Here is a 144,179-nt window from a genome sequence, read left to right as displayed (position 1 = left end):
GAATACTATGGTAAATTCTCACCACGGGATATTATATGGTCATGCCCGTAACACAAGATGGGGCGAAACATGAATACTAGATTGATGTGTCAATGACTGGCGTTGAATCCCTTGAAAGGGACCAAGGAGGTTACAAGTAATTTATACAAGTTTCGAGATTGAATATCTCTAGAATATACTCAAGAAATATCTCTAGAATGTACCGTACAATATTTCTATAATATACTAACAACTAGAATATTCTGATTCTGAACCGGGGGTCGAGGGTACACATGGCCATACTCGTGCAGTACACGAGCAATCTCCCGAAATAAGCCATCCTCGCCGCCCTGTGTGCGATATGCCTTGCTGGCTAGAGAATACTCACCAAAGTATTTTGTGAGCTGCTCCGGGGTAGGGTTGTCGATGGTGAAGATGCCGCCCTCGGGTAGGCCCGTCAGGGCACGGATGGCCTCTTCTGTGATTACTTCAGTGTCGATGGCTCTGACAACCCTTTCCGCCTCTTTGTGTGGTGGTGCCTCCATGATCCTCAAGAATCCTTCCAATCCGTGTTGCTTTAACCACTTCTTGGCTACCCCAGAGAGCGTCATGCAGTCCATTTCTCCTTCTGAGTCAGTGTTTGCTGGTGAGGTAGGTGCATTAGGGGGCTCTGGGTGCTCACGTCTAATTATCTTCAATCGCCTATGCGCGTTTGCAATTCTCTGTTCGCGAAATGAGAAGGCCTCCATGCAGTGTAGGTTTTCTTTCTGCATGTTCGCGCCTTTCTCGATTCTTGCGCATGGGAACGTCGTGTACTATAATGGCAATGAAGTGCCACGTGGCGGCGTTTTAATGCGCTATAAATAGCCCACTACTTGGCTTTTCAAAGTGCCTGTTCACCCCTCCTTTTCATTGCATGTGACCGTTCGCTCCTCGCCATCGCATAGTTTGGGTTTGATTCGATTTTTTTTATTTTTTTATTTAATTCGATTTTCTTGACAGGAACTGCACGCTCCCTATATGCAACGCTCGGCCACAACCGAGCTTAGAATCATACACAGAAAACGGGAAATGAAACGCACAACACAAAGAAGAGAAGAGTACACAAGATGTTTACGTGGAAAACCCAAACTAGGGAAAAACCACGGCAGCCCACAGGCTGCAAACTATCACTATGTTAGAATGTACAACAGTGAGTTCACGGAGGCAACGACCTCGTGCTCACGATCTTCGCCACAGGCGGCGGTTACAACAGAGGCAACGACCTCTTCCTCTCTCTCTCTCTCTCTCTCTCTCTCTCTCTCTCTCTCTCTCTCTCTCTCTCTCTGTACACAGTTACGCGCTCTGATCTCACTCAGACAAGAATAACAACACATCTAAAAGTTTGCCCTAAGTCATATTTATACTAATATGACTTTTCGGCTATTTACAAATATAGCCTCGATGGACTCTCAAAAACATATTTACGAATATGTCTCTTCATCCGGTGAGCACTCCTCACCGGGTCTTCACCATCCGGCTCTCTGTAGCCGGGTACTCCTCATCGGGTTCTCACCGGGTCTGCACCATCCGGCTCTCCGTAGCCGGGTACTCCTCATCCGGTTCTCACCAGGTTTGCACCATCCGGCTCTCCATAGCCAGGTACTCCTCATCCGGTTCTCACCGGGTCTGCACCCTCCGGCTCTCCGTAGTCGGGTACTTCTCATCCGGTTTCAACCGGGTCTGCACCATCCGGCTCTCCGTAACCGGGTACTCGTCATCCGGTTTCGTCAGCATTGTTCTTCTCCCTTCCCATCCGGAGGGACCTGTCTCCCAACATTTCTTAATATGTATCCGGCCCAAACAGACCCTTCTCCGGATTGTGTTTCGTTTCGTCGTGCTTATTTGTGTCCGTGCGGTGTCAACCTTTGTCTGCTCAAACAGGTTCCTTGGCATGGGTCCGTAGTATGGTTTGAGTCGAAACCCATTCACCCATTTACCCATCACTTCGCCGACGAGTGTTCCTAGCTGGTAAGAACTGTTGAACTCCCGTGTAATCCAATATGGTCCGGTCCACCGAAACCGTAGTGTGTCCTGTAGTAGGCAGAAGTGTCGGCTTTGTACTGCTAATCTTTTCCGCTCGTCTCTGTTCATCTCCTCTAGAGGTAATCCAGTGCTCATGAATTGGTGCATGTTAGTGAGCCACTTGTCCTCCTCGACGATCGTACCATCTGTTGCCGTTTCAGCTGTGACCCTAAACAAGTTTGCATCCGGAAATTCATCTGCGACTCCATCACCAGTTTCTCTGGAGTCTAACCGACTCAAATAATCCGCAACCGCATGTTGTATGCCTGGCCAGTGGAATATCTCAAACTCAAATTCCTGTAATAATAGCGTCCACTGGGCCAGCTTACCCGTGAGTGATGCTTTCAAGACCAAGTAAAGTAGCGCCAAATGATCTCCATGAAAGAAAATTTTCCTCCCCAACAGATAGTGTCGGAACTTGGTGACGCTATAGATCATGCCCAAGGCTTCTCTTTCCGTCGTAGAGTAATTCCGTTCTGCCTGGGACAGCTTACGGCTGGCATAATACACATGTCGGTACCACTTGGGTTCTATAAGCTGCATTAATGCACTCCCTATTGCTATGTTGGACGCGTCTACGAATACGTGGAATTCGTTAGACCAATCCGGAGGTTGCACCACCGATGCTTGTGATAGTAGTACTTTTAATGCCCGGTAAGCCTTCTCTTCTATGTCCGTCCATTGAAACGATGTCCGGTGCACCGCGCCATGCAATGGTGTGGCCAGGTCTGCTAGATACCGGAGCATCCGGCTATGCCACCGGATTTGTCCTAGGAACCGACTCAATGCTTTCGTCGTGGTGGGTGCCAGCGCCTCCAAAATTGCTTTGACCTTGTTCGGGTCTACTGCAATACCGTCCTTGCTAACGATGTGGCCTAGTAGTGCACTACTTGACACACCGACCACGCATTTTGCCGGGTTAAGGCTTAACTGGTAAACCCTACATTTCTCAAGACATAGTCGGAGGTATTGGAGGTGTTCCCCTTCCTAGCTGTACACGGCTAAATCGTCTAAGAACACCTGCATGAATGCTGGAATAAATTCTCCGAAAATCTCCATGATTATTCGCTAAAAGGTTGTCGGCGCCATTTTAAGTCCGAACATCATGACTACGGTGACAAATACTCCCCATTTGGTAACAAAAGCGGTTTTCTCCTAGTCATCGGGGGTGCATCCGGAATCCGGATCTAATTGTAGCCGGTGAACCCGTCCAGGAAACTATAAACTTCATGACCGACTACTGCATCCAGGACTCCATCCGTAAAAGGGAGTGGGAAGGCGTTGGTTACTGTGAAAGTGTTTTTAGAATCTAAGCCATTGAACATTAGGAGAATATAAAGTATAGATAATTCACCTTTTGAGGATAAGAACACGAACTAAGACCTTAGGGAAGAAGTCAAAAGTAAAAGTACGAGACCAAGAGAAAAGTAAAAAGAGAAAACGCAGACTATAAAAAACAGTAAAAATAGAATGGTCATAACTCCCTCGTTGTTTATCCAAATATCACGTTTAAATATGGATTAGAAAGCTTGTAAAAAGAGCTTTCTATAGCTTTTTAAATCGCTTAATTTGGATATCGGATGAGGGAGATATGACGATTAGAAGGTTGATGTGTCATAGCTAAAAATAGGGAGATAAAAAGCTTCTAAAAATAGCATGAACGTGGATAAGAAGAGGAAGGTTATAAAAGAAGAAGTAATATTAGTGAGAAGGGGGAAGAGTAAAGGAAAAGAGTGGATGAGGAGTGTTAGGAAGAAGTGTCTTAGAAGAGGAAGGTCTTTGGTTTTAGTTCAATGTGGAGTTTGTCTCCTTTGTATTCTCTTGATGTTGGAATATCAGAACATTCTTATTTCTTGCTCGCTTTCTCTATCTTTTTTCTTAGTTTCTTGAGTTATACTCTCTAATCATAATTACCTAGAGCTATATAATATATTATGATTTTCAACTCCATCTAATCGGTTTGGTCAAGCCCTCATATAGTGTATAACTATCTATTATCTTATACACCCTATCAGTTACCATTGCCGCATTCAATTTCCGGTAGTCGACACATACCCGGATTTTTCCGTTCTTTTTCGGTACGACGACTATCGGGCTCAGCCATGTCGCCTTTTTGATCGGTCAGATGAACCCTACTCGTAACAATTTGTCGCTTTCGTCCTTTTAGCGCCGTTGCGCCACCGGCTTGGCATCCTTACTCAGATGTATTTGGTGTTGATACAACTGAGGATCTAGTCCCCGCATGTCCTCGTAAGACCATGCGAACACGTCCCGAAACTCCTTTAATAAGGTGATTGTTGCCGTCTTCCTTTTCGGGAGTCATTTCTTTGGCGATGTGAACCGGTCTTGCGTCTTCTACGGTGCCTAGGTTTACTTCTTCTAGCGAAGAGGCTTTTACGCGTTGGGATACTACCAATTCCTTCTCCAAAGCTTCCTGTGTGTGCCGTAACTCTCTGATGGCTTCTTTATCTGGTTCTTCATCGGCATCCTCCGGTTGTATTATATATGGTGCCACTGCTTCGGCGACATCAACTTCAAATAAGGGTGCAATTTTTGGATTCTCCTGTAAGTACTGATCAACCTCTTCATCAGCCAATCCTTCAAGCATGTTGACACATTCCGCATACAGCAGTGTCAGCTCTTTGCCGGTACTTGAACGTAGTTATGTAGGTACTCGTACTTTCGCTTTGCCGCGCCGGAAAGTGATTATGTTTTTCCGCCAGTTTTGCTTGATGTGCGTTGTTTTCAACCATGGTCGGCCCAAGAACAGTGGGTATGCCCCTTGTGCATTTAGCTGGAGGACTACTGTCGAAATGCGGAATGCGTGACCTCCGATAGTCACTTCCAAATTTCGTATCAATCCGGTAGGTCTTACTGAACTTGTGTCCGCCATCCGGAGCCAAAACGGGCACGGCTCTCAGTCCTGGATTCCCAGGGTATTACAAGTTCGGAGGCTAATCACATTCACGTTGGATCCTCTGTCTATAATCATTCCGAGTAGCTCTCGTCCCTTGACAATGGTTGTGATAGCCGGATTGCTTGTGTCCACTACCGTCGGTCCTTCCTCTAGATTAGAAAAGAATGTCGGAGCCGGTGGCATGCCAACCGCAGTCATTCCCGTCTTCAATCCTTCCGTGAACCGAGGTACTAACTGCAATAGCCGACCTAATGGCAGCGTGATTTGGCATTCTTACAACGCCTGCCATGTTAGGTTTTCTGCCTAGCTATTGCCAGTGGGCTCCTTTAGACTCTCCTTTTGTTGCTCCAGCTGCCACATTCTGCTCATTTGCCTTCTTTACCCATTCGATGGCCTGCTTCCGGATGGCTTCTTGGGTTTCCCACTCTGTTGCTTTTCCTTTTGCCCTCGTGGTCACTTGTTGTATGTCCGCGACCTCCGCTACCACCATGTTTACCGTTGGTCTCTTATCGTAGCTTTTCGCCGGACATTGGTTATTGTAGTGTCCCTCTTGTCGGCAATAGTAGCAGTATGCCTTCCGGGTGTTGCTGGATTCTGCTTTCGCCCCGGCACCCGGTTGAGGTCCTGTGGTAAGTGCTTGGCCTTGGTCCGGTTGGTTCCTTGATGTACCCTGTTCCGACTCCCGTTGGTGACCCCCTTTTTTACTAAAATGCCGTTTTTTGTTGAAATGCTTTTTGTTCCGGAAATCCTGTCAGAACCAGTCGTCATACTTGCCATAGTCCTCCCTTTGGGGGTTGTAACCGGGGGAGTGATCTCGGTTGTATCGCTCATTCCATTCCCCATTATAGTCCCGATATCTATCATATCTATCATACCGGTCGCGGTCATAAGCGTTTCTTCGATCACCGTACCGGACATCTTGTGCTGGCCGGTAACGCTCCTCTCGCCGCTAGCACTCTTCTTCCTACTCCTAGTTGCTTTGTGGTTCGATTTGCCGGACCGGTGGTGCTTGCCGATTCAGCAAGTTATACTCGCACCGATTCATTGTGTGGTTTTTGGAATGGCAAAGCAAGCATTGAGAACGCATGGTGCACTCCAGCGCCGAATGTTCGGCATTCAGGCAAGTCGTACATTGAATTGCTTGTCGAAAGCGAAGGTCTTCATCAGTTGGTAACGTTCATTGGAGTGCCCCCATTGTCAGCCACAAGCTAGAGTTTTCCATTTCCCTGACTCGGTCTATGACCTGGTCGACGAAACTGGTGCGGAAATCAATGACTGTGCACACCGTTTGTAGGGGTTCTCAAAGTGTTGCTATGAATATCACCTTAGTCTCTTCCTCCGGTGGTGCCCGACTAAGCTAGTTGTGCATTCTCTGGAATTGGATTACAAATTGTTGAATGTTCTCCGTGGGCTCCTGCATGATGGTATAAAATAGGCCAACCATTTCCCGCTAATCCACCTCTTTGTGAAAAAAGTGTAAGAATTTAGTTTTCAAGGCCTCAAACGTCGTGATGGTACTGGGATCTTGCGTCAGGCGCCATCTAGCGGCGGGCCCCTCCAGGGTCATGCCGAACTCCGCCATCTTTGAGCGTTCTGCTTCGGTCGCAGTTAAGCGTTGTGACACATGATTCGCTTCCCAGGTCTGCTGAAATGCATAGACGTGGGCCTCCGCGTCCGGATCATCCCGGTACTTGGGATATTGAAACGGCATGTCGTCGTCTGGTGTTGGCACGCGGGCTAGTGGTGTCGGAGGTCACTCCTCCTCCTCCATCGAAGGTCGTTCTTCCTCTGTGGGAGGTTTTTCCGCTTCTGCTTCGGGTGTTGGGGTGTGCTCAGTTCTTGGTTGATTTGTGGCTTCCAACTCTGTCAATTCTGGTTTCGATGTCGGTGAGGTATCTGATTCCTCGTCCGCCGGTCCGTCTGGGGTGTCGTGACTGCTGCGGTAATTAGAATGAGCGCTATATTCATCGTCTGAGTTCGATTCAAAGGCTGAAAATGGTTCTGAATCGCCGTCTCCTACAGCTAATGCCTACAGTAGGGATTTCGTTTCCCTAAGACTACTCAAGTTGCTTCCTTCGTCGAGGTGGAAATCTGTCGAATACCTGCGTATAATGGACGTATTCACATTATCCCGTTTTGGCCATTTATGTAATTAGCATAAAGGGTAGTTGCCCTAAGCCGGTCACTATATATAGTGACCTTGTAACCTCTTTGTGAGGTTGGTTGTTGTATTATTTGTTTATGCAATAAGAAACTCTTTTGTGTCTCTCTCTCTCTCTCTCTCTCTCTCTCTCTGTGCAACGACATACAATCTGTCATACGCAGGGAATAAACAGGAATCGAATGCTCCTTGATCTTCCGCATAGACGACCTCGCTTCCAACATCTGGTATCAGAGCCTGCACAGTAGTCGGTCCTTCAATCCGCTGTCGGCCGTCGTCTTTGCATTCGGTTTCCTGCGTCATTCGAAGAAGAGAGAAGAAGAAGAAGAAAAAAAAAAAACCAGGTTTGCATCTCATTGCGTTAGATCCTCTTGCTTGGAGTAAACCTTCAGGTTGCACTCTGTTCCTTGTGATCGTAACCGCTCGAGGTGAAATCCCCTTGTGCATCATTGACACGATCGTGCTCCATTCGGTTAAACGGCATTCGAAGAGGTCACCAAACGCCGCTCGTTGTAACCACTCGGTGCAGATCGGTCTCAAGACAACAACCCTAAATTCGTGCTTCATCAGGCTGATCGACATTCGAGAGGATCAGTTGGATCCGTCTCTCTCGTCGCTGCAGTCAACCGAAGCAGAATCGGTCTAGAAAATCGGTTTCAATAATCGGTATTCGGCATATATATCCGAAGCGAACCGGGCTCACTTCGACTCGGCAACATTCGGGAAGACCAGTCGGTTCTGTCCCTCAAGCTACCGGAGTCAATTCGAGCAAGTTCCGAAGCCGAACCGACTCGGGTTCAAACCCGACTAGAACGATATCGGGTGAGCCAACCGGCTGCACCCCAACAAGGTTCGTAGTCAACTCCGAACCGAGTTCCGTCAACCGAAACCGAACTTGATGGCATCAACATCCGGCTCGTCAGAAATGAGTCTACGAAAGTTCGATGGATCGAACTTCAACTTCTGGAAAGAGCAAATGCAGGACTATCTCATAGTCAAGGGACAAATCGATCCCATCGAAAATGAAGAACCTCCAGAAGGATACAAACCAATTGAGTGGCAGAAGCTGGACAGAATCGTCCGCGCCACGATTCGGATGCACCTATCGGAATCGGTATACTTTACGGTGCAATCGTGTACGACAGCATTCGAACTGTGGAAAACACTGTCGGACACTTACGAAAAGAAGGTCGCCGCAACGAAGATGTTTCTGATCCGGCGCCTCTACAACTTGCGGATGAAAGAATCCGACTCGGTCCAAGCACACCTCAATGAGTACGAAAGCATAAGCTCCCAAATCTCGTCACAGGGGACGGCAATAGAGGATGAACTCAGAGCAATGATACTCATGAGCAGCCTTCCCTCATCATGGGAAACTTTCGTCACAACCGTGTGCAACGCGTCAACCACGGCTGTTAAATACTCCGAAGTCACGAGCGCAATCCTGACCGAAGCAGCTCGGAGAAAGTCTTTCGCCAAAGACTCAACAGACGACGCCTACGTAGTACAAGGTTCGACTGACCGATCGAACATACGAGGAAGAGATTCCTCACGACCGCCGAACAATCAGCGAAGACGGAGCCAGTCACGGGATAACCGAATCTGCAACTATTGCAAGAAACCCGGACACATCAAAGCCGACTGCCGCGCACTCAAGAACAAGAACAACAAGAAGAGTGGCCGGCATGAGGAGATCAATTACGTCAGCTTCTCAGCTGATGTACTACCGGACGACCCGAATATACTATCAATAGAAAATCCTGTCGGATCAGAAGTTCTGCTCACGACTGAAGAATCGAGCACATGGCTCTTAGATTCGGGTGCATCATTTCACGTGACTCCTCATCGATCCCAATTTCGGCAATATACGATCCGTCACTCCGACTCAGTTCGGGTCGGCAACTCCCAACACTGTGACATCATCGGAATCGGCACAGTAGAGCTCAACCTTGCAGGTGGCTCTACACTTGTACTCCACAATGTCCGACATGTACCCGAGCTCTCAAGACCATTGATCTCAGTCGGACAACTAGATGAAGACGGCATTCGTGCCGGTTTTTCTTCGGGAGGGTGGACACTCCACAGGGGGAACCTCCTGCTTGCTAGAGGACCTAAGATACACTCCTTGTATCCGTTACATGTTACGCTCAGAGAGGGTAACCTGTTTTTGGTGGATATTCCTGTGTCATCACTATGGCACCGAAGATTAGGACACCTCAGCAAGGCCGGCATCACGCACCTATCCAGAGCCGGATACATCCCCAAACTCTCCTTCTCGGACCATCAATTCTGCGAGCATTGCCAGTATGGCAAACAAGTAGCCGCATCACACCCGACATCAGCACCAAGAGAAACGAGACCTCTCGATTTAGTCCATTCGGACGTCTGTGGCCCAATGCCGCATCAGTCTCTAGGCGGTGCCTCTTACTTCGTCACTTTTGTTGACGATTCGACTCGAAAGGTGTGGGCTTATCCGATTCGCACCAAAGATCGGGTCTTCTCGATCTTCTCCGATTGGCTCGCTATGGTAGAAAATCAAACCGACCGAAAGCTGAAATGCCTTCGGACGGACAATGGGGGAGAGTTCAAATCCGATGAATTCGTCAAATTCTGCCGACAACGCGGCATCCGACGTGAACTTACGGCACCACACAGTCCGGAGCAAAACGGTATTGCAGAGCGAATGAATCGGACAATCCAAGAACGGATAGTTTCCATGCTCCAACACTCCCGACTGTCGGATGGCTTCTGGGCAGAGGCTCTACTCACGGCAGTACACATAATCAATATGTCGCCAAGTAGACCTCTAGGACTTCAAATTCCTCAGGAACTATGGATCGGCAGTAAGCCGAATTACGACAAGCTGAGGATCTTCGGATGCGAGGCGTACGCCCTTATTCCGAAAGATGATCGCCGAAAACTTGCACCTCGGTCCAGGAAATGCATCTTCCTTGGATATGGATCCGACGGCGAAATGGGATACCGACTCTGGGACCCCGAACGCAGACAAATCGTTCGAAGTTCGGACGTTGTGTTCAACGAGTCGGCCATGAACCCATCAGTCGAAAAACCAATCGAAGTCCGAAGGGTAACATTTTCCGATGTGCCGACCCTTCAAGAAGGCCCCGCTCTCAACACACGGTCAGCTTCACGGGTAGCTGAACCTTACACTACCGACTCGGACAACTCTGACTCGGCACAGCCGAATGATTCGGTTTCGGACCATCCGACCTTGATACCCGATGCGACCAGTCCAATCTTACCTCGACGATCCGAGAGACTGTCGCAACCTCCGGAGAGGTATTCTCCTGGAATTTTCTTCACCGACGCCGGCGAACCGACGTCCTACGAAGAAGCATCGACATCTGTCGATTCCGCCACCTGGCATCTGGCGATGGAGTCGGAAATGCACTCCATTCGGGCAAACAAGACCTGGGATCTGGTCGAATTACCCAGGAACCGACGTGCTCTTCCTTGCAAGTGGGTTTATCGACTAAAAGAGACGTCCGATTCGACCACCCCAAAGTACAAGGCCAGATTAGTTGCGAAGGGCTTCCGACAAGAATATGGCGTCGACTTCGACGAGATTTTTTCACCAGTGGTGAAAATGACAACCCTTCGTTTTCTGCTCGGCGTAGTGGCCGCCGACAACTTGGAGCTGATTCAGCTAGATGTCAAAACCGCCTTCCTCCATGGTGATCTCGAGGAGGAAATTTATATGGAGCAGCCAAAAGGCTTCGTGGCCGCCGGCCAAGAACATCTAGTCTGCCGACTCAGGAAGAGTCTATACGGCCTCAAACAGGCACCACGACAATGGTACAAGAAGTTCGACGACTTCATCCAATCGATCGGCTTCTCCAAAAGCGATGAGGACCATTGTCTCTTCACCAACACAGCTCAAGATGGATCACCCATCTTCCTCATCATTTACGTGGACGACATGCTACTTTCTGGACGCCACGCGGGCGAACTTGCCGATCTCGTTCGGCAACTGCGGTTGAAGTTTGCCATGAAGGACCTCGGTCCGGCACGACACATCCTTGGCATGAAGATTAGTCGGCATCGCGATAAACGACATCTCTTTTTGTCTCAGACCGACTATATCGGACGTGTCTTGGAACGCTTCAACATGCAATCAGCCAAATCTGCTTCAACCCCGCTCCCCATGAATCTTCGGCTCTCTCAGCGAGACTGCCCGACATCCGGTCCGGAGGGGGAAGATATGAAGTCGGTACCGTATGCACCGGCAGTCGGCTCCCTTATGTACCTGATGGTCGCGACACGGCCTGATATCTCTCATGCCGTAGGAGTCGTTAGCAGATTTATGCACAATCCTGGCCGATTGCATTGGAACGCAGTCAAGCATGTGTTCAGATATCTGGCTGGCACAAAAGATCACGGCATTCTTTTCGGTCCGAACCGAACCTCAAGCGTAGTCGGTTACACCGACTCGGACTTCGCCGGCTGTATAGACAGTCGGAAATCAACAACCGGATACTGCTTCAAATACGGCAATGGAGCAATCTCGTGGAAGTCGAAACTTCAGGAGTGCACAGCGACCTCAACGACCGAAGCAGAATATGTAGCTGCGTCCGACGCAGCAAAAGAAGCTTTGTGGCTCGGTCGGCTGGCGCACACGTTTCGACAAGTCGACCATGACTCGGCTCCAGTTGTCTACAGCGACAGTCAAGGTGCTGTTGCCTTGTCGAAAAATCCGGTTCACCACAACGCCTCCAAACATATCGACGTTCGATATCATTTCGTTCGGGACTGCGTCATTTCAGGGAAAATCGGTCTAGAGAAAATATCTACAACCGATAATGTCGCAGATGGAATGACCAAGTGTCTTTCGGCAGACCGTTTTCGGTCTCTTCGGCATCAGATGGGCGTAACGACAAACCAGTCCGGTTAGAGCCGGACACAGAGCAGGATGGTTCCCGACAACCGACATCAGTTCCTTAATGATCGGCTTCCACTGTTCCGACCCGACCAGTTCGGTCTTCTGCCTTCGGACCCTACCGACTGGAACAAAGCTGATATGTCCGAGAACCTAAGTCTATACCTGTAATCTTAGATAACCCATGTATACGCCCATTACGGGGGAGTGTCGAATACCTGCGTATAATGGACGTATTCACATTATCCCGTTTTGGCCATTTATGTAATTAGCATAAAGGGTAGTTGCCCTAAGCCGGTCACTATATATAGTGACCTTGTAACCTCTTTGTGAGGTTGGTTGTTGTATTATTTGTTTATGCAATAAGAAACTCTTTTGTGTCTCTCTCTCTCTCTCTCTCTCTCTCTCTCTCTGTGCAACGACATACAATCTGTCATACGCAGGGAATAAACAGGAATCGAATGCTCCTTGATCTTCCGCATAGACGACCTCGCTTCCAACAAAATCTTGTTGCAAACGGAGTGACTCCTCGGCCACTTGCCAGATCACTTTGGAAAATGATTGATCCAAACGAATTTCTTCCGCCGCTTGCTGGAAGGCCTCTCGCTTCCAAAGCCGCTCAGCGAGTCTCCTTGCTCGATCCGTAACCGGTCCGCTCGTTGGTCTAGTCATCCATTCCCGTCGTCGTTCGCTGCGCTTATGCAGGAATCGTGGTCGCCAAAAACTATGTTACTCCTTAGGGCCGGACAATAGCCTAACACAGGTGTCTACAAAAGACACTTCACCAAAGGGTGTTACGGTGAAATAGAGATAGACCGACGATTAATCAGACCTTAATCGGTTACTTAAGCAACATATCCTTAAGCTTAATACACACGTAAGATATGTTACCGGCCGGCAAGGAGTCCAAAATACGGAATTAATTATATATGGTTGTAAATGAGGATAGAGTGGACGGACGGACTGGAAACGGTATGCCGTTCCAGATCCGGACGGATCCCGAATAGGTGCGAGGGGCACCGTTTTGTACTACGGGCCGGAAACCTATTTAAAGGCCCGGACCCTATTGTAATGACAGCGGATAATTAATAGAGCTTATGATGTTTGTACTTCTGTCTTGATTTCCGTTCTGTAATCACTGTTATATCTTACGCGTGTAATTAACCAAGCAATCTAATCGTGTAACCTACGTAAGTCGGTGTAATCGTTGAATCTTAATCCTATGCCGTAATCACCCTTTGGTGAAGTGTCTCCGTGACACCTTGTGTTAAGCCTTGTCCGGCTAAGCGAATAACACAGTTTTGGCGACCACGATTCCTGCTTTCTCGCAGCGAACGACGGTAATGGATGACTAGACCAACGCACGACTTGGTTACAGACCGAGCTCGACGCATCGCCGAACGGCAAAGACGGCGTGAGACTTTCCAGCAAGCAGCGCAGGAAATTCGCTCGGATCGTTCGTTCTCCAACGAGATCCGGAGAGTCGCGGAGGAATCTCTCCGGTTACGGCAAACTCGCAACCAGGACGACGGAAGCAGTCTAAGTAGTCTCCGGGAAACCGAACGACTCCTGGAGGCGCTGGCAAGCGGAGAAAACGAGGCAGAAGCCTTTTCAGCCTACGAATCAGATTCCGAAGGGGGATACAGCGTGCACACGAACTACCGGAGCAGCAACGATACCCCCGGCGGCCCGGAAGACGACGGGTCGGATACCGTGCCGACTCTAGAACCGGAACCGCTCAACCAGGGCTACCCGGAACCGCAAACGGAAGCCGTCAACCCACCAACACCGGAAGTGGAAGAAGCAAAGCCACCAACACCAACGGTACCGGCAGAAGAACCGGAAGTGGAACCGGAGAAAGAACCGGAAAAATATCAACAAACGCCACTAAACCGCGGCTTAATACTGGACGACGACATGCCGTTCCAATACTCAAAGTACCGCGATGATCCGGATGCGGAAGCGCATGTGGATGACTTCGAGCAGACATGGGAAGCAAATCACACGTCCCAGCGAATGACCCCGGAGGAAGAAGAACGCTCGAAGATAGCGGAATTCGGAGTCACGTTGGAGGGACCAGCGACACGATGGCGGCGGTCGCAGGACCCGGCGACCATCACAACATTTGCAGAATTAAAAGCAAAATTCTTGCATTTTTTCCACAAGGAAGTCGACCAGACGACAATGGTGGGCCTGTTTTATACGATCCGGCAGGAGGCAGGGGAAAGCATTCCCCAATTCGTCATCCGTTTCCAACGGATGCATAGCCAGCTTGCTCGTGCACCCCCGGAGGAGGAATTACGGACGATATTTTTAAACGCACTCCGGGAACCGTTACGCACGGTGTGTACGGTAATCGACTTTCGAGGATGCACCATCGACCAGGTCATTGATCGGGTCAGAGAAATGGAAAAGACAAGCTCATGGCTTACGCTGGGAACACTACAACGGGCGTTACCCACCGAGGAAGATCTCCGGTTCCGGCAGGCAATTCAATGCACAATCTGCTTGAATGCCGGACACTCGGCAGTAGAGTGCACCATGCGCACTCAGTGTGTGATTTGTCAATCCAAGAGTCATACAACGGACCGGTGCGAGTACAACCTTTTAAATCGACAAGCACCACCCGTCCGACGAATCGAGCCAAGGAGCAGCCGAGACGAAGATGACGATCGTTGGCAAAGAGGGAACCGGTACCCACCGGCACAAGATGTCCGGTACGGAGACAGGCAAGAGAATGACGGCCGGTACGGGAATCGGCGTGATAACTACGACCGGTATGAGCGGTCGGACCGTTATCGGGAGCCCAACAGGCGACACGAGCAATACGACAGAGACCATTCGCCTAGTTACCGACGGCACCAGGAGGACTATGGCCGATTTTACGATCCACCACGACCGGACTACCGAAATAAGAATAAGAATAATAAGAAACGTAATTTCAAGAAAGGTGGTCACCCCAGGGACCCGGAACATGGAACACCAAGGAGCCAACCGGCACAGAACGCACCGCTCGCTACGGGACCGACGCCGGTTACCAGCAATGCTGAATCCAGCAATACCCGTAAAGAGTACTGCTACTACTGCAGGCAGGAAGGCCACTACAGTAACCAGTGCCCGGTAAAGAGCTACGAGAAACGACCAGCAGTTAATATGGTGGTTCCAGAAGTGGCGGATTTACAGCAAGTAACCACACGGTCGAGGGGCATGGCCAAAGAGTGGGAAACACAAGAGGCCATACGAAAACAGGCGACGGAATGGGTGAAGGAAGCCAATGAAAAGAACGTCGCGGACGCGGAACGGCAAAAGGCAAATACCATAGGGAGTGCCGGCGGTAGCCACCCAGAAAACGAGACATGGCAAGCACTGCAAGAATGTCAGATCACGTTGCCGTTAGGAAGACTCTTGCAGCTCGTGCCGCGATTTACGGAAGGGCTAAAGACGGGCATGACAGACGACATAGCCCCACCGGCACCAGTCCTCTTCTCGAACCCGGAGGAGGGACCGACGGTAGTGGACACTAGCAGTCCGGTGATTACAGCTATTGTCAAAGGGCACGAACTTCCCGGCACAGTAATCGATGGAGGTTCCGGGGTGAACGTAATAAGCCTCCGTACGTGTGATGCCTTGGGTATACATGAATGGGAGCCATGCCCGTTCTGGCTACGGATGGCGGATACGAGCTCGGTGCGGCCGACGGGCTTAATACGGAAATTGGAAGTCACCATAGGAGGCCACACATTTCACATCTCGGCTGTCGTGCTGCAGCTACAGGCGCAAGGCGCGTACCCACTATTGCTGGGCAGACCATGGTTGAAAACAGCACACATCAAGCAAAATTGGCGAAAAAATATGATTACCTTCCGGCGCGGAAAAGCCAAGGTCCGGGTACCGACACAACCACGGACGAGCAACGGTAAGGAATGCACACCGCTGTATGCGGAATGTGTGAACATGCTTGAAGGATTGGCAGACGACGAAGAAGCCCAGTACTTGGAGGAACATCCGAGGATCGTACCACTCTTCGAGATTGATGTAGCTGAAGCCGTAGCCGCATACTTGCCGCAGCGGGACGACGACACCGAAGCCGAACCAGACAAAGATGCGATTCGGGAATTACGGCAAGCACAGGAAGCATTGGAACGGGAAATGGCCGTTTCCCAACGGGTAAAAGCATCCCAGCTCGACGAAGTGAACCTAGGAAGCAAGGACGAATCAAAGCCGGTTCACATCGCCAAAGAAATGAAGCCGGAAGATAAAGCGGCGATGATCAAACTGCTTACGGAGTTTCGCGACGTATTCGCCTGGTCATACGAAGACATGCGAGGGCTGGACCCTCAATTATATCAGCATCAAATCCACTTAGGCAAGGACGCGAAACCAGTAGCGCAACGACGATACCGAATGAACCCCAACTACGCCGCCAAAGTAAAAGAGGAAATCGACAAACTCCTAAGAGTGGGCTTCATCCGGCCGGTAAAGAAAGCGACGTGGCTAAGCCCCATCGTCGTCGTCCCCAAGAAGAACGGTAAAATCCGTGTGTGCGTAGATTACAGGAAACTAAATGCCGCCACAATTACGGATGCATTTCCGCTTCCGTTCACGGACGGAGTACTGGATGCCGTCGCCGGTCATGAAGTTTATAGCTTTCTAGACGGGTTCAGCGGGTACAATCAAATTCGGATGCACCCGGACGACCAGGAGAAGACAGCGTTCGTCACCGAATGGGGGGTGTTTGTGGCCGAAGTCATGATGTTCGGCCTAAAAACGGCACCAGCAACGTTCCAGCGAATCATCATGGAGATCTTCGGCGAATACATTCCTGCCTTCATGCAAGTTTTCCTGGATGATTTTGCAGTCTATAGCCGGGGAAAAGACCACTTGCAGCACCTCCGGTTATGCCTTGAAAAGTGTAGGTTATACCGGCTAAGCTTAAATCCAGCGAAATGCATCTTTGGAGTTTCAAGTGGAATATTGCTGGGACACATCGTAAGTAAGGAGGGCATTGCGGTCGACCCGGACAAAGTAAACGCCATACTAGGGGCACCGGCGCCGAAAACGGCCAAAGCACTAAGCCGATTTTTAGGACAAATCCGGTGGCATAGCCGGATGCTCCGTCACTTGGCGGACTTGGCGACACCATTACACACCGCGGTACATCGGACACCGTTCCAATGGACGGAGACGGAGGATAAGGCATACAATGCCCTGAAGGTACTTTTATCGCAAGCACCCGTCGTACAGCCTCCGGATTGGAGCAAGGAATTTCACGTGTTCGTGGACGCGTCCGACATCGCGATTGGCAGCGCCTTAATGCAGCTTACGGAGCCCAAATGGTACCGGCCGGTATATTACGCCAGCCGGAAGCTGTCCCAAGCGGAGAAGAACTATTCAACGACGGAACGGGAGGCCCTCGGCATGATCTACAGTGTCACAAAGTTTCGTCACTACCTATTGGGAAGGAAGTTCTCCTTCCATGTGGATCACTCGGCGCTCCTCTACTTAGTTTCCAAGGCGTCCCTGACCGGTAAGTTGGCCCGTTGGACCTTGCTGTTGCAGGAGTTCGAATTCGAGATTTTCCACCGGCCCGGTATCCAGCATGCCGTAGCAGACTACCTGAGCCGGTTAGAGTCCGGAGAACCAGGCGACGGAGTAGCGGATGAATTCCCGGACGCGGAGTTATTCCGTGTCACCCCGGAAACGGCAGCGGACGACACGGTGGCATCAGAAGATAAATGGCTGACAAACATGCACCAGTTCCTAAGCACGGGCCTGCCACCGGAGGAAATGAACCGGGACGAGAGGAAACGACTGGCGGTGCAGAGCCGCAATTTCTGTCTGTTACGGGACACTCTCTACCACAAAGGAGCAGATGGAATATGGCGACGGGCAGTCCGTAGTGACGAGAAAGAAGTAATTTTACGGGAAGCACACTGTGGGGTTGCCGGAGGACACTATGCCGGGGAAGCGACGGCGAGGAAAGTATGGCAGAGCGGCTTGTGGTGGCCCACGACGTTAAAAGACGCCGTCAAGTATGCTAAGGAATGTGACCTATGCCAACGAATGGGCCAGCCTACGGAGCAAGCACGAATGCCACACCAACCGGTACTTCCACTAGAGCCATTCCAGAAGTGGGGGTTGGATTTTGTCGGACCGTTCAAGCCACCGGCAATGAGAACGGGTAATCGTTATGTCATCGTGGCAACGGATTATTGCACGAAATGGGTGGAAGCTAAGGCCCTGAGAGACAACACCGCGTCATCCACAGCAAAATTCCTATACGAAAACATTTGGTGCCGATATGGATGTCCGATTGAACTGATCAGCGACCAAGGAGGGCATTTCCTCGGCCAGGTAGTGGAAAGCTTAACAACGTTCTATGCCGTGGTGCATAAAAGAAGCACACCGTACTACCCACAGGCGAACGGGTTGGCGGAATCCACCAACAAAACGCTGCAGAACATTCTCCGCAAAATCGTCAACGAAAACCGGACGGACTGGGATACAAAGCTCAATAGCGCGCTATGGGCGTACAGAACGGCATACAAAACAAGTATCCGGACAACACCGTTCCGGTTAGCATTCGGCTTGGAAGCGGTCATGCCGGTCGAGTTCCAGGTACCAAGCTTACGGATCCAACTACGGGAACGGCTGAATGAAAAGAAGTCGGAGGAAATGCGGCTAGCAGCACTATGCGAACTGGAGGAGCAACGGCTGGCCAGCATCCTCCACATGGAACTGGAGCAACGACGACGGAAAGCGTTCGTTGACCGTCACCGAAAAGGTAACGAAAAGATGTTCGAAATCGGAAAGCCGGTTCTAGTCTTCCAAACGAGGATGGGCAAAATGCCAGGTAAACTCCGGTTCAGATGGACAGGCCCGTATTGGCTGACACGGGAATACAACGGGTCCTATCAGATAGGGACACTTGCCGGTGAAGTACTAGGCAAGTGGGTAAACGGATTTCGACTAAAACCCTATAAAGGACCGATGCCAAAGAACCCGTTTATGCAGCTCACCGGCACTACACCAGGAACCTGTCCGGGATCGGTACGGATCGATCCGGAAGAAAGAGACGACGGGGAACCCGTAGCAGAGACAAAGGAAGACACGGCAACCCGTAAGGAAAACGGTCAGGGTCCGAAGGGACCTACGGATGTGTAAGGTCACACACCGTCATTAAAGACTGAAAAAAAAAAAAAAAAAAAAAAAAAAAAAAAACATCATTAAAAATCGAGGTATGAACGGGTGTGAAAGCGAGGCGCGAAAAGGTACGTAGTGGGCATTTAAGAGACGCCACGCTACTTAATACTAAATGGGTACACGACGTGTGCATGCTCGAAAAAGGCGCCAAAACGCACAAAGAAGAAGCAGAACGCATGGAGACCTTTTCATTTCGCGAGCCAAGAAGCACAGAAGCACCAAGACAGTGGAAGCTGAGCAAACGCGAACCTGCACGCAGAGAACCTCCGCGCTCAGAACGCTCTCTCTCTCGCTCTCACTCTCATCACCACTCTACCTCGCCATCTTCCCTCGACCTTGAAGCAGACATGGAACCCCAAACGCTGTCGGAAGCGGCCAGGAAATGGTTCAGGCAAAACGGACTGGAGGGGTTCTTGGCCATCATGGAGGCACCGCCGCACAGAGAAGCCGACCGGGTCATCAAGGAGCTCGCCACAGAGGTCATCACCGAGGAAGCGATCCGCGCGCTAACAGGCCTTCCGGAGGGAGGAATCTTTCAGATCGATAACCCAACCTCGGAGCAACTCACCCGATATTTCGGTGAGTACTCTGTTGCCGGCAAAGGCTATCGGACGCAGGGCGGCGAAGATCCGCTATTCAGGGAGATAGCTCGAGTGCTGCATGAGTACGGTCACGTGTACCCCCGACCCCCTGTCATGCCAAAAAATCGGGCAGGGATGATCATAGCCACATATGAAGGGGTCAAGGTGGACTGGCCGGTGTTGATTGCAGACGGGTTGTGCATGGCAATCGACATGGTACGAGGGAAGGACGGCAAGGAGGGCCGGAAGCTGTGGCACGCCGTAGCTCAATGGATAACATTGCTCGTGCCGCCGGTCGAGACCGTCCAGCCAAAGAAACGGCCAAGAGTATCGGAAGGAAGCACCTCGAAGCCGGCGTCCAAACGACAGCAGCTGCTGGCGTCGAAGGCGACGAAAGGGAAGAAACGGGCCCCAGAACCGGAGGAGGTGTCACCGGTCCGACCCGTCAAAATAACCTTACGGAGACCAGGACAGAAGGAACCGGAACCCTTGACGGCACAGAAACATGCCGTGACACAGGAAGAGGAAACGGAGGAGCCAGAAGAGCACCTCCAACGACGGTCAAGAAGTAGGACCGCCGAGGCAGGAGGGGAGCGGTCGTACCCGCGAGAGGCAGAGACGCCCCCAACTCAACCTGAGCAAACCACAAGGGAAGAACCGGAACCGGTACGTAGGGAACCGGTCTTGTCGACTTCTATAGAAGAAGTCAGTCCAACGGCTCCGGAGACGGCCAGAACCGGAACTCAACAGCCGGCGAGCCCAGCCAGAGCACACGGCGGCCAAGGAGTAGAACCAGAACGGCATATGCAGGCAATCAGGCCAGACAATTCCACGATGAATGAGGCGACTCGACCAGTACAGCAACAGGGCACCAGTAGCATGTGGCTACGGTGGGTAGGCGAGCAAATCGCCGGAGTGGTCGAGTATATAGAGGCGGAAGAGAGAACGCACCAGGAACGGTTGCTCGTCACAACCGTAGATCTAGAGACGGCCCGGTCCAGAATCCGGAGCCTTGAAGAAGACTTGGACAGGGTCACAAGGGAAACACAAGTCCAAGCACCGGTGACTCCGGGCAATGTACAGAATAAAGTATCAAATCAACCTGTACATAGCAATCAGACCCCGGCAACGGAAACCGTTCCGGAGAGAAATGCGGCACAAGTCCAAGAGCTTGCGGATTTAAAGGATGAGCTTGCTGCCCAAGAAGCGCTGAGGAGCCGCGAAAGAGAATTGAAGACGGCAGCGGAGGCAGAACTCAAAAAGACTGCTGAGAATCTACGCCGGGCCGAGGAGAGCTTACGGAAAGGCCACCAAGCTTACGACCGGCTCAAGGAGGAAAAGGAGAAAATGCTGCAAGAGAAGGACAAGCTCCGGAGGAACGCCGAAACAGAAGTAGAGCGCCTGAAAGAGGAACTCCGGCAGGTAAAGGACCGGGAGGACCGGAACAATCGCCAGATCAACGGCAAGCTCAAACAAAAAACGGAGGAATTTGAGCAATTGCACCGGGAGTATAAACGGTTGCAAACGGAGCACAAGGAACGGACGGATGAGCTCCGGCAAGCAGTTGATCGGACCGCAACCGCATTCGCCAAGGAACAAGCGGAAAACAGAAGACGGTTGGAAGAGGCGGAGAAGGTTCGGACAGAGCTCCTCAGGCAACAGCAGGCGGAAAAAGAAAGAGCGGCGGAGGTACTGCAGAGGCTGCAAACGACATATCAAGGACAGCTGACGCGCTACAGGGAGCAGGCGGAGGATACGGCAAATCTCATCAAGCAGTTGAAGGAGGAGCGACAAGTGGTGGAAAGCAGAGCACAAATGGGAGCAAGTCGCATCCAAGATATAATGCGGGCCTGGTTGAACCAGACCAAGAGCTTGATTGACAACGGCTCCGTCAAATGGTGGACCAAGTGGGCCACGAACGCGGCGGAACTCCAATTGCTCCGGGCTGACGTAGAGAACCGGCGGAAGGAGGGAGATGATTGCTATATGCTAACATCCGAAGACTTCACCGGCATAAGAGATGAGCTTGCCGAAGACTTTCAAGCTTTGGCAGAAGACCAACTAGAGCAAGTCCGGCAACTTGTAGCTCAGCTGGACGACGACAGGCTGGAGGCGCAGATCCAGTTTGAAAGCTACGAGAGGTCCCGGATCCGGGGAGAGAAAGAACGAGAACCAGTTACGGTCAACCTCAGTGATGAGGAACCGTTACTGGAAGGAGACCGGACCGGAAGCAGTCAAAAGGAGATGCAGGAGCCAGAGAGACAAACTGAGCAGCCGGAGTCAGCGAAACAAATGGAGCAGCAGCAGCAAGCAGAGCAGCCGGAGCAACCTCAGTCACAACCGCAATCACAGCAGCAGCAGCAAGCACAGCCGCAACAACCACAACCGAAAGAACAAGCGGAAATTCTTGAACCAAGTATTTTGGACAATTCGGGTGAACAATGAAGGGGCCGAGAAGGGTTCGACGTACAAGGTACTGTCCCACGGGCGTGCCATGTGTTACCGGCCGGCAAGGAGTCCAAAATACGGAATTAATTATATATGGTTGTAAATGAGGATAGAGTGGACGGACGGACTGGAAACGGTATGCCGTTCCAGATCCGGACGGATCCCGAATAGGTGCGAGGGGCACCGTTTTGTACTACGGGCCGGAAACCTATTTAAAGGCCCGGACCCTATTGTAATGACAGCGGATAATTAATAGAGCTTATGATGTTTGTACTTCTGTCTTGATTTCCGTTCTGTAATCACTGTTATATCTTACGCGTGTAATTAACCAAGCAATCTAATCGTGTAACCTACGTAAGTCGGTGTAATCGTTGAATCTTAATCCTATGCCGTAATCACCCTTTGGTGAAGTGTCTCCGTGACACCTTGTGTTAAGCCTTGTCCGGCTAAGCGAATAACAAGATAGAAAGTAATTAGCACAGAACGGTAATCAATACGCAGAAATAAGACAATAGAGCTTTATTAATTATCCGTCGCCATTTACAATGTAACCGGGCCTTTTTATAGATCACCGGTTCTGCCTACAAAACGGTGCCAACCGGCACACTAATATGAACCAGTTCAGATCCGGATCGGCATACAGATTCCGATCAGTCCGTTCACTTCTCTAAAATCTACTTAATTACTTAATATCCTAATAACAACCTCCGATTATTTCTGCCCTTTCATATTCTGAACTGTCCTCCACTCCTTGCTGGTTGGCTAACACCCGCCAAGACTAACGTTCGGTGTCGGTCCCCATACATCCAAATGTATTAGATTGAGCTTGTTACGGCTCCATTTTCTTTCGGTGGGGAATGGAAGCCGGTGTTGCTTCCCGAGTTTGCAGGCTTCACAAATTTGGGCCTTCCGGCCACTAAATTTGGGCAATCCGAAAACAATCTATTTCAATTGCAGGTCTTGAAGCCTCTGATAGTTGACGTGGTCGATCCGCTTGTGCCACAGGTTGATATCCGATTCGACCTTCTGTCCTTTTGCGAACGTTGTTGGTGCCACAGGTGCCGACGTTGTTGGTGTCGAGGATTAACACCCTCTCGTCTCAGTGCCCTTACGCGATGATTTTGCCCTCTTCTTCGATGAAGCACCCGAGATGTGTGAATCAGACCTACATCCCTTGGTGGACAATCTATCCGACTAACACAAGATTCTTTGTGATTGTCGGGACGTGCAGGATGTTCATTAGCTTTCCCCTCTACCCGACATGGGTGAGAGGAACCTCACTGATATGCTCAATGGTATGAGGAGTGTCGTCTCTGGTTTTGACAAGTCCCAGTTGCTCCGGTTTTTCTAGGAATGAAAACAACTCTTCGTGGCTCGTCATATGGTTCGACGCTCCGGAGTCAACATATCACGCTTCCTTTGAACCGGAAGTGGTCTTCTTCATCGAATTACCTTTGTGTTTTATCACAAAGACTGGGCATGTTCCATTTCCGAAACTAGATCCTTCTGATCCTTCCGTGTAGTGCGAGCTTTGCAGGTTTCCTTGACCAGGCTTGCCGAATCCGAATTTTTCTGAATCAGCATTCTCCTATAGATACACGCCAGAGCAAAACGGTGTGGCCGAACAATGGAATTAGACATTGATAGAAGCAGAGTGGCCAATGATAGAAGAGAAGTGCATGCTCCGGATTTATTGGGCCGAAGCAATTCGGACAGCCGTCTACATACAAAATCAGATATCTACCTCAAGGACAAAGGTGTCGCCGCATGAATTGTACTTTGAGTAGAAGACGAATTTGGCGCACCTTCGGGTATTTGGCAACATTGCGTATGTGCATGTGCCGGATGAGAAGTGGAAAAAGCTAGATGCCAAGGCTGAGAAGTGTATCTTGGTTGGCTACTCTGATGAGCAGAAGGGGTACAAGTGCTACAACCCTCAGTCTAAGCGGCAATGTCGTTTTTGACGAATCAACATCTTGGTACTTCGCACCACCCGAACCCGAGCCGATTGTTCCAAACGAGCCAACAGATTCCAGAATAGAGGGAAGCATTGCGGAATCTGATCATCTAGATAGTCTGACTTCCCTCCAGATCAGTGGACCGAACCCGGACTTGTTGAGCTGAAGCGGTCAATCGGATGACGAGCCGGTGAGTAGTGGAGACTCGTCCATGATCTCCCCGTGCAAGGAACCAAGGAGACGGTTCACTCGTAATGAGAAGGGGAAGAAGAAGATGCCGGAATATGCCACCGGTAGAGACGAGTCGGATCAGAGCGAATCCGACTCTGGAAAGAACAAAGACGGACCTTCGGGAACGAAGTCCGAGCAGGCCAAGAGGGCCTTGCAATCGGCGAATGCGAAGTTACAATGATCAACCCGCTAGAAGAACCCCATAAAAAGGTATGGATATAATGAGTACATGGCGCATCACTATGCGTACCTGACGAAGGTGGCAGTTGTGTGTGAGCCGGAGAGCTACGCAGAAGCGGCTAAGGATCCAAACTAGCAAAAGGCCATCGAGGAAGAGATGCACGCACTCATGGAAAATGAGACGTGGAACTTGGTCAATGTACTGAAAGGAGTGAAGTCTATCAGACAAGCTCAACTGGATCCGGATCGGCTAAATAAGCCAAAACCGGATCGGTATCCGGAACGAAGAACCAGATTGGAGAGTTGGATCAGTGTACGGATCGAATTGTAATCGGTAGGCCGTTAGAGGCCTACAACTCTACCCTAGTACGTAGGCATATTTTTGGGAGTCTGTGTCTGATGCTCAATACGAGCATTGAAGTACACGTCAGTACTTCTATCCGTCCTTTAAGAACTTGTATAAAAAGTGTTCTTTAAGACATTTGTATGTACAAAGTGATATTTTTGAATTTGAGTTTACGTCCTACTCTCTCTGTCTCTCTTTGTCTCTCCCACGTATTGTGTATTCTTAAGCTTTCCATTAAACCGTTAGTTCTGTTTTTTTGCTATTATCTGGCAAAGCCGGTTTAGTCTATGCTTCCGCACTTTCACTTTTACACTAACATCAACAAGATGTCATGCTCAACCATTTTGATATGAGCATGTATTTGTATATAATAGTTTAGTATTATATAGTCTAGCATATAGTATGTCATTTCAGAATCAGAATATTCTAGTTGTTAGTATATTATAGAAATATTGTATGATATATTCTAGGTGGGTATATTCTATAGATATTTCTCGAGTATATTCTAGAGATATTCAATCTCGAAACTTATATAAATACTTGTAACCTCCTTGGTCCCTTTCAAGGGATTCAACGCCAGTCATTGACACATCAATCTAGTATTCTCGTTTCATGCCATATTGTCTCCTTGATCTTCGTATTTGTCTTCATGCTCTCCAGTTAACCTTACCTTCCTATGTTCATAGTCTTTGTCGCTCACAGCTTCTAGAGTTCCTAGCCTCGTCACTTCCGATTCCACTTATCGGTCGTAGCCTCGTCATCGATACTCCGTCTAAGTCCACGGTTGGTGTGTCCGTGACAATGATTGTCATTCCTCTTCTGTCATCGATGTCAACTTGTTGTTGTGTTGAATCATCTCTATTTGGTGTTTGATGATCAACATGTCCTGCATCATTTCCTTCTAAAGGGCAAAAACTTTGTCGTCGAACTTTCTAATTTCACAAACAATGTTGGATGTTGAAGCCATAGTTCTTCTGGAGGTGTTTGTTGGCCTGGTCCTTTCCTTTAGGTTTCTTCTTTTTGTATTGATGCCGCTCAGGTTCCAAAGATTCGCTTTGATACCAATTGAAGGCAAAATATGTTGTGCCTATGTCGACTAGTGTGTGTGGTTGGTCGACTTATACAAAATATGTATATGAATCTTGTTTTAGAGGAAATGAGCAAACATGAGTCAAATAAAGAGAGAGATGGTATATTGTTCAATCACAACCCAGATACACAGAGAATAGTTGAGAGTCAGTTACAATAGAGAGAAAGACAGTTTCATTCAAATCCACCGAACTACTTTACAAGACTTAGTTCCCCATACTTATACTTAGGGTAACTAAGCCCTAACTCCCTTAGGAGAGTTCACACTAGGATACAAGTGGGTAGAGTGGAACTTTTAGCCCAACAATGGAGGACTAAAAATATACCCACAAGGATTGTTTTTGACAAGTTAAGGTTGGAACCAGCAAACTTTGAGATAGATTGAATCATTTCCACTAGTAAGCCACAATATTTATTAAACTATCATTTAAATACCCACATAAACAAAATGTAATTATATTAATTGATATGAAGTTAACACTGCAAATTTCAACCCTCCTTTCGAGAATTTTTGATCCATGTTGTTCGTTTATTCTCCCTAACATATAAATATTGTTTCTTCACATCTCTCTCCCTTATATATAAGATTCTCACATGAATTAAAGGCTAACAAGATGTTGTCACTTAGTAACTCATGCTTTAGCTTACATACAACTATTATATTGACTACATCTTTAAGAATATACCTTCGAGGAAGAAACTTGTTCTCGATTTTTCTTTGAAAACAATATTTTTAAATAGTTAAATTACTAGCTTTGAAGGTAGTTTCCATTGTGTGCCATTGGCAACACGACAACATCGTTGCATGAGAACTCTCAAAAGCTAGTTTCATGCCTCTCCATAACGTGCCATAATTCTCTAACTATAATGTATTAAATGTAATACTCATAGGGACTATAGCTCTTTTTCGTCCTAAAGTGTATTGATAACAAATTTCAAGCTAGGCTTTTTAAAATAAACGTTCATAGATGCTTATAAACTATTAGTACCTCCATCCTTCAATATTTTTCACATTTCTCAAGGGTACACGCATTCATTTTCTTTATTCCGACATATAATTTTTCTATTTTCCTAAACTCATTGGACCCATGCACTTCATTAACAAGAGAATTAAACAAACACAATATCAAATTCTCACTCCATTAAATATTTTCAAGACCTAAAATCACATATACGATGTGAATATCGGCAATAGATACGTATTAGTGAAATCTTCATGAAGCTGGTAGAAAATAAAAGAGAACAGTATCAATATCAACCTCCACTGAGTTCCAATATGGAAGTTATGAACCAGATCTATTAATGAATGTTGAAACTCTACCATGACTATCACTCAATCATCGAGAGAGAATAAAAACTTGGAACTCTACCAATTACCATAATTTGTTGAACGAAAACTACGGAGAAGTTTATATTTAACATATATTCCACGATGTTATCAATTCATTATTGATTTAACTTCATTGAAGTCCATGCATGTGTGTTCATGTTGAAATTGTTAGATTCCTCTTGATCTCTTTTGTCTCCATGCTAGTGACATGCTCAATCAATCTCTATAAAATTTATTTAGTATGATCTAAGCATAAGATGTGGAGAACCCAATTGCAGCAATTCCGAGCATCGAATGTGAATGAAAATGATTTTGGGTCATCATTCCTTACTCACGCATCAAGATTTCCAAGCCTATCTATGGCAATTGCCAATGTATTTCAAAGATCTTCAACGTGCAACTTGGGCATCCAAAATTCAACCTATCGAGCCTTTCGTATTGCTTTTTTTTCAAATCTTGATTTTGTATTCTTGCTTCCACACTTCTTGTGTTATTAGATAGACTTCCAAAGGTTTATAAAATTTAGGCCCAATTACTCTTTACATATGTGTGTACTATTTACATTCACGTACACACACACAAATGCATGTGACAAGGCAACCTTACGTGCAACCAACGAAAAGAGAAACGCATTATGACCTCTCAACCTTTCATTGGGCATAACATTTTATTGGGAGAAACACCCCTCCACGCGACAAGACAAAAAATAGCAAATTTGACTATGCAACTCAAGAACTTTATCTACACATTTCCTTGCAATGCATATCTTGGTACTTAGAGAGCACCTTGGGTAGGAGTCAAGCATATATGTGTTATATTTTGCTATGAGAGGTGACCTGAAATTGTGAGATTGAGCATGATTGCATGAGGAGAAGTGATACATCAAAAGCGATGGCAATAGACGCACCATGCTTAGGAACTTCTTCACAAGTATATTTATTAGGAATGTAAGCATGGCATGCCCTCTTGACACAGGTAATCAAGCAAAGGAATTTATTCATTTGCACATTTGTTTTCGCCGATAGGATATATCATTGAGTGTCATCTCTGTGATTGTGAGGAACATCATCATCTAGATGTATCTATAGACTATGAGCATACATAGATATGAGGGGAGCAGGTATCTCGCGACACGTGTGGTTCGTCATACGACAAGATTGGATTAGAATCATACATGTACATGATACAACATGTATGATGATGAAGACGAGGAAGATGATAGAGATGGAAATTGGTGATGAATAATTGAGGGTAAAAGATAAATAGATACGTGGTGAAAACAACAACACAAAGAGAGAGAGAGAGAGAGAGAGAGAGAGAGAGAGAGAGAGGACGGGGTAGATGAGATGAGGTACGAAGAATGAGGTAAATGAACAATAGCAAATAATAAATAAACAAGAGCAAATAATAATTAATTAATTAACAAGCGCAAATAAAATTAATAGAATAAACAAACAAAAGCAAATAATAAATAAATAAACAAGAGCGAACAATAAATAGTAAAAGAAGAATAGTGAATAGTAAGTATGTATAGATAAATACATAAGTATGTAGACAGGAGTAAAATAAACAATAAGAAGCGTTGGGCGTTTGGTAATAACTTCTTCTTCTTTTTTGTCTGGTTTGTTTATTGAGAGACTAAAAAAATTGCAAATGAGCAAACTAATTACAAATTAATTAATTTAAGTAATAATTTTTATTTTTATCTCCAGCTTTTCGTCGACGTCTAAAAAACATAGGAAATATTTATTTATTTATTGATTGGAAATTTTAATCAGAAAAAGGGGAGAAAAAAAACCCATGAAGAATGCTGTGGTTGTGGTTGCGTTTGCGTTTGCGTTCTGCTTTTTACCCTGAAAGAAAGAAAGAAAGACAAAAGAGGAGAGAAGAGGAAGCAACATAACCGTTTGAACAACAACAAGAATTTGGGCTTTTTTAGAAAGCAACCAAAAAGCAAAAAACAAAAAAGGAGCAGAAGTGAGCTTCTTAGCTAAGCCTACTACTACTACTCTGCTACTGGCGAGTGTGAGTAATCAATCCTGAGTCTTATTATTAACGCACACACTCTCTTTACAGGTCTCTTTTTCACACACAAAACAAAACCCCTTCTCTCTGTCTAATCTATCTCCACACCTGCCGCCTACTCACTCTTTCTCCTTCATCTTCCTCAGATCTATCTCTCTCTCTCTCTCTCTCTCTCTCTCTCTCTCTGATCCTGCAAAATCTCTTCTCCAATGGAGACCTCCTCACTACCCCTGCTCACAACCCTACTCCTCCTCCTCAACTTCCTTACGCTTACATCAGGTAAACTCAAAAAGAAAAAAAGAAAAACTAAGAAGCTATCCATAAAGCAAAAATTGTGTCTGCAGGAAAAGAAAAGAAAACTAGAACAAGAAGAAGAAATTTTCCCAGCAAAGAGTTAACATTTTTCTTGTTTTTTTTTTGGGCTTTTGGCTTTTGGTTTGCTCAAAAGAAATCGGATGGGATGCTTTTTGTGTGTTTTCAGTGGGGATGATGAGAAGAGTGAATGGTGGGAGCATAGGTTTCTGCTATGGAAGGAATGGAGACAACCTTCCATCACCACAGAGTGTAGCTCAGTTCCTAGCCAAGCAATCCATAAGCAAGGTGAGGATCTATGACTACAACACCTCAGTGATTACAGCCTTTGCAGGGACCAACATAGACCTTGTAATCACCATACCCAATGAAGAGCTCCCAAACTTCCAAACAGAGCAACTAGCTGATGCATGGGTCAATTCAGTGCTGTCTCCGCTCGTGGCCCTCTCGGGATTCACCATCTCGGTAGTGACGGTAGGTGTCGAGGTCCCGAACCTTACCCCACATTTGGCTCCCCTGGTCCTCCCTGCCATGCTCAACATACACACTGGCCTCACCAAAGCAAACTTGGCCAATGAGATCAAGGTCTCCACTGCCCACTCCATGGCCATCCTCCAGTCCTCCTTCCCTCCCTCCTCTGCCGCTTTCAACACCTCCCTCGCCGACTCCTTCGTGAAGCCCATCCTCGACTTCCTCAAGCAGACAGGCTCCTTCTACATGGTCAATGCCTACCCTTACCATGCCTACATGTTTGAGCAAGACAGTGTGGCTCTGGACTATGCCCTGTTCCAGCCCAAGAAGAATGTGGTCGACCCCAAGACCAATCTCTCCTACACCGGGTTGCTCTTCGCACAGCTTGATGCCGTCTACTTTGCATTGGAAGGGATGGGTCATAGTGAGCTGAGTGTGGTTGTGAGCGAGACCGGGTGGCCGACCAAAGGAGATAGCGATGAGGTTGCGGCCACAGTGCAGAATGCGGCTGCATATAACAACCATCTCATGGAGTTCGTGATCAATGAGACGGGGACACCCCACCAGCCTGGACACCCTCTGCAAGCCTTCATCTTCTCCGTCTTCGACGAGGACAAGAAGCCCGGCAAAAGCTCGGAGAGGAACTGGGGCGTGTTCGATGTCAATGAAGATAGCTTCTACTACCTAGATGTGAACAATTCGGAGAGCGGATCCCCCCAGAGCTTCAATGGGACCGGGGGCACTTGGTGCGTGGCTATACCGAGCGCGAGCAATGAGAGCCTCGAGGAAGGCTTGAACTACGCGTGCGGCCAAGGGAATGCCGATTGCGGACCTATCCAACAAGGCCAAGCGTGCTTCTTGCCTGATACCTTTGTCAACCATGCTTCCTATGCCTATAACAGCTACTACCAGAGAAGTGGAGATAACTCCGCAGCTTGCAATTTCGGCGGGACGGCAATGATTACCACTTCGAACCCGAGTAAGCATGGATTTTCTTCAACTTTTCTTTGCCCTTCTCTAAAAGTGTTTGCTCCATCAATCTTCAGACATTGAAGATATAGATGGCTATATGTGTTTTGAGCTTGGCATGCCATAGCATATTTTTGGGTCTTCACCATATGTTGCTTGATTCACAGCAAGTGTGGATGTATGCATGTGTGTCTTCATGTAGCTATTGTATCTAAAGTGATGCACATTCAATTTCTTGTGTGCAGCCATTGTCGGTAGGGGATGAATTTGAATGATTTGATTTGCTGACTTGAATTTCCAATGATAATTACTAACTTAATGTTGTATTGGTGGTGCTGTTTTTTTCTCTGACCTATTCTCAGGTTATGGATCATGTGTTTTCCAAACCGAGTAAGTACAGTCGGCAATGTGGTCTCTTTCTTGTGTTTTGTTTTCCGATTCGATTTTTCACCATTATCGGTTTATGAAGGCTAGGCTCAATTCTTACATGGCTTCAGAGTTCCATGGGCCCTTTATACATATGCCATTACACCTCAGCCTGCCTCTATAATCTCATAATGTTGTGAAATCATCGCAAGAATTGGACATTTCTCGCACAAATCCTTTCATCAATATGAACTTAGAATGAATCCTTACCCAAACTTGGTTTCCTTTTTTTTTTTTTTCTAACAGTTCGGGGATATCGAACAGCAGTGGAACATTTGGGGCATCATTCTCACCATCATCGTCGCCATGGAGAAGTATTCCGAGTGCGAGTGTTTGGTTCACATTCTCTTTGGTCTTATTTTGCATCCTATAGTCCCTAGTCCTTCCTAGTGGTATATGGAAGGGGGAGGGGGGGGAGATCCACATGACAACAAAACACTTTAAGCATCTCCTAATCTACTTTCTCTCATTCTTTTATAACTCTTCTTTCTTCACGTGAAGTATTTCACAATTTTGTACACCGACAGAAACCAAACTTTCTTTTTGCCTGGTTCCCTTTATGAGCAAGAGACTTCTGATTAGGCTTCTTTTGGTAACATCAAACACCCTCCCCCCCCTTTCCTTTTTCTTTTTCTATATTCTCTTTTTGTTTTTCCCCAAAGTAGGAGCTCCCATTTAGTTATAGTTTTGTGCTCAATTTTCATTTCTCCGGGCAACCTAGCATCGTCTCGATTCTCAAGGATGCATCGTAGTCCGGCATGGAATCGCTCCCTCGAATGGACTCCATTGATTGATTGAAAATGAGAATCTTGCGACACACGATGCAGCCATTATCATAGTGGAATCTCTTCCTCGTTTGTGATTTCTTCCTCAGTTGGGAGATGTATATGTATGTTTTTTGACATGCTGATTATATTATATTGCGAACATCAATTGGGATAGAAATCGTACAAGAAACATGAATAACAAAAGAAATAGGTAATGCACACACACAATAACATAACATGATTTAACATGATGTGGTGATGTCCTTTGTCACAACTTAAAGCACCAAGAAGAATCACTCATATTATGTATGTAGATTGTTTTGAGTCATTGACGTGGCGAACAAATTTTCTTCTCCAATGCTTTTATATGCCATTCCAACATGGATTTCTCTCTAGGAACTCGAAAGGTACCATGTCTAATAAAATGTGATATTCCTAAGCTTGTACTAGAGAATCTTCTGGATGGTCTTTTATGCCTAGTTCATTTGGGCTGGACAATGGGAGTTTTCATTAATGGCACTCAATTTAGAGGAGATCATGAAATGACCATGGCTTTCTGTATCTGCCTAGTTGCCCTAAAATGTTTATGCCTGAGGTGGATGGTGGAATAATCAAAATGTAGGGCTAATGTAGGAAATTTTTATGTGAAGGATTGTCGGGAGTGTCGGTATGTGCGAATGTGTGTTCTTGTACATGATAATTAAAGAAAACCATAGAAAGAGATATGTTTTCTTTTTAGATTGATAGGAGGTTGATAGCAACCTGAGGTGGATGGTGCAATAATCAACATTTAGGGCTAATGTAGGAAATTTTTATGTGAAGGATTGTCGGGAGTGTCAGTATGTGCGTATGTGTGTTGTTGAACATGATAATTAAAGAAAACCATAGAAATATATATGTTTTCTTTTTAGATTGATAGGAGGTTGATAGCAACCTATGGGACAAGATTGGGCCCATGGCGCAAGGATGGAACTTCAGTTTTTCTCATTTCTTTGACTTTGATTCTAGAGTGTAAACCGGCAAACTACCAACCACATGGAAACAAAATTGACAATGTTTCCTAAGATGCATAATAATGCATTAGAGCCTTTACAACTTGGAGCAAATCATATTCTTGAGATCACAAATATAAATATTAGCTTTCATAAAGATCCATGAAAATGATATGCATACTCGTGAAGGCTTTACAGTTGGTAAGGAATCATGACTTCTTAAATATCCATGGAAATGATATGTATATGATGTGTGTGGGATGCATGATGGTTAGGGGTCATGGAATCAAATTGGTTGGTGTGTTGTAGTGAGGCAATGACGAAATACAAATGTCTTCGAGTGGAAATGACTTGCCATGCAATGATCTCTCTCCATTATCTAGCAGTATTGGTATGATCCATGTGCCTTGTATCCTAGTAAATGTATTCCCCATTGTTGTTGGCATCCATTAATTCATATAAATTGGTGCTTGCAATTACCTTTAATAACCTCTTGGACACCTAACTCATCCCAATCTTGTTCACATAATTGCATAGATCACCCACATAATGTGAAAGTGAATTTTGGATGCATGGAGTCTCTACAAGAGATACATTCCATTTGTATGAAATCCACACAAGAGCCACCATCATTTATGTTGTACCTTTTCTTGGTGTACCAAGCAATGCAATGCAAGGATGTGACAATTGTATCTTGAAAGCAGATGTAAGTCTTGCTTGTTTTGCACTCATATTTCTTCAACCACAAGATAAGTCTTGCTTGTTATATAAGTAAGAACTTTACATTAGAATGCTATAAAAGTGTTTCCTCAATCGGGGTCAAGATTTGGGGTTCTCTAATATGATGCCAAGTAGATGCAATAAGTTTTTGTGTAGAGCTTTAGTAATGTAAGCTACAAACATACACACATTCTTTCTTGGTAAATGTTTACAAACTTTGAGCCCTAAAAAATGTTTGCCCAAAAATAATCAAGATAAGATGTATAAAAGAAACAACTAGGGGATGTAAATAAGAAATCAAGAGAAACCCCTATCATACCCATGAATGGCTGAAGTCATTTTGGGAATATCTAAATAAGAACTACGATAAAATTAAGGAATCTATAAATCGTAAACCACTTTCATTATGATCTCTTTTGTAGATTCATCAAATCCTATGAGGAAGCATCACATGGGTTGTTGATGAGCTCATTGTTGGGTCATAGAGTCACTAGGATGAATCAAGGATCTCCCCTCTAAACCTTATATTCAAAATCTATTCTCATCATATGGAGCAAGGTTCATTTATTATATAATCGAGGGCAGTTGATCCATCTTTTAAAGAAGCCCTACTAAAATTTGCTTTGTATTTATTATCACGTTCAAATTTACTTATTTAGGAAAGAATTGTAAACATGTGCTCACTATGAATCAAAACAACGAAGGGTCACTTTGGTATGCAACACAAGTGAAACTACGAAAGTCATTTTCCATTTACCAAAAAACCCACACTTTCGTGTGATCAATGGTTTACAACCGAATGACTCCCATGATGATCTTAATGGAAATTTCGATGAAAAAAACCCCTCCCCCTAAATCAACAATAATTTTCGAACAATACCAATGCAATTGTTGTTGTGTTTGTTGCACCTTGCTAATGACATGTTGACACTCAACTGAGTCTTACCTCAAATTACCAAAGCTGAGTAAACCAAGCATATTGAGATCCAGCTCCACAATTTTATACAAGAATTCATTTTTTGTGAGAAGGTGAAGTTGGAGTTGTGTTCCAAGGAGGACAATAGTGTGGAGCTCTTTATGAAGGCCCTAGGACCATAGGGAATTAGGAAATTTGTGTGAATCATTCAAGTGTGAGAATCGTAGCCAAGTTGAGAGAAGACCAAAATAGATGAGGACCAATATGGATGAGTCAAATGCCGCACTTAGTATTGGTGAAACATTTGATTGGAAAGTGTTGGATTTGAACAAGCACCAAAAACCCCAAATATATAATCCTACATCATGAGACACAATAACTCTCTTCATAACAAATGCCTATTGTAACCATGCTTAAGTGTTTTTCAAAATATATTATTGTTTTGATTCAATTCTTGTTATAAACATGTAAGTTCCGTCATCTTCATATATTCTTGTAATATAATAACATGCCCGAGGGCTCACTAGACGAAATCTCAACCTAAAGAGGAAAGTTTTTTGTTTGAACAAGCACCGAAAACCCCAAATATATAAGCCTAAATCATGAGACACAATAACTCTCCTCATAAAAAATGCCTATTGTAACCATGCTTAAGTGTTTTTCAAAATATATTATTGTTTTGATTCAAATCTTGTTATGAACACGTAAGTTCCGTCATCCTCATATATTTTTGTGATATAACATGCCCAAGGAGAGTTTGCCACTCGAAATCTCAACCTAAAGAGGAACATTGGCTCATGCCGCAAAGGATTGGGTTGGCAATTTCTTTATACAAGACAATCTTTCTTTAATAATAACTTATATTTCACTAGTGGGAAGCTCAATAAGATTTTTCTTATGTACATCAAATCCTTTTATTTGGTACTAACATTTAGAATACTCCTATGAAACATGAAAAGATCATCGAAATCCCAATATGGAAGAGTTCTATGTTGCTGAATAGCATGAAAAGAATATATAAGCATTTATATCTAATGATATGAATAAACGTATGGCATTTGCTCAAAATGTGAATTTATTTAGTGATGGGTGTCCTCATACTATTATAACTAATTGTATAAGATTTATACAATAAAAACTACGATGAAGACTTGGAGTCTCATAGATCATTTTGACTTGATGATATGTCCTGAAAACATGACCATACTTGTCTAGAATATCATATTATTACGTTGTCTTTAGTTTTCAATCCTTGGGTACTTGGAGTGATTTCTAGTCCAATTTTTGTGCTAGAAAAGGGTCATTGATTTTGGGTTGTAAAAATGGATGGATAATGTCATGTTCTTAGGAGCAAATTTAGTGTGTATAATCTAAAACAACAAATATAAAGCAAATTTAACATATTAAACCCAATGTATAAAGATTCAAACCCATTAAAAAGTTTCACCTACGATAACATATGTAAGAGCAATACCAAAACTTGGCAATAAACAATAACTTGTTAAATCACATGCACGTTAATGCAAAAGGAGTGCTTTTACATGGTGCTTTGTCTATGCTTTTAGATTGTCCTTTTGGCATGCCTTTACATTATGCTTTATTTAACATATAATATGTTACTATTTCAATATGGCCACACCCCATAATCAAGCTTTGGAAACTATATAACAACCGTAATATTCAGGGGAGTTCACAAAAGAAATTTTACATGAGTAGCTGACCAATTGAAGAATTATCCAAGATTTTGTGATAGCAAACTTACAAACAAAAAGCAATAGTAGAGCTGATATTAATGCCAAATTTGGTCTCACAAGACATTCAGAAGCAATTGAAGAATTATCCAAGATTTTGTGATATCAAACTTACCAACAAAAAGCAAATAGTAGGACTGACATTAATGCCAAATTTGGTCTTACAAGACGTTCAGACGCAATTTGGGTGAAAGGGCCCACAATCATTTTGGATAAACCGCATGTCTGTCTAATTGAAACTTAGTGCCTTCAAACAGGATGATGTGATTTAGAGTAAATTATTAACAAATATCTTCAAACATGAGATTATTTAGAGTGAAATAGCCCAGAATCGAATTGGACCAATCGCACGTTTTTCTAATGTAAACTTACAAATATGGTAGCACAATCCAGATATGGAATAAATACATAAGAATAAACTCCCTTAGTGTTTCATGGGAAATGACCTAACAAATTAAAAAATGCCCTGCAGTATGCAAAAATAATATTTACATGAACTGGCAAATGCTTCAACACAAGATCCCCTCCTATATAGATGGGTCAACAGAACACATGATTCTGACACAACACAACCATCTGTGAGTTTTACTTTCATTATCCCTAATAATATAATGTTGATGACCAAACAAGAGGACAAGCAGGATGCAACCATATGAAGCTTTACATGTATATACTACATATTAGCAGAGCTAATAAGAGACACAGTTAATGTGTGAAAATATATTTGACCTTACTGCGATTTTTGTGAATCGGAGTTCAACAAAGTTGTACGATCTCTCCACAATGTCTGATAGTCTTTCCTAACATCCCACAGTATTTCAGCAGTCTTCTTCATAGTAGGCCGGCCTTGTTTTGTTGGAGCTGCACAAGTGAATGCCAATTCTAGCACCTTCTCAACCATCAAGCTTGCTGATGGGCTTCTTTCAAGCTTTGGATCAAGTAGCTCGAGATGTTTCCCATCCAGAAACATCTGGAAAGCCTGTCATAAATTCTCTCTCTCTCTCTCTCTCTCTCTCTCTCTCTTAATTAGCTTACCCTAATGGTAACTTGTTACACTATTAGCACTATGTCTTGGGTTCGAAACCCAATTTCTCACCTCTCTATTACTCCATACATATCCTCTTAATTTACTAGATGCCACTGTGGAATGTAGGGGTTGAACCCATGACCTCCTGGTCTCCATTGGGCAACCTTACCAACTGAGCTACATCCATCTGGGGTCTCTCTCTCTCTCTCTGTGCTGTCATGCTATTAAATACAGGTGCTCTGCCCATATAGGTACTTACCAACTGAGCTACATCCATCTGGTCTCTCTCTCTCTCTCTCTCTCTCTCTCTCTCTCTCTCTCTCTCTCTCTCTCTCTGCTGTCATGCTATTAAATACAGGTGCTCAGCCCATATAGGTACTTGCCATGCAAAGAGAATAAAGTATATCACAAAAGTCAAGAACATGCCCAAATACCAATTGCCAAAATACGCTTGGAACATAGGATGCAAGATAAGAAAAGGCTATAAGCACAAAATCCTCTTATCTAGCTGGATGCTTTGACATTATGAAATGGTTTAAAAGACAGGGATTAAAAAATCTATTGGAGCTCAGAGGTGATGCTAATGAAGCATTTGACCATCTCAGATAGATTATTACAGGCACCAAGGATGAAGACACAAGACGCTAAAATTTCAAATTTTGGCAAATGTTAACCCCCAATAAAAGATAGAATGCTAGAAATGTATCCAAACACATCTTATTACACCCCTCTGGAGAGTCTTAACAACACTTTGAACTCAGTCACACAAGTTAGGTGCTGAGATAGCAGTATGGCATCATCACCCTAGTATGAAGATATGCAATGTATGCAATGAAAACCTAGTGGCGGATGAATATCACTTCTCGCAAGCTGAGTGTCTACAGTAATTCATGAGACATATGATGACTTGATGTATTGGACACGTTCTGCCAAATCACTGGGCTAACTGTTAACGTGGAGAAAATGAAAATGATGGCAATACAACCAAGATGCTGCCCCACTTTTATATAAAAGGGAGAACCAATGCAAGTGTAAATCTTCAAGTATATTGGTATTAATGTCCCATCAACAAATAGGCCGAGGATTGGAAGCAGGTTGGAATAGTTATTATATGTTCAAGAATCGATGCAACCTACGTGACACTTGAGGATTGGAAGTAGCATTGATGCCATCCAATGCTATGGTGGTCCAAGTGTTGCTTTATGGAGTGGCACTTCTCCCTATGTGCATGGAATGAAATAGAGAAAATCCATGTTCTTATGTAGACAATTGGGGTAAAATCCTCAACATCCTTTCCTATCATGCTATTAGAAACAGGTGGTCGCATCATACAGGTACTAGCCATGCAAAGAGTATATCACAAAAGTTAAGAATATGCCTGATAACAGATTGTAGAAACAATCTTGGAACATAGGATGCAAGGTACAAAAATAAGAGCAATATCCTCTCATGTGGCTGGGTGCTTGACATTATGAAATGGTTTAAGCGATGTGGAGTAAAAGTTCTATTGGAGCTCTAAGCTGATGCTATGAAGTATGTGATCATTGAGGACAGATTACTAGAGGCACTAAGGTTGACGTGGCAAGATGTTAGAATGCCAAAAATTGGAATATGGCATTGCAAATATTAACCCCCAATGTGCTGGTTTTTATGAAATAAGAGGTAGATATTGCCTCCTTAAGCAAGGTTTCAACCCACTATGCAAGGTAATGGAATGAGGACCAACTGCATGGGTCTTGCTAGAACTGAGGCTATAGCAATTTGTTGTGCACATAGCCCCAGCCCTGTGGACTACGATACCAGAACCCTTGTCATGTCGACAGATAAAGGTCATTATCTGCCGTCATTGCAGGTGCTTCCCTCGCTTTGGAGACCTCTCCATCCTGGACCAACCAGTGCTAATGATCTTTTAAAGACAAAAAGTACAATATATCTGGTTTGAGAATCTTACATCTATAGACGAGGAGATTCTTTAGTCACATCGTAATTCTATTTCTATTTAGTTTTTTACCTAGTTAAGTTTATTTTGATTTGCTGTTCTCGAAGATAAGACAACATCATACATGATACAAATTCAATTCACCCACAGCAAGAAAGTCAATTCACATGCAAGCATGAAATCTCAAACTGTCAGAAGACTAAATCCCGGCAACATACCCATCTTGTTGTTATCCTCTCCTTTGCCACTCTCTTTTGTTCAATTGGTCTCCTTCCTGTAAATATCTCTACAAGGAGAACCCCGAAGGAATAGACATCACTCTTTTGTGTTAGCTGGTATGTCTTCAGATACTCAGGATCTAGATATCCTGCTGTTCCCTTCACCTGTGTCGACACATGAGTTGCTTCAAAATTTGTCGGACCAAGCCGGGAGAATCCAAAGTCAGCCACCTTTGCTCGAAAATTTTCCGTTAAGAGTATATTTGTTGACTTTATATCACGATGGATGATGGATTGATCTGGAGATATATTCATCTTAATGGCATCAGTTCTATGCACCAGAAAGACAAAGAGTAAATATAGGCAAGTATAATTATCCTACCAGCATAAAGATGCAGATATGTTATAGCATGTGCTACATCTATGGCAATATCCAACCGTGTAGGCAGATCAAGAACTGTTCCATATAACCCTGCGATGGTACATCACTACAGTTATTATCAATCATTGATGAATTTATGAAAAATAAAATAGAAAGGGTAGAGTAGAGTAGCCATTATTACTTGCATGTAAACACCATAGCATTATCAATGTAACAATACTAGATCCCCACCTTAACGTTTTCAAAATGCATAGTATCCACATAAACATCCAACAAGATAAGAAGTCTCTCTCAATAGAGGGACAAGAAACTTCAGGATGACAATGAACAAGAAAAAGATCAAAGCAATCCTCACAACTTCAACATCAACCACATATAGAGCAACACTCAACAATGCAATGGTCCATTTATGGCATTAGAGCTGGATTCTCATAAACAGTTTATCTATAGCCCAAAAGTATGTTCATCTTTTACAACATTAGTCATTTTGAACCACAGATAGAGCAACACTCCACATTGGAATGCTCCATTTATGGCATCAAAGCGAGATTTTCATAAGAAGTCATTTAATTATGTTTATCACCAACCTTGTTTCACGAACTTTCTTTCCACCCAGCATGATTGTTGGTTACCCATGATTCATGATTACATTTTAAGCCATTTAGTTTTAGGAACCTCACATAGGACATTTTTCTTTGGATTTGTACTACTGTTACTTGCGTTGACAAGCAAACATATACGGTTGAAATCTTTGTCAGATATTATAGGTCATTATGGTCTTTTAAGCACGTTAATATTTCTTTCTTTCCTTCTTGATCTCTAGAAGGTTCCAGCAGCTGCTGATTAAACAATAATCAAAAGTTTATCATTAATTCTTATTACTATTAGGTTTTTAAACTATTATCTCAGATTGGATCTGGTTTTTAAATTCTCATTTGATACCCCAATATTTCATAAACGTGGTCAATTAAGCACAAGGACATAAAGACGCTCATATGAAATATGGGATATCTTCATAAACGTGGTCACAAGGACATAAAGACGCTCATATGAAATATGGGATATCTTCATAAACGTGGTCACAAGGACATAAAGATGCTCATATGGAATACAAATGAATGTTCTACAGGGAACAAACCATTCTGAAAATACTATCATGTATAGCATGCTTGCTAAAGCCTATGAACTAACAGAGCTGAACATGTGAAAGCATTAGCTTCAATTTAATTGAAGAATGAAAGAAGAGAAACAATATAAGAGTGTGATGTCATAGAGGATAGATAGTCTAATGTTTAAATGGTCATGCTCTGATAATGAGTTTTACCGTCAAGATGCTCCCGTAGATTGCCATTTGTGACATACTCCACCACCAGGATTCGTTCAGGTCCTTCTTCAGCATAGCCAATAAACTTTACGAGATTCAAATGTTCTATGCTTGATAAAGTGGATAACTCATTTCGAAACTCATCTGACAGTTGTGCATCATTTGTAGTCTGCATGAATTTTCTCAAAAGAAGAGCACATCAGTTACTGTCTATATGTCTAAAATATATTGAGCATATTAATAAATCCATAACTCTTAAGCAAATTTAAATAACCCACATATACTATGTGTAATGACACCGCACCATCAACCATATTTATCGTCAAAAGTACTTGCCAGATTGTTTCCATTAATCAAATCTTCCCATATATGCTCATTGACGCCACAGGGAGATTCATGCCAGCGTAAAAGAGCCTAAATTGGAAATCACGGAAACTTCCTGCTTCTAATTTCGCCAACAAGAGCTAACCCAAAGGACAACTTATCATCAAATGCATCAAGGTGTCAAATGCAAACATATGCCGAAGTTGGCAGCATGAAGTCTTGGTCTCATCACATAACTACAATGTAGAAACCCACACAGAATAATGCAGACACAACAATGAAGTGAGTAGAAGGTGTTGCTGTATCTTTCATCTGGATGTGTGTGCTCCAATTATATTCTATAATGAGATGAATCTTAGGTTGACCTTCTATCATTAAGTTTTAAATTGCTCAGTCTTTGGGAAATTGATCTGAGTAACATATTCTTAGTTGCAGAAAACACGGTTTAATAACTGTTGGGCTGTCTCTTACACGTTCAAAGAGGAGGATAGTACAGAGGCAACAAGGTTTTTTAATCAATGCCCGCATGTTAATATGTCATTTCCAATAATGGTGAGTGTTGGATAATTCTGTTAAAGGATGCAAGCCTCGTTTATTTTAACTTGTCACTTCCATTGAGTGAGTTGAATGTACTTTTCCATTGCTATTTCATTAAAATGTTCTTAATATTTCTTAAACGAGAATGTGACAAGACTCTTAAAAATAGTATTTTTGTAAAGAATTCCAGAGTCCAAATCCTTCAGTTCTAAAATTTAGACTTCTCATTTTATACACTTTTCAGATCCCTCATCTAAATATCTGGAAACGTTGTTAATGCTTAAGGTGGCTGCAACATAGTATTATGAAACTGCATGAATCCCCATTTCAAGGATTGCAGACTCAGTCACACATGCTAGATCTAGAGTCTGGAGTCGGATGTCATTAGTAGTAATGCAAATTGGCATACCATTTCAGGACAGGTAGGGCAATGAAACCTAATAAAACCATGAAATGACAGCACTTAGTAATGCACATGGCTGCAACATAGTATTATGATGGTCAAAGGTTTGTCGGGTTCCACAGCGCTTTAAGGTTCTTGGTCAAGGTAATATGAATTACATTTTCTCGTTCCATTCAGTTTTCTTTATGACACCTCAACTTGCTCCCTAACAGCTATATATTAAATTTTCAATGGAACTATATGAATCCCCATTTCAAGGATTGCAGACTCAGGGCATGCTAGATCTAGAGTTTGGAGTTGGATGTCATTAGCAGCAATGCAAATTGGCGTAACATTTCGGCACATGCAGGGAAATGAAACCTAATAAAACCCTGAAATGACAGCAGTTAGTAATGCCCTATGTGAATCTTCCTCGAGAGAGTGAAAGACAGAAATTTATAAGGACAGGATCGAGGGTTAGCCATCCTTTGAATATGAAAAGGGCTTTCCTAGTGTATAATGAATCATGTCCCAATTGATTAAAACTGTTACCACGTGAACAATCCACTAACGCCCCTTGATCATAGAGATTCTGATAGGAAGATTTTTAATATGTATTAATTTTAATTAGGTCTCCAGATAAATGGATTTATATTAAGTACCTTCTTCGCCCTCTTGATCGCTACAATTTTCCCATCTCTGAGCTTCCCCTTGTATACAGTACCAAAACCTCCTTGTCCAATTTTTAGTGAAGGTGAGAAATTGCTAGTAGCTTTGACTAGTTCAGACATTTTGAAAATAATCACACCAGAGTAATTGTCTGGAGTAGTGTTTTGGAAACCGCTTCGAGATGATTGCACTGAAGAAGCCCCAACTGAATTCACTGCATGATAATAGCACTGATATTAATTCAAATAATAATTGAAATTATTGTTTTTAGAAGATCGATAGTAAAAGATACAAACATTTTACCTGAAATATCTTGGAAAGAATATTCTGGATCTTCAAGACTGCTTTTTGATGGCACAAAACAACCTCCAATAGCATTCACTATACCAACAGCAAAAGAACGCCGCTTAATGTTTGCAGGTGGCCAACTAGCTGTGCTGGCTGCACTCTCAGCAATTGATTTAGTTGAAAATTCTGATGAACTAACATCTTGCGACAATCGATGGTTCTTCTTATTTCTTTGCATTACTGATCTGACACTGTCTTGGAATGAATAAGACATCTCTATTCACACTCGATTCCTAAAACAATTTTTTAAAAGCCATGAGTCAATTTCATAAATGCTAGATTAATACTTGCCATTTTTAATTCTGCTGTAATACAAAAATTTAGAAATCAGATATCAAGACATGGAGCACAGATGATATTTCAGAAAGATTCCCAAAGAGACTCCACTAGAACAGTTCTTGAAATTTTCCATTTCTAATGTTAATGTTATCTAGAATATTATTTGTCATGGTCAGTATTTTTCTCCTGATAGCTGAGCACATCAATCTAGTTATGAAGTTTTGACCACATTGCTTTCTTAACAATAATAAATTATCTGTTTCTTCAATTTCAATGAATCTCCATAGTGTCATCCATGAGATCCAGAATGTTTCCCGAATCCTTCTACACGGGTAGTTCCAGTTTCATTGAAGAAAATTAAGACCAACTTTCACAGAACCAATCTCCCCTGAACCATTTTGTTTACAATTAACTTCTAGCAGTCCATCATAGCAGTCAGAACTGAATCAACGTGAATTCAATTGAATTGTAAATCCAATCCCTGAGGTTTAACAACCTTGACACAACATTGTTTGAAATGCCCTATTTAAGAAGAAAATTTGGACAATTCACAGAAAATTTAGGGGAAAAGCATCCAGCAGTTTCTCACAGGATTTTGAGAGAGTGGAAACAGACTCTGCCTCTCTGTATCTTTATCTCTCCATGTTCAATGTTCAGATAATCTTTTTCTATCTTTTTTCAGGTACTAGGGCTACATTAGGAACACCCTGATAAGCCAAGCCGGATAAGAATTAAGAAGGTTCAACTTTCTGTAGACTTGATGCCCCTCAATCATGGAGCCATCTCGACGAATGGTTGTCAATCAAATGTGATGTTCTTCATTCCGGGAAGATCTAGTCTCATGCCCTATCCCTATTCGAAACTCTTATCTCGTATTTGTCCACGTTGATGCCCTTCAATCATTGATAAAGCATTAGGAATGATTCTGCAGCCAAGAAAACCTGTCTAACTTTGATGGCTTCTGTTGGGATATGCCAACTTTCTAATTAGAAACGAAATAAGAAAATTAAGAATCTAATTTAACATATTAAGACATGCTTATTCTCTATTTAACGAGGATTCTGGAAATTAAATCTTCTTAATTTTTCATATAATTAGGAAGCTAGATTTGACCAAACACAAAAGTAATGCATAATTTCTAGTTCACATAAGCATATTTGGAAAATTTTCCCTTTTTTCAGATCACCATAGAGATCCGACATTGATGATGTTTCTCTCACCTTCTTCTGTTTTCGTAAAGAGTATTCTATTCTACAGCACAGTAGACAGACACCAATTCACAAGATCTCTATCTCTAATATCTATCACTCACTCACTCACTCACTCACTCACTCACTCTCACTCACTCACTCACTCACTCACTCACTCACTCACTCACTCTCAAGAATCAAAAACTTTATACACACCCTGTTTTATGCCAAGTCGGAAAGGAGCAAGAGAAAAGCTGGCATGAGATTGAACCGCAAAAAAATGGGGGCAATCCGGTAGGAAGTCTAGGAAACAGTCTCTTCTCTCTCTGAATGGATGGATGGATCGAAACAGTCTTGGGTAACAGTGTGACTGATAGATGATGATGGATCGATGGCTTGATGGCTTCGATTTTTGGAAGTTATAGACAAAGAGGCCCTAATGTTTGGAAGGATGGATGATGGGTGAAGAAGGGCCAGGGCCAGGGCCATGCTCTGCTATGCTAGGGTTTTCCTGACTGGGTCGAATCCAACAATTCTAGCTACCCACATGATTCCACCGGAGCAAGCACCGTAAAAAAACCCTTCTCTCCTCACAGCTCTGTGACGACCAGTATTTCCATGACCATGTCCATCATGTCCATGACCACGACCATGTCCGTGGGAATAATGCATGGGATGGGATGGGATTGACGATTTCTTCTCATCTCGCTTTTTTATTTATACATTTATTTCTCTTTGTCTGTATGTATGTACATACTCTGTTTTTTTTTTTTTTTACCTCTTTTCTTCTTCTTCTTCTTCTTCTTCTTCTTCTTCTGGTGTCTTTGTCTTGGCTTTCTGTCACCACCGGATGGGGGTGGGTGGGGGTAAATTAAGCTAATTCATGGTGGTGAAGGACGAGCAATCTCTGGGGCGGCCCCCGCCCATCTCTCTGACCTTCAGTCGGGAACTTTTCCCCTCCTTCCTGCCTCTCTTTCTCTTTTCCTCCTCCATTCCCGGTGGCACGAAAGGAACCCATGATGTCCAGTGCACTACGCCACGCCCCCTTCCTCCGAGTCGTCACTGATTTCTTAAAACATGCACATGACGATCCTCCTCTTCTGTACCCCGTTTTCAAATCGCCCAATCTACGGATTGCATCCACACTATGTACAATTCATCCAGACACTCCGACTGGAAATGCCCCTTACTCTACTATGTATGCCCTCTAATTATAGTCTCAAACACTGTGCAAGGGGGACGCGATGGAAACCTATGTTGATGCATCGACTATAGTCTCATCGAGTTTTCACTTTGTCTAGCTTCAGACCAAGTGGTGCCCCCAACGAATACTTATGTTGATTTGGCCCACCCTCTAATTGGTTTTTTCATTAGGGTTTCACAGTGACGTATTCTATGCAAGATTTTACTTTTACTCGGTTCAAAATATTGCACAAATTATTATTCATTGGTGGGGGAGTTTAGACAACATAAAATATCACAGAGACTAATTTGTTATGACTCTTAGGCATCAAAAGTGATTCACATTCAAAGATTCAATGATTCAATGATTCACCAAACTTTGTGATAGGCACTATGCATCACCTCATAATTTCACGTGACTTGAAAAAAACTCAGTGCAAAAAGGTATGTAGTGATTTGTAATGGGAAATGTTTTACGTGAAATGCTTTCATGATGTCTAGTTTTGAATCGAGTGGCCCCACATTGAAATCCATGTCGATGACGGGCAAAATAGTGATTGTAAAAAATGTGTGGTAGACAACAAACATCTACACCAATTTGTTGCGCTTGAGCCAAAAGTAATTGAGTACAGAAAGCAAGAAAAGCGTGCCATGTAGGATTAAACACAATCCATATTGTTTGGCTACTTTTTCGTTTTAGAATGATCTAAATTGCACCTTTGTTTTTCTTATTTGGTTTCTTGGATTTTGCATACTCTCAAGCCCTACATGAATGGGATTACTAGTCTATATAGAGTACATTTGTTGGATTTACACTGCAGGAGACAAGGAAGATGAAAAAGAAACGTCACCGATGTGGAGAAAGAAAGAAGAGATGTGTGCTTGTAGCATCCTTAGCCCTTTGTTAAAAGTCAAGTTATATACCCTTTTTTAGGATGAAACTATTAGTTTGAAGAACTATAACAATTCAACATTAAGGTTACAACTCAAAAACTATATATATTTATATATGTAACGTGGTGCTTATTTTTTTATTTATGAGACTAGTCCTTCAATTGAATTGTTGTTTACATTTAAAGTATACGGTATGATATATAAAATCAACGCGTTGACACATTGAGCTCCAACACAAAAATGTCTTGTTAAAAGTTTGAAAGCGTGTCAATGGGTCATAACTTTTGCATTGAAATTTTAGTCACGTACGAGAGTGGAAAACGTGCCCTAGACCTTTATTTTAAGGCTCAATGTTATGATAATTACGAAAACTAGATTGTGCAATGGCGATATTCTACATTATAGTTTTGTTAATGTTTCTAATCGTCAAAGGAACGAACTCGTGAATTCTACAGGATACATTTAAGTAACTTGTTCGATGAGAATATTCTACATTTAACTCTATTATTCCTTTTTAATTTTAAATGGGACCAATAAGGATCTATATTCTATAGCATTATTCTGCCTTTTCAAGTAAACCCACAAAAAATCATATTGTGAAACGAATGACTTCAACATTCATCTAGTAATGATTCCTACCAAGAAAAATTCATGTTATAGGAACATATAGTTCATTAATGTGGGGACAAATTACTAAAACATGGCCTCATTTTTTAAATAGTATTTGCAAGCTTTGTATTGCTAGCAACTACTTATTTAAGTAGTTTCTTACATGGATTTACGAAAACATGAAGAATACCTCACAATATGGTCTACTAATAAAAGCTTGTCCACATAACTTTGGGTTAATACGGCCTAGTGGACACAATGAGAATGACATTTTTTTCACAAGCTGATTTTGTGTGACCAAAAGTAATTTACCCAATATAGCTCTTGAGTACAAGAATTTTCAATGTGACCCCAATGAAATTGAAACACTTGGATTCATGGAATCTTGTTTGATTCACAAATGAAAATATATGCTAACAATCATGACAAAGCATCTTGTTTTTGTAAACTATATGGGAAAGCATATTTCCAAGACTAAATTGTTGAAGCATGGGTTGACCTCTTTAGATGTGTAAGTGAATAAATGGTCAAAATCTTAAATGATCATGGTTCATGTATAGTTTCTTTTTACCAATGTTATGCAATGCATGTATAAGCTCAGGTTAATAGAGAATGTCATGAAAGAGTATGGTGGGAAATTAGCTTGATTGTTGAAGTATAATTAACTTACATGAAGATCATTTTGAGACTAATGTAATGAAATAGAAACAAGCTTTTTTGTGGGGAGGGGAGCAAACCTCACAATGGGTGATAACACACACCACATATAAGAAATAGATATTTGTTCAAATGTTGAGAGATAGATAAAGTTTATTATCATCTTCGATTATCAAATATGACCAATGAGACGAAAAATATAATGGTTTTATGTAATACATATGAAAATAAGTAGTGACTCTCGATGTTTTAGAACTTTACTAATGAGTGTCACAATTGAGAGTGCACATTTTGACTCTTACGGAAATTTATGCAAGGATTCGGTTGAGTTGAAGACGTGTGGAAAGGATAGTCTGATGTGATCAAAGGCAAAGCATTTTATCAAAGTCTATAGACTCCTTGTTGTCACCCTAAAACATGGGGGGCTCGAAACGAGCCCAAAACACAGTGGGAAGAAGAGAGAATAATCAAAAGAGTGGTTTCATTAGCATTACTTAAGTGTGATTACAAAATAGATTAGTTACAAGCTCCTTAGAGCTAACTATGATTAAGGAGGGAGAGAGAGGGAAGTCCAACTAAGAGAATCAGGGAATAAATCAAAATGAGGAGAAGCTCCTCCATTTATAGTCTAAGGGGTGGTTGGTGGGCTTCCAAAGACGTTATGTAAAGAACCGTTATGCTAAGAGATGCTTTCCCTTTGTAGCAGGGTTTGGGACCGAGACTTCTGTGTGTTCCAACTCAGATTGGGATTGGTAGTCCCAACCCAAGGGTGGCACCCCCTTTTGGGGATTGGGATTGGGATTGGGACCGGCTCGTGCCAAGTCCATTTTGGGACTTCTTGGATCTGTCCCAACTCATTTTGAGACCATGTTCCAGTTGGGATTGTTTAGGAGCACCACACTCCCAAACTTGTTTACAACAAAATGTTCATAATCGACTAGTCCCATCGCCTGTCTATGTGGTTTCCGTGAGCTCAGCATCGGAAAATGTCTATGAATTGATGGAGTTATTCCTCCTATCGATATCACTAGGCCAACGATCTATACTGTCATTTACCCTATGGGTAACAGGGCGAGAGTGGTTGTTGATCACTCTCGAAGTTCTAGTTTTGATAATTTTAGCTATTTGCACTTAAAATACACTCTCACTAAATAGAAGGAAGTAGTTAAACAATAAACATAATGTAAAAACAAATAGCATGCGGAAGCAATAAAAAACAGAGAACAGAGAACAGAGAACAGGTTTAATGGAGAGCTTAACAGTACGCAGGAGAGGCAGAGAGAGAGAGAGAGAGAGAGAACAAGAATCTCTATTCAAAAATTATATAAATGCTCTGTACATAGTATGTGTTCAACGAACATGTTGGCCGGTCAGAAGAGCAAGGACAAGTGGGAAGGCGGAATCGGATCGGATAATAGGAAGTAAATAATAGTAGAATTATTATTCGGAGGGACGGATCCGGTACAGTTGTACCGATCCGGATCCGGACCGATTCGGATGTCAGTTGCCTAAGCGCACCGATTGTAACCTTGCCGGATGCCTATAAAAGGATCCGATGATTTGTAAAGTGTTTTGACGAAAGTAATACAATAGTGATTATTGCGTATTTATCTGTATCTCGTATTGTTTGCCGTCCGTGCTTAATTGTAATCATCTTATGCGTGTAACCTAGCATCAAATCCTTACCACCCCTTTGGAGAAGTGTCGGATAGACACCTGTGTTGAGGCTAGTCCGGCCAGACAGACAACACTATTTTGGCGACCACGATTCCTGCAAAGTGCAGAGGACAATCGGGGGATGGATGTCTAGACCAAACGACGACCACATCACCGAACGAGGGAGACGATACACCGAACGCGAGCAACGACGGGAAGCCCTGCAGCAAGCCGTCGACGAGATCCGGCGGGATCGGTCATTCTCCAAAACTCTTCGGAGAGTCGCAGAAGAAGCACTGTAGTTCCGGGTTCTGCAAATCCCCGAGGAAGGCAGTAGCATAACAAGCCTGCAAGAGGCGGAAACGATACTGCAGACGCTCGCCGTGGGCGACGGGGACTCAGAAGCATTCGCAACACTTGAGGCGGAGTCGGAAAGCAATGGAAGCGTTGCATCCCGGTATAAAAGCAGCCACGACACACCAAACGACCGGGAGGACGAGGGGTCGGACGACTCAGTAACACCGGCGCCAGAGGAAGAAATAACCCTGGAATTCGGTGATCGGCAACCGCCGAGGAAGGCTGAGCGGATACCGACAACACCCGCGGAGGAACCAACGGACCGGACACCGGCAACACCCGCGGAGGAAGCAAAGGTTCTCACACCAACGCCAACAACGGACAGAGAGCGGAGGGAACAGGAGAGTCAGTTGGACGACACGATGCCGTACCCATACCCAAAGTACCGGGATGAGGCCGACGTGGAGGCACACGTGTACGCATTCCTCCAAACATGGGAAGCCAACCATGTCTCCCAAAGACTGACGGAGCCCGAAGCCGAACGATCCAAAATCGCTGAATTCGGCATAACCTTAGAAGGGCCGGCGGCCCAATGGCACGCAAAGCACTTACCAGGCACCTTTGCCACATTCGATGCCTTGAAGGCCAGATTCCTCAGGTTTTTTCACAGACAATTTGAGCAAAGGGAATTGGTCGGGCAGTTCTACACCACCCGACAGGAAGAGAACGAGACTATGCCACAATTCATCATTCGGTTCCAGACCCTGCACAACCAACTGACAAGAGCACCACTCGAAGACGAAGCCAAAGCAGTCTTTCTGGCCGCACTGAAAGAGCCACTTCGAACAATGTGCGGAGTCCTTGATTTCCAAACCAGCACAATGGACCAAGTTATTGATCGGGTTTTAGAAATGGACAAGACTAGCCCCTTCTTGTCGATGGGGATGTTACACCGGGCACTCCCAAAGGAGGAAGACCTGAGGTTCTGACAGGCCTTACAATGCACAACATGCCTAAATTCGGGACACTCAACAATGGACTGCACCCTGCGGACACAATGTGTGATCTGCAACTCTCGAGCCCATACAACGGACCGATGCGAATATAACCTGTTAAATCGGCAGGCAGCACCGGTTCGACACATAGAACCGCGCAATCAGAACCCGGACGAGGATCGATTCCGGAGAGACGACCGCTACCAATGCGAACGCGGTAACAGATACGCTGATAGAAGACGCGACAACTATGACCGAGAGGAGAGACGCAGAGATAGCTACCCCCGGGACCGGTACGACAGAGACGAATGCCCGGAAGACGACCGACGCAGAGAAGAGAGGCGACAAGGATACGCTGATACAAGACGCGACAACTATGACCGACAGGAGAGACGCAAAGATAGCTACCCCCGGGACCGGTACGATCGAAACGAAGCCCCGGAATACGACCAACGCAGAGAAGAGAGGCGACAAGGGAACCGAAATTTCCGACGGAATCAGAAGCGTGGATTTTTCCGAAGAGAGGAACGTCGGGAGGCAGCAAGGAATGACAACCCGGTATCGGTACCGGATAACCGAAAAACCGAAGACGACCGCCGGGGCATACCCACCCTCCAAACCGGGGACAAAGCAGAAACAAGCAACAGTCACAAGGTGTACTGGTATTACTGCCGCAAGGAAGGCCACTATAGTAACCAATGCCCAAGCAAAAGCTATGACAAGCAGCCGGAAGTCAACATGGTTACAACCGAAATAACAGAAGTACAGCAGGTCACAACCCGGTCAAAGGGAAAGACCGCCGAGTGGGAAGCCTAGGAGGCAATCAGAAAACAAGGGACACAATGGATCAAGGAGGTCAATGAACAGAATGCGGCAGAAGTAAGAGACCAAAATATGCCAAAAGACGAAGAAATCATACAGCCAGGAGAAAACCCAACATGGCAAGCGCTACAAGACTGTCAAATCGTGCTGCCGTTAGCACGACTACTACAGTTAGTGCCACGATTTACGGCAGACCTACAGGCATCCGTCAGCAAACCGAAGCCGACGCCAGCACCGACATTCTTCTCCAACCCGGAGGAAGGACCAGCGGTGGTCGATACAAGTAGCCCGGCGATCACGACAATCGTGAAAGGAAAGGAAATTGCTGGAACGATTATTGACGGAGGCTCCGGGGTAAATGTCATCAGCCAACAGACATGCAACGACCTGGGCATCCGGGAATGGGAACCATGCCCCTTCTGGTTACGCATGAAGGATACTAGCTCAGTTCGACCGACCGGGCTTATCCGGGACTTGGAAATAACGATCGGAGGCCACGTATTCCGGATATCGGCCGTGGTGCTGCAGCTGAATGTACAAGGCGCGTACCCCCTACTGCTAGGACGACCATGGCTGCGAACGGCGCATATCAAGCAGAACTGGCAAAAGAACATGATCACATTCCGGCGAGGGAAAACAAAGGTACGAGTAACGACGCAACCACGGGTGATCACCAGTAAGGAAGCAACTCCATTGTATGCGGAAAGCATTAACATGTTGGAGGGATTACCGGACGAGGAAGTCGAGCGGTACCTCGAGGAACACCCACAAATCGTCCCACTATTTGAGGTGGATATCACGACGGCAGTAGAACCGTACATTCCGACGCCGGAAGAACCGGACCAAGCGGCGATCCGGGAACTGCGACAAGCGCAGGAATCCCTAGAGAGGGAAATGACGATATCCCAGAGGGTAAAAGCATCCCAACTCGAGGAGGTGGACCTCGGCACAGCAGACAAGCCCCGACCGGTAAATGTTGCAAAGGAATTGCCGAAGGAAGAAAAGAAGGCAATGGTAGCATTGTTAACAGACTTCAAGGATGTGTTCGCGTGGTCGTACGAAGACATGCGAGGGCTGGACCCCCAGCTCTATCAGCACCAAATTCACCTAAGTACGGATGCGAAACCGATTGCTCAACGCAGGTACCGGATGAATCCGAATTATGCGGCAAAGGTGAAGGAGGAAATTGATAAGCTCCTCCGGGTCGGATTTATCCGACCGGTCAAGCAGGCAACCTGGCTAAGTCCGATAGTGGTGGTCCCGAAAAAGAACGGCAAAATCCGGGTATGCGTGGACTACCGAAAACTAAATGCCGCAACAGTGACCGATGCGTTTCCACTACCATTTACGGACGGGGTGTTAGATGCGGTAGCCGGGCACGAAGTTTACAGCTTCCTGGCTGGATTTAGCGGCTACAACCAAATACGAATGAACCCGGCCGACCAAGAGAAGACAGCGTTCGTGACGGAATGGGGAGTGTTCGTCGCGGTCGTGATGATGTTCGGACTAAAGACGGCTCCAGCGACCTTTCAAAGGATAATAATGGAAATTTTCGGGGAATATATCCCCGGTTTTATGCAGGTCTTCCTTGACGATTTCGCGGTCTACAGCCGGCACGGAGAGCATCTCGATCACCTCCGGCTGTGCTTGGAGAAGTGCCGCGAGTACCGATTGAGCCTGAATCCGGCCAAATGCGTCTTTGGAGTGGCAAGCGGCAACTTGCTAGGGCACGTGGTGAGTAAGGAAGGAATCGCGGTAGATCCGGATAAAGTCAAGGCGATTCTCGAGGCACCAACACCAAGTAACGCAAAGGCTTTAAGCCGGTTCCTGGGCCAAATAAGGTGGCATAGCTGGATGATACGGCACCTCGCGGACTTCGCTACACCGTTACATACCGCCGTACATAGGGTACCCTTCCTATGGGCAGAGACGGAGGAGGAATCCTACAAAGCGTTGAAGGTTATGCTGTCGCAAGCTCCGGTGGTGCAACCGCCGGATTGGAGTAAAAGCTTTCACGTCTTCGTCGACGCGTCGGACGTAGCAATCGGCAGCGTTCTGATGCAACTCACAGAGCCGAAATGGTACCGACCGGTGTACTACGCAAGCCGGAAACTGTCAAAAGCCGAACGGAATTACTCTACAACGGAACGCGAGGCATTGGGAATGGTGTATAGTGTCACAAAGTACAGGCACTATCTGCTCGGAAGGAAGTTTTCCTTCCATGTCGACCATTCGACACTACTCTACCTGGTCTCGAAGGCATCCCTGACGGGAAAAATTGCACGGTGGACACTGCTACTACAGGAATTTGAATTCGACATTTTCCACCGACCCGGGGCGCAGCATGCGGTAGCGGACTATCTAAGCAGACTCAAATCCGGAGAAGCAGGGGACGGCGTCCAGGATGAGTTTCCCGACGCCGAATTGTTCCGGATCACGACGAAACCGGCAACGGATACAACGGTAGCCGACGAAGACACATGGCTAACTGAGATGCACCAATTCCTGAGCACCGGAGTTTCCCCGGAGAACATGGACCGCGATGAAAGGAAAAGGGTAGCAGTAAGAAGTAGACATTTCTGCTTGGTTGGAGACACCCTCTATCACAAGGGGGCAGATGGCATCTAGAGACGAGCAGTGCGGAGTGATGAGAAGGATCTAATCCTCAGGGAAGCCCACTGTGGAATTGCCGGCGGGCATTATGCCGGCGATGCAACCGCTCGGAAAATATGGCAGAGCGGACTGTGGTGGCCGACCACCCTAAAAGATGCCGTGAAGTATAGCAGAGAATGCGATTTGTGTCAACGACTGGGCCAACCCACAGAGTGTCAGGAATAGTACTAAAACAGAGATGGAATTAGTACTAAGAAGAGTAGTACTATTAGTACTAAGAGGACGGGACTGCGTAAGATTCCCGAGAGAGAGGAAGTGAGAAGAGGAGAGAGAGAGGGAAATAGGATGATGACAGCAGCTCTTATATTATATGAAAGATAAGTACAAATCGACTAAGAGGCTTAAGACTGGTGTTGAACCAATTTGGTTCAACATAATGCTTAGTGCCTTCTTTTATAGTGTTCTCAGGAATAATCCTGAAGCTTCTAGAATGTTCCAGAGAAATCTGGAATATACATTACTTTCTTATAATAAAACATAAATGAAAATAATATTCTATGAATTACAATAGATGGTGAGATGGTTAAGAGCTCGACCCATATACCATAAGGTCATGGGTTCGAGTCTTGCCATCTCATGACACTATCTCCCCCTTAAAGACGACGAGTGGAACGAGTCAGCGCTACTTGCGGACCGGGTTTGTCCGGATACTTTCGGTGGAAATCAGCAAGAAGATCTTGTGCATTGGCAACATTCTCGACGGGTTCCCAAGTACGTTCGCTCGGACTATAACCGAGCCAATCGACCAAGTAATAGAGTTTGTTGCGAACAAGTTTGGAATCGAGGATGGCAGCAACTTCATACTCCGGGCCGGCGTCCAACTCCAGTGGGGGCGGCGGTGGTGTCACACGATCGGGAATGGTGTTTGCTTTATAAGGTTCAAGAAGAGAACAATGGAAAACCGGATGTATCTGAAGCTGCAGAGGGAGATCAAGGCGGAAGGTGACATCATTAATCTTCCCCGTAATACGGAAAGGACCGAGTCGTCGATAATCCAACTTGTCGCACGGTCGAGTAGTCTTGATGTGACGACGTAAGAGCCATACTCGATCTCCGATGGCAAAAGAGGAGGGAATCCGATGACGATCCGCATAAGTCTTCTGTGTGTGTTGAGCATGACGAAGGTGAGTAGAGAGATCCATCTGGATCTTGCGTAGCCTCTCCAAATGATCCTCGGCACGAGGGTTGGTAGGTAGCTCCGGAGTGTCGATCACCGACCAGCGAGGATGGAAACCGGTATAAGCGAAAAATGGGGAGACCCGAGTCGAGGAGTGAATAGCATTATTATACGCAAACTCCGCAAAGTGGAGAATCTCGGCCCAATCGTCCTGTTGATAACTCAGGAAACACCGGAGATATTGCTCCAGCGTTTGGTTTGTTCGTTCCGCCTGTCCGTCGGTTTGAGGATGGTAGCCGGAGGAGAGGTTGCAGGAGACCTTGAGCATCTTGAAGAGATGCTGCCAAAATTTGGAGACAAATTGCGGGCCTCGGTCACTGATAATACTGTCTGGGAGGCCATGATGCCGAAAAACCTCACGCATAACAAGAGCGGCGGTTTCCTCGCTAGTGATGGCTTTAGTACATGGCACAAAATGTGCCATCTTCGTATATCGATCGACGACGGTTAGGATAGCATCGAACCCTTTCGAGACCGGCAGATCTGTGATAAAATCAAGACAAATAGACTGCCATGGCTTACTTGGAATTGGTAAAGGTTCCAACAAGCCATATGGATGGTGTCGTGGCATCTTTGCTCGGCAGCAAGCATCACAGGTCCGAACGTAGTCGTCGACAAAACGGCGCATGTGGGGCCACCAAAAAGATCGCTGCACTAGCTCCAACGTCTTAGTACTACCGAAATGTCCCGCCGTATGGGTGTCGTGACAATGTTGGACAATTTGAAGGCGACAGGAGCAATCGGGGACATATACGCGCTTTTTAAAGAATAACAAACCATCATGATATTCGAATTGTCGGTAGTCAATACCTGGTTGTTGAGACTGAGAACAGGATGCCCGAGAAGTATCAATGTGCGCCAAGATGTCTTGAGCAAAACTATCCGTCTTCAAGGTTGCACGTATGTCATCGGTAATCCGTGAATCCATCGGGGTGTGAAAAATCCGCGTCGTGTGCAATCGTGTTGGTCCCAAGATTACTTGCTTTTGATTATCAAATGTTGCTTCACCCGGACGAGGTGCAAGATATGAACGTCGTGATAGTGCATCTGCTTTTCCTTGCTGCTTCCCCGGTCGATATGTGATTTTGAAGTCGAAACGCGTGAGGAATTGCGCCCACCGAGCTTGCCGTCGATTTAGTACGCGAGCGTTCTGAAAATAAGCAAGATTTTTATGATCGCTGAAGACAATGACCTGATGTGGAGAGCCCTCTAAGAAATGCCGCCATTGTACAAATGAATCCACGATGGCTAATAACTCCTTGTCATGTATTTCGTAGTTGATTTCTGCGACATCGAATTTGCGCGAATGGAAAGCCACCGGATGCAACTCTTCCTTATCACCTTGTTGAGAAAGGATGCTACCGAGGGCGAAATCTGATGCGTCGGCCTCCATGATGAATGGTTTGCTTGTATCCACATGAGCTAGAATCGGTGCTGATGTAAAGGCTTTCTTAAGATGCCGAAAAGCCATATCTGCTTCCATGGACCAAAGAAATGCTTGGCCCTTCTTCGTAAGTTGTGTGAGAGGTAAAATAATCTTCGAGTAATCCTGTATAAACTTACGGTAGAAGTTAGCAAAACCTAGAAAACATTGTACATCTCGTACCGACCGTGGAATTTGCCACTCTAGTACAGTTTGGATCTTAGCTGGATCCATGGCGATGCCCTTTGAGGAGATGACGTAGCCTAGAAATTCCACTTGCTTGCAGTCAAAGCTACATTTTTCTAGCTTGGCATAAAGACCATTCTCGCGGAGTCGCTTTAGTACTAATAGTACATGAGAGTCGTGCTCTTCCTGGGTCTTCGAATAAATCAACAGATCATCCAGATAAATGATCAAACAGATATCCAAGAGGTCTCTGAATATATCATTTGCCATGTGTTGGAAGACTGCGGGTGCATTGGTTAGGCCAAACGGCATAACAGTATACTCAAAATGCCCATACCGCGTGCGAAAAGCGGTCTTCCACTCATCTCCCGGTCGGATCCGCACGAGATTATACGCTCCGCGTAGGTCGATTTTAGTAAAAAACTTGGCACCATTAACTCGCTCTAAAAGACTTGATATAAGAGGAAGTGCATACCTATTCCGGATGGTGACTTTATTTAATCCGCGGTAATCAACGACAAGACGAAGTGAGCCATCTTTCTTCTTGACAAAGAAGATGGGTGCACCGGCCGGAGATTTCGAATGACGGATGAACCCGCTTGCCAAGTTCTCCTCTATGTAGGCTCGAAGGACTTCTAACTCGGTGGGTGACAGGTTGTAAATTGGTCCCCATGGTGGCTCGGTTCCTGGTTGTAAATCGATGGGACAGTCATAGGGACGGTGATGAGGAAGGGTACCGGCTTTTACCTTGTCAAATACATCGGCATAAGGATGATATTTTGCCGGAAGTTGTACTGAGGAGTCCTTCTTAATAGTGCTGGAAGGATGTACTGATATGGAAAATAGGAACATTGCCTCCTTGGGTCCTTCTTCGCGTAGTTGATGGAGTGAAATGGTCGAAACTCGGCGAGTTGATTCTTGGGGTGGTCGATATCGGACTTCTCTTGTTCTCCAATCTATGGCTGGATTATGTAACTCAAGCCAAGGTAATCCTAGGACAATGGGATGCTCTGGACTACTAATTATATTAAATGATATTATACACACAAAACTACCTAGGACAACTTGAATGGGTTCTGATTCTTCTACAATATTCCCGGAAGCAATGGGACGACCATCAATGACCACTACAGATGCGGGACAAGGAAGTTTTCTTAAGGATATCTGAGAAGCTTGGGCAAAATTTCGATCCATAAAACAGGAATTAGCTCCGGAATCTAAAAGTGCTAGGACGGGTACTGGGGGAGTACTTTTAGTACTAACAATGACTTGGGCTAGGAACACATTGCTAACTTGCTTGGAAGGAATGGAACCACTAATGGGCTGTACAGATCTAGGGCTGCTGTCCAACCAAATGGCTCCTATTTTGGCTGGACTCAATCGTTTAACTCTTCATCTAATTGACTAAGGATTTCAAATTTATTTGAGATACTTGGGCTATTAGTACTATGAATACTATCTGACACTCTATTAGTACTATTACTACTATCAGACACTCCGAAGGGAAGAATTGACTCAGGTTTAGTACAGGCGACAATTTGATTTACCTGTCTTCTTGGCCTATGGGGACAATTGATGGCGATATGTCCTGGTCCACCGCAATAAAGGCATAATCGATTGGCACGTCGTCGTTGCTTTTCTTCTTCCGATAACGGGCCGCGTCGACGCATGGTATCGATCTCCATCGGTGTCGAAGTATTTGCTTGAGGTATGTCTCGTGCAAACGGTTTAGCCGCGACTGCGGCGTAAGTGGGCTCTGGCCTAGAGCGTGGTATCTGTAATTGACGTTCTGAACGCCGTTCAAAAAGGCGGTTGTCACATCGAACTGCTCGACTGATTGCCTCCGTAAGGGACTTTGGTTCTTCGGGGAAAGTTAGAAGTAGATCTTTGACATCGTTTCGCAAGCCATAGCGAAACTGCTCCATTAGTGCTTGATCATCCCAGGGTATATCTGAAGCAAGTAGGCGGAAATCCGCCGCGTAGGCAGAGGCTGGACGATCGCCTTGACGCAATCGCCGGATCTTGTTGATCGCCGTCCTGATGCTGTCGGTGTCTCCAAAGCAGGCTTTAAACTCACCAATAAAATCTTCAAAGTTATTAAGCAAGGGCGATTGTTTTTCTAGAAGCGGAGCGAACCATGCCAAGGCTGAGCCGCTAAGTAGCGTGCCTATTAGGCCGACTCGAGATGCATCAGTGGGATATTGGGAAGGATGCATCTGGATGACTAAGCGTACCTGATTAAGGAATCCCCGAAATTGCGAACGCGTTCCATCAAATTTCACAGGAAGTCCAATCTTGGGCTCTTTATGAAATCCTTGGGGACTGGATCCTTGTTGTTGCAACGCTGCTTCGAGTTGTTGTACCCGTAACGCTAACTCCCCATGTTGTTGTTGCGTTTGTTGTTTTTCTAGAGCGATTTGTTGCAGATCCCCTATCAGCCGTTGGTTTTCTTGTTCCAAGGCAACAAACTTTTCTTTTAGGCACTGTAGCTCGGAGAAAACGGATTGGTATTCTTGGGCGCTAACAGTAGCCATAGTATAGGGGAAAGGGTAGGAGGATGAGGGAGAGTGACAAGTAGGCTAGAGGAAAAAATTGGTTCAAACTGTCAGGAATAGTACTAAAACAGAGATGGAATTAGTACTAAGAAGAGTAGTACTATTAGTACTAAGAGGACGGGACTGCGTAAGATTCCCGAGAGAGAGGAAGTGAGAAGAGGAGAGAGAGAGGGAAATAGGATGATGACAGCAGCTCTTATATTATATGAAAGATAAGTACAAATCGACTAAGAGGCTTAAGACTGGTGTTGAACCAATTTGGTTCAACATAATGCTTAGTGCCTTCTTTTATAGTGTTCTCAGGAATAATCCTGAAGCTTCTAGAATGTTCCAGAGAAATCTGGAATATACATTACTTTCTTATAATAAAACATAAATGAAAATAATATTCTATGAATTACAATAGATGGTGAGATGGTTAAGAGCTCGACCCATATACCATAAGGTCATGGGTTCGAGTCTTGCCATCTCATGACACAGAGCAGGCCCGGATGCCACACCACCCGGTCTTGCCCTTAGAACCGTTTCAAAAGTGGGGGTTGGACTTTGTCGGTCCCTTCAAACCACCGGCAATGCGCACCGGAAATCGGTATGTCATAGTGGCGACCGACTATTGCACCAAATGGGTAGAAGCAAAGGCCTTACGAGACAATACGGCCGCGTCCACGGCAAAGTTTCTGTACGAATGCATATGGTGCCGGTATGGATGCCCGATCGAGCTTATAAGTGACCAAGGAGGACATTTTCTCGGGCAGGTAGTAGAAAGCCTGACGTCATTTTACGCGGTGGTACATAAAAAGAGTACACCCTACTACCCTCAAGCCAATGGACTAGCGGAATCAACGAACAAAACTCTGCAGAACATCCTACGAAAAATCGTCAACGAGAACCGGACCGACTGGGATACGAAATTGCAAAGCGCGCTATGGGCGTACCGAACAACGTACAAAACCAGCATCCGGACAACCCCGTTCCGACTAGCATTCGGGTTAGAAGCGGTCATGCCGGTAGAGTTCCAGATCCCCAGCTTACGGATTCAGGTGAAGGAGCGCTTAAGTGAGAACGAGTCTGAACGAATCCGGCTGGCAACGCTGTTGGAATTAGAGGAAAACCGAATAGCCAGCTTACTACAACTCGAACTGGAGCAAAGGAGGAGAAAAGCCTTCGTGGACCGACACCGGCGTGGCAATGAAAAGGAGTTCGAAGTCGGGAAACCGGTGCTACTATTCCAGACAAGGATGGGGAACATGCCGGGAAAGTTGCGGTTTCGATGGACCAGACCGTTCTGGATCACCAAGGAGTACAATGGGTCGTATCAGCTTGGCACGTTGTCTGGAGATGTCATCGGCAAGTGGGCAAATGGATTTCGGCTAAAGCCGTATAAAGGAAATATGCCAGCCAACCCGTTCAAGCGGAACCCGGAAATCCGGCAAAATGAGGAACCGACACCGACAGACGCTGCTGAAGATATTCGGACCGAGGAAGAACCGACATCGACAGACGCTGCTGAAGATATTCGGACCGAGGAAGAACCGACACCGACAGACGCTGCTGAAGATATTCGGACCGAGGAAGAACCGACACCGACAGACGCTGCTGAAGATATTCGGACCGAGGAAGAACCGACACCGATACTGACGAAGACTATCCCGGAAAACCGACAGAAGGATCCGGTATCCACATGAACCGACCCGAACAAATCGGGGGGGGACCAGCAAATGACGTGGTCCAAGAAGAAAAAAAAGAAAAAAAGAAAAAAAAAAAGAAAAAAAAAATGACGTGGGCAAAATCGACGCGAATCATCGTAATGATGGGGAGATCACAAGAGGTGGGAGTGCCACCATGCAACGAAGAGGCGCCATGCATTAAAGAAGGACGTGCGCGGACTTGCTATTTAAAGCATGGAACGTGGGCACTCACACGCGGCAAACAAGAAAGGATATACTAATTATGGCGGGAGAGGAACATGCGCGGGAAACGAAAAAGGGCGGCTCGAGGCACAACCCACTATATAAGACACAGGCCTGCGAAGCGCTCACTTTTTACGAATTTTCCTGCATACAGGCTCAGAAGCACAGAAGAGCGACCCGACGCACAGAGCACACACAGGGGGATCCCGAACAACAGGCAGCAGACGAAGAATTCGAAACAATGGTACTGTCGAAAGAGGCACGCCAATGGATGAGGGAGAACGGGTTAAAAGGATTGCTGCGGATCGCCGACGCTCCACCACACGCAGAACCAGAGCAGGCGGCAACATCGATCGATATATCAGAAGTCACGGAAGGAGCGGTGCAGGCGCTCACGGGGATCAAGGCAGGAGGACTTCAAACAATCGAAAACCCTTCCAGTGAAATCATGTTCGAATATTTCGGGGAATACTCTATCAGCAGCAAGGCGTACCGAACGCAGGGCGGAGAGAACCTGCTATTCGGAGAAGTGGCCCGCGCTATGATGGAATATGGATTCGTGAATCCCCGTCCCCTAGCCAAAGCCAAGTACCGGGCAACGTTCTTAATAGCAGTGTACGAGGGCTTACAAATAGACTGTCTCCATTTCATAACCGAAGGATTGAAGAAGGCCATCAGAAATCTTGTGGAAGGAAAAAAGCCATGGGCCGGGATAGCACAATGGCTAACGGTGTTAGTCCCATCGGTGCTCCCCATCACACAAAAGAAAAGAGGTCGGCAGGAGACGACGCCGAAAAAGGTCACAAAGCGCCGACAGATCTTGGAGAAACACACCCCCGGATGGACCCAGCAAGAAGCAGAACAGCAGGGGGAAGGACCATCCCGACAGCAACAGGAACCGGCAACAAAGGCAAAACCAGCAGGTAAAGGCAAAGGGAAAGCGGCTGAGGAGGAACCGGTAGCGCGCAAACCAATCCATATAACGCTGCGACGGCCGGAACCGGAACCAGAGGTCTCTAGACAAAAGGTCCGTCTGGTAACCGCACCGGAGGAGGAAACTGAAACAGAAGACTCATCCGAACCACTAGTAAGACTCCCAGCAAGACAAGGTCGGGAGAAACGGGCGAAAGGACCGGCTCCACCAGTGGACAGAACTCAGCAGAGGGCGCAAGGACCATCTTCAGTAGCCGAGGCGGAACCAGCACCGGAACCCGTACCCAGGGAAGCAGCACCGACACCGGTTGGGCCGGATTTCAGAGAACCGGTCATCCCAGAGAAGAAGAAGGAACAAGCGCCGGAGCTGGAACCAGAGAAGAGGCCGGAAAATCAGCCTGACTTAAGTGAGCAAGGCCACCCCGACACCGGAAGAACAAAGCCACAATGGCTGAGATGGCTTTCGGAGCAGTTATTGGGAGTAGCGGACCAGTTAGAGAAAGAAGAAACGTGTCGGCAACAGCTGACGCATACAACAACTCAGGAGTTGGTCGCGCTCCGAACACAGATCGAGGAAATGCAAGGGGAGCTGTTGCAGGCAAGGGAAGGAATTCAACAAGCACAAGCTGTCACCGAGCCGGTCGGGACAACAAGGAAGCAACCAGAACCGGAACCGGAACCGGTAGCCTTGCAAACCGGCCCTGAGACCGAAAAAATAATAGAAACCTTACGAGAGGAGTTACAAGCTCAGGAGGCATTAAGGGAAAGAGAAAGGGAGCAGCGGAAAGCGGTGGAGGATGACAGACAAAAAATGGAAGAAGGCCTCCGGAAAGGTCGAGCCGCTAATGACCGACTGCAAGAAGAAAAAGAGAAGCTGCAGAAGGAGAAGGACCGACTACGTCGACATGCCGAGCAAGAGATAGAACAACTGCAGGAAGAACTCCGACAACAGAAGGACCGGGATGATCGGTTAAGAGCTCAGGCATCCCAACGCCTGAAGCAGAAGACGGAGGACTTCGACCGTCTCTACCGAGATCACAAGCAGGCCGAGTCGGACAACAAAAAACGAGCAGCAGACTACGACCGGCAAATAGAGAAGCTGAAAGAGCAGCTCAAAGAGACCCGATTAGACCTGGCTAAGGCGATGGATGAGGTCAGTGCCAACAAGGAAGCATTGTCGGCGGAAATAGCCCAAGCAACGGAGAGAAGGAAGGAATTAGAGGCGCTAAGGCGGGAAAAGCTGGACCTGACCAAGATCAGGAATGAAGAAAAGGAAAAATCGACCTTCACGATCAGCAAACTGCAGAGTACCTATGAAAAGCAGAAAGCAGATTACGAGGCCCAGGCTCAGATAATGGCCGACATTATAAAATGGGCAAGGAAGGAAAAGCAGGAAACTTATGCGCATGCTAAGGCAGGGGTTGACCGGATCAAGCTCATCATGTCAGGATGGAGTACCCGAGCTCAGGCAAGCATCAATGAAAGTACGGAAAAGCTATGGAAGGAGTGGTCACAACAGGCAGCTGAGCTGCAGACACTCCGAGCGGATGCCGAGAATCGGAGGAAGACCGGTGACAAGTTCTACAAGATGGATGAGGAAAGTATCGTCGCCATTCGGGAAGAATTGTCGGAAGATTTCTACACTTTAGCGGAAGAACATCTCAAAGAAATCCGAGGGTTGGTAGAGAGGTTGGATGACGGGCAGCTCGCAACTCAATTGGAGTTGGAGAGATACAAGCAAGACCGGTTACGACAGGAAGCTAAGGGAAGAACGACGCCAACCACTATTGGTGAGGGAACGCGACCGGCTGAAGATGAACCAACCGACACCGAACAACCCCGACGAGGAATACCCGAAGACGAACTTGAAGAAGAGCAGGAGCGGACCGATGCCGGGGAAGAAGAAGAGCTGAGACCGGAAGACACTAGAGCAGAGGAAGGAGGCATATCGAGTCGACCAATCGAGACCGGAGAAAGCGACACTGGTAACAGAACAGAGCCAGGAACGGAGGGAGAACAGGAAGAACCCGGACGAAGAGGTGAGGAAGCACCGGCACCACAGAATCAAGCAGAGCCGGAGCAGCAAATTTTTACAGAACAGCCCACCCAACCGGAGGTCGGAGACCAGGCAGGCAAGGAACAGGAACAGGAGGAAGAAGCACCACTTGACACCATCGAGCAGAGTGTGCTCGATATTTTGGAGGAAGACTGAGGCCGGGAGTGGATTCGAAGTGCAAGGCACTTTCCCACGGGCGTGCCATGTGTTGGCCGGTCAGAAGAGCAAGGACAAGTGGGAAGGCGGAATCGGATCGGATAATAGGAAGTAAATAATAGTAGAATTATTATTCGGAGGGACGGATCCGGTACAGTTGTACCGATCCGGATCCGGACCGATTCGGATGTCGGTTGCCTAAGCGCACCGATTGTAACCTTGCCGGATGCCTATAAAAGGATCCGATGATTTGTAAAGTGTTTTGACGAAAGTAATACAATAGTGATTATTGCGTATTTATTTGTATCTCGTATTGTTTGCCGTCCGTGCTTAATTGTAATCATCTTATGCGTGTAACCTAGCATCCAATCCTTACCACCCCTTTGGAGAAGTGTCGGATAGACACCTGTGTTGAGGCTAGTCTGGCCAGACAGACAACAGAACACTTTTATACAAGTCCATACGGACTGACAGAAGTACGGTGTACTTCAATGCTCACTCGAGCGCTTGACACTAAGTACGAGAGTAATAACTCCCTAGTAGTCTAGCTGCTGCTAAGCTTCCGGTTACTGATGGATTCGGCTGACCGGCTCCCCAGCTCACCGACTCTTTGCTCATCGGGTGCTCATCGGCTCACCGATCCATCTCGCTCACCAGCTCAGGCTTATTCAGCCGATCCGGCTCCAATTGAGCTTGCCGCTCAACACTCCCCCTCAAGATCAACTTGAGGTCCGGTCGTAGTGTCAACGTCTGTGGAAACCGGTCCTTCTACCCGGCTCCTTCTGGCGTCACTCCGCCTTGCTCGTGCTCCTTGTCCGGTCTGGTTCTGTTTGCCGTGACCCCTCTTGTTCTGCGCACCTCGACCTCCTCGGTCGGCTTGTCTGCTCAACAGGCCCAATTAAGCTCCCTCGCTACTGTGACTTCGGCGTGTGCCGGTTCGCCGATTCCTTCGTGTTGGCGTTGACTTTCGCTGCCTTCTCGTCCTCTTGGCCTTGAATTGATCCGGTTCTTCCAAATCTGTCTGTTGAGCTGAATCAACTGTCTTCGATTCGTTCCAGCTCTTGTCCGAATCGGTTGCTCCCGATTCGTCTTCTGGTTCCAGGCCCTTCACCACATCGGACCATGTCCGGGTCTTGGCCTTCTTCTTATGGTCGACTCTGTCCTTCTTGACTCTGCCACCGCTACCGCTTGTTCCGACTTGTTCGGATGTGTTGACTTCCTTTGTCGACTCGGCTCCTTTCTTCTTCTTGACTCTCCCTTTGTCGGTTCTTCCCTCACCGGCGCAAGCTGCAGTCTCTTTGCCTTTGCCCGTTTTGGTGTCTTTGCCCGTTCTCCCCCTCAAGTGTGGCACGTCGAGATGCTGAATACCAAGAATTTCGGTGAAGTGCTGCAACTTGTCCGATCCGAGCGGTTTGGTGAAGATGTCGGCAACTTGCCGATCCGTGTGAACATACCGAAGTTTCACCTCACCGCTCAGGATACGCTCACGCACGAAGTGATAGTGCACTTCGATGTGCTTTGTGCGAGCATGGAATACGGGGTTCTTGGCAAACTGCATGCTGCTTATGTTGTCGCAGTAGATCAGAATTGGGGTCAGTACCCCGATCCGTAGGTCTTGCAGCAGTCGCTGAAGCCAAATGGCTTCACAGGTGGCAATGGTAGCGCCCCAATACTCAACCTTAGTGCTCGATAGAGCAACTGTTGGCTGCTTTTTGCTGCTCCACGCAACATCCGCACTACCTAGGGAAAACATATAACCGGAGGTTGATCGGCGATCTGATGCATCACCGGCCTAGTCGGCATCTGTGTAACCGACCAACTCTTCGGTTATACCGCGTTGGTATAACAGACCTCGGTCCTTCGTACCGCTCACATACCGCAATATTTGGTGCACGCACTGAAGATGCTCTACGGTCGGCTTCTGCATGAATTGGCTAATCACACCGACCGGATAGCTGATGTCGGGTCAGGTGATGGTCAAATATATAAGGCTTCCGACAATTTTTCGGAACCGTTTCTCATCGCAGGCCGGTTCGGAGTCGGGACGGAGCTTCTGGTTCCGGTCCAGGGGAGTAGAGATAGGTCGGCATTCCGTCATGCCGAACTTGTACAACATATTCAACACATAGTGCCTTTGTGAGAGCAATATGCCGTCGGGGGTTCGGATCACCTCGATCCCAAGGAAACAGTGAAGGTCCCCCAGGTCCTTCATCTCAAACGCATCCGACAACTGGGACTTGACTCGGCTGATTTCATTGAGTCCGGGTCCGGTGATGACTAGATCATCAACGTATAACAAGATGCAAACCGGACCGTCCGGACCTTGCCGGATGAACAACGAAGAGTCGGACTTGGAGGCCGCAAACCCCATCTTACGCAACCGGTGCGTAATCTTCGCATTCCAAGCTTGGGGGGCTTGCTTCAGGCCATAAAGTGACTTCTTCAGCCAGCATACCGCCGACTTGTTCATCTCCGTTTGGAAACCAAGGGGTTGTATCATAAAGACCTCTTCTTCAAGATCTCCTTGAAGAAATGCATTCTTCACATCCATCTAGTGAAGATGCCGCCCCCTTGCCGCTGCAACCGCCAACACCACACGAACCGTCGTCATCTTCGCTATTGGAGCGAAGGTCTCGTCGTAGTCGATTCCGTGGGTCTGTGCGTGTATCCCTTCGCCACTAACCGGGCCTTGTACCGGTTAACTGAACCGTCGGCGTTGTACTTTACCTTGTACACCCACTTGCATCCGATCAGTTTACTGTGATGGAGAGGGTCAACCAATTCCCATGTATCGTTGGCATCAAGTGCCCGCACCTCTTCTTCCATAGCGGCACACTAATGTGTGTCCTTTGCCACTTCTGCGTAGCTCAGCGGCTCACGCACTTCCAGCACCTTGGTCATGTACGCATAGTGATGCACCATGTACTCATTGTACCCGTACCGTTTAACAGGTTCCTTCTGGCGGGTTGACCGGTGTAACCCACCATTACCCGGTTTGAGGCCCTTCCTGGCCGGTTCGGTCTTCAGTGCCGAAGAACCGTCATTTTCCTTTCCGGAGTCGGATCCGCTCCGATCCGACTCATCAATACTGGTTCCATAATCCGACATCTTCTTCTTCCCCTTCTCTTTGCGCGTGAACCGTCTCCTCGGTTCCTTGCGCAGAGAGAGCACGGTAGAGTCTTCACTACTCGTCGGTTCTTCTTCTGACTGGTCGGATTGACCCAGTCTCTCGTTCGACCCACTCAACCAAAACGATTCCGGACTCTCTTCTTGAGTCCCGGATTCATCATCTTCTAACTGGACCAGTTCAAGCTCACTAGCCTCATCCTCTGGTATCGGGTCGGGGTTAGAAGTTGGAGCTGGTAAGGGATACCATGATGCTGGCTCATCAAAGTCAACATCGCGGCTAACTCAGACCTGCTTCGTCCGGGGGTTATAACACTTATACCCCTTTTGCTCATGTGAGTAGCCGACGAGGATGCATTTCTCCGATTTTGCATCTAGCTTCCTCCACTTCTCATCTGGCTCATGCACATATGCTATGTTGCCGAAAATCCGAAGGTGTCTCAAATTCGGCTTGTGCCCGAAATACAGCTCATGCACGGACACCTTGTCACCGATCCGGTTTTGGATGTAGACGGTCGTTCGGACCGCCTCCGCCTAGTAGAAATGGGGCATGCTCTTCTCTTCCAGCATTGCCCTTGCCGCGTCGACAAGTGACTGGTTCTTCCTTTTGGCCACATCGTTTTGCTCCGGTGTGTATCTACAACTGAACTCTCTCCGAATTCCTGTTTGTTGTAGATAATTGTTGAATTGACCGAAAAAATATTCTTTTCCGCCATCTGACCGCAGGCACTTGATCTTCCTCTCCGATTCCCGTTCCACCATGCTCTGGAGGTTCTGGAAACAGTCGAAGACTTTGCTCTTCCACTCAATGAGGTAGATCCACGTGTGCCGGCTATAGTCGTCAATGAAGGAGACGAAGTATCGACTCCCACCAAGACTCACGTTCTGTGCCGGTCCCCATACATCCGAATGAATAAGGTCGAGCTTGTTACGGATACGGTTTTGTTCGGCGGGGAATGGAAGCCGGTGTTGCTTCCCGAGTTGGCAGGCTTCACATACTTGAGCCTTCCGGCCACTAAACTTTGGCAAACCGAAAACAACTTGTTTCGTTTGCAAGTCTTGAAGCCGCCGGTAATTGACGTGGCTGATCCGCTTGTGCCATAGGTCGATGTCCGATTCGACCTTCTGTCCTTTGGCGAACAAGGAGGTGCCGACGTCATTGGTGTCGAGGATGAACATCCTCCCATCTTTGCGCCCTTGTGCGATAATCTGGCCCTCCTCCTCGATGAAGCACCCGAGGTGCGTAAACCACACCTGCATTCCCTGGTCGACGATCTATCCGACCGATACCAGGTTCTTCGTGATAGTTGGAATGTGTAATATGTTCATTAGCTTCCCCCTCTATCCGACGTGGCTCAGGGGAACTTCTCCGATATGCACGATTGGGTGAGGAGTGTCGTCTCCGGTTTCGACAACTCCCGGTTGTTTCGGTTTCTCCAAGAAGGAGAACCACTCTTTGTGGCTCTTCATGTGATTTGACGCACCGGAATCAACGTACCACACTTCCTCCGATTTGGAAGTGGTCGTCTTCATTGAGTTTGCCTCATGCTTCATCATCAAGGCCGGCCCCTTACCGGTCTTCCCGGTTCCGGATCCTCTCGATCCTTGTGCGTAGTGCGAGCTTTGCCGATTCTCGTGACCTGTTTTGCCGGATCCAGATTTATCTGAATCGGCGCGCTTCTTCCAGCACTCGCTTTCTCTGTGGCCCGTTCTACCACAGTACCAACATTCCGTGGCGGATTTTTCTTGCCGGCTTCCGGCGCCGCCTTGACTCCCCCTGTTTGTGGAAGTCCTGGAACTGCTGTCGGCACGGTCTCTGTGCCGTCGGTCTTGCCCTTGCCAGCCGCCTCCATTGCGTGCCGACTTGCCTCGTCCACCACGCCCATGGGGCCGATCTGCCTCCGTGTACATGTTAATCGGCTAATTACTAACTACTACCGATACAGAAGAGTGAATGTCGCTACTCAACGTTCTAACAAGGAATTGTGTTTTACGAACGGAATTATACTATATTAATCAGTAATTACCGTGATCGTTACTTAGTTATAAATTAGGAAGCTTGCACTTAACAACATAGACAATAGAAAGAACACAGAATCCGTACATGATATTCCTAACTTAAACTTATATTACTAAATAAGCGACCTTTCTTACAATGCCTTCGGTTCCCTTTTATAGGTATACCGAAGGTCTTTTCTCATCAAGAACTATTCCTACTTACTATCAAGAATTACAAAATTATCTAACTAACTTAGTTCTCTTTGTTCACTGCTGAGTCATTGATCCGAACAGTCGATCCGAACCGACTCCGTTTTCGACGCTTTCCCACTTGTTCGGTAAAACTGACTGTCCGGGTCCGGGTAACACTTGGCACGTCCGTGGGCCAGGACCTTGTCCAGCGAACCCACGCCTATTCCTGTAGCTCTTCATCCGAATCGTTCAGAATATCAAAAATCGAAGGCTCTTCTGGCCTTGGATGTATTCCATCTATATCTTCCTCTTCATCTTCATCTTCATCTGTGTCACAGTCGTCATTCGGAGCAGGTTTTGAATGTTGTGATTCGGTTGGCTGCTCTGGTTCACTTCTTCCGGGAGCTTGAAGACCAAGAGTCTTGCTGGTTCTTTCGGCTTCGATTTTATCCAACTGGACGGAAGTGCCTATATCATTTTTGTCGAATTCTTGCATAATACGTTGAATTTCTTCTCTGTAAAATGCCGCAATTTTGTCCATATCTTTCATGATATCCTCTTGGATATTGTCAATATCCTTTTGTGCCATTTTAAAAAAACCTGCACCTTGGACCTGACGGTTATTTTTGTCGGCACGCAATAACTGTAATTCCGCCGCTTGTGCCGTCCATAACTTCCATCCTTGCGCAAGGGATTCATCGATCATTTTCTTTGCTAGGTTTCGATGTTTCCCTATGATGTGCTGCACTTTGTCCTTAGTGATGCTTGCGACGTATTGAGCGGTTTGCAACTCTTTCCGTAAATCCGTAATAGTGGCTCGGTTTTCACTTTCAGCTCGCATTAGTTTGGATTCGACTACATATATGTCCAGTCGCCTTTGTTCCGATATCTTCCGAATTTCGTTCAGTTGTTGTTCGAATGCCGATTTCTCTTTGCTCCATTCCTCCTGTTGTTCCGTAATTCTTCTGTTGACTTCTTCAAGACTCCGCTCTTTTTCTGTCAATTGACTTTCCTGTGACACTATATACCTTTCGAATTCTTCAATTTGTTCGGTATATGTATGATTGGCCGTCTTAGCTTCTTCTAGATTTTTCTGTAATTCGTTTATTAATTGATTTTTTTCTTCGAGAACTTTGTATTGACCATTCTGAATGGTTTCTATTTGTTTTTCTAATTATGTAGTTCGAAATACAGCATTGTTGGCCCTTGTTGTTTCTGCTTGACGTGCTTTCTCAGCGTCCTCCAATTTCTGCTGCCATTCTGACTCCGACGCCATAAGCCGTGCCTGCGTTTCCCATTTGTTTAGACTTTCTTTTAGTTCTTTATTTTCTGCCCGTATGTTACAAAACTGATGTTTCAGCACCTCCGCCGATGCTGATACACTTTTGTATCTTTCAGCCATATCACTGGCTGCTTTGCGTGCCGTTTCATATTCTTTATGAATTTCGACCAGTGCTTCATGTAATGGTGGCATTTCAATAGCCTCCCCTCTATTCTGTGCACTTCTTTTCCGGCCGATTTTCTCTATCTCTGCTTTTTCTTGAGGTTCCAACACTCCTCGTAAGGCTTTCTGTATCATTATTCGGTCATTATGTTCTTGAGCCAGCCGTTCTGATACTTCTGTCAATCTTTTAGCCAACCATTCAACCAGTTCGTATGAAGTTCCGAACTGTAAAATGGCAGCTAATTCATGTGCTGCTGGTGGAATATCCAAGTACCCATGTGCTTCCCGAATTGCTACTTTTGAAGATTGTCCTTGTTGAGGTTGTGTCGAAACGCTCTCATTCCCTGGTTTTATTACTTCTGCTACTACAGGCGTATTCGAATTTTCCTTTGTGCGTTGCCTTTTCGGTGCTGACCCATCACTGTTTTCTGGTTGGAATTGCCTATTAGCCTTTTGTTTAACCCTTGTCCTTTGTCGCATCTTCTCTGCTTGTTGTCGATTTTCTGTCGGCTGCTGCTTGTTTATCAAATGGTCAACTGTTTCTTGTTCGGCTGCTGGTTGCCTGTTTTCGGAATTCTCTGGTCTTGGTGGTTCCGACTGAGGCATATCCGTTTGTATATTATCGGCATGTGCCGATTCTTCCTCTATCCATTCTTCATGTACTACCTGTCGGTGTCTTCGCGGTGCTTGTACTATCGGTGGTTTTCTTGACTGAACAGGAGTTTCCGATTCTTGAATCGGAAACAATACCGATAGCCAACGACCAAAAATTTGCTTCATTGGTTTTCCTGTTTTCACCCCTTGTAGCTGCTCTCTCAGAGCTTCCCCCGACAATAGTGGCCAGTTGAAATCCTCCTTTTCGTATGCGGCTATGATAAACCCAACCCTTTTTTTCGGCATACAATAAAAACGAGGACTGACAAATCCCACCTCTAGTAAAAATCTAGCCACTTCATGGAAAAACTCATCCCGACCTCCATAAGTCTGATATGCTTTTGCCGAGGGTGAGTATTCCCCGAAATACGATTGGAGTGCTTCTGATGAAGGTTTTTTAACTGCCTCAAAGCCTCCTCTTGGCATCTGTAATGCATTTCGTATTTTCTTTGTGGTGACCTTGGTGATGTCTAATTGTTGTACCAATTCTTCCGCCTGCGGATGAGGTTCCGCTTCTGCTACTTTGATGAAACCTTGTAAGTTTCTCTCATAAAGCCACAGTCGTAGTTCTTCAGACACAGGAATCGGCATGACTTCTGTGTTTGCTTGTTCTGAATCACTTGACGATGTCGGTTGGAGATCTGCAGAGCTTCTGTAGCGATGAAAATCAGAAAAACAGAGTTTGGGCGAGCTAGGGCACGAAGGCTCAGAATGTTTCGAGATCTGCACTCGTTTCTGTTGCTTTGGCGACACAGAAGATACAGAAATATGCTTTAAAGATATTAACTTATGCATTATGACTAAAGAATAGTAATTGCTATTAATGTAGGAATTAATTAGTATTAACTCTACGTGTAGTGGTTATGCCCCTTACTAATAATCATGCAATTCCTCTTTCTATTTATAGTCGATTCAGACTGTTATGGCAAGATTCTATTTGACAAGAACTATTGAGTGAGTTAGTTAGTTTTTTTTTTTTTTACTCTTCCGTTTGAATAAACGGGTTCACCGGCATATCTCCCAAATACGGTTTAAGCCGGAATCCATTTACCCATTTCGGTAAAACCTCTCCAGTTAATGATCCCAGCTGATACGTACCATTTTTACTATTAATTATCCATACTGGACCTGTCCATCTATACCGGAGTTTCCCAGGCATAAGTCCCATTTTCGTCTGGAATACCAATACCGGTTTCCCAATTTCGAATTGCTCTTCTGATTTCCTTCGATGTCGATTTACGAATGCCTTGATTTGTCTCTGCTTGTGTTCTAGTGCTGACATTGATTGAATCCGTTCTTCTTCTAATACTAATAAAGCCTCTTTGCGTATCTGCTCCGATTCTATTTCATTTAACTTATTCGTCGCTTGGATACGAAGTGTCAGAATTTGAAATTCGATCGGCATAACAGCTTCAAGTCCGAATGCCATTCGGAAAGGTGTTGATTTAATAGATGTTTTGTACGAAGTACGATATGCCCATAATGCACTATTTAACTTTTGATCCCAATCAGTACGATTTTCATTCACTATCTTCTTTAAAATTGTTTGAATTGTTTTATTTGTCGATTCTGCCAATCCATTAGCTTGGGGATAGTAAGGCGTACTTTTCTTATGAACTACGGCATAATAATTAGTTAATTCGTGAATTAACTTGTTAATAAAATGAGTGCCTTGATCGCTTACCAATTCTATTGGGCAACCGAATCGACACCATATATTTTCATACAGGAATTTTGCTGTGGATGCTGCTGTATTGTCTCTGAGAGCTTTTGCTTCAACCCATTTTGTGCAATAGTCAGTTGCAATTATGATATATCGATTACCGGTTCTTGCAGCTGCTGGTTTGAATGGGCTGACAAAATCTAAGCCCCATTTCTGAAATGGCTCAAGAGGTAAAACCGGTTGAAAAGGCATTCGATCCTTTTCGGTCGGTTGCCCCATTCTTTGACACAAATCGCATTTCTTACAGTATTCGTTAGCATCTTTCATTACCGTTGGCCACCATAACCCGCTATTCCATATTTTTCTGGCTGTTGCTTCTCCTGCGTAATGACCGCCAGCAATTCCACAATGTGACTCTGTTAATATGGCTAATTTTTCAAATTTCCTTACTGCCCTTCGCCATATTCCATCCGCTCCTTTATGATACAACATGTCATTAAATAAACAAAAATTTCGACTTCGTACTGCAATTCTTTTTCTTTCATCTGTCGACATGTGTTCGGCCGGAATTCCTGTTGATAGAAATATCGTCATTTCGGAAATCCATTCATCCTCTTTTTCCTCATTCATTTCTTGTGCTTTTACTGTCTCAACCCGAAATAGTTGAGTATCTGGAAAATCATCTTTAACACCAACCGCTTCTTCTCCAGATTCAAGCCGACTGAGATAGTCAGCAATCGCGTGTTGTGCTCCTGGTCGATGTATAATGTCGAATTCAAACTCTTGAAGCAATAACGTCCATCTGGCTAACTTGCCTGTCAATTCTTGTTTGGAAACTAGATACAATAGAGCCGAATGATCCACATGAAATGTAAATTTCTTACCCAATAGGTAATGTCGAAATTTGTTCACACTATATATCATTCCCAAAGCTTCTCTTTCGGTTGTTGAATAGTTTCTTTCGGCCGACGAAAGTTTCCTACTGGCATAGTATACCGGCCTATACCAGTTTGGTTCGGATAATTGCATTAAAGCACTGCCTATGGCAATGTCCGACGCATCGACGAAAACATGAAATGGTTTGTTCCAATCCGGTGGTTGAACTACTGGAACCTTTGTCAGCATCTTCTTGAGACATTCGTATGCATCTTGTTCTATACTTGTCCATATAAAAGGAACTTTGTGTACTGCTGTGTGTAACGGAATAGCAATGTCTGCTAGATATCTCATCATTCTACTGTGCCACCGAATTTGACCCAAAAATCTACTTAGAGCTTTAGCATTTGTTGGTGGTGTTGCCTCAATAATTGCTTTAACTTTGTCTGGGTCCACTGCAATCCCTTCTTGACTGACAATATGCCCAAGTAACGTACCACTCATTACTCCGAATGCGCATTTGGCTGGATTTAAGCTAAGACGCCCTTTTCGACATTTTTCTAAACATAGCCGTAAATGCTCAAAATGATCAGCTTTCCGACTATATACCGCAAAATCATCTAAAAACACCTGCATGAAAGCTGGAATATATTCCCCGAATATTTCCTGTATTACCCGCTGAAATGTAGCTGGAGCTGTTTTTAAACCGAACATCATTACTACTGCCACAAAGACACCCCATTCTGTGACAAAAGCTGTCTTTTCCTGATCTTCCGGATTCATCCGTACTTGGTTGTACCCACTGAACCCATCCAAGAAACTATAAATTTCATGTCCCGCTACTGCATCTAATATCCCATCTGTGAATGGCAACGGAAACGCATCCGTAATTGTCGCTGCATTCAATTTTCTGTAATCCACACATACGCGAATTTTCCCATTCTTTTTCGGGACTACTACTATCGGACTCAGCCATGTTGATTTTTTGACGGGTCGAATAAATCCTACTTTTAAGAGTTTATCGATTTCTTCTTTTACTTTGATAGCATAATTCGGATTCAACCTGTACCTGCGTTGTTGTACTGGCTTTGCATCTTTATGCAAATTGATTTGATGTTGACAAAAAGCGGGATCCAGACCTTTCATATCGTCAAACGACCATGCAAAAACATCTTTATATTGTAATAGTAATGTTGTTAATGTCCGTTTGTCATTTTCCGCCAAATCTCTAGCAATCAAGACTGTTTTTCTTTCACCATCCTCTACTCCTGCCAAATCGATCTCCTCCAATGCTGAGGCTTGCACTCTCTGAGATACCTTCATTTCCTTATCTGTAGCTTCTTGTTGCATTCGTATTTCTTTCATTGTTTGCTCATCTATTGGCACTTCTTCGTGTGAGTCTACATATGGTGTTAATGCTTGCAAAATATCTACCTCAAATAGAGGGATGATTTTCTGATTATCATTGAAATACTGACTTTCTTCTTCCTCGTCCAATCCTTCCATCATATTAACTGCTTCTGCATGTACAGGTAAACTCTGTTTGCTTGTTGTCACTTTGTTGTGCGTCGGAATCCTGACCTTAGTTTTTCCTTTCCTAAATGTTAGCACATTTTGTTTCCAATTTTGTTTGATATTAGCTGTCTTTAACCATGGTCTCCCCAATAACAAGGGGTATGCTCCCTGTGTTTCTAACTGCAAAATTACTGCCGAAATCTGAAAACTGTGTCCCCCGATTATTACATCCAGTTGTCGAAGCAAACCAATCGGTCGTACCGTACTTGTATCTGCCATTCATAACCAAAACGGACATGCTTCCCATTCCGTGATTCCCAGTTTTTCACATGTAGCTTTGTTAATCACATTAACTCCCGAGCCTCCATCTATAATCACATTTCCGATTTCTTGCCCGTAAAGTATTACCTTAATCGACGGATTCTGTTCATCCATGATCGAAGGGTTATTACTTGGCTGATTGTAGTGTACTGCTATTTGTTCGGAACCTTTATATGCAATTAATGCTGTCACTTTTTCTGTAAACCTTGGTACTAACTTAAGTAAGCCCGTAAGTGGCAATGACACTTGGCAATCAGCCAATAGTTTCCAAGTTTCTTCCTGTTCCTTATTCCCCAATGACTGTTGTACAGCGATGTTCTGGTCAATGTTATTGTCTTGTAACATTCGATTCACATTACTTTGATTTGCTTCGTCAACCCATTCTTTTGCCGCCTTCCGAACTTCTTCCTGAATTTCCCACTCTGATTGTTTGCTTTTGCTGTGTGTCGTTACTTGCTGAACTTCCGGTATTACCATATTAACTGCTGGACCCTTTCCTTTAACCGGACATTGATTAGCATAATGGCCTAGTTGTCGACAAATATAACAAGTGGGTACAAATGTTCCACCGGTCTCTCCATGTGCAAATTGGCCGTTATTAAATTGTTGCTCTTCATTACCACTCGGGTTTTGTTGGTATTGACGTGTAGCTTTTGGTTTGTAAAATCTCTTGTTTTTATACCGATTCTGCCTAAATTGTTCGGTATTATCATTTGGTTGTGCTACATTTTGTGTTATCCCGAACTCCTGATTTGGCGGAAAATTATTCTGTTGAAACATTTGATTATTTTGTGGAATGGTTTGAGTATTATGTTGAAAGGTCATATTACCCAGTTGAAATGCCGGATTTGGTTGAAATGTAGAATTCGGTTGCACATTCAGACAGTTCTGTTGAAACCCTTGAAATGGTGGGTTACCTTGTTGGAAACTTTGATTATTTTGTTGAAAATATTGATTCGGATTCTGTACGAATGGTGGGTTGGATTGAGCAAAACCTGGTTGAAATGCTTGAGTCACTTGAGTGGGTTGCATATTTTGTTGTGAAAAGATCTGATTTGGCTGTAGAACCGGATTTTGTTGTACATTTTGCTGATTTTGTGAAAAATTATTATTTTGATAACCTTTGAACAGATTAGTGTTATTTTGGTAACCATTGTCAGTAAAAATTTGTCGTACTGACGCCGTAGTCTTATTAAGCAGATTATATTCACATTGTTCTACTGAATGTAATTTTGAATGACATATTGTACAATGTGTTCTTAACGTACATTCAATTGCTGAATGCCCCGTATTTAAACAAGTGGTGCATTGAACTGCTTGTCGAAATTGTAACTCCTCTATTGTTGGTAATGTACGGTGTAATGCCGACATGTCCATACTCTGAACATTGACCGGTGGTCGACCCATTTCTATTGCTTTATCAATTGCTTGTTCGATAGTCTAATTTCGAAAATCGAACACTTTCAATGTCGTCCTTAATGGTTCTTTTACAACTTCTAGAAAGACTTCTTTTAATTCATTATCCGGAATCGGCCTTGAAATCTGAAGCTGTAAGTTCTGAAATCGTATCACAAACTGAGATACTGTTTCATTTTTCTCTTGATATAACGCATAAAATTGCGCAATCAAATCCTTCTGCGGAATTTGTTGATGAAATAATTGTAAAAATTTACTAGTTAACACTTCAAAGGATGGAAATCCTTGAAGACCGTTCTGCGCAAACCAATTGGCAGAATATCCGTCTAATGATAAGACGAACTCAGCGATTTTTGACTTATCTTCGGCATCTGCCGACAATCGCTGAGCTCCATGGTTAATCTCCCATGTCGTTAAGAAATCCCTAACATGTGCTTCCGCATCTGTTCCTTCCCGGAACTTAGAATAAGTATAAGGCATATCGTCCCAAATGTCGTAAAACGATACGTCTTCCGTCTGTTTTTCGTCTGAAGGTAATTGATCGGATAAGTCAGGAAGTTTCGACCACTTTGTGCTTGATTCCGGCTATTCTTGCGCAATGAACGCTTCCTGCACTGCCTTCGTAACTGACCTTGTACGAGGGCACTTACAACTGACCGGTGTCTCCTCTTCATACGACATCCATTCGATTTGTTCTCTGCTTAATTGCAGATGTAACCGGGCGTGCCAAATTTCTTCTGTGTTAATCGGCTAATTACTAACTACTACCGATACAGAAGAGTGAACGTCGCTACTCAACGTTCTAACAAGGAATTGTGTTTTACGAACGGAATTATACTATATTAATCGGTAATTACCGTGATCGTTACTTAGTTATAAATTAGGAAGCTTGCACTTAACAACATAGACAATAGAAAGAACACAGAATCCGTACATGATATTCCTAACTTAAACTTATATTACTAAATAAGCGACCTTTCTTACAATGCCTTCGGTTCCCTTTTATAGGTATACCGAAGGTCTTTTCTCATCAAGAACTATTCCTACTTACTATCAAGAATTACAAAATTATCTAACTAACTTAGTTCTCTTTGTTCACTGCTGAGTCATTGATCCAAACAGTCGATCCGAACCGACTCCGTTTTTGACGCTTTCCCACTTGTTCGGTAAAACTGACTGTCCGGGTCCGGGTAACAGTACAACATCCGGTTGTCGGTGGGTGCACTTGTTGACGCACCAGCGTGGTTCTCCTCTACAAGGAGCATCGACTATAAGTCGAAAAATGACGGCGTATTCTCCCTCGTATATACTGTTGTCCAGAAAGCTCGAAACTTAGACGCCAGGCCCCCAAGATAGACCCGTACCATCTCGTCTTCCTCTACCATGACCTTGATAGAGGCAAGAGAGTCACAGATCTCTTTGTTTCGGGCCGCGTAATCAACCACCGACATGTCCTTCTGTTGAACATTGCTCAACTCCTGTCGGAGTTGCAGCTTCCGGGCTGTGGTGCTTGCAACGAACACGAACACCTTCTTCAGGTTTCCCCAAGCCTCTTTCGGCGTCCCAGCATCTCGGACGTGGCTCAACAGCTGGGCTCCGACATTGGACGCAAAGCAGTACATTACTCTGCTTGCCGATTGTTCCCACACCGGGAAGTCCTTGTGTGCCGCATCAGGTGCTGTGTCGTTAGCTCCGTCGACATAGCTCTAATACCCATGCCCAAGCAGGTACTAGTGCATCTTGTAAGACCAAGATGCGTAGTTGGTTCTGTCGAGCTTCTCCACCGGGAGCGAGCTAGCCATTCCTCTATCCATTTTTCTTTTCCTGTTCTTTACGAAAGTTTTCCTTTCAAGCTATGTCAGCTGCAGAGGTTCTCAACCTTCGCGCTCTGATACCATGTAAAAACAAATAGCGTGCGGAAGTAATAAAAAATAGAGAACAAAGAACAAAGAATAGAGAATAGGTTTAATGGAGAGCTTAACAGTATGTGAGAGAGATAGAGATAGAGAGAGAGAGAGAGAGAACAAGAATCTCTATTAAAAAATTATATCAACGCTTTGTACATAGTATGTGTTCAGCGAACACTTTTATACAAGTCCATACGGACTGACAGAAGTACGGTGTACTTCAATGCTCACTCGAGCGCCTGACACTAACTACGAGAGTAATAACTCCCTAGTAGTCTAGCTGCTACTAGGCTTCCGGTTACTGATGGATCCGGCTGACTGGCTCCCCAGCTCACCGACTCTTTGCTCACCGGGTGCTCACCGGCTCACCGATCCGTCTCGCTCACCGGCTCAGGCTTATCCAGCCGATCCGGCTCCAATTGAGCTTGCCGCTCAACACATAAGAAGATTATGTTGGGTAATCGGTCCCTCCGGATGGGATCCGGTCATGAATGAAGAGGACCCGGTGAGAACCGGAAGAGAAGACATATTTGTAAATATGTTTTGAGTAAGCCTATTGAGGTTATATTTGCAAATAACCCTAAGTTCATATAAGTATAAATATGACTTAGGGCAATCACTTTATGATGTGTGGTTGTCATATTGTTGTTGATATAATTGTTGTATAGACAGTGAGGAGATACAGAGTTATACTCAGTTGTAACTGCCGGTTGGCGAAGATACATAGCTCGAGGTTGTTGCCTCTGAGTATCTGATTGTATCTTTCCTATATATAGTGATAACTTGGAGTCTGTGGGCTCCCGTGGTTTTTCCCATTAGGGTTTTCCACGTAAACATTCTGTGTACTCTCTACTTCCCATTTCCGTGTTTTTCATTCTCATTGAAGTGATTCAAGACTCGGTTGTGGTCGAGCAATATTCCGCGCTATTCTCTTCAATCTGGTATAAGAGCGAACAACATAGGAAATGGAAGAATCATTTGACGGCATGTTCAAGCTCACCGACTCCAACTACTCAGTGTGGAAGTCGAAGATGAGGGATATGCTAGTGGTTAAAGATCTTTGGTTGCCGGTTCAGTTCGAGGACAAGAGACCGAATAAGATCGACACCACAATATGCGAGGTGATGCACATCAAGCCGACGACATACATCCGGTGTTTCATCGACATGAGCCTGTACAACAACTTCAATGAAGAGAGCAAGGGTCATGAACTCTGGGAGAAGATCGACATCATGTTCTAGAACAAGAATGCTGTTAATTGGGTTTCAATATTCTGGAAGCTAGTGAGGCTCCAATACCAAGACGACTCTAGTATGGCGGAGCACATGAATGCCTTCCAGGGGCTCATACACCAGGCAACCTCGTTGGAAGTACCTCTCGCCGATGAGGTACTCACATTGCTCCTGTTCGGTTCCCTCCCGGATAGCTGGGAGGCGTTAGTCATCACGTTGGGCAATGCTGGGCCAGAAGGAAAGCAGTTGTCCCTAGCAAGGGTAAAATCAAGCTTGCTAGATGAAGAAGCTCACCGGAAGGATGGGAATTCCAGAACCGATCCGAAAGCCTTGGTCATGGAAGATGACCACAACTAGGGAAGAGGCTGGTATTGGTGTCCCCAAAACCGAGACAAATCGGGGGCGAGGTCGAAGTCAAGGGGGAGGCCTACTTGTTTCTATTGTGGGAATCTAGGGCACTTCTAGAAGAACTGTCAGCATTTTTGGAAAGAGAAAGGAACTAACAGTACCGATTCGAAGAAGAGTTCGGATCGAAACCGTTTGGACTAGAGAGGATCGGATCGGAAAGGAACGTCGGCAATCACAACAAGTGAAGAAAAACTGATGCTCATTATTAAGGAGAATGAGTTATACCTTGTCGGCGACGAAAACGTGGGTTGTCGATTCCGGAGCGTCGTTCCACCTGACACCGGATTGGAAATGCTTCTCATCCTACACATCCGGTGATCATGGTTGTGTCCGGATGGGGAATGAAGGTACATGCCGAATTATTGGCATAGGAGATGTGTTATTGACAATATCAACCGGATGCAAGTTGCTATTGAAGGATGTCCGACACATTCCGGAGGTTCGACTAAACCTAATATGAGCCGGTCGACTAGATGATGAAGGCTACATGGGTAGCATCTGAAACGGAGTTATGAAGTTCAACAAAGGGAGCCTAATAGTGGCTTGAGCCCTGAACATCAACACGCTATATTTGATGCATGCCCGAACATGCCGGGAAGAAGTGAACGTAGCATCCGACACTGCCGGTGAGCTGTGGCACAAGAGACTATGTCATATGAGCCAGAAGGGGATGAGAAGACTTGCCGAAGACAACCTCATTCCGGAGGTGAAAGACGTACATCTTGAGAAGTGCATTGACTGCTTGGCCGACAAGCAATACTGAACCTCCTTCCGGTTAAGAGCACCGATGAGACGGAATGCACCACTAGAGTTGGTGCATATCGATGTATGTCAAATGGACAGGAAGTCACATGCTGGATCACAGTACTTCATGACGTTCATAGATGATCACAGTCGGAAGCTGCGGGTCTCACTGCTGAAGACAAAGGATCAGGTGCTATCTGTCATCAAGGAGCTCCATGCGAGAGTGGAAAGAGAAACCGGGCGGAAGTTGAAGGAGGTTTGAGCGGACAATGGAGGAGAATACCGGGGGCAAATCGAGGAGTACTGCCGGTCGAAGGGAATCCGGCTCGAGTTTACCATGCCGAAGATGCCGGAACTAAATAGGCTAGCCAAAAGGATGAACCAGACCATAATGGAGAGAGTCCGGAGCATGCTTGCACATGCCAAGTTACCCAAGACGTTTTGGCAGAGGCGCTGATGACGACGACCTATGTGATAAACAGATCACCCTCAACACCTTTGGAAGGAGACTCACCTAAGAAAGTATGGACTAGTAAAGATGTATCTTACCGGCATATGAAGGTGTTCGGGTGTCTCGCATATGTGCATGTTGCAAAGGACAAGATAGCAAAGCTGGATCCGAAAACCAGGCCATGCATATTCCTTGGATACGATGATGATGAGTTCGGTTATCGGGTGTGGGATCTGGTCGACAAGAAAGTGTTCCGAAGTCGGGACATAGTCTTCATGGAAGACAAGACCATTGCCGACTGGGAGTCGGAGAAGAAGATGATGAACTCCGGATCATCCAATGAAAACCGGTTTAAGGACACAAGGACTTACCCAGTTGAAAACTGGATGTTAGCCGGTAACCGGATGACACTCGCCGAATCGGCCAGATATGGACAAGAAACAGAATCGACCAAAGAAGAATAAGAAGAAGGAGACACCGGAACCGGACAAGATCCTGAATCAGATGAGGATGAAGAACAAATGGAGGAACCGGTAGTCAGAAACCAAGGACGGAGATATCCTCTCTGAGAGAGAAGAGCCCCCTGGAGATTTCTGGATGCAGAGCATGTGTTGCTAACTGATGAGGGGCAGTTGGAAAGCTTTGAAGAAACAAAGAGAGACACCCACAATCGCAAGTGGTTGAGTGCCATGCAGGATGAGATGGATTCTGTGCATGAGAACCACAAATATGAACTAACGGAGTTGCCGAAAGGGAAGAGAGCACTCCGAAACAAGTGGGTGTACAAGGTGAAACCAGGAGATGCCCGAAACCCGTCGAGATACAAAGCCCAAATTGTAGTGAAGGGTTTCCGGTAGAAGAAAGGAGTGGACTTCGATGAGATCTTTGCCCCGGTAGTAAAGATGACATCCATCCGGACGGTATTGAGCATAGCGGCAAGCATGGACCTCGAGGTAGAGCAACTGGACGTCAAGACGGCATTCCTACATGGCGACCTTGAAGAAGAGATCTACATGCATCAACCTAAAGGATTTGAGAAGAAAGGGAAGGAGCACCTGGTGTGCCAACTGAAGAAGAACTTATACGGACTAAAGCAAGCTCCCCGACAATGGTACCAGAAGTTCGACTCCTTCATGACCGACCAAGGGTACCACAAGATGCAGGCCGATCACTACGTGTTTGTGAAGAAATTTGACGGAGGAGATTTCCTGATACTTCTCCTATATGTGGATGATATGCTGATCGTCGGACGAGACCAAGGCAATATTTGGATGCTGAAGAAGTCTATGAACAAAACCTTCTCAATGAAAGACTTGGGTGTGGCAAGACAGATATTGGGAATGCACATCATCTAGGACCAGTTGAAGAAGTTGTTGTGGTTGTCACAGGAGAAGTACGTGACAAAGGTACTCCAAAGGTTCAACATGTCGGAGGCGAAACCGGTCGGATCAACACTTCCGACAAATTGCAAGTTGTCCGGAAAGCAAAGCCCGAAGACAAAGGCAAAGAAGTCGGATATGACGAAGATACCGTATGCCTCTACAGTCGGAAGCCTAATGTATGCAATGGTGTGTACCCGACCAAACATCGGTTACGTAATCGGAGTAGTTAGCCGGTTCATGAGCAATCCTGGAAAAGAGCACTAGAACGCGGTCAAGTGGATACTCAGGTATCTGAAAGGAACCTCGAGTATGTGCCTCCGATTTGGCTCCGGTAAACCCCTCTTGGAAGGCTTCATCGATTCGGACATGTCGGCTAATGCGGATACCAGCCAACCGATCTACATCCGAATATGTCATGACTTATGCAGGGGGAGTTGTTTCGTGGCAATGGAGGCTGCAGAAGACGGTTGCGTTGTCAACCACGGAGGCGGAGTACATGGTGTTGGGAAATCGGTCCCTCTGGATGGGATCCGGTTATAAATGAAGAGGACTCGGTGAGAACCGGAATAGATGCGGAAACTGGATTGGATGGACCTGGTGAGAACCAGAAGAGAAGACATATTTGTAAATATGTTTTGAGTAAGCCTATTGAGGCTATATTTGTAAATAGCCCTAAGTTCATATAAGTATAAATATGACTTAGGGCAATCACTTTTGTGTGTGGTTATTGTCATATTGTTGTATGTGTATAACCGTTGTATAGAGATAGAGAGATACAGAACGATACTCTGTTGTAACAACCACTTCGCGAAGAAATAGAGCTCGAGGTCGTTGCCTTCGTGTCTCTGATTGTACCTTTCTCATATAGTGATAGTTTGGAGTCTGTGGGCTCCCGTGGTTTTTCCCTGTTAGGGCTTTCCATGTAAACATCCTGTGTATCCCTTTTTGGGTGTACGTCTATTCCCATTTCTATGTTGCACTCTCATCGAAGTGATCCAAGACTTGGTTGTGACCGAGCAATATTCCGCGCTATTTTCTTTCAATCTGGTAATAGAGCGAACAACACAGGAAATGGAAGAATCGTTTGGCGGCATGTTCAAGCTCACCGACTCCAACTACTTAGTGTGGAAGTCAAAGATGAGGGATATGCTGGTGGTTAAAGATATTTGGTTGCCATTTCAATTCAGGGACAAGAGATCGGATAATATCGATGCCACAATGTGGGAGGTGATGCACATGAAGATGACCTCATACCTCCGGTGCTTCATTGACATGACCCTGTACAACAACTTCAATGAAGAGAGCAAGGCTCATGAACTCTGGGAGAAGATCGACATTGTTACCGGCCGGCATAGGAGTCCAGAGTGTGAAACGAAGGAGTTATTTAATTATTAGGAATGGTTGTAAGTAAGCTATTAGTGTGGACGGATGGACCGGAATCGGTATGCCGTTCATGATCCGGACCGATCCCGAATAGGTGCGGATGGCACCGTTTTGTACTACAAACCGGAAACCTATTTAAAGGCCCGGATACAATGTAATGAGCAATGGATAATTAATGAAGCTTAGTGTTTTTTATCTCTCTGTGTTAATTGTCGTTCTGCATTCATTGTTATATCTTACGCGTGTGATTATTAAGGACGATCTTGCTAAGTAGCCTAATTAAGTCGGATTAATCGTTGAGCCTAATCCTCTTGCCGTAACACCCCTTTAGTGAAGTGTTTTCCGTAGACACCCTGTGTTAGGCCATTGTCTGGCCCTAAGAGTTAACACAGTTTTTGCCGACCACGATTCCTGTTTTTGCAGCGAACGACGACACGAATGGATGACTAGATCAACGCACGACCTGGTTATAGATCGAACTCGATGCCTTGCCGAAAGGCAAAGGAGACGTGAGGCTTTCTAGCAAGCGGCGCAGGAAATTAGAGCGGATCGCTCGTTTTCCAACGTAATCCGGAGAGTAGCGGAGGAGTCCCTCTGGTTACAGCAAACATTGCACCCGGACGACGACAACAGCCTAAGCAGCCTCTGGGAAACCGAATCCCTTCTCCAGGCGTTGGCAAGCGGAGAAGGCGAAGCAGAAGCCTTCTCAGCGTATGAATGAGATTCCGAAGGGGAATACAGCGTGCACACGAACTACCGCAGCAGCAACGAAACCCCGGGCGGACCGGAGGATGAAGGATCAGACACCTTACCGACATCGGAACCGGAAGTGCTAAGGCTGGAACCTCCGGAACCAGCAGAGGAAGAGCGACCTTCGACACCGGAAGTTGAGGAGGAGAGGCCTCCGTCACCAAAAGAAGAGGAAAGACCACTGACGCCGGAGAAAAACCAGGAACGACCACAAACACCGCCAGCCCGCGCACCGATACCGGACGACGACATGTCGTTCGAGTACTCCAAGTATAGAGAGGATCCAGACGCGGAAGCTCATGTTCACGCCTTTGAACAAACATGGGAAGCAAACCATGTGTCCCAGCGATTGATCCCGGAGGAAGAGGAATGCTCTAAGATAGCAGAATTTGGCGTCACATTGGAGGGACTAGCAGCGAGATGGCGCCGGACGCAGGACCCGTCTACCATCACCATCTTCGTAGATTTAAAAGCTAAATTCTTGCATTTTTTCCAAAAGGAGGTGGACCAGATAGTAATGGTGGGCTTATTTTATACCATCCGATAGGAGGCAGGGGAGAGCATTCCCTAGTTTGTCATCCGGTTTCAACGGATGCATAGTCAGCTTGCCCGCGCACCCCCGGAGGAGGAATTACAGACTATATTCCTAAATGCGCCCGGGAACCCCTATGCACGGTTTGCACGGTAATTGACTTCCGCGCAAGTACCATCGACCAGGTCATTGACCGGGTGAGAGAGATGGAAAAGACAAGCTCTTGGCTCACACTGGGAGCACTCCAACGGGCGTTACCATCCGATGAAGACCTCCGGTTTCGGCAAGCAATGCAGTGCACAACCTGCTTGAATTTCGGACACTCGGCACTTGAATGCACTATGAGGACGCAATGTGTAATCTGTCAATCCAAGGGCCATACGACGGATAGGTGCGAATATAATCTATTGAACCGGCAAGCACCGCCCGTTCGACAAATAGAGCCACGCAGCAGCCGGGATGAAGAAGAGGAACGCTGGCGGCTAATGGACCGCGACCGACCGGCACAGGATGTCCGGTATGGCGATCGACGGGAGAATGATGTCCGGTATGGTGATCGGCGGGATAACTATGACCGATACGATAGATATGATCGGTACCGGGATTACAATAGATGATACGAACATTACGACTGGGAGCACTCCCCCGGGTATCATCAACAACGGGAGGAATACGGCAGATATAACGACCAACCTCGTCAAGAGTACCACAATAAGAAGAACTATAACAAAAAACGGCATTTCAGAAAAGGCGGCCACCCACGGGATCCGGAACAAGGAGCTTCAAGCAGCCAACCGACCCAAAACCCCGCGCTTACCACAGGACCTGCCCCGGATACAACAAACAATGCCGAATCCAGCAATACCCGGAAAGCCTACTGCTACTACTGCCGACATGAAGGCCATTATAGTAATCAATGCCCGACAAAGAGCTATGACAAACGACCGACAGTAAATATGGTAGTACCTGAAGTGGCAGATTTGCAGTAGGTGACCACAAGGTCGAAGGGCATGGCCAAGGAATGGGAGACGCAGGAGACCATCCGGAAGCAAGCGACGGAATGGGTGAAGAAAGCAAACGAGCAAAACGTAACAGACTTAGAGCGGCAAAAGGAGAACACTGTAGGGCTTGCTGGCGGCAGTCACTCCGAGAACGAGACATGGCAGGCGTTGCAAGAATGCTAGATTACGCTGCCACTAGGAAGACTCCTACAGCTCGTGCCGAGATTCACGGAAGGACTGAAGATAGCCATGACGGAAGGAGAATCATCACCAGCACCGGTACTCTTCTCGAATCACCGGTACTCTTCTCGAATCCAGAGGAGGGACCAACGGTGGTGGACACCAATAGTCCGGTAATTACTGCCATTGTAAAAGGGAAAGAATTCCCCAACATAGTAATAGACGGAGGCTCTGGTGTGAATGTAAAAAGCCTCAGGATGTGTGATGCCCTCGGAATCCACGAGTGGGAGCCGTGTCCGTTCTGGTTATGGATGATTGATACAAGCTCAGTGCGGCCGACAGGATTAATACGAAAATTAGAAGTCACCGTTGGCGGTCATACATTTCACATCTCGGCAGTAGTGCTACAATTACAGGCACAAGGCACGTACCCGCTATTGCTGGGGCGGCCGTGGTTGAAAACAACACATATCAAACAGAATTGGAGGAAAAATATAATTACCTTCCGGCGAGGAAAAGCCACGGTACGTGTACCAACACAGCCAAGGATGAGCACTAGCAAGGAATGTACACCGTTGAATGCAGAGTGCGTCAACATGCTAGAAGGGTTAGCTGACGAAGAAGAAGCTCAATACTTGCAGGAAAACCCGAAGATCGTACCCCTCTTCGAAATTGACATTGCCGAAGCAGTAGCACCATACTTACTGTAGCCGGAAGAGACTGAAGCAGAACTGGATAAGGACGCAATCCGAGAGTTATGGCAACCGTAGGAAGCGTTGGAACGGGAAATGGCCATTTCACAGCACGTAAAAGCGTCGCAACTTGAAGAGGTGAACCTAGGGACCACGGACGAAGCAAAACCGGTGCACATCGCCAAGGAGATGAAGTCCGAAGACAAAACGGCGATGATCACACTTCTCACGGAATTTCGCGATGTGTTTGCCTGGTCATACGAAGACATGCGAGGGCTCGACCCTCAATAATACCAGCATCAGATTCACTTGAGCAAGGACACAAAACCAGTGGCACAAAGACGGTACCTGATGAATCCCAATTATGCCGCCAAAGTCAAGGAGGAAATCGACAAACTACTAAGAGTTGGCTTTATCCGTCCGGTAAAGAAAGCGACATGGCTGAGCCCGATCGTAGTCGTATCGAAGAAAAATGGAAAAATTCGAGTTTGTGTGGACTGCCGGAAACTCAATGCGGCTACGGTAACAGGTGCGTTTCCACTTCCGTTCACAGATGGAGTGGATGCCGTTGCCGGGCATGAGGTCTATAGCTTTCTAGACGGATTCAACGGGTATAATCAGATCCGGATGCACCCCGACAACCAAGAGAAAACGGCTTTCGTCACCAAATGGGGGGTGTTTGTGGCCATGGTGATGATGTTCGGACTCAAAACGGCACCGGCAACATTCCAACGAATCATCATGGAAATCTTTGGTGAATATATACTGTCTTTTATGCAGGTTTTCCTTGACGACTTCGCCGTCTATAGCCGGGAAGAGGACCATTTTCAGCACCTCCGTCTTTGTCTAGAAAAGTGTAGAGCGTACTAGCTAAGCTTGAAACCGGCGAAGTGTGTATTTGGCGTGTCCAGTGGAACCCTACTAGGACATATTGTGAGCCAGGAAGGCATTGCAGTCGACCCGGACAAAGTGAAAGCCATATTAGAAGCACCGGCGCCGGTAACGGCAAAGGCATTGAGCCGGTTCTTAGGTCAGATCCGGTGGCACAGCCGGATGCTTCGATACTTGGCCGACCTGGCTACACCGTTGCATGCCGCGGTACATCGAACACCATTCCAGTGGACGGACACCGAGGATAGGGCGTATACGGCCCTCAAGGTACTATTGTCGCAAGCACCGGTAGTGCAGCCTTCGGATTGGAGTAAAGAATTTCATGTGTTCGTGGACGCCTCCGACATCGCAATCGGAAGCGCACTGATGCAACTTACGGAGCCAAAGTGGTACCGGCCAGTGTACTATGCCAGCCGAAAGCTATCCCAAGCGGAACGGAACTACTCTACCATGGAACGGGAAGCTCTAGGGATGATCTACAGTGTGACAAAGTTTCGGCATTATTTATTGGGAAGGAAGTTTTCCTTCCATGTAGATCATTCGACACTCCTCTACCTGGTGTCCAAGGCGTCGCTCACCGGTAAGTTGGCCCGATGGACCTTATTGTTATAGGAATTCGAGTTCGAAATATTCCACTGACCCGGTATACAGCATGTTTTAGCGGATTATTTAAGCCGATTAGAGTCTGGAGAGACGGGCGACGGAGTAGCGAACGAGTTTCCGAATGCGGAGCTGTTTTGAGTGACTACGGAAACGACAGCAGATGAGACGGTGGCACAGGAAGACAAGTGGCTCACAAAAATGCTCCAGTTTCTGAGCACAGGACTGCCTCCGGAGGAGATGAACCGGGACGAAAGGAAACACCTGGCGGTGCAAAGCCGACATTTCTGCTTACTGCAAGACACACTTTACCACAAGGGTGCGGATGGCATATGGAGACGGGCTGTGCGCAGCGATGAAAAGGACCTCATACTGAGGGAAGCCCACTGCGGAGTTGCCGGAGGTGACTATGCCGGAGATGCGACGGCCAAGAAAATATGGCAAAGTGGCCTATGGTGGCCAACGACCTTAAGAGATGTTGTACAGTACGCAAAAGAATGTGACCTATGCCAGCGAATGGGCCAGCCAACGGAGCAGGCTCGGATGCCACACCAGCCTGTACTACCACTCGAACCATTCCAGAAGTGGGGGCTGGACTTTGTTGGACCGTTCAAACCACCGACAATGAGAACAGGTAATCGGTACGTCATCGTCGCGACGGATTACTGCACGAAATGGGTGGAGGCCAAAGCCTTAAGAGACAACACCGCTGTGTCAACGACAAAATTTCTATACGAATACATCTGGTGCCGTTACGGATGCCCTATCGAATTAATAAGGGACCAAGGGGGGCACTTTCTCGGCCAAGTAGTTGAAAGCTTGACGACATTCTATGCCGTTGTCCATAAACGGAGCACACCGTACAATCCGCAAGCAAACAGGTTAGCTGAGTCGACGAACAAAACGCTCCAGAATATCCTCCGGAAGATCGTCAACGAAAACCAAATGGATTGGGATACCAAGCTACATAGCGCGCTTTGGGCATATCGGACAACATACAAAACGAGCATCCGAACCACACCGTTCCGGTTAGCGTTCGGACTAGAGGCGGTCATGCCGGTGGAATTCCAAGTACCAAGCTTACGGATCTAGCTACGGGAACGGCTGAACGAGAAGGAGTCGGAGGCAATACGGTTAACAGCGCTGTGTGAACTCGAGGAACAATAACTGGCAAGCATCCTGCACTTAGAATTGGAACAACGGCGACGGAAAGCATTTGTCGACCGACACCGGAAAGGAAATGAAAACATGTTCGAAATCGGCAAGCCGGTGTTAGTATTTCAGACCCGGATGGGCAAGATGCCGGGTAAACTACGGTTTAGATGGACCGGCCCGTATTGGCTGACACGTGAGTATAATGGGTCCTACCAGTTAGGGACACTTGTCGGTGAAGTGCTAGGCAAATGGGTCAACGGATTCAGATTGAAGCCATATAGAGGACCGATGCCCAAGAACCCATTTGAGCAAAGGACCAACACCGGTGAGGGAACCGGTGAGGGAAACGGCAACCGTAATGAGGCCGGTAAGGGTCCGATAGGACCAACGGACAAGTAACCTCACACTACATTTAAGAAAAGAAAAGGAAAAAGAAAAGCGAAGTAATCATGCAAAAGTGAGGTATGAATGGACGGGAGAGCGAGGAGCGAAAAGGTACGTAGTGGGCATTGAAGGGCCGCCACATCACATAATGCTATTTTAGTACACGACGTGCACATGCTCGAAAAAGGCGCCAGAATGCACAAAGAAAAACCACTGCGCATGGAGACCCTCTACTTTCGCGAACCCAGGAGCGCAGAAGCACCAAGGCGTTTGAAGATCATCAGACGAGAACCTACGCATAGAGAACCCCTGCTTTCTGAACTCTCTCTCTCTCACTCTCACTCTCATCACCATCCAACCTCGCCACCACAATCCGACCTCGACACAGACATGGACCCGCAAACGCTGCCGGAAGCCGCCAAGAAATGGCTAAAGCAACACGGGCTCGAGGGCTTCTTGACAATTATGGAGGCACCGCCACACAAAGAAGCCGACAAGGTGATCAAAGAAATCGACACAGAGGTCATAACGGATGAGGCGATCCGTGCATTAACAGGCCTTCCGGAGGGAGGCATATTCACGATTGACAATCCGACCTCGGAGCAACTCATCAAGTATTTTGGTGAGTACTCCCTAGCCAGCAAGGGCTACCGGACACAGGGCGGCGAAGATATGTTGTTCCGTGAGATTGCCCGTGTCCTCCACGAATACGGCCATGTGTACCCTAGACCCCCTGTCATGCCGCAGAACCGGGCAGGAATGATCATCGCCACCTATGAAGAGATCAAGGTGGATTGGCCGGTATTGATCGCAGACGGTTTGTGTGTGGCGATCGAGATCATCAGAGGAAAAGACGACAAAGAAGGCCGAGACGGACGGAGGATATGGCACGCAATAATGCAGTGGCTCACCTTGCTTGTGGCACCCGTCGAGCCCGTCGAGCCCAAGAAGCGGGGAAGAGTGGCGGACGGCACCCCAAAGACTGTTTCCAAAAGACAATAGTTGTTGGCCTCTAAGGCCACTAAGGGGAAGGCGGCGGACGTAGAACATGTAGGAAAGGAGAGCGACAACCGGAAGCGGCCAACGGATGCGCAGGAGGAATCTCCAGTACGGCCCGTAAAGATCACACTCCGCCGACCGGTGAATAGAAAAGCGGACCCCTTGGCGGCGAAACTCAATACCGGGACTCAGGAAGAGGAAATAGAGGAGGAGCCTATGGAGCACCTCCAGCGACGGTCGTCGGCAAGGACCGTTGAGGCAGCCGGGAAACGTTCGGACCCTCCCCATACTAAGACTCCCACGCCAAGGGAGGAACCGGAACCGGTGCGCATGGCACTGGAATCAGAAGCCCCGCACCACCGGCAGCACCGACAAGTCCCATTCCGCTAGAGCCGGAAAGGTCAATACAGCCTCCCTCGGCCAACCAAGAAGAAGCGCAAGGGGAACCAAGACAGCAGGGTGGTCCACGGGCAGAAACGGAATTGCAACTCGGCGCAATCAGGCGGGACCACCCATCCACAAGCGAGCCCATCCATCAAACCGCCATAGAAGCGCAACAACAATGCACCGGTAGCCTGTGGCTCCGGTGGATAGGCGAACAGATTGCCGGAGCAGTGGGGTATATTGAGGCGGAAGAAAGAGCGCAAAGCGAACGGTTGCTCGTCACAACCGAACAACTAGAGACGGCCCGGTCCAGAATCCGGTGCCTTGAAAAAGACTTGGATCAGGTCACGGCAGAAATGGCCAAAATGGCCTTAACGGCAACACAGATCAAATCACCAGTGACCCCGGCAACGGAAACCGTTCCAGAGAGAGATGTGGCGCAAGCCTAGGAGCTTGCGGAATTGAGAGATGAACTTACCGCACAAGAAGCGCTAAGGAGCCGTGAACGGGAATTGAAGACCACGGCCGGGGCAGAATTAAAGAAGACTGCTGAGAACCTCCGCCGGGCAGAGGAGAGCCTCCGGAAAGGCCATTAAGCTTACGACCGGCTAAGGGAGGAAAAAGACGAAGTGCTGCAGGAAAAGGACAAGCTGCGGAAGACGGCAGAAACGGAAATTGAACGGCTAAAGGAGGAGCTCCGCCAGCAGAAGGACCGCGAGGACCGGGCCCGTCGATAGATCAACGTACGGCTCAAGCAAAAGACAGATGATTTTGAGCACCTGCACCGGGACTACAAACGGCTGGAAACAGAGCATAAGGAACGGATGGCCAAGCTCCGACAAGAAGTTGATCAAGCTGCGATGGCGCTTGCCGATGAACGAGCGGAAAATACAAGACGGTTGGATGAGGCGGAGAAGGTCCGGATGGAGGTCCAGATTCAGCAGCAGGAAGAAAGGGAGAGAGCTTCAACGGTATTGCAACGTACGGCTCAAGCAAAAGACAGATGATTTTGAGCACCTGCACCGGGACTACAAACGGCTGGAAACAGAGCATAAGGAACGGATGGCCAAGCTCCGGCAAGAAGTTGATCAGGCTGCGACGGCGCTTGCCGACGACGAGCGGAAAATACAAGACGGTTGGATGAGGCGGAGAAGGTCCGGATGGAGGTCCAGATTCAGCACCAGGAAGAAAGGGAGAGAGCGTCAACGGTATTGCAAAAATTACAAAGCACATATCAAAGGCAATTGACGCATTACAAGGAGCAGGCGGAAGACAACGTCAAAATCATCAAGCAATTGAAGGAGGAACGACAAGCTGCGGAGATCAAATCGCAGATGGGAACGGGCCGGATTCAGTGCATCCTCCGGGCATGGCTGAATCAGACAAAACGCTTGATTGATGAAAGCTCCGTAAAATGGTGGACAAAGTGGGCACAAAATACGGCGGAACTCCAATTTCTACGGGCAGACGTGGAAAACCGGCGGAAGGAAGGAGATGATTGTTACACGTTGACTTCCGAGGACTTCACCGCCATACGGGACGAGCTGACCGAAGACTTCCAAGTCCTGGCGGATGAACAGCTGGTGCAGGTCCGGCAACTCGTAGCTCAGCTAGACGATGATAGGTTGGACGCTCAAATACAGTTTGAAAGCTACGAGCGGTCCCGGGTTCGGGAAGAAAAAGCACGGGAAGCGGCAACGGTTAACCTTAGTGATGAGGAACCGTCTCCGGCCGAGGGCCAAGCCGGAACCAGTGAGCCAGAGACCACTACGACGGAGGGAGCAACGACGAAAACGCCGGTGTCAGAGCAACAAACGGAGGAGGAGCCACAACCACCACCAAAGGACCAGTCGCAGCAGCCATCAACGGAGCAGCAACAACAACAACAACAACCACAACAACAACAACAACCAATTCCAGATGAACCATTGGAGACTCTCGAACAAAGCATTCTGGATATTTTGGACGAAGAATAGCAAGGGTCGGATGGTGGATTCGACGTACAAGGTACTGTCCCACGGGCGTGCCATGTGTTACCGGCCGGCATAGGAGTCTAGAGTGTGAAACGAAGGAGTTATTTAATTATTAGGAATGGTTGTAAGTAAGCTATTAGTGTGGACGGACGGACCCGAATCGGTATGCCGTTCCGGATCCGGACCGATCCCGAACAGGTGCGGATGGCACCGTTTTGTACTACAAACCAGAAACCTATTTAAAGGCCCGGATACAATGTAATGAGCAGCGGATAATTAATGAAGCTTAGTGTTTTTTATCTCTTTATGTTAATTGCCGTTCTGCATTCATTGTTATATCTTACGTGTGTGATTATTAAGGACGATCTTGCTAAGTAGCCTAATTAAGTCGGATTAATCGTTGAGCCTAATCCTCTTGCCGTAACACCCCTTTGGTGAAGTGTTTTCCTTAGACACCCTGTGTTAGGCCATTGTCCGGCCCTAAGAGTTAACAGACATCATGTTCTAGAACAAGAATGCCGTTAATCGGGTTTCAGTATTCCGGAAGCTAGTGAGGCTCCGGTACTAGGACGACTCCAGTATGGCAGAGCACATGAATGCCTTCCAGGGGTTGATACATCAAGCCACCTCGTTGGAAGTACCTCTCGCCGATGAGGTACTCGCATTGCTCCTGCTCGGTTCCCTCTCGGATAGCTGTTACTGATTACGAACACCGTCTACTGTCAGTCCTTCGACCTAGACCTCAAAGTGACTGCGTTGCAACGAATGGTACCGTCGTACCGTAATACGTAATGGGATACCTCCCCGTATCCTAGTAGCGTATAAGGAAGACGGCTACAACTGAACTCCTTAGACAGTGCACTAGTAACAACACTCGCACTCACGCCTACGATCTTACGATTACAATACGCCACCAAGAATCACAAAAACACAGTAGGTTAACCACATATATGCACAAGGATCAGAGAAGATAGAACTCTATTAAGATAACGCTCTATGCATCAAAATTTACACGCTACCTCTTACAGAGGATTTCTGCCCTTCATATACACAGGGTCTTTTAGCCGTTCCGTTACATGCGTTACATTTTTACTATATTCTATATTTCTGCGCTCCTATCCGTTGGTTACTATTCCGACGGACAACACTTGGCACACCTATGGGACAGTGCCATGGCACATCGGACCCACCCCTTTAATATTCCTCCAAAATGGCCCGGATGTTCTGTTCCGCACCGGTGTCCAAGTCTGGGGACGACGTAGTGTCCATAGGCGCGTCGTTGCGTGGTTCTAGTACTTGCTCGATAGGGCTTTCCATGGTGCCGCTGGCTTCCTCTGTGGGTGGTCTTGGTTCTGCTGGATCATCCTGTTCTACTGTGGCTAGCTCAGCTGTCGGCGGGCTCTCGGTAGGTCAAGGTTCTGTCTTGTTCGTAACCTTCTCCGTGGTGCCGGTCGTAGTCGTATGCTTCGGTGAATGGGGTTGAGGTTCCTCCTGGTCAAGAATCTCACTTTCTGGTATCGCGGGGGGCTCCGCTTGCTGTTCCGTGCTGCCCACCGTAGTGGTTAATTCCGGTTACGTGGGATGAGGTTCCTCTCGTTCGCCAATATCCGTTACCGGTATCGCAATGGATTCCGTGGTGGGTCGCGTGTCATCGGCTTGCATGATTTGGTGAAATAGGTCCTCCTGACTTTCGCCAAAATCATCTAGTTGTTGTGCGAGTTCCTCAGAGTGTTGGTCCGCTAGCGTGCGATAATCCTGCACTAGGTCCTCACGTACTGCCGCAATGCTTTCCTCATTGAGTTTGTAGAATCCTCGACCGTCTTTTCTTCGGTTCTCCCAGTCTACCCAGTACGTATGCAACTCCACCGCTTGTAATTGCGTCGTAAACCTCTCCCAATTTGTTTGAAGAAGTATGCGCACGTTGTCGGTTATTGTTTGGCAACGGTTGCGTGATTCTTCTACAGTTTTCTTGAGGTTTTCGATTTCTTGTTTGCTGACCGCCGCCGCTTCCTCATAATTGCTCCTCATTCCTGCCCATAGCTGAGATTCCTTCGAATGTAATTCCTCCAGCTTTCCCATTTCATTGTTCAAGCGGATTTCGAGCTGATTCCTTCTCTCCTCTTCTCATACATGCTACTCGTCGAACCATGCTTTCTTCTTTTCCAATAACTCCTGGAGTCCCGTGATCACTGTTTCCGTTTTTGCGCTTCCTCCCGTAGTTTGGCGTTTTCTTCTTTCGTGTGGATGTGTTGTGCTGCCTCCGCTACGAGTTTCTCTTCAAGGGTCTTAACTGCCTTTCGGCCGTTGGCCCGGATGTCCTTCTCTCTGTCCGAGGACTGGCGAAGTTCAGAGCGGAGGTAGTCAATCTCCGATTCCGTTAGTTGCACGACCCTTTTTGCTTTCGAGGCAATGACGGTTTGTGCTTCAATCTCTTCTTTTAGGGCCTCGACGACGTTGTCTATTGGTTTAGCTGCCTGCTGCGCCGTAGTCGCTTTACGTTCCAACTCCGCGATGCGTTCATTGGCCTTTTGTAGCTCGACTTGGGTCAGTTTAACCGTTTTCCAGACATTTTTATTTTTAATCGCTATATCCTTGGCGCCAATACTGACCTTAGTCGGTTCCCTATGAACCTCGACGAGGGCCGCGTTTAATGGGGGTAGTTCCATCCCCATTCGGCGTATACCGGTGTTCCGTTGTCTGCCGACTCTGGCTAGCTGCTCCTTATCATCACTTTCCGACGTTTGTGTTGGCGCGCGCTCAATCATTTGTCGCTCCACGTGCTCCACGACCATTCGTTGGGAGACTTTTATTTGTTGTGTTGCCAAAAAATCCATGAGTTCAAAAGTAGTTCCGAACTGTAATAGTGTGCCGAACTCATGGGCCGTGTCCGGAATGTCCGGATATGTTAGGACCTCGCTTTCCTTTCCCGCGCTGTGACTAGGCCGAAATGATCGGCCGTGGTTCCCGTATTATTTCGAAGGTGGTGTTGGGCTTCGTAGCTACGGAGCTGTCGACCATGATGGTCGTCTTTGTAGCCGCGAGTGTGTCTTTAACTAAACCGCGCCCATCTTTCCAGTCCAGCCTTCGCCATTTTGGCCTCGGGCTGCCTTGACGTTGCTCGGCTTCCTGCTCCTGTGGAGCTTCCTCCCTATGCTCCGCCCATTCCTCCTGTGTTGTTCGCGTGCTAGGCTGGGTTGATTGGGGTTCGTCCTCCCATTCTGTGGTGGCCAACTCCACTAACCTTCGTTTTGCGGATTGTGGCGGCGGTGTGGGTTTGCTGGGCTGTGGTGCGGGCAGTCCTCGGGGCAGGAACAATATCGTCTGATACTGTTGTATAATTGGCCTTAGCTTTTTTCCGCCTTGATACGCGTGCATGCCTTCCCGCAACGTTGGTCTCGTAATGACCCCCCAATCGACCGTGCGCCCTTTGAAGGTATCAATGATGATACCTGCCTTCTGCTTGGGCATCCCATAGGCATTTATATACATGGATCCGACCTCCAACAGGAAGTTGGCTATTTCGCGAAATAAGGGGTCGGGGATTTCCTTCGTCCTGTATGCCTTGGCAGACGCTGAGTATGGCGTGAAATATCTCTGCAAAGTTTCCGTAGGAGGGATTTCGAAATGTCTTTCTCCCAGCGATGATAGGTCAAGCTTCTTCCGGATGGATGTGTTGGTGACCATGTCGATATTAAGCTTCCTAGCAATGTCCAGGGCTTCATGGTGAGGGGGTGCCTAAGCGACTTTGATGTATCCATCCAGGCATTTCTCGACGAGCCATAGACGCAAGGCGACAGAAATAGGGATCGGCATAGTAGGAGGGTGAGACTCGTGGCTAGTGGGTGAGGACTGCTGGCTATGGCGAACTTGAGCTTTGTGGTAGGATGGAGAGGAGGGTGAGTGAGGGGAGTGATGAAAGCGATGAGAGTTAGAAGGTTGGTTTCTGTACTATGTAGAAAACCTTCTATTTCCTTCTTTTTGGGGCCTAGGGTTCATTGGTCGGTGAGCCATTGTGGTGCCGCATGTTCTTGGTCTAGAAGTTTGTGCATGCCTCAAGTCCTTTTAATAGCGTCGCTACCTTCTCTCTCTCTTTTTTTTTGTAATGGTTACATACAATATTATTTTTACACTATAGTACAAGTAGGGCCTCATACTTACTCCGCGGATTCTCCGGCTTTGTCCTGTCCGGCAGGGAACGGGTTAGGTGGCATAGGACCCAGATAAGGTTTAAGGCAAAACCCATTCACCTTTTGTCGTAACATTTCCCCGGACAGCGTGCCAAGTTGAAACGTGCCTTGTTCCGCTCCCACTATCCAGTACGGGCTTATCCAACGAAATCTTAGTTTTCTTGGCATTTGCCTCGTGCATGTTTGAAAAACTAACACCGCTTTCCCAACCGTAAAATCTTTTTCACGCGCAAGATAGGGCAATCGAAATGACACCAGATATGTTCGTAAAGGAATTTTGCCGTGACTGCCGCGGTATTTTCGCGTAGTGGTTTCGCTTCTACCCACTTGGTGTAGTAATCTGTAGCCACCAGGATATACTTATTGCTTGTTTGAGCAACCACCAGGGTAAAGGGTCCCACAAAATCCAGCCCCCACTTTTGGAAAGGATCCAATGGCAACACCGGTTGATGTGGCATTCTCGCGACTTCCGTCGGTTGGCCCAGCCGTTGGCATAAATCGCATTGTTTGCAATATTCATATACATCCTTTTGCATAGTCGGCCACCAAAGTCCTGCTTGCCAGATTTTCCAGGCCATAACATTGCCCGCGTAATGTCCTCCTGTCGTACCACAGTGGGCTTCGAGTAAAACCGCAACCTTCTCATCCTGTCGTATTCCGCGCCTCCAGATGCCGTCACTACCTTTGTGATTTAGGACGTCTTCGATTAAACAAAAATTCCAACTTCATATGGCCATCCGTTTTTTCTCGTCCGTCCTTAATTGGGGTGGCAGTAACCCCGTGGTCAGAAAGTAGGTCATTTCCACAACGTAGTGTTGGGTCAGTTCGCTGATGACCGTATTCAGAAAGTGACTCCCTTGGTCACTAATGAGCTCAATAGGGCAACCGAAACGACACCAAATATGTTCGTAAAGGAATTTCGCCGTGACTGCCGCGATATTTTCACGTAGTGGTTTCGCTTCTACCTACTTGGTGCAGTAATCCGTAGCCACAAGGATATACTTATTGCCTGTTCGAGCAGCCGCCGGGGTAAAGGGTCCCACAAAATCTAGTCCCCACTTTTGGAAAGGATCTAATGGCAACACCGGTTGATGTGGCATTCTCGCGACTTCCGTGGGCTGGCCCAGACGTTGGCATAAATCGCAATGTTTGCAATATTCATACGCATCCTTTTGCGTAGTCAGCCACCAAAGTCCTGCTTGCCAGATTTTCCGGGCCGTAACATCGCTTGCATAATGTCCTCTCGCCATACCACAGTGGGCTTCGTATAAAACCACGGCCTTCTCATCCTGTCGTATTCCGCGCCTCCAGCTGTCGTCACTGCCTTTGTGATATAGGACGTCTTCGATTAAACAAAAATTCCGATTTCGTACGGCCATCCGTTTTTTCTCGTCCGTCCTTAATTGGGGTGGCGGTAACCCCGTGGTCAGAAAGTAGGTCATTTCCATCAACCATCGATCCGGAAAAGTCTTTTCTGTTCTTTTTGCTACAGTTGCTATACACAGAATGTCTGCATCTAGAAAGTTGTCGTCATCTTTTTGCGTCGTTTCTCCATTATCTAGTCTGCTCAAGAAATCCGCCACCACGTGTTGCGTACCCGGTCGGTGCTGAATTACAAAGTCGAATTCTTGGAGCAATAGCATCCATCTAGCCAATTTTCTTGTCAATGTCTGTTTCCCTACCAGATATAGCAAATGCCGTATGATCCACGTGAAACGTGAATTTCCGCCCTAGCAGATAATGCCGGAATTTATTGATGTTGTATATCATACCCAACACTTCACGTTCCGTTGTGGAATAGTTACGCTCAGCCGTCGATAGTTTCCAACTAGTGTAGTACATTGGTCGGTACCAATTCGGCTCTGTGAGTTGCATCAGCGCACTACCTATTGCTATGTTCGAGGTATCCACGAACACGTGAAATGGTTTCGCCCACACTGGTGGTTGTACGACTAGTGCCTGCATTAGCATTATTTTTAGCGCATCATACGCCTTCTCTTCCATTGTTGTCCATTTGAAAGCAGTACGGTGAACGGCGAAATGTAATGGTGTGGCGAAATCCGCCAAATAGCGTATCATCTGGCTATGCCATCGTATGTCCCAGAAACCGGCTTAGTGTTTTCGCGTTTGTCGATGTTTTTGCATGGGTAATCGCGGAGATTTTGTTCGGATTGACCGCTATCCCCTCCTTATTAACTAAGTGGCCAAGGAGAGCCCCGCTGGTGACGTCGAAGGTCCATTTGGTGGGATTCAGGCTTAAGCGTGCAGTTCGGCAACGCTCCAGGCAAAGCTGTAGATGCGTAAAATGGTCGGTTGTTGTCCCCTATACCGCAAAATCGTCTAAAAAGACATGCATGAAGGCAGGTATATATTCCCCAAAAATCTCTGTGATCGTCCGTTGGAATGTAGTCGGCGCCGTCTTTAGCTCGAACATCATGACGACCGCAACATAGACTCCCCAGTTCGTGACAAACGCCGTCTTTTCTTGATCATCGGGGTGCATGCGTACTTGATTGTACTCACTCAAGCCATCTAGAAATTTGTACATGTCATGCCCTGCGACGGCATCCAGTACGCTGTCGGTGAACGGTAAAGGGAATGTGTCTGTAATGGTTACGACATTCAATTTCCGATAGTCCACGCATACCCGTATTTTGCCATTTTTCTTTGGTACGACTACTATCGGGCTTAGCCATGTAGCTTGTTTGACTGGTCGAATGAATCCGGCCTTGAGGAGTTTGCCAATTTCTTCTTTTACGCGAGCCGCGTAATTTGGGTTCATGCAGTATTGACGTTGTTGGACCGGTTTCGCATCGGTCGCTAAATTGATCTTATGTTGATAGAACTTTGGATCTAATCCCTTCATGTCTCCTGGTACCAAGAGAACACATCTTTATACTTCCTGAGTAGTGCTATCATCGCTTCTCTCTGATCTGACAATAATTCTTTTGCGATGGAGAGGAATCGGGTGTTTGACGTCGTAACCACGTTTACTTCTTCTAGGGCTGAGGCAGCAACTCATAATGAAATTTCCATTTGCCTCTCGAACGCCGCACGTGCTCTGCTTAATTCAAATATTGATTCTAGGTCTGGTTTGTAAGCCTCGTCGTGCAGCGCAGTGGGTGTGGCGTACTCCGCTGCAGTTTCTATGACGTCGATTTCGAATAGCGGAATGATCCGGGGGTGCTCGTCTAGGTATACTTCTAATTCTGTATCATCCACCCCAGCCAACATATTTATATCTTCCACGTATAATGGTGTTATGCCCTTTGGGTTGTGCCACCATTTCCTCTGTTGGTACGCGAACCTTGGTGTGTTCGCATCGAAAGCTGATGCACTTATGTTGCCAGCTCTGTTTGATATTCGCTAAATGAAGCCACGGTTTGCCAAGTAGCATAGGATACACTCCTGGGGTGTCGAGGGCGAGGACTACCGCCGAGACGTCGAAACGGTGTCCGCCAACGATAATGCCTAACTTGCGTATTAAGCCTAAAGGCCGTACTGAGCGGGTATCCGCCATGCGAAGCCAAAACAGGCAAGCTTCCCATTCTGAAATTCCCAATTGTTCGCATGTCTTCGTGCTAATTACATTCACGCCAGAGCCGCCGTCAATTAGGCATCCTGTGATTTCCTGACCGTGCAATATCAACTTAATAGCCGGATTATGGTGATCCACCACCGTTGGTCCGGCGCTGGTGTCTGTAAAGTTGGCGGAGATGCTTACCCTAGGTCTGCCTGTTATGCGATCCTTCACGGCCTGGCGGAACCGTGGGACTAGTTGAAGTAGCTTCTCCATGGTCAGTGTTATCTTGCAGCCTGCTAGTGCTTGCCATAGGGGATCTAGAGATATCACATATTCCGCCAAAGGCCCCACATTGTTCGCTGACTGCTGCCGCATGCGTTCCGTATTTGCCGCGTTCGCTTTTTTGACCCATGCTTGGGCCGTTTGACGTATCTCATCTTGCGCAGCCCAATCCGCATTTTTTGTTTGTTGTCTTGTCGTGACTTGCTGAACTTCCGCCATAATCGTATTGACGGCGGGCCCCTTGCTGTTGGCAAACGAAACAATGGACGCTAGATTTGCCTTTCTCGGCAACTGGTGGTGTGTTCCGATCCCCAAATGTGACTTGCTCCTCCCGGTCTTGGTTCGTTCTTCTGAGCGTTCGTGGTGGTTGTTGTTGGTCCCGATGTGGCTCCTGGTGCCGATCATCATCCGAACTTTCGCCGTACCGCCGTTGGTCCCGATATTGACGATGTTTCCCGTGAGGCCCATTGAAGCCGCCACGTTTGTTCGTTGGACAGTAATTCTCGTAGCGTCGGCCTCCTTTATTATATCTGTGGTTGCCTCGGTAGTCTTCGCCTTCCGGCTCTTCTTCCTTGGAATCATTGTTATTCCGGCGATTCCGGTAGTGCCGGTCATCGTTGGGTTCCGATCCGTATATCGGGGCCGTTATTCCTGGCGCCTTTGCTCATTACGGCGAGGTGGGCATTGTGTTTCCACGCTTCGTACTGTGGGTGTGGATCTATTCAACATATTGTACTCACACTGCTCGACTGTGTGGGCTTTCGAGTGACAGATTGGGCAGTGCATTCGCATGTTGCATTCCACTGCAGAATGCCCCGAATTGAGGCAAATCATGCATTGGATTGCCTGGAGAAAATGTCGTTCCTCGTCCTGAGGTAACGCTGGCCGTAATGAGGACATGGAAAACCTTTCCTCTTCTTCGTCTAGCTTGAGCTGTAGCGCTCGTTCTATGACCATATCGGTTGTTTCTTCTTTCACATTATTGTTGTTGAGCGTCGTCCGTATCGGTCGTCGTAAAGCTGCCATAAATGTCTCCCGAGCCTCGTCCTTTGTCGAACCTGATTCTTCTTCGTCACTATTTGATTCTACCACTTCCTCTTTTTCATATTTTGCTCTGGATAACATATCAGCCATTTCATTCTTCTCACCAGATATATGTCAAACATCTGGGTTGATGGTTTTGATGTAGACACACCACCTAAGCATTGCTTGGTCTGGAATATTGCAATTTGCAATAATCCCCAGAATTGGCAAGCAATCTGTATCCACAATCACCTCAACACCAACCAGATAGTCCCTATCCGTCTTGATAGCAATGATTATCCCCCAGAGTGCTCTCTTCACTTGCGCATACTTTCGTTGACGTCTACTAAGTACCTTCGCACCAAATCGAATCGGATGTCATTCTCCTTCCTCATCTTGTTGGCTTATTACCCACCCGATTCCAATCAGACTTGAGTCAACTGTGAGGATTATTGGTTGGGTGTACTCAGGTTGTTTCAATGCAAGAGCTTTAGCCAGATTCTCCTTCAGTCTTTTAATTACATTTGAGTGTTCTTCTGTCCACTCAAATGCTTCCCCTTTTCTTAATAGCCGATACAATGGATCTGATATGTGGGCATAATGTGAAATCCACCTACAATAGAAGACACATGCACCCAAGAACCTTCGAACTTCAGATACAGAGTTGCATTCTTCTTTCATATTTTGTATTGCGTTGATCTTTGTTGGTGCTGGCTTTCTTCCGTATGGCCCACACATATGTCCTACCACTAGTACTTCTTGAAACCCCAATTCTCTTTCGATCCCGAAGAATTGGCTCGGTCGACACCTCCTTCATTATCTTTTCACTATCTTCTGGAAGTGGTGTTGCTGTTGGCCAGACCTTCATCTCCACCTTTGCCAAAGTTGGTTTTTAGGGGTTGTCGGGTCTCCGAGGAGTGGATTCTCTCATTTTGATAGAAGATAATGTTTCTTTCTAATGCTTCCTTATGGCTCTGACAATCCCTTTTTTGGTGCTCCGTGCTATCGCACCATATGCATCGGCGGATGAATTCACCCTTTTCTCCTTCATTGGGCTTTCGTCGAACACCCGAGCTTTCACCCTTCTCAAGCTTTATGAACTTGAGTTGTAGATCCCGCATTCCCTTTATTAGTTCATCAATCGAGGACTCTGGCTCCTTTCCTTTGCCAACATCCGTTCGGGTTCCTGATTCTTTTTTTGGATGTTCTCTGGTTGTTATCTTTATTCTATTGTCATAGCCATCCTCCATCCTTAGTGCCCTCCTTCTTAGTACTCGACAAGCCTCGAGTACTTCCACCCAATCGGACACCAAACCGGTTGTGCTTGTCCGGTCTTCAAGAAGGATGGTGATATCTTTTCTAAAAGATTTATCTGTCGCTCGGACGAATAAATCCACCTTCTCTGATTGTAGTAGTTCTCGATCTCTTACTGAGAGCTCATTATATCTTTTCTCGAACTCTCTCAACAACTCTGACACTGAGAGTCCTTTACCCCCTTTCTCGGTCCATTCAAGAAAGCTCTTCTTTGACATTTGGGTCCGGTCGTCTAACATGTATTCATCAAGCAATGCTTGACGGAACCCAGCCCAATCTTCACGGAATCTCTCCGATAATTCCGTTACCCTTGCTCCGACACCAAGTGTGCAAACCCGGTTGATATGCGACACCATTTGTACCCCGGTTGCCCCTCTACTGGCCATCTCGTATTCATAGACCTCAAGGAACTGACTGATGTCCTCGCCATTAAATTTGCTTATCCTTTCGATGACCATTTGTACGGCGAGCGTTAACTCATTTTCCATCTGGTTCATCACACTTTGTTCTTGAAGCATCCGATTCATCATCGTCATCATGAAACTTGCCATCTCTTCATTGAAGCCCTTGTTTGTCATCTCTATGTTGGCACCTATATCCACCATTTTCTTTGATTTTCCGACCTTCTCTTTGGAAAACTTTAACTCCGAAACTCCCCTTGTCGACAACACTTCACGTCGGGTTCACCAAATTTGTGTCGCGAAGATTATGGTTGTGTGTCGCAACCGCTGGGGTTCTGTGACTCGGGGATGATCGGGGTGAAAACGCGTAATCGCAGATGGTGCGATGACAAGAAGCCGAGAAGGCAAGATAAATGCGACGTTGTCGCGAAAAGAATTTTATTTGTAAAATAACCACTTACAATATTCTTTTGCCAAAAGTTACTTGGCAAGACTTGAACTCACAAACTCTATTTGAGATAGACCACTTCAATCTCTTTGGTTTCTATTTATCTCTCTCTCTCTTTCACTTTATATATACTAAATTTATATTACAAAATTTGATTACCAAAAGAAGTTATTCGAAGAGGATTCAAACTCACAACCTTTTGTTTACAAAGAGGCGTTTGAGATACACCACTTCAACTTCTTCCTTTCTTGTATCTTCTTTCTTTTCTTTAACTCTTGTCTTGATTTATGCATGCCACCATCTTCTTTGGCGAGCTCTGCATCCCATACCCACACGAGCTTCTTCACTTGCTTTTCCTTCTCTTCTTCTTCCCCTTCTCCTCCTTTTCTCTTTAGCCACCATAGGTGTGGCTTATATAGGGTGGTCAACTGCCCTACCACCCTCTTGAGGCGGTTGACAAACCACCTCATGCAAGCGGTTGTATTTTTATTTTTATTTTCTTTTATTTATTTATTTATTGATGCTACAATTCAATTTTATAGTTCTATATTTGAGAAATTATAAAAATAGCCCTTATTTAGTTTTGACTCCCCCTTTTGACATAATTACAGTTTTGTCCCAAGTAACATTAATCCTTCCGAAGCTTGTATCTTGGGTTTCTGAGCTTCGGTTCACGCACCGAAAATTCCTTCATGCTCCTTGTCATAAGCTCCAGATGGGAAATGTACTTCTATAGATTTTTGACATTGTTTTCACATCGTGAAGTGTCAACTTCACGACAACGTGTTCATTCCGGACTGAAATCCGGGGGGCTGAACCATGAATATTTGTTCTTCAAGATCACCTTACAGGAACACATTTTTCACATCCATTTGATGTAGATGCCACCCCTTCGCCGTTGCCACTGCAAGCAAGACACAGATAGTCGTCATCTTTACGATTGGTGCGAACATCTCATCGTAGTCAACGTTGTGTTGTTGCGCGTAGCCCTTTGCCACTAACCAAGCCTTGTACCGGTTAACGGAGCCATCGGTGCTGTATTTGACTTTGTATACCCACCGGCAACCGATTGGTGTCACTTTTATCGGTACGTCCACCAAGTTCCACATCTCATTCTCCGTGAGCGCGTGCATCTCTTACTCCATGGCCTTCTGCTAATTCGGATCCTTAGCCGCTTCTAAAGAGCTCTCCAGCTCACGCACGACTACCACCTTCACCATGTACGCATAATGATGCACCATATACATGTTATATCCGTATCGAACTACATGATGCTTTTGGCAGGTGGATCGGCCCAATTTTTGCTTTGCCAATTTCTTGTCCCTCTTGGCCGACTCAGACTTCTCTTCTGAAGATCTGTCTTTGTTCTTTCCGGAATCGGATTCACTCCGATCTGACTCATCTCTGCCGGTCTCCACTACTCGCTGGCTTCACTACTCACCGGCTCTTCATTTGATTGGTCATTCCGACTCAGTCGCTCATTCGGCCCATTTAGCCGGAATGAAATCGGACTCTCGTCTAGAGTCCCGTACTCATCTTCTTCGTCTTCCCGGATTGTTTCAGGCTCACTAGCATCCTCCGGAAATGGGTCGGATTCGGCAGAGAGTACCAGGATGCCGATTAGTCAAACTCGACATCTCGGCTTACTTGGACTATCTTTGTCCGGGGGTTGTAGTACTCATAACATTTTTGCTCATGTGAGTAACCGACAGGGATACGCTTCTCCAACTTTGGGCCCAGCTTCCTCCACTTCTCATCCGGTACATGCACATAGGCAATGCTACCGAATATCCTAAGATGCCTTAAGTTCGGCTTCTGCCCAAAATATAGTTCATGTGTTGACACCTTCTCCCCAATCCGGTTTTGGATGTAGACTGCCGTCCGGACCGCCTCGACCCAGTACAACTTGGGCAAGCTCTTCTCCTCTAGCATCGCCCGTGCCGCCTCCACAATCGACCGATTCTTCCTTTCGCCCACACCATTTTGTTTCGGTGTGTATCTGCAATTGAATTCTCCCCGAATTTTCTTTTGTTGCAAATAACTGTTGAACTGACTAGAAAAGTATTCTTTTCCGCCATCCGATCGCAGGCACTTGATCTTTCTCTCCAATGTCGATTGTCCAGTCGGCCTTGTCGTCGACCATCCGGTCGGCCCGATTGGTTGGTCGTGTCATCGACTTGGATCACTTATATTGTCAACTCTCCCAGTTGACTCTCCATGTCGACTCTCTCTCAATTGAATCTCTATGTCTTTTATTGTCGTCCCTCATCCCCACCAGTTGGCTATTCCTTGTCTTCGAATGTCGGCTCTTACTTAGCCAAACTGTCGGCTTCTCCCATAGGAGGGACATATTCCTAACATTTTGTAGCTTTTTATGATGGAGTTGGGTTCCTTTCACATTAGGTTGCCCATTGGCTAAAATCTTCCTCGTGAGATTTAATCTATCCCCTTTTTCCTAGAGCCTTCTTGAGCTTCATGGCCTTTGTTGGTGTCATTGTCTTCATGTCTTGTGTCTCAAATGACAGCAACTTAAGATCCCTCGCAACCTAATGAGTGCACACTCCTGGGTCCATAACACTAGGGGGACAACGTAGTGGGGTGATGTGGTTGTTGTGAAGGAGGGGGATCGGGGGAGTGGAGGATGGAGTATGGTGGGCCGGGTTGATGATCTAGAGGTTGGTGAGGGCGACGGGGGAGACAGGGGAGACAGGGGAGACGGAGGTGTTGGATGTTGAGAGGGGGAAGTAGATATACTGCATATGAGTGGTGATGGTGAAGAATTCTTTGAAGTTGCATGCTAACCACATAGATGCGAAGTAGCTAGCGAAGAGTGATAAAGGTGTCCTATTAAAACGAATATAGGGGAGTACGAACCATGTGCCAATTGTTGTCTCAAAATCCTGTTTGTAGTTGGCAAGTAAAATGTTGACGTAGGTCCACAAACCGAGTTGACAACGGGTTGGTCCTTTATTGAGGTCGAATGCTAGTCCCCATGTTGGATGGTGTTGAGAATCAAGCTCAACCCAGTCTAGTGTGTGAACACACCTTTTGAGAATCTATGAGCACTCAAAGGTCAAAAGTCACCACTACTTTCTACACATTAACTATGTGTCATAGAATATGATTCTATGATACATAACTAATGAGTTCCATATTCCCCATAACTAATGAGTTTCCACATTCCCCAAGGTTCTAGAGAGAGAGTGGGCGTTTTAATGTAGAGAGCGGGTGACCTTATATATAACACCCTCCTACTTTGTAAAGTGTCGGTTAATCTCCCTTGTAATACTATTACCCTTGTACTTGCTACCTTTGTACTTGCTATTCTCTACTCCTTGTCAATATACATCTTGAGTATTCTATTTTCCTATCTATCTTGTGTCTCTCCTCTCTCCTCTTTCACACACACATAACACACATCTCTAATCTATTCCGTTGCACAGAATCACACTTGATTCTTTACAGATGGTTATATTGGTGAAATTGATGTGCATTGAATGAGGTTGATTCTAATAGTATTCTCAAAAGGTACATAAATGCAAATTGAGGTTTGGATGTTGTAGTCTAGGATTTTTAGATATGTGTTAATTAAGTGCACACCATCATTTTATCGTTATAGAGTTATGGGAGGAGGATATCGACTTCATGTTTAATGGGCACTTCCAAATAGTACGAATACAATCAAGTGAGGAGGAGAGGGAGATTGTAGAAATCAAATTCACAACTAAGGTATTGGGACTGCACATTGATCGTTGGGTTTATTTGCCCACTTGTCTCCTTGTTCGAGTGCTTGTTGTAGCCCATATGACAGTTGGTATTGGTCCACCAGTGTCAACATTGAAACTTGTAGCTTTAAACCTTCTTCAAACAACTACCTTAGGGGATGTGGCATTGTGAACCAATGGTGGTAGCTATTGGTGGAGCATTAGGTGGGAGAGGGGATGGTTGAACGGGAGGGCATTCCTTAGTAATTGCATTTGTTCACTACAAGTGGCCTTGTTGCCACTTGTAAATTGTGAGAAATGGTCATTGAGGATGTGGCCTTTGTCTTTCCACACTATTACTTTGAAGTCGAATTCAAGGAGGGTAACAATCCACCTTGAAATTTGCCCCATACCATGTGTCTTCTTGACGAAGTGTAATCGTGCCTAATTTTCAACATAAAAATAGAAGTGGCAAGCCACCAAATAATGTTGAAACTTTTTACTTTGTAGTTCATGATAAGTGCTTCTCTTTTGGTGGAGTAATTATGCTCAATTGTGTTAATTGGGATTGGCTAATGTAATTGGCAATTGAGTGTTCCTTCACTTGATTGGGCCAACACCACCTCGACGGTGAAAAGAGGGGCATCTGTATGAACATGGAATTCCTTGTTCTATTCTTGTGATCTTAGTATAGATGATGTCGCTAGAAACTCTTTAAGTAACCCAAAAGCGGTGGTTTATTTGTCTCTCCATGTAAATTTCATTTGTAGGCCATAGAGGGGTCATGCTTTCTAATCGAACATCTTAATGAACTATTGGTATTACCATAGCCCCATGAAACATTGGAATTGCTTTTTTGTTTTGGGGTGTGGCATCTCCAAGATAAGTTAGAGTTTGGCTTCATCCATAGATATCCCATCTTTAAATACTACATGTCCTAGGATGAGGCCGTGTTTGACTTGGAACTGGCACTTTAAAGGATTAAGGGAGAGTTGATACTCTCTACATTTCTCGAACGTGGTGCATAGTATTTGGAGGTGGGAATTCCAATTTGAATGTTCATATAGGTCATCGAAATATGATTCCATGCCATTTCATAGATTGGAAGTGAAGTTTTGGTCAACACCTCATTGACACATGCTTAAAGCACTAATTAGGTTGAATGATATTTGCTTGTTGGCGAACGTACCAAATTTGGTGGCGAATGCTTTTTTATGTTGATCCTCAAGTACCACTGAAATTTGGTTGTACCTAGAGAAGCCATTGATAAAACGATATGCCTTTGTGCCCACTACCCTTTCTAATAAGTGCTTGATGTATAGGACACGTTGACATGCAGGTAAATCGACACAAATTCTAATTTTTCCATTTTTCTTTGGTATGACTATAACTGGGGAAACCCAAGTGGTTCGTTCAATTGGGTATATGTTCCTCACGGACAACAACTTCCCTACCTCCATTTTGACTTGTTGCATGTAATGCGGATTCATTGACTGGGGTCTTTGTCGGACTAGCGATGCATCTATTATCATTGGGATTTTGTGAGATACAACCTCAATAGGTATTCCCTTCATGTCTTCATAGCTCCATGCGAAGACATTGTTGAACTCTTCTAAAAGGTGTATCGAGGACTCTTCGTCTCTTTAACTTAGGTTCATAGCAATGAACATTGGCTTGGGATGCTCATCATTGCCAAGGTTGATTTCTTTGACTTTGGTTGAATCATCGCATGTCATGTCTAATAAGTTGGTTGTGCATTTTGGTTTGAGGCACGTGACCTTGGAGCCTACTTGCATAGTAAATGGTATTGTTTTCCCTTGGGATTTTGGCAAGCCATTTAGCTTTTTGATTTTTAGTTGCATTCAGCGTGTGGCATCATGGGTGCCTCCTCTTGTTCTAGCCCATATGTGGCTATGATAGGTGTAAGGTTGAAACATGCCACAATGTTATTATCATCATTACGTCATCTTCTCCCTATTGGGTAAAATGTCATCCACCGATGCTAAAGTATGTATCCAATTCATATATAAGGAGTTGGATGTTGTGGAGCTAGAATCGGTTTGGTTGTTTAGCCAAGGGTTGGGACCATGGGGAGTGGTTTGCCTCTTGCGAGGATCGTCGTGATTTTAGTTGGTTGGCAAGAAAATCAATTTGTTTCAACTCTGTGGAATCCTATAGATCACCCATTAGCAGGCTTCGTTCTTGTTTATGGCCCTTTCACATATAAACTTAAATGTGATAGGTTTCATTTTGTTTCCATATGTAGATTGGGTTGTTACCAAACTCCATGAATAACCAACTTACTGGAAGGAAAGGTTGCTAGAGTAAACACTCGTATGTGACTTGGTTTCTAGGCCTTGTGACGATGAAGGTTGGTGAAAACTCGACTTTTTAAATTGTAAATTTATTTGTATGCACCATGCTCTCGGGTCGTTGGATAGACCCGTCTGCCATTCATAGCTTGATGTGAGACGGGAGCATATTTGAGCCGCCTTTTCCGCTAACAATAGTAGCTAATAATTCTTTTAGGGCTAGGTAAGATACTAGGTGGGTTGGTAACTTAGTTTCATTGTATTATTATGCCCCTTTGATGTTGCATTTATTATTGAAGTGGATGGACAACTTTGGTACTTTCTTTTCCATTTTTATTTAGTTGTTATTTGAGTATTTTGTTCTTTTGTTTGTTGGATTCAAATTACCACGTCTATCCCAACCTTGGAAAAAGATTGATACCAACTTTTTTCTTCGTTTTTGGACAATCAAATACTACTTTGGTGAGGTCGTAGAGTTTGTTAGTCAATGAGGTGTTCATTTGTTCATAATGCTTTTAATTGGTGTTATGTTTTCAATATTCTTGCTTCATTGGGTAATTACTTAGCATATTAGAACCCTAACAATTGAAACACTTCATTTCGTTTCTTCTTAGTTCCACTTGACTCTTCCCTCAGCGAATGCACTATGATGTAGACACCATCTACCCTCTACTTAGTAGGAGAATACTTGTTCTTCTAGTCCGACATTGAGTCATGAAAATCATTGAACATGAGAACTTTTACAATACTACACATGTTTTAGAGGTTATGGCCACTCCTTGTCTAGATTGTGTCCTTTACAAATTGGCTATCAAATGCTTTCTCACACAACATATCTTGTTGGCATCTCAACCCTTCCCTTTTTCCAAAGATAGGCATTCCTTTTCTATCATGAGTTTTTCACAATGAAAATGTATTGCAACTATTGTGAGCATGGTAGCTAAATGTTTGAACATGTACAGTCAAACAAAGTTCATGTCATAAATAATTCAACGTACCGATTGATGTAACCACCACCTTCAAATGCAACTCCATGTTTTGGGATAATCATAACAAAAGCATTAGACTTTGACATCTTTTGAAATTAGAAGTGAATTTTGTTTGGCTCATGAGGTTCACAGCATGGTTTATCTATGTACATGCATAGATGGCAATTTATTACAATTTACAACCCATGGGAAAGTAGATGGGACAAGAAGGGGGTGTACATTCTCAATGTAGATATAAAAGATATACCACATCGACATTAGATGGCTTCGTCCAGTTGCCAAAATCGATGACAGCATCCAACTTTCCATAGAGAGGTGTGAAAAAAATGAGTCCATAGGCCTTCAAGAAGAATGTTCAATGATGTGAAAGCTACACACACCATCCTACTCACTGGAGAGCTGAAGAAACCCAAGTTAGACAACCTCTTCAGACCATAGTTGTGGGTACCATACTACCACTCGATATCCTTAGCATTCCGTTTATGCTTTCATACAAATACAATCATTGTCCATTTGTTCTGATCCCCTCATGTCTTCTTGTTAAGTGGCATTCTCATCCTTGAAATTTTAACATGTCTGAAAATTAAATAAAATCAGCATCATCAAAAGCATAACGTGATTAAGGTAAGCATGAGAAAAACTCTTGCTCCATTGACTAAATCTGATGACTTCTGCTTTTCGTCAACAACCTGGTGTTATAGCTGTAGCGGCGGGAAATTGGAAAAGCTAGTTTTTAAAGCAAAATATATCATATCTGAAGGAAGTATGAGGGTGGCTCTCGGATTTCAAGTCAATCACATATCTTCAACTTCTTAGATGAAGGGAGGCAGAAAGATCAGATATCCATGCAGTTTCGAACGGCATCTCAATGACATAACTTCAACTTTTGACATGAAGGTAGCCGCAGCTGAATAGTCTCAATCGGGACCTTCCTCGAGCCACAAGTTCTGGTTAGGTAATCTGCATCAACTTGTCCTGAATCTGAGACTTTGATACCATATGCCAACATCCTCTGAATATCACGAGGTACAGGGGACTCCCATGGTGCATCCCACCATGCATATGGAAGCAATGGTGTTACTGCACACTGCCTTGTTTGGTTCTTGCAACTTTTATAGCCTCCGAAACGCCGCCATGTATGGCCCCACCCCCTCTGTCCTTCTAGACCTTCAACTAAGAGTGAGGACTGGAAACTACTATAAAAATTAAACGTTGCATTGTCTCTTTGTTCATCATCACCTGCAAACATTCAACCCCAACTTGCAATCAGATAATATGCAGAGATTAGTTCTTTTTGTATAAAAATTTCTATATTTTCCAATTTTTCCTTGTTCTCACTCTCTCTTCCTCATTGGCCATTAAGGCAGGAACGTGAAGCTTTGTTGAGCACTATGTATTTTTAATGATGAAAGTAAGCATCATTTATCAGATCCTAATGACATTATTATGATGAAAGAAGGCATCATTTATCATATTCTAATGACATTATTATTAAGTGATAAGGCACATGAAGAGACACTGCTATGTAATTTTGACAGCTACATAGACAATAATCAGAATTTGTTTACAAAAGATGACCTGTTCTCATGGCTGCTGTTAAGGCAGCAAGGAGCTGAGCATAAGTAGTACCCACACGTCTGTTTGCACCAGATATTACAGCACTCTTCGCCCTTGCAGCTAGAAAGAAGTCCACGATGGCTACCCATCTTGGCATAGATCCCCAATCCTTTACTCTTTTCTCAGGTGGCTAGAGCAAACATAAATAGTTTTTTTTTTTCTCCATGAGAGAAAACTTCAAGCCATGCAATCACCAAATCATCAAACATATTTGAATAAATACTCACCTGAAAATAAGTCTTTGCCATGACTTTGCTAAGATTGTGATATGAATTTATGAATGATTGGTAATTGAAATGTATAACCTGTGTAAATCATCAAATCTGTGATTAAAAGGAATTTGAAGAGAGTTATGTTGAAGTATGTGAGGAGTTTAATTGACAGAACCTTGGCAAAACCTTCCAGGTGTTCCTCAAGATGTTTGATAACAGAAGGTGTATCCGTTACTACAACCACCTGTAATGAAGCACTTTTGTCCAACATGTTTTTCGCCACATTTTTTATACAGTTACACATTGCATAAGAAGGAGCCTTAGCCCTATCCAATGAAACCCATCGAGCTAGAAAATTCAATTTAAGGATGCAAATAAACTGCAACAAATACAGAAATCCGTCAATGATTAACTGACCTGCTATTAAGCATCCGCAGATGAACTGACAAATCAGGATTTGGAGCACCTTGTAGTACCCATTGGACAGCTTCATCTATAACTGGCATAGGTGAAATGAAAGCTTTGAAGAGCTCTCCAAACACATTTGGCCGGGAATCGGGTTTAGAGGTATTTCCAAACAATAACGCCGCTGAGGAATGCATCGTAGGATGCATATTCTTCAAAAAGAACTGGAGTGCATTGCTATCAGTTGTGCCTTTGAACCTGCAGCCAAACCACAGAAATCATGGCCCCTTCACCAGATGAGTCCATGCTGACTGACAAGGATTGATAACACGCATAAATTTCATAGTCAAGTAAGTCTGTAACGGGAATATTGCAACAACTTATTGATCTACTCAAACCGATGTGAGTTCTGCTCTTTGAAACAAAAGTTTAAATGTACTATAATTCTAAGCATACAAACAAAGATCTTCAACAAGCATCCAAAATAGAAAATGAGCTCACCAAATAATAGGATGCTTCCATGTTGTCCAGTCTTCACAGACAACCTTGGTTCGAGTTGGCTTTTGAAAATCATCTATCCTCATTATAAGGGGTCTTCCGAACATGCCTGTGCAGTTGTGCTTTACCCAAAGCGATTTCACCTCACTTATAGAAAATGTTTGGCTAGAATATTTTAAATAGTCTCCAAATGGTAGTCGTATGTGGCCAGGCAGTCCAAAGTATGCAGGATTTACTGACCTGCATGATTACCCAAAGTTAGAAACCATAAACTGCACATCTTAATCTATTCTGCTAAAAATATGAATTACAGCAAGCCAAAGTAACATTATGTTTGCATCTGCATTGAGCTGTTAAGAATTGGAATGGAAAACTCAATTCGCTACGTCGATCCATGGAAACCCAACATATTTACAAACTTACAAAATACATACCCATGTTCACCAATAATAAGAGAGCGATTCAACATAATGCCTAGTCCAGCAGCAGTGAGAATTCGATACATATCATTTCCCAGCCCATCCTCTCCGGCTCTTCCAAATACAAAACCTCTGTTACAAAAATCCTTTGCTTGCAATTGTCTTACACGAATAGCACCTGATCAGAATATTTCTTTTTAAGTCCAAAACAGTCCAACTTAAACAAGGAAATGCAATAGACATTTGTGATGCAATTAAAAAAAGGCAAAGTAAACAAATATAAATTACAGCTTATTCACAATTACATCAAAACCTAGCTAAAGCATTTCAAAAGTAGAGCTAAAACACATAATAAAATAATATTCAATTTTCTAATTGATAAGCATCCATTTCCAGTCTATTGGAAAGCTGATGCATGCCAGCAATGCATAAAAAAGAGAGTATAATGACCTCATCCTATTCTTATCAGTACAAGCATAACACCCTAATGTAGTTATATCCAAACCTATTAGGAAGCTTTCCAAACTAGGACCCCTAGATGATATCATGGTTTTTCTACGACATCTCATTTAATTACATGGAATTCAACTATCAAAGTTCATTTTTTAATAATATACACATGTAGCATCATCCAACCGCAAAGAAGACATGCATACACTTCAAAGCACAACTTGATTATCTTGAAGTCGAGCATGTAATGACTTTTAGATAGAACCCTGTACATGTAGACAGATATGTCTGACCATCTTTAGAAATGTACACAATGCATTGTGGCAGGAAAGGAAGAGAGTAGTTACCCTGCCACATTATCAACATTCGGTAGATCTTCGGAATCTTAAACCTTAATACCAGACAGAACTTGGTTCCAAGGAAGTCATATATAATTGAATACTTCATTTATATGCGCATACGAGGAATTCTTGATAACAAATAAAGATCAATTATCATGCCACATTACCATATTCAAAAAAGTGACATTTGATCTGCATTCAGAATCTTAGAACTAAACTTAAATTGGCATTTGCATAGCATGTGAATATGATGCATTTGTGATATGAGAGAGGGGCACCACCACGACATGTTACCATATTCAGAAAAGTAAGTATTGATCAACTTTCGAAATCTTTGACTTGAGGAGACTACATTTCCAGCTGCAGCAAGACCCATTTCTTCAACAAATGCACAATGTTTTGATCTATTCTCGTAAACACGAAACTCTATGTCCTTGTTTGCATCTTCCAATCTCTTAGACTGTTGAAATGCATCAACATCATTAGCAACAACAAGGTAATGTTCAGCTGCTTTGCCAAAATCTGAGTGGTTGCCATAATCAAATGTACCGTTCAAGCTGAAGCCATCTCCAAGCAAAGAAAGCCCATTATTTCTTTGCAGAGGAGATGGTGATGGGGGGATCGTCATATGGATCATAGCATCTGTACCATTCTCCCAATGGAGTCTTTCGAAGATACCATTCCTGGTGGGTGGAAAGAAGATCCAAGGGCTCTGAAGCTCAGCGAATTGAGATCTAGAATAATACCGAGACGTAGTGAGACCCAGCCAAAGGAGCAAAGCAACAATCCAAACCAGATTTGGGATCCTATTACATCCTAAAGACATCATAGACTTGAATGGCCTGCCCATGGCATTAACCTTTCTTCGTCTTCATTCCTTTCAATCCAATCTTTCCTTTCTTCTGGATCTATGGAAGAGCCAATTGAGTAGAGTGCACGAACCCAAAAGCAAAATAGCCCAACTTCCAACTACTTTTGAAGACCAGAAGCAGAAATGCCCCCCCACCCACCCCAATGTTAAAAAAGAGCTTTTACATCTCCCACAATTCGAATGGGACTTTTTGAATTGATTGCATGTAGTCAGTTTTTTTGTCCTCGAGTTCGTGGAGTCCATGTTCACTTGGGTTTTTTCCCGAATGTTGTCTTTAGCGTATGTCATGTTTTCCTTAATGTGTAGCTCCTAGAAAGATGGGAACCGGTTGATGCGCTTTCTTGTCCCTCATCATCTAGGACAATCTTGATCAAACAATGAAAGAGTATATCTAAAGCTTCGCACCCAAGCGACACTAGGGTTAAGAAGGGAACTAAGGAAGTTTGGAAGTGGTTTGGATGATGGTACAAATGTTATCTTTTCCCGAATGTTGTCTTTAGCGTATGTCATGTTTTCCTTAATGTGTAGCTCCTAGAAAGATGGGAACCGGTCGATGCACTTTCTTGTCCCTCATCATCCAGGACAATCTTGATCATACAATGAAAGAGTATATCTAAAGCTTTGCACCCAAGTGACACTAGGGTTAAGAAGGGAATTAAGAAAGTTGGAAGTGGTTCGGATGATGGTACAAATGTTATCTTTTCGTCCCCAAGCTTCGATATACTTAATCACTCATATGACTCTAAGTGACCAATACCTACATGTCGTTATTACAAAAAGAAGGGTCATACAAAGGAGCAATGTCAAAAGCACCAATGAAAGGTGTCTGAATTAAATGGCAAGACTATTGGTGACCACAAAGTTCAGTTACTTGATATTCATGAGGTTCACACTCAACATCTAAGCAATTATCTATATTCTTTTCCACCACAAGTACTAGGGCCTGATGATTTGCTTCGTTCTAAAGGACATACCAAAGGGTCTTCGATATATTTTCTATTTGATTCTCGTAGCTCACATAATTCCATCAATGATTGTTTGGTTCAGATGTTGGGACTTCAGCCAAGTCTAAGTGATCACACTTAGCAAGTTCATCTAGCACATGGAAGAGGTCAATACATAATTGCTAAATTCCATGTAGATATCTATGTGGAAAAACTGGACTTTCACGTTATGAGTCTCACATCCATTGATGTAATACTTTGTTATCCATGGTTTTTTAATAAGAATTCCTCTTTATCCATTGATTGGGTGAACCATCCAATATCGTTCTTATTAAATGATTCTCAATAGTTTATTCAATATGTCAAACCTTGCATCTTTTTTTTATTCTTCTTGATCTACAACGTGTCATTGTGTCCTTGACCTTGATCTCCAAATATATAGTATATCAAATAACAACGATCAATTAATATATTATGAGTCTCACATCCATTGATACTAACTATCACCATATTGGAATTGCCAAAAATAATATTCCAAAAGTAAACATTTCACACACGTTATGGCCATTACGAGTTTCTAGTTATGCCTTTTAGTTTGATGAATGTTCTGGCCACATTCTAACAAGAAATGAATGATATGTTTCAAAATCAACTCGAATAGTGCATTGTTGTATTCTTGGATGATATTCTTATTTATAGTCGTACACTAGATGAACATGGTAAACACCTCCGTTTTGTTATTCAAACATTATGTGACAAAAAATGTATGTTTTTTAGGAAGTCAATTACTTGTCTTGGACATTTGATCACTGAGCAAGATATACAAATTTATCCTTCTTGAATAGAGAAAATCAAACTATGGCCTACTCCTTGAAAAGTTTGATAACTACGTTCATTTTTAGGTTTTGTGGGTTTCTTGCAAAAATCTATCTGCAATTACTTCCAAATTATGACACCATTTACAAACCTTTAAAAAGGTCAAACGTGCAAGTCTACAAAACTGATTCCTTGGAATGATCATCTAGATGAGTCATTTAGAACATTCAAAGAACATGTGTGCTAGGCTCCTTCACTTCTCTTACCAAACCCATCTAAACCTTACGTGGTTGAGATGGATGCAAGTGATTATACAGTAGGGGTAGTTTTGTATCAAGATGCCAAACCTGTCACATTTGAGAGTAAGAAACTCCTACTCAATATTGGTACATACTTTGTTCAAGAAAAAAGAACTATTTGCAATAGTACATGCACTTAACTCTTAGGTCATGGATACATTACTTATATGGAAATTGTTTTGTGGTAACTATGGACAACCAATCCTTGAAATATTGTTGTGACCAACAAGACCTCATGGGTTGTAATGCATGATGGCATAACTTAGTCAGGCTTTGATTTTTCTATATGATATCGTAAAGGATCCATGAACAGAGTCGTTGATTCATTGAGTCATATTAATGAAGTTCACATGCTTAGCTTTACTAAACTTTAATCTTATATGTATGAACATCTTCGAGGAAGGTACCTTGATGATTGTTCTTTTGAAAAATTCTAGGTTAGAGTTGAATTTTGAGCAAATGTCGTAAACACTTCATCTTCTAAAAAAACCTTTTTCATTGCAAACGGTTTGCTCTACCATAATGGAAAGGTTTGTGTCTCTAATTTGCATATGGTGAAAAAGAAAATCCTTTTTAAAATGTCATGATGCACCCTCAATAGGGCATCCTGGGATACATCATACACTTGTCGTTATCTCTACTCAATTATTTTGGCCTACAATGCATCTTGATGCAAAAGATTATGTGATTTAATGTCATCGATGTCATGTTAACAAGGTTTAACAGTGTTGAGCGAACAAGCTCAACCAGATCCGGATCGACAAAACAAGCTTTGAACCGGATCGTATCCGGAACGGATGGATTAGATCAGTATCCAGGACCAAGAGCCGAATCAGAGAGTCGGGCTCAAGTGTGAACCGGTAGGCCGTTGTCGTGAAGATTTTCGGCAACGGTGTGTAAATTGTGTGCAACAAACGAAATCGAGAAGGTGCAATGTGCACATGTGAAAGGTGTGAAGGCCACATGCATATGCTAACATGCATAGTTCCTAATATTCGCGTACGTCCCATTTACTGGACGTAAGCGAACGTTTGCAAACATACGCGTATGATATGCAATATTCGTTTGACTTCTTTTTGGGGGGGTTTTTTTAGGGGTTTTTTATTTCTAATATTCATCGTTATTTGCAAATAGAAGTCACGTTTGACACACACACACCCTCTCTCTCACACAAGAGAACTGACATATCTTCTCTCTCTACAAAATCTAGATATCTAATATTCACACTCCCTCACACAGACAAACCCCATAGCTCCTCTCTCTCTCTCTAGAGTCTAGATATACACTCAAACCACTGTCTCCTCACACATGCAAAACAGGGCTTCTCTCTCTAGACCACACATGCTCTCTCTTTCTCTCTCTTTTTAGGTAAAGCTCTCTCTCTCTCTCTCTCTCTCTCTCTCTCTCACACACACACACACACACTATGTACACCATATGTATATATCTATGTACCGCGTATGGATTTCAATCATACTCGAAGCCTTTTCACGTATGAGTATGATACGAATATTGGCGTTTGAGTATGGCACGAATGGGACGTATAGCTAGAACTATGCCAGCATGTTGTAAATAGGACTGAAATGAGAATCGTAAAAGAAAAGCTAGATGTAAAGTTAAACAAGTGCACGTGTGATGTGCGCTCAATTGTAAATATAAAAATAAGACTAAAGCTTAGTAACATTTAAGTGCATACATAGGGGTGGAAGTAAGGCTTAAACCTTGCACCTCCAAGATAGGAGACAAATTAATTTACCACTAAAGCCACTACTGAGTACTTTAAAATTTGTATATTTTCTTTTCCTATTCAGTATTTTGTAGGAAGCAAACATATAGAAATCGTGGGTAGAAAACCATGGTTTTAGCCCGTGGTTTTAGCCCATGGTTTTTGCATGGAGAGACCTATAAAAGCCTATAGTTGGGCTTGTGTAAGGGGGGGCAAGTGATGTAAGTAAAAAAAAACACTTTTAATCAAAGATCTGAGTTATCCTAATGGTGATGTATCCTGTCTCGTAAAACTAAAGTCAAGGGTTCAATCTCTATCCCAATCTCTCTCTCTCTCTCTTCATCCATCTATCTATCTTCAATACTTTCTCGTGTACGCTGCTATAAACATCGAATCCTTCCGGTCCATGACCCCAGTGGTCCCACTTCATTTTGCGAACATGCGAGGATTTCCTCGACATCTTACTTGGTGAACCCGACGTGAAGAAGCGGTAGGAAGGATCAAGATGAGGATCGACCAATACTTGGAGATGGCATCCTCAAGCAATCAAGTGGGAGAGTTCAAAAGAATGATGATAATCTTTGAGCAAATGATGAGATCTCGGGACAACGATGCGAGCGTGGAGAAGGTCGTCAACCGTGTCGTGGAGGTCGAGGGTCAATTTGAAGGAAGGAACATTATGAAGTTCCTGGATGTATACAAAAGGGACGTGTCTGAAGCATGTCAAATCTCGAGTTTCAGGCGAGTTGCCGCCAACAACGTCCAAAGATGGGTCATCGAGCTTCAAGAAAGGAAGACAACGTGGTCAGAGTTTGAAAGAGCAATATTAGTGGAGTTTGAGATGGAAGATTTGTCGAGGATGACCCGACATGTCTTGATGAAGTGGATAGAAAAGAAAAATAAGAAGATGAGCGCCTAGAGGGTATATGATGAGTTTGACTAGATGTTTCGTCGTCTCCCTAACACGGACCAAGTGTTGCTTGAGGAGGAGAAGACTTTGTACTTCCTGAAAGCTGTGGATATGAAGGATAGATGAGAATTGGGGACTCTCCTCGAAGATGATACCAAAGTGAACGGGCTTGTGACAGACTGGGTTGCAGTGAAGAGAGCATGCAACAAGATCGATAGGCGTCATCAATGGCTTGATGACATTGACTTGGTAAGGTCAAACATAGAAAAAACAAGATCATCTAAAGAAGTCGAGCCGCCTAAACAAAGCAACCTGTCAAGATTCGAACTCTTGACACAACCATGTTATAATCTAGTATTATGAGTTAACCAAGATATCTAGTACTAGTTATGTATGTAATTGGTCCTTATTATTTTGCTAGGGACCACATCATGTGCATAGTTGCTCCCTTGTAGTATTTACACTTGGCACATGCATGCATACCTACATGCTCTATTGTAGATTCACATGCGTGCAACAAGTATGCATGCCATGTAGTATAAATAGAGGAGTTCACCTTGAAGGAATTCAAGGTGAACAACACCAGTTATGGAGTCTTTCCTTTAATACTATCTTATTTCTTGTCCATTTGGTTATCTTCTTGCTTGTCTCTTGAGTTTATGATCCGTGACACAACCTACATGAAAAGAAGATTGATGATGACTCGAGGACGGAGAAGGCCACTTCGAGGGAGGATGAATGTTTCAAAACAAGCGTCGTGTTCAAAACATCTGATGATGAAGGAGCAAGCCTAATCGAAGCTTGCGTCAATGGAGATAAAGACTGTGAGGCTAGCGTAATTGAGGATCTAGACGCTAAAGACGACATCAAGGAGGTGACAATGAACAAGACAACAAGCGTCGACAACGACCATGGCCAGATTTTCTCCGCACTTGCTCTAGAGACTTGGGTAGTTGCGTCTAAGAACCAACGTGAGACCCAAGAGACGGAAGCTGTCGGCGAGGAGCCAAAGGTCGAAACTAATACATGCGACGAAGAGGGAAGCATAATCGAGGCTTGCTCGATCAAGAGGGTTAATGGGTACGAGGCCCATGAGTCTATAGAGGTAGCCACGAAAGAAGACATCGAGTCGGAGGTGGCTATGGACGAGTCAATGGAGAATGGCCGTGTCGAGACTTTCCCACCGCTAATTCTAGGGAGTTTGGCAGTTGCGTTCGAAAGGCAACGTGAGACCGAAGAGAACAAAGGTGGCGGAGAGGAAAAAAAGGTCAAAGTCGATGCATACGACGAAGAGATGGCCAAGAAGGTGGCTATGGGTGAAACGATAGAAGACAGTAATACCCAGGATTCTTGCCCACTAATTCTAGAGACTTCAGCGGTTGTGTCCGAGAACCAACATGAGACCGGAGAGACGGGAGGTGGCAACAAGGAATGTAGAGCCGGAAGTGAGTTCGGACAGAAGAAGATCCGGCCGGAATTCCGGCCTAAACAAAAGTCCAACCAAGTGGAAGTGGATTCGGCCAAAATCCGATCGGTCGAGCCCGACCTGGATGGAAATCGTTCCAGCCGGAAGCTGATCAGACGAGATTGATCCGGAAAGAAGCTAATCCGACTGAACTGGAGGTGGAACCAGTCGAGGCCGGTGAACACGAGGAAATGGAAGCCAACCCGGACCGAAACCGATCGGTCGAACCCGACCCGGAAGGGGGCCGACTCAGTCAAAACTAATCAACCGAGTCCAATTCAGCCGAATACAAATCCGAACGGAAGCCGATCCAACCGAAAGTCTATCGAACGAGACCGATCCGGAAAGGAGTCAAGGTTGATGAAGACAAGGAAGAGGCCAAGCAAGCGTACTACCATGGACGACTAGGGCCAAATGAGCCAAGCGGATTTGAAGGGTGTTATCGAGGATGAGGTCTCGACTAAGGAGAGCTCTAATGTGAAGATCATCAACTCTAATGCGAAATTGTACGACGAAGGTGGACGAAGTGCGGAGTGCTTTGACCAAGGAGATGGTCGGAACGAAGGTGGAACATGCATAAAGCCTAAACGGTTATGCTTAGAAGGAGAACAAGGGGCCCTGACAACTGGTCATGGTAAAGCAAAGAATGAGCGAATGATATGGTGGATTGGGTGGCGACAATGGTTCGAGTGAAGGGAATGGACATGCTCGAAACGGAGGAATCATACTAATCATCGTAGCTGAAATCTCACACTCTCTCTTCTTGGCACGTATCGGAGGACGTGCGGTTTGGTGGGGGTGGATGTTGTGAAGATTTTCGGCAACGGTGTGAAAATTGTGTGCAATGAACGAAATCGGGAAGGTGCAATGTGCACATGTGAAAGGAGTGAAGGCCACACGCATATGCTAGCATGTTGTAAATAGGACTGAAATGAGAATCGTAAAAGAAAAGCCAGATGTAAAGTTACACATGTGCACATGTGATGCACGTTCAATTGTAAATATAAAAATAAGAATAAAGCCTAGGAACATTTAAGTGCATACACTGGGGTGGAAGTAAGGCTTGAACCTTGCACCTCTAAGATAGGAGACAAATTAATTTACCACTAAAGCCACTACTAAGTACTGTAGAATTTGTATATTTTTTTTTCCTATTCAGTATTTTGTAGGAAGCAAACATAGAAGTCGTGGGCAGAAAACCATGGTTTTAGCCCATGGTTTTAGCCCATGGTTTTAGCCCATGGTTTTTGCATGGAGAGACCTATAAAAGCCTATAGTTGGGCTTGTCTAAGGGGGGCAAGTGATGTAGGTAAAAAAAGGAAATTTTAATCAAAGATCGGAGTTATCTTAATGGTGATGTATCTTGTCTTGTAAAACTAAAGTCAAGGGTTCAATCTCTATCTCAATCTCTCTCTCTCTCCCATCTATCTATCTTCAATACTTTTTCGCTTACGCTTCTATAAACATCGAATCCTTCCGGTCTAGGACCCCGGTGATCCCGCTTCATTTCGCGAACACGCGAGGATTTCCTCGATACCGTTTAGAGTCCTACTCCTCTAGACTACTAGGTCGTCATGGTCCTCGTAGTTAGTGTCAGCCGCTCGTATGAGCATTGAAGTACATAGTACTTCTATTAGTCCTTTATGTAATTGTATAAAAAGTGCTCACTGAGCACATCCTATGTACAAAGTGTTATTTTGAATATAGTTTATGTTCTGCTCTCTCTCTCTCTCTCTCTCCCGAGTACTCTCTGTGTGTTTCAAGGTCTCCATTGAATCTTTATCTTTCTTCATTCTTTCTGTTGTTGTCCGGCAGAGCCGGTGTCGTAAAGGGATACAACCGATTGGTGCCACCATGATTCCACACTTGCCTCAACTACAACCACACATCTCGACTTGGTTCGGTGACCCATCACTTCTTGGAGATCCACCTGATTCAACTCATTGGAGTTGATTTACATTCTAGACTCAAAGTTCTTTAGTATTATTGTTCTTAGGGATTTATTTGCATTATTTTGGAACAAATGTTGTGTAGTCAAAACCATGTAATGTATTTCATGTACACCATATAACGCACATGCAAAGTTTCTCTACATGTGTGCCACATGGCCCACATGCTTTATATCGCGCACATGCACAAGCTTCTCTAGGTGTGTGCTACGTGCCCTACATGTAATGACATTGATTTAGAATAAGAGGGGAGGATTATTGTCATGGAGTGGGGGGGGGGGGGGGGAAACAATCAAAGAGTCCTATTTTGTAAAGGGTTTTTCTCTCGAAGAAATAGTGATTTTTCCTATTTTTGGCATTTCTTCTTCGTCTGCGTTTGAGGAGTAGCATTGTACGGTATTTTCTTCATAACTCTCAATTCTGACGTTTGTTTTCGACGTTCTATAGCTAGTTGGAAAGCTCTTCTAGAGGTCTTTCCAATCTGTGTTTGTACACTTAATTTGGTTAGGTAGGTGGAACGATATAAGTTTTTTTGTCTTCACGGGTAGGGTTGCAAACCACTCGTGACTATTGAGATACTTCCGGTTTGACTTCCCACTCTTCTCTTTCATCTTCTTATTTCCACTCTCCTAGTTCAGAACTCCAGCAGTTCCGCCCGGACACGCCAAGCTTTTATATGCAACGTGCTTCGACACGACACCAGTTTGTCATAAGCTTCTGCATGTTTTACTTTCACATGGTATCAGAGTGCGAGGGTTGAGAACCTCCGTAGCCGACGAGCAATTATTGAAGACAAACCCTAACACCTGGTCAAGAACGAAAGATGGATAGAGGTATGGCAAGCTCGCTTCAAACAGAGAAGCATGACAGACACAACTATGCATCTTGGTCATACAAGATGCACTAGTATCTGCTCGAAGATGGATATTGGAGTTATGTTGAGGGTTCAAATGAAATAACGTCGGAGTTGTCACAAAAGGAGTTCCCAACATGGGAACAAGGAGCTAGTAGAGTTCTACTCTGCCTTGCGTCCTCCGTGCATGACTAGATGATCGGCTACATTAGAGATGCTAAGATGCCGAAATAGGCCTGGGAAAATTTGAAAAAGATTTTTGTAACAAGTACCTCAGCCCGGAAGCCACGCTTCGACAAGAACTGAACTATATCCAACAAAATGATATGTCAGTTTCAGACTACACTACGAAGATAAAGGAGATTTGCGACACATTAAGGTTCATTGATGTCACAATAGACAAGGAAGAAATGGTGCAAATTTTCCTCAGTGGTTTGGCTCAAAGGTACGAGCCCATCCAGACCTCTATCCTCACTCGGGAAAAACCACTGTCCTTCTTTGACCTGCAATCTATGTTGATGGTCAAAGAAAACCATGCGAGTGGCACGAGGACCACTCAGTCAGATAGTTGGATGTTATACACGAAGGTGGATCGGCCCCGTGGGTGTGGAGGACAAGGTGGGTCGGCATGCAATAGTTGCGGTTGACAAGAGCATAATCAAAGTCATAGAGAAAGGGTTGACAGCAGTTCCGAACCCTCCACAAGCAGGGGGAGTCAAAACGGCACTAGAAACCAGCAATCAAAAGCCGATATGGAATGTTGGTACTATGGCAAGAAAGGCCATCGAGAGAGCGAGTGTTGGAAGAGCGCGCTAATTCGGATAAATCCGGATCCGGTTAGGCCGTACAAGGAAACCGGCAAAGCTCACACACGCAGAAGGATTGAAAGGATCTAGAACCGGTAAGACCGAAAAAGGGCTAGCCTTCGTGATGAAGCACAAGGTGAACTCGATGAAGAAGACCACTTCCGAATCGGAGGAAGTATGGTACGTTGACTCTGTAACATCAAACCACATGATGAGCCACGAAGAGTGGTTCTCGTTTCTAGAAAAGCCGGAGCAACTGGGAGTTGTTGAAACCGGAGACGACACTCCTCACCCAATTGTGCATGTCGGAGAAGTCCCTTTAAGCCATGTCGGACAAAAGGGAAAGTTGATGAACGTACTACATGTTCCGACAATCACAAAGAACCTGGTGTCGTTCGGGCAAATCGTTGACCAGGGGATGCGGGTGCGGTTTACGTACCTCGGGTGCTTCATAGAGGAAGAAGGCCGGATAATTGCTCAAGGGCACATGGACAGGAGGATGTTTATCCTCGACACTAATGACGTAGGCACCGCCTTGTTTGCCAAAGGACAGAAGATTGAATCGGATATCGATCTCTGGCACAAGCAAATCAACCACGTCAACTACTAGAGGCTTCAAGACCTGCAATTGAAACAAGTTGTTTTCAGATTGCCAAAATTCAGTGGTCGGAAGGCCCAAATATGTGAAGCTTGCCAACTCGGGAAGTAACACCAACTTCCCTTCCCCACCAAAAGAAACCAGAGCCGTAACAAGCTCGATCTAATACATTTGGATGTATGGGGACTGACACAGAACATTAGTCTTGGTGGGAGCTAATATTTCGTCTCTTTCATCGATGACTATAACCGACACACGTGGATCTACCTCATTGAGAAGAAAAGCAAAGTCTTCGACTGTTTCTGGAACCTTCAAAGCTTAGTCGAAAGGGAAACGGAGAGGAAGATCAAGTGTCTGTGGTCGGATGGCGGGAAAGAATACTTTTCCGGCCAAGTCGACATTTATTTGCAACAAATGGGGATTCAGAGAAAATTCAGTTGTAGGTACACGAGTTGTATTTCGAGCGGATGCCAAATTTAAGACACCCTAAGGTATTCGGTAGCATTGCCTATGTGCATGTGTCGGATGAGAAGTGGAGAAAGCTGGACCTGAAGTCAGAGAAGTGCATCCTTGTCGGCTACTCACATGAACAAAAGGGTTATAAGTGCTATAACCCTCGACCAAAACAAGTTCGAGTGAGCCGAGATGTCAAATTTGATGAGTCTACATTATGGTACTCTCTACCGACTCCGACCCGAATCTGGAAGATAAGGCAGTGAGCCTGAAATGATCCGAGCAAAAGATGAAGAAGGATTCGGTACTCTAGATGAGAGTCCGATCTCATTCCAGATGAGTGGGCCGAACGAGCGACTAAGTCGGAATGACCAGTTAGATGACAAGCTAGCGAGTAGCAAAGACTCAATTGTGCTTTTTCCGTGCAAGGAACCGAGGAGACAGTTCATGCGCAAAGAAAAAGGGAAGAAGAAGATGTTGAAGTACTATACCGACAGAGATGAGCCAGATCGGAGCGAATCTTACTCTGGACAGATAGAAGAGAAGTCTGAGTCGACCAAGAAATCGGCAAAGCAGAAACTGCGTTGATCGACCCACTAGAAGAACCTGTCAAACAGTATAGGTATAACGAGTACATGACGCATCACTATGCATACATGACCAAGGTGGCGGAAATGCGTGAACTAGAGAGCTACGCAAAAGTGGTAGAGGACACACATTGGCATGCCGTTATGTAGAAAGAGCTGCAAGACACTTGATGCCAATGACACATGGGACCTGGTTGACCCTCCCCGACATTGCAAATTGATCGGTTGCAAGTGGGTGTACAAGGTAAAGTACAATGTTGACAGTTCGTTCAACCGATACAAGGCCCGGTTAGTGGTCAAAGGATACGCGCAGACCCATGGAATCGACTACGACAAGACCTTCGCTCCAGTGGCGAAGATGATGACAGTTCGTGTGGTGCTAGTAGTTGTTGCGGCAAGGGGATAACATCTTCACCAAATGGACGTGAAGAATGTGTTTCTTCAAGGCGACCTTGAAGAACGGGTCTACATGAACCAACCCCATGGTTTTCAGTCGCAGATGAACAAATCAGCAGTGTGCCAACTCAAGAAGTCGCTTTACGGTCTGAAGCAAGCCCCTCTAGCTTGGAATGAGAAAATCATGCACCGGTTGCGTAAGATGTGTTTTGCGGCCTCAAAATCCGACTTTTCACTGTTCATCCGAAAAGTTCTGGATGATCGATATGTATCTTGCTATATGTAGATGATCTAGTGATCATCGGACCCAGGCTCGATGAAATCGGACAAGTGAAGTCCCAACTGTCAGACGCATTTGAAATGAAGGAATGGGGGGCCTTCATTATTTCCTTAGGATCGAGGTGATTCGAACCCCCGATGGCATATTTCTCTCACAACGACACTACGTGTTAAATATGTTGTACAAGTTCAGCATGACTGAATGCCGACCAATCTCCACACCCCTGGACCGGAACCTAAAACTACGTCCCGATCCCAGACCGGCCTGCAACGAGAAACAATTCCAACAAATTGTCAGAAGCCTTATCTACTTAACTATCACCTGACCGGACATCAGTTATCCGGTTGGGGTGATTAGCCAATTCATGCAGAAACCGACCTTGGAGCACCTTCAATGCACACACCGGATACTCCGGTATATTAGTGGTACTAAAGATCAAGGAATGTTCTACTGACGCGGTACAACCATAGAGCTAGTTGGCTATACTGATGCTGACTGGGCAGGAGATGCGAGGGATCGTCGATCTATTTCCGGATACATGTTTTCTCTGGGTAGAACGGATGTTGCGTGGAGCAACAAAAAGCAACCAATAGTAGCTCTTTCGAGCATTGAGGCTGAGTATCGGGGCATTACCACTGCCACCTGTGAAGTCATCTGGCTTCGGGAGTTGTTGCAAGTCCTCCGGATCGAAGTACCGACTCCGATCCCAATCTACTGCGACAACATGAGCAACATGCAACTTGCCAAGAACCCCATATTTCATGCTTGGACAAAGCACATCGAGGTGCACTACCACTTTGTGCGTGAGTGGGTCTTGAGTGGTGAAGTCAAACTCCGGTATGTCCGGACGGATCGGCAGGTTTTCGACAGCTTCACCAAGGCCCGTGGAACCGACAAGTTGCATAATTTTTCGAAGATGCTTGGTCTTCAACATCTGGACATGCCACACTTGAGGGGGAGAACCAGTACTGGTATGGGGAGAACCGGAAAGGCAGGTAATGGCACCAGACAAGGAATCGGAGAGAAGGAAACAACCAAAGTAGGGGGAGAAAAGAAGGAAAAGGGAGCCGCATTGACCGAAGAAGTTGGCACATCCGAACAAGTCGAAACAAGCGGCGACGGCGGCAAAGTCAAGAAGGAAAGAGCTGACCGGAAGAAGAAGACCAAGACACAGACATGGTTCGATGTCGTGAAGGGTCTGAAGATGGAAGAAGAGTTGGAGACTACCAACTCGGAAAAGAGCTGGAACGAATCAGAGACAACCGATTCAGTTCAAGAATTTGATTCGGAGGAGCTGGATCTACTAAAGGCCAAGTAGACAAGGAGGCAGTGGGAGTCGACGCCGATATGGAGGAGAGGACGGGTTGACAAGCGACTAAGTCACAACAACGAGGAGCGCAGAACCAGACGAGTCGCTGAAGGTGGAACCGAACTGGACAAGGAGCGCGAGCGAGGCAGGAGGACCCCAGAAGGAGCCGGACGAAAGAACCGGCTTCCACGAACACTAACACCATGATCTGACCTCAAATTGAGCTTGAGGGGGAGTGTTGAGCGAACAAGCTCGGCCGGATCTTGATCGGCTGAACAAGCCTGAACCGGAATGTACCCAGAACGGATGGACCGGATCAATATCCGAGACCAAGAGCCAAATCAGAGAGTTGGGCTCAAGTGTGAACCGGTAGGCCGTTTAGAGGCCTACCCCTCTAGACTACTAGTTAGTCATGGTCCTCGTAGTTAGTGTTAGCCGCTCGTATGAGCATTGAAGTACGTAGTACTTTTGTCAGTCCTTTGTGAACTTGTATAAATAGTGCTCACTGAGCACATCCTATGTACAGAGTGTTATTTTGAATATAGTTTATGTTTTGCTCTTTCTCTCTTTGTCTCTCCCGAGTACTGTCTGTGTGTTTCAAGGTCTTCATTGAATCTTTATCCTTCTTCGTTCTTTCTACTATTGTCTGGCAGAGCCGGTTCATCATAAGCTTCCGTGTGTTTTACTTTCACAAACAGTTTAAGGATGGAGGTCTTTTACATCCTTTAGATATTCCCAATAGCAAATGGGAAAGTATATAAATGGATTTCATTGTTAGTTTACTACACACTCAAAAAGGTTGTGATGGCATCTGGGTGGTTGTTGACAGATTAACAAAAATGGCCAAATTCATTCCAACGAAATCTATGGTGACAACTCGGGACTTGGCTTACCAATTATTCAATGAGTTATTCCGATTCTTTGGGGTGCAAATCTATCTCGGAGGTTTGGCGTCAAAGTTCGGAGCGTTCCGAACTGTTGTGTGTACAAGGGAGAATACGCTGTCATTTTCTACTTACAGTCGATGCTCCTTGTGGAGGAGAACCACGCCGGTGTGTCAACAAGTGCACCCACCGACAGCCGGATGTTGTACATGGAGGCGGATCAGCCCCGTGGGCGTGGTGGACGAGGCGGGTCGGCTCGCAATGGTAGCAGCCGGCAAGAGCCAAACCAAAGGCACAGAGAATGTGCCGACAATAGTTTCGGACCCTCCACCAGCAGGGGGAGTCAAGGCGGCGCCGGAGGCCGGCAAGCAAAGGGCGACACAGAATGCTGGTACTGTGGTAAAAAGGGCCACAGAGAAAGCGAGTGCTGGAAGAAGCGCGTCGATTCGGATAAATCCGGATCCGGCAAGGCCGGCAAAGAGAATCGGCAATACTCACACTATGCAGAAGGATCGGGAGGATCCAAAACCGGAAAAGCCCGTAAAGGGCCAGCCTTGGTGATGAAACATGACGCTAACTCAATGAAGAAGGACAATTCCAAATCGGAGGAAGTATGCTACGTTGATTCCGGTGCGTCGAATCACATGATGAGCCACAAAGAGTGGTTCTCCTTTTTGGAGAAACTGGAACAACCTAGAGTCGTCGAAACTGGAGACGACACTCCTCACCCAATCGTGCATGTCAGAGAAGTCCCTTTGAACCACGTCGGACAGAGGGGGAAGCTTATGAACGTATTACACGTTCTGACTATCACGAAGAACCTGGTGTCAGTCGGTCATATCGTTGACCAAGGGATGCAGGTGTGGTTTACGCACCTTGCGGTTTACACCAATGACGTCGGCACTGCTTTGTTCGCCAAAGGACAAAAGATTGAATCAGATATTGATCTCTGGCACAAGCGGATCGGTCACGTCAATTACCGGAGGCTTCAAGACCTGCAAACGAAACAAGTTGTTTTCGGTTTGCCGAAGTTTAGTGGCCGGAAGGCCCAAATATGTGAAGCCTGCCAACTCAGGAAGCAACACCGGCTTCCATTCCCCACCGAATCAAACCGTAGATATAACAAGCTCGACCTTATTCATTCATATGTATGGGGACCGGCACAAAACGTTAGTCTTGGTGGGAGTCGGTATTTCGTCTCCTTCATTGACGACTACAACCGGCACACATGGATCTACCTCATTGAGCAGAAGAGCGAAGTCTTCGAGTGTTTCCAGAACCTGCAAAGCCTGGTTGAATGGGAAATGGAGAGGAAGAACAAGTTCATGCGGTCGGATGGCGGAAAAGAATATTTTTCCGGCCAATTCAATAGTTATCTGCAGCAAAAAGGAATTCAGAGAGAGTTCAGCTGCAGATACACACCGGAGCAAAATGGTGTGTCCGAAAGGAAGAACCGGTCGATTGTCAACACGGCAAGGGCAATGTTGGAGGAGAAGAGCATGCCCCATTTCTACTCGGCGGAGGAGGTCTGGACGGCCGTCTACATCCACAACCGAATCAGTGACAAAGTGTCCGTGCATGAGCTATATTTCGGGCGCAAGCCGAATTTGAGACACCTTCGGTTATTCAATAGCATTGCATATGTGCATGTGCCAGACGAGAAGCGGAGGAAGTTGTATGCAAAGTCGGAGAAATGCATCCTGGTCAACTACTTGCATGAGCAAAAGGGGTATAAGTGTTATAACCCCCATGTGCCGGACAAGAAGCGGAGGAAGTTGGATGCAAAGTCGGAGAAATGCATCCTGGTCGGTTACTTGCATGAGCAAAGGGGTATAAGTGTTATAACCCCTGGACGAAGTAGGTTCGAGTTAGCCGGGATGTTGTGTTTGATGAGACGGCATCATGGTATCCATTACCGGCTCCGACTTCCGACCCCAACCCAATACCAGAGGATGAGGCAAGTGAGCCTAAACCGGTCCATATAGAAGATGAAGGCCTCGGCACTCTAGAAGAGAGTCTGATCTCATTTCAATTAAGTGGACCGAATGAGCGGTTGAGTCGGGATGACCAGTCGGATGAGGAACTGGCGAGTAATGGAGACTCTGCCATACTCTCCCCACGCAAGGAACCGAGGAGACGGTTCATGCGTAAAGAGAAGGGCAAGATGAAGATGCCAGAATACAAAACCGGCAACGGTGACACGGATCGGAGCGAATCCGACTCTGGAAAGGATGAAGACAGATCTTCGGGAACAAAGCCTGAACCGGCCAAGAGGGGCCTGAAACCGGGTAACGATAAGATACACTGGTCTTCCCGCCCGAAGAACCCCGTGAAGCTGTACGAGTACAATGAGTACATGGCGCATCATTATGCGTACATGACTAAGGTGGCGGAAGTGCGTGAGCCGGAGAGCTACGCAGAAGCGGCAAGGGATGCAAATTGGCGTGCCGATATGGAGGAAGAAATGTGGGCACTTGATGCCAACAACACATGGGACCTAGTTGACCCTCCCCGACACTGTAAACCGATTGGATGTAAGTGGGTGTACAAGGTAAAGTACAATGCCGACAGTTCGGTTAACCGATACAAGGCCCGGGTTAGTGGCGAACGGATACGCGCAGACCCATGGAATCGACTACGATGAGACCTTCGCTCCAGTAGTGAAGATGACGACGGTTCGTGTAGTGTTGGCAGTTGTTGCGGCAAGGGAGTGGCATCTTCACCAGATGGACGTGAAGAATGCATTTCTTCAAGGAGATCTTGAAGAAGAGGTCTTTATGACCCAACCTCCCAGTTTCCAGTCGAAGATGAACAAGTCGGCGGTATGCCGGTTGAAGAAGTCACTTTATGGCCTGAAGCAAGCCCCCCAAGCTTGGAATGCCAAGATCACGCACCGGGTGCATAAGATGGGGTTTGCGGCCTCCAAGTCTAACTCTTCGTTGTTCATCCGGCAAGGTCCGGACAGTCCGGTATGCATCTTGTTGTATGTTGATGATCTAGTCATCACCGGAGCCGACCTCGATGAAGTCAGCCGAGTCAAGTCCCAACTGTCAGACGCATTTGAGATGAAAGACCTAGGGGACCTTCACTATTTCCTTGGGATCGAGGTGATCCGAACCCCCGACAGCATATTGCTCTCACAAAACATTATGTGTTGAATATGATGTACAAGTTCGGCATGATGGAATGCCGACCAATCTCCACAACCCTAGACCGGAACCAGAAGCTCCGTCCCAACTCCAGACCGGCCTGCGATGAGAAACGGTTCCGACAAATCGTCAGAAACCTTATATATTTGACAATCACCCGACCCGACATCAGTTCTCCGGTCGGCGTGATCAGCCAATATATGCAAAAGCCCACCATGGAGCACCTTCTATGCGCGCATCGAATTTTGTGATATGTGAGCGGCACGAAGGACCGGGGACTGTTATACCGGCATGGTATAACTGAAGAACTAGTCGACTACACCGATGCCGACTGGGCCGGCGATGCATTGGATCGTCGATCCACCTCCGGCTATATGTTTTCCCTTGGTAGCGCGGTTGTTGCGTGGAGCAGCAAAAAGCAGCCAACAGTGGCCCTTTCGAGCACTAAGGCTGAATACTGGGGCGCTACCGTTGCCACCTTTGAAGCCATTTGGCTTCGGTGACTGCTACAAGACCTGCGGATCGAGGTGCCGACCCCGACACTAATCTACTACGACAACATAAGCAGCATGCAGCTCGCCAAGAACCCTATATTCCATGCTCGAACAAAGCACATAGAAATGCACTACCACTTCGTGCGTGAGCGTGTCCTGAGCGGTGAAGTCGAACTTCGGTATGTTCATACGGATCAGCAAGTTGCCGACATCTTCACCAAACTGCTCGAATCGGACAAGTTGCAACATTCACCGAAATGCTTGGTGTTCAGCATCTCGACATGCCACACTTTAGGGGGAGAACGAGCAAAGACACCGAAATGGGCAAAGGCAGGGAGACTATCGATTGCGCCGGCGAGGGAAGAACCGACGAGGGGAGAGACAAGAAGAAGAAATGAGTCGAGTCGACAAAGGAAGTTGACACATCCAAATAAGTCGGAGAAAGCGGCAACGATGGCAGAGTCAAGAAGGACAGAGCCGACCGGAAGAAGAATGCCAAGACCCAGACATGGTCCGATATGGTGAAGGGCTTGGAACGGAAGAAGAATCGGGAGCGACTGATTCGAACAAGAGCTGGAACAAATAGGAGACAGTCGATTCAGTTCAACATACGGATTCAAAAGAACCGGATCAATTCAAGGCCAAGAGAACAAGAAGGCAGCAAAAGTCAACGCCAACACGAAAAAATCGGCGAATCGACAAGCGCCGAAGTCACAGCAGCGAGGGAGTTGATTTGGGCCTGTTGAGCAGACAAGCCGACCGAGGAGGTCAAGGCGCGCAGAACTAGAGGGGTCGCGGCAAACGGGACCGGACCGAACGAGGAGCGCAAGCGAGGCAGAGTGATGCCAGAAGGAGCTAGGTGGAAGGACCGGCTGCCATGAAGACTGACACTACGATCTGACCTCAAGTTGAGCTTGAGGGGGAGTGTTGAGCGGCAAGCTCAACCGAATCCGGATCGGCTGAATAAGCCTGAACCGGATCGGCATCCGGAAGGATGAGCCAAATCGGTAAGCCGGTGAGCAAGTGAGCCGGTGAGCTGGGGAGCCGGTTAGCCGGATCCATCAGTAACCAGAAGCCTAGTAGCAGCCTAGACTACTAGGTAGTTAATAGTCTCATAGTTAGTGTCAGACGCTCGAGTGAGCATTGAAGTACACCGTACTTCTGTCAGTGCATATGGACTTGTAAAAAAGTGTTCACTGAACACATACGATGTACAGATTGAGTATATTTTTTAATAGAGTTTTATGTTCTACTCTATCTCTCTCTCTCTCTCTCTCTCTCTCTCTCTCTCTCTCTCTCTCTCTCTCTCTCTCCCGCGTACTGTGTATATTCTAAGCTCTCCATTAAACCTGTGTTTCTGTGTTCGGTTTTCTATTGCTTCCGCACATGCTATTCTTTTACATGGTATCAGAGCGCAAGGGTTGAGAACCTCTCCAGCCAACATAGCTTGAAAAGAAAACCAATCATGAAGAACAGGTAAAAACCGATGGATAGAGGCATGGCTAGCTCGCTTCCGACGGAGAAGCTCGAGAGAAACAACTGTTACCGGCCGGCAAAGGAGTCCAGAGTGGGAAATGGAGAGTTATTTAAGTAGTAGGAATGTGGTTGTAATTAAGCTATGAGTGTGGATGGACAGACCGGAATCGGTATGCCATTCCGGATCCGGACCGATCCCGAACAGGTGCGGAGGGCACCGTTTTGTAATACAGACCGGAAACCTATTTAAAGGCTCGGATACAATGTAATGGATAGCGGTTAATTAATAAAAGCTTAGCGTTGTTATCTCTCTGTGTTAATTGTCGTTCTGTCTTAATTGTTATATCTTACGCGTGTGATTATGGAAGACGATCATGCTAAGTAACTTAATTAAGTCGAATTAAGCGTTGAGTCTAATCCGGTTGTCGTAACACCCTTTGGTGAAGTGTCTTCCGTAGACACCCTGTGTTAGGCCATTGTCCGGCCCTAAGAGTTAACAACAACTACGCATCTTGGTCCTACAAGATGTACCAATACCTGCTCGGGCACGGTTACTGGAGCTATGTCAACGGAGAAAATGACACAGCACTCGAATCGACACATAGAGATTTCCCGGTTTGGGAATAGTCGGCGAGCAGAGTACTGTACTGCTTCGCGTCTTGTGTGGGCGAATAGCTCCTAAGCTACATTCGGGATGCAAAAACGCCGAAAGATGCTTGGGGAAATCTGAAGAAGATTTTTGCCGCAAGCACTACAGCTAGGAAGCTTCAACTCTAGGTTTCTGTGTTCAGTTTTCTATTGCTTCCGCACATGCTATTCTTTTACAACCTCGAAATCAAGCGAGGTGTGGTATGTTGAATCGCGCAAGGGCGCCGTGAAGGGAGGATGTTTATCCTCGTCACTAATCAAGCTGGAACCGCGTTGTACGCGAAAGGACAAAACGCCAAATCGGATATTGACCTGTGGCACAAGTGGTTCGGCCACGTAAATTTAACGGCTTCGTGAGATACAGACGAAGAACATTGTTTTCGGCTTGCCGAAGTTTCGGGGCTGGAATGGCCAAGTTTGCGAAGCCTGTTAGATGGGAAAACAACACCAACTTCCATTCCCCAATGAGCGTAATCGTAGTCGAAGTCCATTGGATTTGATCCATTCGGATGTGTGGGGTCTGGCATAAAACATGAGTCTCGGTGGAAACCGTTACTTTGTAACCTTCATCGACGACTTCACTTGGCACACATGGGTATGCACGATCGCGAAGAAGAGCGAAGTCTTCGCATGTTTCCTTAAGGTTAAGAGCGGAAATAGGGCGTAAGATCAAATGCCTACGGTCCGATGGCGGGAAGGAGTACTTCTCCGACCAGTTCACAAGTTATCTACAGAAGGAGGGAATTCGACACGCATTCTCGTGTAGATATACGCCGGAGCAAAACAGCGTAGCCGAGCGGAAAAATCGGACGATTGAAGAAGCGGCCAAGGCAAATCTTGAAGAGAAGCATATGCGGAAATTCTATTGGGCCGAAGCCGTGAAGACAACTGTCTACCTGTAGAATCGGACTTCTGCTAATGGAGGAGTGTTGCCACATGAGTTGTATTTCGGAAAGAAACTGAATTTGGCACACTTGAGGATTTTCGGCAGCATCACGTATGTGCACGTGCTGAAGGAGAAGAGGAGGAAGCTAGATGCCAAGGCCGAGAAATGTATCTTGGTCGGCTATTCAGATGAGCAAAAGGGGTATAAGTGCCATAACCCCCAAACAAAGGAAGTACGCGTAAGCCGCGATGACGTATTTGACGAGTCCGCTTCGTCATACTTGCCTTCTCCTCTAGAACCTCATGACTCCATTCCGATTTCTAAAGAAGAAATCAACGAGGCTGAAATGCCTCCGCATGATGAGGACGTTGGAGCTCTAAGAGAGAGTCCGATCTCATTTCGGCTAAGCGGGCCGAATGAGGGGTTGGGCCGAGATGGCCAACTAGATGATGAGACGACGAGTAGTGAGACTCCGCCGTACATTCCCCGAGCAAGAAGCTGAGGAGACGGCTTACGAGCAAGGAAAAAGGCAAGAAGAAAATGCTGGAATACGACTTCGACAACGCCGAGTCAGATCGTAGTGAGTCTGACTACGGGAAAACTAGAAAGGAACCTCCATGCAAGAGGTTGACAGTAGCCGAAAAGGTCGTGAAATCGGGTAATCACGAATTACGCCGATCTACCCGCCTGAAGAACCTCATAAAGAGATACAGGTATAATGAGTACATGGCGCACCATTATGCATACATGACATGAGTGGCGGAAGTGCGTGAGCCGGAGAGCTACGCAAAAGCGACGAAGGACGCAAATTGGCGTGCCGCAATGGAGGAAGAGATGTGTGCCTTAACGTAGAACGAGACATGGGACCTGGTTGACGCACCGAAGGGTGTGAAGCCGATCGGATGTCGGTGGGTGTATAAAGTGAAATACACTACCGACTGCTCCATCAATCGATACAAGGCCCGCTTAATAGCGAAAGGCTACACACAGCAACACGGCATCAATTACGATGAGACCTTCGCGCTTGTCGCAAAGATGACCGTCGTGCGAGTCCTGCTAGCCGTAGCATCGGCAAAGGGGTGGCACTTACATCAAATGGATGTAAAGAACGCGTTCCTGCATGGTGATCTTCAGGAACAGGTGTACATGATACAACCCCCCGGGTTTCTATCCGAACGAAACACCTCGGCCGTTTGCCAACTGAAGTAGTCACTGTACGGACTTAAGCAAGCCCCACGAGCCTAGAACGCGAAGATTACGCAACAGCTGCATAGGATGGGCTTTACGACGTCGAAATCAGACTCTTCGCTATTTGTTCGGCAAGGTCAACACGGACCGGTTAGTATCCTATTATATGTTGATGATTTAGTCATCGCCGGTGCCGACCTGGACGAAATCCACCGCGTGAAGTCTCAGCTTGCGGCATCATTTGAAATGAAGGATCTCGGAGACCTTCATTACTTCCTCGGGATCGAAGTGATCTGTACCCCTGAAGGCATATTGATCAGCCAACGTCATTACGCACTGAATATGCTCTTCAAGTTCGGGATGGCAAACTGTAAGCCCATCTTGATCCCTCTGAATAGAAACGCAAAGCTTCGCCGAGATTCGGGAAAGGCATGCGACCCAACACAGTTCCGACAGATTGTCAAAAGCCTTATCTATCTGACGATTACTCAGTTGGATCTTAGTTATCTAGTCGGCCTAATTAGTCAATTCATGTTGCAGCCTATGGCCGAACACTTTCAGTGCACGCAACAGATATTGCGATATGTCAGCAGCACGAAAGACATGACGTTGTTATATCGAGCAGGCGTAGCCGAACAGTTAGTCGACTACACGGATGCCGATTGGGCCAAAAACGCCAGTGATCGTAGATCCACATCCGGATACGCCTTCTCATTAGGAAGTGCGGCGATCGTGTGGAGTAGCAAAAAGCTGCCGACAGTAGCACTGTCGAGCATGGAGGCCGAATATCGAGGGGCAGTTGTCGCTACGTGCGAAGTCATTTGGCTGAAACGGCTATTACGGGATTTGCAGGTAGAGGTGTCTGATCCGACGACGATCTTTTGTGACAACCTCAGCAGTATCCACCTTGCAAAGAACCCCGTTTCCCACGCCCAGACCAAGCACATTGAGGTGCATTACCATTTTGTCCACGAGCGGGTCCTTTCAGGTGAAGTCGGACTAATGCATGTTCCGACTGATCGGCAGGTTGCCGACATCTTCACTAAGCCTCTTGGTTTGGACAAGTTACGGCATTTCTCGGGTGAGCTAGGGTTGCGTCACCTCGACATGCCGAACTTGAGGGGGAGAAAGGAAGACGAACAGTAACAAGAGCGTGAAAGCAGCGGAGGTGTTCATCACGGCGGAAGTGACCGTGATGAGGAATCGGATGAAGAATTTGATTTCGGACCGGCTGAAGAAGCCGAAGAAGAAATCAAGGGCCGCAATCGTAGGGAAGAGCCGAGGACAACCAAGAAGGGGGAGATACAGCCAAGAAGGGTGTAAAGGCCAAGACCAAGACATGGTTTGATGTAGTCAAAGGCCTAAAGACAGGAAACAAATTGGAGACAGCCAATTCGGATGAGAGTGGAATTGAATCGGAAGCGTTCAATTCAATCGGAATGTTCGATTTGGATACGCCAAATCAACTAAAGGCCATGAGGAGAAAAGGGCAGCGAATGACGCGTCGACACCGCGACAGCAAGGGAGCTGAGAAGGGCTGAACAAGCAGACAAGCCGACCAGAAGGGTCGAAGTGCGCGGAATCGAACGGGTCGAGGAGCACAAGTGAGGCGTGAAGCCAAAAGGAACCAGAGCATAGATCCGGCGGAGCAAGTGGAACCTCAAGTTGAGCTTGAGGGGGAGTGTTGAGAGACAAGCTTGAGGGGGAGTGCGTAGACTGGGTGCGGGAAAAAGTACACAACAGGGCCGCATCGGTGTGAAAACCGAAGAGGCCGTTAGAGCGTTATTCCTCGTAAGGAATAATTTTGGGAGTGAGTGTTGCGGCTCATTTATGAGCGTCAAGTACTGTCAGTACTTGTGTTAGCCCAATTGTCAGGGCTTGTATATAAGGTGCTCATTGAGCACAAAGTATGTACACAAAACAGAGTGTCATTATTTTGAATCTGAGTTTTCTGTTGTCTGCTCTCTCTCTCTCCATCTCCATCTCCATCTCTGCATTTTCTGTGTTTTACTTAATTTTCTTATTCCTCTGAACTGTGTACTCTATGTTTTCGCACACGCTTCCGCACAACGTATTCTTTTACAATATTCTATATAGTTTATAAATTCTTTACACATAAATATATCATTACAATGGTTAAGAACTCGACACGTATATAACAAGGTTGTGGGTTCTACGATTCCTTGTAAACCCAAATCGTATGTAATTGTCATCATGACAAATTCAGGCCCTACGAGGAGAGTTCGGTCCACACCCGACTGAAGGTGTTGATATGGGAGGTTATCGGCTCGGTCTCCCTCATCTTCATGTTAAATAGTTACGGAATCAAGATGAGTTTCAACGAGCTCGACTTCTTTTCATATACGAAATGGAGTGTCTCCCATAGGGCATACACAGTTGTCTCCTTGGCCATACTAAAGTAGATGTTTTCGGTTTTCGGCCAAGTGCATCGGGATGGTCGACCTCGCTATTTCGCCAAGTGATCGTCATCGATGTTGGCTTCTTGTTGTGCCGAATCGCCTCTATTTGATGTCAGATGATTAGCATGTCCTGCATCATTTCTTTCCATAAGGCAAAATATTTTTCGTCGAACTTGCTGATTTCACAACCGATGTCGGATGTTGAAACCATAGTTCTCGTCGAAGAATGTATTTGACATAGTCTTTTCCTTCAGATAATTTTCCTTCTTCTTGTCTTGGTGTTGCTCATTAACAACAAGGTTTGATACCACTTGATGGCACAATATGGTGCCTTGGGTCAATTGATGTGTGATTGATTGACTTGTGTGGAATATGAATATGGATCTTGTTAAAGGAATGAGAAAACATATAACAAGTCGAACAGAATAAGTGCATTGTTTAATCTCAACATAATGAGTACACACAAAAAGACAGATACATAGTTAGAGCTCAAGAGAGAGACAATATATTTCAAATCCCACCGAACTCCATTATAAGATTTAGTCCCCCATATTTATACTTAGAGTAATTAACCCCTAACTCCCTTAGGGAGTGTTCACACTAGGGACTAATGGGTGGAGTAAGACTTTTAGTCCAACAAACAGATGGCCAAATCTTTGCTCGAACTCTTGAAATGTTGCGCTTGCACTCAACATTTTGTTGGTACTATCCACCCAATCCATTAGATCCTTCCTAGTTATTCGGGATGAATCATTGAAACCATATTCCTCAAGTAAATTTCGTTCGTAAGTTACCCAATTCGGGCTGCTTCTTGTATCTCTAGGATGCGAGAATGGAGGTTCAAAGCTACAACCCTAGCAA

General features: G+C 45.6%; 3 protein-coding genes across 7 annotated transcripts; 1 reads left to right on the top strand and 2 right to left on the bottom strand.

Moving 5' to 3' along the window:
* Nucleotides 1–29,556: 29,556 nt before the first annotated feature.
* Nucleotides 29,557–32,166, top strand: LOC147853089 (glucan endo-1,3-beta-glucosidase 12-like). Its single transcript, XM_087333385.1, has 4 exons — nt 29,557–29,688; nt 29,891–31,171; nt 31,524–31,551; nt 31,834–32,166. Exons 1-4 carry the CDS (start codon nt 29,619–29,621, stop codon nt 31,958–31,960), a joined length of 1,506 nt encoding a protein of 501 aa, XP_087189511.1. The 5' UTR covers nt 29,557–29,618; the 3' UTR covers nt 31,961–32,166.
* Nucleotides 32,167–37,207: 5,041 nt separating this feature from the next.
* Nucleotides 37,208–122,203, bottom strand: LOC147853087 (calmodulin-binding receptor-like cytoplasmic kinase 2). Of its 3 annotated transcripts, none has more exons than XM_087332921.1 (9): nt 122,183–122,203; nt 45,569–45,667; nt 43,839–44,116; nt 43,529–43,749; nt 41,624–41,792; nt 40,300–40,389; nt 39,918–40,216; nt 37,463–37,712; nt 37,208–37,291 (listed from the first exon to the last, which is right to left on the bottom strand). In XM_087332921.1, exons 3-8 carry the CDS (start codon nt 44,095–44,097, stop codon nt 37,464–37,466), a joined length of 1,287 nt encoding a protein of 428 aa, XP_087189047.1. In that variant the 5' UTR covers nt 44,098–44,116; nt 45,569–45,667; nt 122,183–122,203; the 3' UTR covers nt 37,208–37,291; nt 37,463. The 3 variants fall into 3 exon arrangements, with proteins under 3 accessions (XP_087189047.1, XP_087189045.1, XP_087189046.1); XM_087332919.1 differs by having other exon boundaries at nt 37,468–37,712; XM_087332920.1 differs by lacking the exons at nt 45,569–45,667; nt 122,183–122,203 and adding an exon at nt 44,752–44,865 and having other exon boundaries at nt 37,468–37,712.
* On the bottom strand, nt 114,042–118,890 carry LOC147853088 (uncharacterized). Of its 3 annotated transcripts, XR_015531294.1 has the most exons (9): nt 118,206–118,890; nt 117,136–117,298; nt 116,705–116,941; nt 116,216–116,461; nt 115,974–116,124; nt 115,814–115,891; nt 115,548–115,716; nt 114,659–115,208; nt 114,042–114,545 (listed from the first exon to the last, which is right to left on the bottom strand). XR_015531294.1 is itself a non-coding variant. In XM_087333341.1 (8 exons), the coding sequence occupies exons 1-8, from the start codon at nt 118,759–118,761 to the stop codon at nt 114,835–114,837; spliced, it is 1,974 nt and encodes a 657-aa protein (XP_087189467.1). In that variant the 5' UTR covers nt 118,762–118,890; the 3' UTR covers nt 114,042–114,834. The 3 variants fall into 3 exon arrangements, 2 of the variants coding, with proteins under 2 accessions (XP_087189467.1, XP_087189468.1); XM_087333341.1 differs by having other exon boundaries at nt 114,042–115,208; XM_087333342.1 differs by lacking the exon at nt 118,206–118,890 and adding an exon at nt 118,079–118,183 and having other exon boundaries at nt 114,042–115,208.
* Nucleotides 122,204–144,179: the final 21,976 nt, after the last annotated feature.

The sequence above is a fragment of the Azolla caroliniana genome, unplaced genomic scaffold (genome assembly GCF_043228905.1).
Source record: "Azolla caroliniana isolate FFs.n. ecotype wild unplaced genomic scaffold, voAzoCaro1.0.p SCAF_17, whole genome shotgun sequence".
In the NCBI taxonomy this organism is placed as follows: Eukaryota; Viridiplantae; Streptophyta; class Polypodiopsida; order Salviniales; family Salviniaceae; genus Azolla; species Azolla caroliniana.
Note: the sequence above shows the minus strand (reverse complement) of the source record. Positions and strands in the feature narration are given on the sequence as shown.

Coding starts and splice junctions, on each gene's coding strand:
- LOC147853087 (XM_087332919.1), bottom strand. CDS start 44,097: ATGTCTTATTCATTCCAAGACAGTGTCAGATCAGTAATGCAAAGAAAT. Junction 43,750..43,838: donor TTCTTTCCAAGATATTTCAG/GTAAAATGTTTG, acceptor ATTATCATGCAG/TGAATTCAGTTGGGGCTTCT. Junction 40,390..41,623: donor TCTACGGGAGCATCTTGACG/GTAAAACTCATT, acceptor GTACCATCGCAG/GGTTATATGGAACAGTTCTT.
- LOC147853088 (XM_087333341.1), bottom strand. CDS start 118,761: ATGGGCAGGCCATTCAAGTCTATGATGTCTTTAGGATGTAATAGGATC. Junction 116,942..117,135: donor CTTATTATTGGTGAACATGG/GTATGTATTTTG, acceptor GTAATCATGCAG/GTCAGTAAATCCTGCATACT. Junction 116,462..116,704: donor TGGAAGCATCCTATTATTTG/GTGAGCTCATTT, acceptor GTTTGGCTGCAG/GTTCAAAGGCACAACTGATA.
- LOC147853089 (XM_087333385.1), top strand. CDS start 29,619: ATGGAGACCTCCTCACTACCCCTGCTCACAACCCTACTCCTCCTCCTC. Junction 31,172..31,523: donor GATTACCACTTCGAACCCGA/GTAAGCATGGAT, acceptor ACCTATTCTCAG/GTTATGGATCATGTGTTTTC. Junction 31,552..31,833: donor TCATGTGTTTTCCAAACCGA/GTAAGTACAGTC, acceptor TTTTTCTAACAG/TTCGGGGATATCGAACAGCA.